This window comes from Balaenoptera borealis (assembly GCF_965194805.1).
Source record: "Balaenoptera borealis genome assembly, chromosome: 12".
Classification (NCBI taxonomy): domain Eukaryota; kingdom Metazoa; phylum Chordata; class Mammalia; order Artiodactyla; family Balaenopteridae; genus Balaenoptera; species Balaenoptera borealis.
In genome coordinates, this window is record NC_138869.1 from 50,444,233 (window position 1) to 50,587,518 (window position 143,286).

The 143,286-nt window shown below is 46.1% G+C and overlaps 3 protein-coding genes across 25 annotated transcripts in view; all 3 read left to right on the top strand.

The window, feature by feature from the left end:
• Window positions 1-2,276: 2,276 nt before the first annotated feature.
• On the top strand, window positions 2,277-43,782 carry ZNF662 (zinc finger protein 662). 20 transcript variants are annotated; one of them, XR_014232915.1, is made up of 7 exons: window positions 8,599-9,924; window positions 10,577-13,010; window positions 20,375-20,468; window positions 22,403-26,981; window positions 27,514-27,618; window positions 37,396-37,478; window positions 40,160-43,782. XR_014232915.1 is itself a non-coding variant. In XM_082348770.1 (5 exons), exon 5 carries the CDS (start codon window positions 14,449-14,451, stop codon window positions 15,055-15,057), a length of 609 nt encoding a protein of 202 aa, XP_082204896.1. In that variant the 5' UTR covers window positions 2,437-8,321; window positions 9,798-9,924; window positions 10,577-13,010; window positions 13,231-13,288; window positions 14,032-14,448; the 3' UTR covers window positions 15,058-20,832. The 20 variants fall into 20 exon arrangements, 14 of the variants coding, with proteins under 14 accessions (XP_082204904.1, XP_082204906.1, XP_082204903.1 ...); XR_014232916.1 differs by having other exon boundaries at window positions 10,577-10,690; window positions 12,909-13,010; window positions 20,375-26,981; XR_014232913.1 differs by having other exon boundaries at window positions 10,577-13,288; window positions 20,375-26,981.
• Window positions 43,783-43,867: 85 nt separating this feature from the next.
• GASK1A (golgi associated kinase 1A) lies at window positions 43,868-111,695 on the top strand. Of its 4 annotated transcripts, none has more exons than XM_082348603.1 (5): window positions 43,868-47,586; window positions 91,819-93,087; window positions 108,521-108,643; window positions 110,447-110,550; window positions 111,169-111,695. In XM_082348603.1, the coding sequence occupies exons 2-5, from the start codon at window positions 91,864-91,866 to the stop codon at window positions 111,377-111,379; spliced, it is 1,662 nt and encodes a 553-aa protein (XP_082204729.1). In that variant the 5' UTR covers window positions 43,868-47,586; window positions 91,819-91,863; the 3' UTR covers window positions 111,380-111,695. The 4 variants fall into 4 exon arrangements, with proteins under 4 accessions (XP_082204729.1, XP_082204728.1, XP_082204730.1 ...); XM_082348602.1 differs by lacking the exon at window positions 43,868-47,586 and adding an exon at window positions 59,103-59,459; XM_082348604.1 differs by lacking the exon at window positions 43,868-47,586 and adding an exon at window positions 81,624-89,812.
• A 21,316-nt stretch (window positions 111,696-133,011) lies between these two features.
• The window catches only part of POMGNT2 (protein O-linked mannose N-acetylglucosaminyltransferase 2 (beta 1,4-)), a 19,559-nt gene continuing 9,284 nt past the window's right edge, over window positions 133,012-143,286 (top strand). The window contains exon 1 of the mRNA XM_082348600.1: window positions 133,012-133,292. The gene's annotated coding sequence lies outside the window, so the exon portion shown is untranslated. The remainder of the gene's footprint in view (window positions 133,293-143,286) is intronic.

Below are 143,286 nucleotides of genomic sequence, written 5' to 3' on the forward strand. Positions count from 1 at the left end.
ACAGGCTCAGACTTCAGTCTCCAAGCCTCTCACCAATTGGCTTGCATACTTCTCTAGCAAGAAATACAGACTGGGAATCTTGGAATTATGAAATGTCAGAGATGATAGGGACTTCAAACAAACTGCTTTATTTTACAATGAGGATCTAGGTTCAGAGTGTAGTGGAGACTTTTTCTGACACCTGCTCTAGCTTGGGTGAGGTGAGTTGACAGTTTACCGGGGACCTTCTGTGAGATGTTAGGCCAGGTCCCTGCCAGCAGGCCCAAGAAGGAGAAAGCTGTGCCGTTGACTCTCAGGGTTTAGTAAAGCAACCTAGCTCATTGTTGCAATAGGTGATGAGGTTCAGACTCGATTCAACCAGTTCTGATAACCCCCAAGTTACTCTTTAACTTCCTAAATGACCTGCAAACAGGGACTTTGTCTCCTCAGACGACCATAAGATTCCTACACCCCCTCTTGAGGGAGCTCCCTTTGCCTTGTGCAGCTCCTCCCAGCAGGGAGCTGAAAGCATCCACACTCTGCCTCCACGAAGTCCTCTCTGATTGCTCATGGCAACCACAGCAAGTACTCCGCTCCACCAACTCTCCTTAGCCTTAGAATACGGTCAGAAAGGGAATTCCCGGGACTTCCCTGCTGGCGCAGTGGTTAAGAATCCGCCTGCCAACGCAGGGGACACGGCTTCTATCCCTGGTCTGGGAAGATTCCCACATGCTGCGGAGCAAATAAGCCCGTGCACCACAACTACTGAGCCTGCACTCTAGAGCCCGCGAGCCACAACTGCTGAAGCCCGCGCGCCTAGAGCCTGTGCTCTGCAACAAGAGAAGCCACCTCAATGAGAAGCCCGCGCACCGCAACGAAGAGTAGCTCCAACTAGAGAAAGCCCGCGTGCAGCAACGAAGACCCAACAGAGCCAAAAATAAAAATAAATAAATAGATAAGTTTTTAAAAACATAAAAAAAGAAAGGGAATTCTTTGGTGATACAGTTGTTAGGACTTGGTGCTTTCACTGTGGTGTCCCGGGTTCAATCCCTGGTCAGGGAACTAAGATTCTGCAAGATGTGCGGCCAAAAAAAAAAAAAAAAAAAAAAAAAAAAAATATATATATATATATATATATATGATCAGAAACTGCGGGTCAACTCCAAAAAGCTGAACTTTGTCCCTCAGTTTTTAATGGATGGCAGCACCATCTTACATTCATTCTCACCTTCATTTATTCATTCATTCACTCACACCCACTCATCCATTCATTCCCCCCTTTCTTGGAACAGCACCTTCTATCTATTCAACAGATATTTAATGTGCACTCAATTGCCAGAAATTTTGCTACAACCCTAAATGAGATAGACCCTGTCCCTGCCCTCTTGGAGTTTATGGCCTTGACTGAAGAAGCATATAATTACAATTGTGTTAAGTGCTGCAAAGAAGGGCAGAATAGGAGGCTTCCCTGGTGGCGCAGTGGTTAAGAATCCGCCTGCCAATGCAGGGGACACAGGTTCGAGCCCTGGTCCGGGAAGATCCCACATGCCGCGGAGCAACAAAGCCCGTGCGCCACAGCTACTGAGGCTGCGCTCCAGAGCCCGCGAGCCACAACTCCTGAAGCCCGGGCGCCTAGAGCCCGTGCTTCTTAACAAGAGAAGCCACCGCAATGAGAAGCCTGTGCACCTCAATGAAGAGTAGCCCCCGCTCGCGGCAACTAGAGAAAGCCTGCGCACAGCAACAAAGACCCAACGCAGCCAAAAATAAATAAATAAATTAAAAAAAAAAAAAAAAAAAAAAGGGCAGAGCGGGAAGGAGGGTGGGGAGTCAGGGAGGCCACACTGGTCAGGTGGTAATTAAGTGGAGACCCGGAGGACAAGGCCAGGTCAATGTGTGCTGTGTGTAAGGGTGTAGGGGACGTGCTTCTAAAGCATGTGGCAGGGTCGTCCCAAGGGAGCCTATGTGGCCGGAGTGCTCAGAGGAGGGGGAAGAGTCTCCGGCTTTGACCCATCACGCTGCACTGAGCCCTTCCCACGCCAGCAGGTCCAGCCACCCGTTCGTCTGGGTCCGGGCCACTGAAGGGTGGCCAGATGGACCAGCAGGTGGAGGCTGGCCTGCCCCTGGGAAATCGGCCCACGCGGCTGCCTTCCCAGTCCTCCGGAGTGGCCGGGGCCCAGCGGTGCAGAATGAGCACCGCAAGCCTGCAGCTAGTCTCAGCCTTCCCCGCTCCAGCCGCACCTCCGGGTGAGGGTGGGGGCGGAGTCACCATGGTGGGCGGGGCAGTCGAGGAGGATCAACGATAAACATAGGCGACCTCCGGGCCTGCTAGAGCGGCCTTGGGGCCTGAGGGCCGGAAAGGCGGTGACGTACTTCCGGCCCCCGCCCCCTCCATAAAGGCGTCTTTAGGTAGGCGCCGCAGGCAGTTCTTGGTCCGGAGGCGCCCTCTGTCCGTAAGTTGGCGGAACTTTGCGCAGAGGGCTGTGTGTCTCTCATTTCGTCTGCGGAGCAATCAGTAAGGGAGTGGGGCTGCGGGGGGGGGGGGACGACTTGTCGGAGAGGGCTGACTCCTTCCCGCCCACTGTGATCGGGAGAAGGAAGGCTTTATTATTACTTGCAGCAAGTAAGGAGAACACCAGAGCTCTTTCCCAAAGCAGTGTCACCCTGAACAGCAAAGTTGGGGAAGGTTTAAGCTAATGATACATGCATATTTCATGCATATTCATGAGGGGGGCTTGAGGGGAGCAGAATTTAGCACAGAATCGGGGCAAAGGTTGACAGAGTCCAAGCTTTAGTTGATTGAACTCAGGAGGGTTGACATCTTAATTCCATCCTCCACCTGGGTGGGGGGGGGCCTTAGTTCCTGCAGAACTCAAAGATATGTTATTATGTATATCCCTTGAGGAACCAGGACCCTGCCCCAAGGCTGCACTATGGTTTCTTTTTTTTTTTTTTTAATTAAAAAAAAAATTTATTATTTATTTATTATTTTTATTTTTGGCTGTGTTGGGTCTTCGTTTCTGTGCGAGGGCTTTCTCCAGTTGCGGCAAGTGGGGGCCACTCTTCATCGCGGTGCGCGGGCCTCTCACTATCGCGGCCTCTCTTGTTGCAGAGCAGAGGCTCCAGACGCTCAGGATCAGTAGTTGTGGCTCACGGGCCCAGTTGCTCCGCGGCATGTGGGATCTTCCCAGACCAGGGCTCGAACCCGTGTCCCCTGCATTGGCAGGCAGATTCTCAACCACTGCGCCACCAGGGAAGCCCTGCACTACGGTTTCTTGACTGCTCCTCCCGTGTTTCTGCATTCCTTCCTTTAAGATCATTAATTACTGAGACCTGTTCAAGGGCAAGCGTTGTAGCCAGGCTTAGATCACAAAATGGGTTAGGCCAAAATGGGTTCTCAAGAAGGTCATTCTTTGTTCTCTTTCTCAGGGGACCCCCTAATCTATCTGTTTAGGCCGCTGCTGTTTCCAACGCGCGCGCGCTGAGAGAAGCCACCACTTAAGGCCACAAGCCTGGGAATTCTCCTCTTATACGAGCCCGCCCTTTCTGTTATCCTTCAACATTTTTTGAGCTCCTCTGTTGCTCACCTCATTTGCACATTACATGGTGGGCCGGAGGGTGGGTTGAGTTCTTTTTTTTTTTTTTGGCCGCGCTGCGCGGTATGTGGGATGTGGGGTCTTAGTTCCCCCACCAGGGATGTGTGGAGTCTTAACCACTGGACCACCAGGGAAGTCCCTGGGTTGAGTGGGTTGACCCACAGGGCTCAAGTCGGTTTCTGGTGCCGTCAGATCTCATGTCTTTTCATTCTATAAATGGCCCAGAACTTTAAGCAACTGTGCACCGGCCAAAGAATTCCGTTTACCTGCTGTGGTTCCTCTGGGCATGCTCTAGACCGGATACACTGGCTATCCCTTGAGTCTTGTTTGCCCTTTGTTCCAATTCTGGGTGATATTGACTCCTCCTCCAGTGCTAGCCACTTCCTGCCCACTGCCTCACCCCTAGGAGTCAATAGCAGTACCTTTGAAATGGAGATGCAGGGAAAAAAATTATTTCACTCTACCTTTAGATCAGAAAGTAGTCTCATTTAACTTAAGAGTTGGGCTTATTTATGGTTCCTCTTCCTCCCTAGCTTTCAAGTTTTCTTTTTTCCAGGAAGAGAAGGAAACCCATCCATAGCACCTGGGTTCTTGACAGCCTGGCCCCAGGTTAATTACCTTACTCCTAGTCTGCATCTCATGTACCAGGTGACAGTGAAGCCAGTGTAGGACTTAAAGGGCAAACCTGGATTCTTGTCTCAACTCTGTCACCAACTCACGACATGATATGGGACATTTCATTTCACCTTTCTGGGCCCTGCTGTTCTGCTATATCAAACAGGAGGCTGAACTTGAGGTACTTGCCGACAATGAGATGCCATTATGAAGGTACTGGGCTGTTCATTCACTAAGAGGCTAAGAGATATGAAGGCATATAGGGGAAGAGAGTGAAGGGGTAGGATGGGGATTGGAATAATTGACATTGGGTGCCTATTCTGTTCATGGCCCTGTGCTGGTCATCCCCATTGCCACCGCGACCACTTATTTTTTACCATTAAAGAATTTTACCATTCTTATTTTGAGAATTTACCATGAGCCAAGAATTACACCAAATGCTTTACATGTTTTATGCCATCTAGTTCTCATAACCCATATCAGGGATCTCCAGGACCACCTTCACATTCAGAGATTCCCTAGAAGAACTCACAGGACTCAGCATATAGTTTTACTCATGACTAAGATTTATTACAGTGGCGTACTAAGGATACATAGCCGAATCATAAGGGAAAAAGACACACATGGAGTCTGCAAGAATCCATGTACAAGCTTCCTAATGCTTTCTTGAAAGAAGCATTTGCAAGAGAAATTAGAAAATACCTTGACATGAACGAAAATGGAAACCAAAACTTATGGCATATAGTGAAATCAGTACTCAGGTGGGAAATTATAGTTGTAACTGGATTTAGGCAATTATAGAAAATGATTATAATGATCATGAATTATGAGGTGATAACTCCTAAGGTGATTTTGGCATGACTCACATGTCAGAGGGTGGGAGATGGTCTAGGGTGTTACACGTTTTATAAGTAGGAACTTCTGAGCTAACTAGGGATGAGCTGAAGCGTATAGTGTGGGAAGACATGGGGAGGATTGGGGAAAAGGTGAAGTAATTGTTGCAGAGACTGGTTGTAATGATCATGTGGTTGTGGAAGGAGAGGAACAACCCTGGTTGGGAAGAAGAAAACACCTTAGACTCTGAAGTCAGGGGCAGAGGGAGGGATCGTTAATCTATCTTAGGTTTTGTCTATGAGATACCTGGCCGATTTAACCCAGGCTTTTGCCACTACCCTCAGTTTGACTACTGGCCAGCAGATGATCTTAGTTTAAAAACTCAGAATCCTCCCAACAGCCATTGACTCCAGAAAGGAACAGCCTCATCAAGAAACAATAGAACAGGATTAACTTTATGGACATTGACGTGATTCCCTTTAGCCTCATACTGTTATGTTGGACTCCCTTGTACATTTTTCACAGATCAGTGATTTTTCTAAATTCTCTAGCATGAATGGTAATGGACAATTGTATTGCCCTGGATTTTTTGCTAGCCAGTTTAGCTGGGGTATGTGCCATTGCTAGTTTTTCTTGTCTCACCTGGATTAATGACACATTTAGTTGGCTTGGCTCTGGGTGTGGAGCCTGACATGGTCTTTCCTCCAGTGAGCCTGGTTATACTACCGTGAGTCGTAATCATGGTCACTCTTGTCCAGTGCTACCTAAGACAAATGGATTATATTTGGCCCAATCCTTTATCTGTACAATTAATTAGAGTATCTGATGACCTATGTGGTGACTTATGCTCCCGAGAATTCTTTCTGTGTTATAAGTTAGGAGGTAAAGTTGTAGGGGAATGGCTCTACCATGGTGCCCCTGGCAATTTCACGCATATCTATATAGGCCTTGCAGGCAAAGGCTTGAACTATAGCTGATTTGAGTCTTGGCAGATCATCTTGTGATCATTCCAGAACATGAGAGGATGAGAGGAACTTTACAAGATTTTGAGGCCATCTCCCACTTCTGTCCCTATCCCCGTGGGAGGCTGCCATGAGAGAATTTGTCATTGCCTCCCAGATTCTGATGAGGTATGAGGCTTTCTGCCCCACTCCCCTCAGGTTATAACTGCAGACTATAACACTGTTTAGCTGCAGTCTACAATTGTCTCCTCAGCAAGGCGTATCCCACAACCCACGTGGCAGTCATCCAGCCCCCTTTCGTTTCCGTGTCATTGTTTTTGGTGTGTGGGACAAAGACTTGGGGAACTGGGATATTTGGCTACTCTTCCTTTTGCTGTTTATGTAAGTAATACATTATATGAATCTAAAAATGGCATATTGTATCTTTACTGGTCAAATCAGTTAGGAGTTGGCCTTGGCCTTGGCCTTGCCTGCTGCTGTGTGTTTGACAGAAGAACAATAGAGTAAAAATATATGGTTAATTATGATAGACTATTCCTCTCCTCTTTAGTTTTCTAAAAAATTTTGAACCAAATGCTGATCATAGTCATAAGAGACCTTTCTTCAGGTGGACGATGACTTAGTCATCAGTTATCTGAGGTCTCCTTGTTCTGAGCTAAAACTCCCATAATTGTTTTGTCACCAGTTCAGTTTTCTCCATCTGGTCCCAAAGAAAATCATGGGAACATTTTTTTGTATGCTCAACCTTCCTAGTGATCTTCCCCAAGTTAAGAGTCTCTGCTTCCTTCTCAGCACTCACAGACTATCAGCTAGTGTCCCTTTATGAGTTATTCCAGTATCCTCTTAGAAACCAACCAACCAACCAACAAGCCTGGGAGTTCATCTGAGGTCTCCTTTGCTCTGTGACTTTTCATAGGTATGGTATCTGTAAGCTCTCAGTACCTGGGTAGCTATAATGCATCTGAACCTGTAGACTTGAATTCCTGTGAAGCAGACATCATCTTCCTACCTTGTTCACCCAAGAGACTGAATATACAAATGGACAATGGCCAAACCATATAGAAAAATAGAACTGTGACCCACAATCTGCAGCAGCCCGTCCAGGAAACCAACCCACTATCTGCAATAACCAGTCCAAGAGTTCAAACTACTATCTGTAGCAATCAGTCCAGGAAGCCAAAATAACCCCTGTAGTAACCAGCCTCAAACAGCCAGAATTTGAATAATGCTTCCCAACCAATCACATAAGATGCTTTGCTTCTAGTAAGCCCTCATGCCTACAATCTTTACTCAGAGCATACCTGAAGCCTTCCTTTTTTCCTACTACAAAGCTTTCCCACTTCTCTGCCAAATGCAAGTATGGTGGCTGACTTCCTTGCTATAATAAGCTCTGAATAAATAGCCGTTGCTTGTTCTCAGTTGGGAGGTCTTCCTTTATTTCCACAACTTTCTTTAAAAGCATAGCTTCCTGACATGCTGTGTGATGTTAGGTAAGTCGTTTCCTCTCTTTGGGCCTTACTTTCTTCAACTGAAAAACTGGTTCAACATTTAATCATGCTTTTATTCAACAAACATTCTATGCCACTTAAAGAAATTGGGCCCTACGAGGTGCTAGACATTGGGCGGATGTTAGAGGCACAAAGATGAACATATCAAGGACATAGTCTGCTCTCTGGGAATGTAGAACTTAGTAAAAGGAGGCAGATATGTGAACAGGCATAGTCAAGTGAAGGATGTGCTACCTTATACCAGCATCCATCCTACAAAGGTGCAACGAGGTGGAGAAGAGTGGTCAGTGGGAAGAAAAGGGCCAGGAAAGGATTCCCAGAGGAAGCCTTCTCCCCAGCCTCCCCCCACCCCCCCTACCGTTCTCCTTGATTTCTGCAGCGCCCGGAGCCCTCAGTGTCTCTGGGAGAGCTGGACCACTCTCCCCTCCCTACTTTGCATGGCGAGAAGGGAGTACCATGGAGACACGGAGCCCTCCACCGTCCTAGAGAAGCCGGAATGGCAAGAGTGCTGCAGCCCCCGCCTCTCGCATGCAGAGACCTGGCCCACGCAGAAAGTGGGGAGCTGGGCACGGGGCTGGCTGGGGCTTGGAGCCTGGCTCTTGTTCGGGCGGCTCCCGGGCCGGGGGCCGCTATGTCAGGCCCGCCCAGGTCTGGAGCGTCCCTCCCTGACCCCGGGCAGTCCCCGGTTGGGCCCGGTGAGCGCTGAGCCGGCGCCACGAAGCTGGCTCGGCTCTGACCCGGGCTCTAGGCCCAGATGAGGGGCGGAGAGGAGGCAGTGCGGCTACCGATAAATCGGGGTACAGCCCAGAGTGGAGGGCCCGGAGGAACAGGTAGGGGCAGAGTGGATTCGACATCCCCCAGGCTTGCGGCGGCAGGGGAAGCACACGTGCAGATGCACAGGCGTGAGCCAGTTCTGGGGCAGAGGTGTCCCAGCACAGAGCGCTGTGCGCGGCGACGAATGACCAGAATTTCCACGACTGGCTTTACAGGGATGGTTTTGTTTGAGGTGGGTCTTGAGAAGAACATGAGCTTGCAGGAGTAGGAGGAAGGATCTGGATCTTCAGGCCGGGGGTGGAGGGGGGGGTGGGGACGGGGGGCGGTGTAGGTCCAAGGATGCAGATCTGGGTAAGGAAAGGGTTTGGGTTCATAACGGAACCATGACAGTATAGGACATGAGGGTGGTCTTGCAGGAGATGATCCTTGGGAAGTAAGCTGGGTCCCTGAATGGTGACTGGAATTGTCTGCAGTTCAGAGGAGTTGGACTTTTTTAGGCAGGCAGAAGTGAGCCAGCCAAAGTCTTTGAGCCTTGGAATGCTGGGTAAGTTGCTGTGGGAACATTGCCGGGCAAGGACTGATGGGAATGGACCAGAATTGGCCCCTCCATAGTATGGAGATTGAGATCCTGAATGAGGCAGTGGCCGGGAATTATAATAAGTCTTGATGGCTCCACGTTAGCACTGTTTGTGTTTCTCAAGGAAGAGAGTGAGAGAGAAAGGCAAGAAAAGAAAAGGTGCAGGAGCTAGGGCTCCCAGAAATACAGAAAAAGGAACATTGGGACTGGAATGTGGGGAAGAAAGAGTAGGGTAGATGCGTTAGGGAGTAGTCAGAGTTGGGCTCTGCCCTGTTGAATACAGCTTCTCGAGCAGCCTGAGTGTTCTGAGGGGCCCTTAGCTGCCTCTTTGGCTGGTGGCAGTGACTGGGAGGGAGAGAAGAGCAAGGGTCCTAGACAGGGGCGGCAGGGGTGGCAGGAGTGAGGATAGAAGACAGTGTGCCATAGTAGGTAAGAGCCAGAGAGTCCAACAGGCCTGAGTTCTGTCTCAGCTCTTTAACTCGGGGGATGTTAATCTCTGAGTCTCAGTTTCCCTTCTGTAAAATGGGTCTAATGTCCTTCTTACAGTCTGTGAGGCATGCCCAGAATAATATATATAAAGTGCTTGGCACAGGCTCAATAAATGTCAGTTGGTCTTGTTATCAAGGGTTGGTGACCTCTGAAGGAGGATACACTGTGGAGAAAGGATGGCACTTAGAGCACATATGGGAGTGAAAAGGGAAAACTTGCAGAGACTCATGAAAAAGATGAGAGGATGTTTGCTGAAGTAAAAATGAAGAGACATGAGAAGATTGGTAGCTGATCCCTTATATCTTTGTAAGTAGGGGGCAAAAATCTGTTGAGAGTTCCCTTAGACATTCAGAATCCAGAAACTCAGTGGGCATCCCCTCCAGTACCTCTTAGTGCCTGGGTCTACCCAGACTCCAGGCCTGGGTCCTGGGATTGTCCTAGGGCATTTAAACACATGTTGTTTCAGGAGTCAGTGACCTTCGAGGATGTAGCCATCTACTCCTCTGAGAACGAATGGACCGGCCTGGCCCCTGCTCAGAGGGCCCTGTACAGGGATGTGATGCTGGAGGATTATGGGGCTGTGGCTTCCCTGGGTAAGGGTCTTTCCCTTTGGACTCTGCCTCTACCCTTTGGAATTTCTTGGCTCCTTCTTCCTCAAAGGCTCAGGAGTCTTTGATAACCTCAGTTGAGTGGCAACTTCAGGCTCTTGGATTCTTAATGACCCAACCTTAGTGGTTGCTGGGAAGTAGGAAGTCCTGATACCAATTCGGGCCTCACATAGGACTTCCTTACCCCCGGCTGAGAGCTTCTGTTCTCCTGACTCATGTGCTGTGGATACAGTGGGAGGAGAGAAGATTCCTGGTGCCCCTCTGAGCCCTCAGTTCCTACCACCTCAGTTTGGGAGACCCAGCCCAATACCAGCCATCCTCATGCAGACGTCTGAACTTGAGAGCTCTCAGAGAGGGAAAGCACAAGAAAGCTCAGTTCCTCAAAGAGTGAAGTCATCTTTGCTCACTCACGCTGTTATTGAGCACCCCTTCCTCTCTGTTTCCTGACCTTAGTGAGCCTCCAGGCCCCTCTCCCCTGGGTCTCCTGTCCCTTTTCCCGGCCTTCTTTTTCTTGTTCTCCCTAGTAATTTCCCTTCTTTCCCCTCCCGCCCCTGAAGACACAGGCCTGGGAGGAGCCCTGGGATTGCTCTGTGTCACCCTATTCACCTGCCTGTCCCATTTCCTTCCTGTCAAACAGCATTTCCATTTCCCAAGCTGGCTCTGATTTTCCAGCTGGAATGAGGGGAAGCACCATGGAGCTTGGCTCCTCAGGGAGCTCTGGATGGAGAGGGCCCGAAGGGCATCTCCTCAGGTGAGTGAGGATACATGTGCCAGTCATCTGACCAGTTCCCTTATCTTAATCTTTAAATTGTCATGGGTGTGTGTTCTCTTAACCTAGTGCTGCAGACACCAGTGGGATTCCTTGTTTTCCTCTGTGTTCCCATGGTTTTCCATCTTCTTGAGTCCTTGCTTTATTCATCCGGGCTCCTCTGTGTGCCATCTTTATACACCTGTTTTGCCTCTTCCCCATCTCCACTGTTCTTTTCAGGGCCGTTATGTATCTTTACTCCCTGACTTCTCTGTTTCCTTTCTGATCTGAGGTGGCCTTTCTACTTTCCTGGCCTGCTTATAATCTTCCAGCAGAAGATTCGGACTGCCGTTTGGGGTATCATGGCCATTTTTATCATTAGAAATCAAGAAGTCTAAATAACCCTGAGCCAAATACTTCCTGTTCCTCAGCGATTTCTGGTGGGAAAGCCCTGGCATTTGTTTAGGCCCAACACAGGGCTTCCCTGCTCCTAATTTCCTACTGAGAACTGTGTCCTCTTATTGCCCCCTGGCCGCATTTCATCTTCTTCCCACAGAGCCTCTTCTGTGGGCACAGGTGACTTGAGCTGTGCCCTCAACTTCCCCATTCACACAGTTCCTTGCTGTGTCTGGAAGTCTTTCCATGTTAGGATACCGTTGATTGCAAGTAACAACCCAATTCAAACTGGCTTAAATAAAAAAGAGGAATTTCTTGTTTTGTGTAATTGGGAAGTCCATAGGTAGAATGGGCTGCAGGTACATTTTGATCAGAATTTCAGTCTCTGCTCTTCTCTGTCTCCTCGTATGTTGGTTTTGTCTATAGTCTGGCTCTCGTGGTTGTAAGGTGATTGGTAGTTGTAACCAGGACTGTGCTTCTTCACACCAATGGGGAGGAACAGAGCAGGCCTTCCTTAGACTTTAACCATTGTGAATCACCATCCCAAGTATTGCTCTGCTGCACCATCTTAAGTCTTATGCCGGCTCTAAATCGGTCTCTACAGCCAGGGAAAAGCTGTGCACTGATGGACTTGGCCTGGATTGCTGGTCCCTGAACGGATCTCTCATGTAGTGAGTGGGATGGGAGAACCTGTTTGGCTTAGCTCAGTGAGGGCCTGTACCAGGAGCTGGACTTGGGATCACTCCCACCCAAAGGGCCTGGCTACTCCCTAGTGGGGGAGGGGTAGAATGGATGTAGGGAGGCACCTACAGTGTCCTCTACGTTCTCTCAGGACCTCAGTACGTACTCTCCCTGCCACTCAAGGGCATTCTCATCTCTGCTTTAGGCAGAAAGCTAACGGCTAAGTTATTCCTTGAGCAAAACCCTAACTCCCTGACTTGCGGCAGCCCTCCTTGGAGCTCATGTCCCTACTCAGAGTCTTGAAGAAGAGAATACTCACGAGGCACACAGTCCTTTGCCTCAGCAGCATGAAAGGTCATCATTTTTTTTTTTAAAGTCCTCTCCATATATTTATTTATTTATTTAATTTATTTTTTTTATACAGCAGTTTCTTTTAGTTATCCATTTTATACCTGTTAGTGTATATATGTCAATACCAATCTCCCAATTCATCACACTGAAAGGTCATCATTTGGAAATTGCAGAATTGATCTGTTTCTTAGGAGGATTTAGCTGGGAGTTACAAAGAGACCAATCTTAGCTAAGTCTGAAGAATTTATTAGAGTGGACCTTTGTAAATAGTGGTGTTTATTGTTAGAGTAAGAAGTGACTTCTGGGAATGGCTGAATGAGGCTTTGAGGCCATTTCTTATGGATGCCATAGAGAGACCCATTGTTGATCCTTTGTGAAAAGAGAAGGCAGTAGATAAATAGGTAGGAAGGAAGGAAAGTAAGAGGTGGTGCTTTCCCAACATAGCCTCAGGAACAGCTCCTTGCAATTCTGTCCTATCCTGATACTTTTCTATATGAATTGGCTTTCAACTCCTAGGGGCAGGTGCAGAAGAGACCTTAGTCTTTCCTGTTTCTTCTTGACATTTTAAAATGAGTGATAAGTTTTTGTATATTGGTGAACTGATGGAATCACAACCTCCCTGAACCTCTATTTCCTATCCTTTATATTCTTATTACTCTCAAGTTTCAGGTCATCTGTTTTACCAGTCTTTCCCCAACCTTCATTCTCCCCTACCACTTACATCTCAGCTCCTTTCCTAATGGGCCCCACTTCTCCAGCTGAGTCAGCCTTATTTATATCTTGATCCTGGCAGGATATCCATTTCTAAAGCCTGCTGGGATCTCCCATCTTGAGCAGGTGGAAGAGCCATTGAAACCAAAACTGCAAGGAGAGGGTCCAAGCCTAATTTGTACCGGTAAGTGAGAGGGAAATGAGCACTTTTCTCCCAGTCACACATTTTTCTCCTGTCTTTCCTTTGTAAAACGTTAAAATTCCATTCCATTTATGTTCTAAATAAAAGACCGTCTAAAAATCCCCAAATCAACTAATTAATCAGAGGAAATGTAAACTCTAAACTTTCAGCTTTTATTTGGACAAGTGAAGATAATTAAATTTGGATGGATCTTTCATCTTAGGCTCAAACTGAACAGAGGCTTACCTATCTGGCTGCAGTGGTCAATCAATACGTTAAAGGTAAATGCTGTATTTTTCTCATTGTGTTCATTGCTAGGGATCAAAAATCAAGTAATATATGGCTCCTATCCCGGAAAGGCTCACAGTCTGATGAGACATTATACAAAAATGTATAATTATAACAAAATGTGATGCTGTAACAGAGATTTGAATAAGACACTATGGAACAAAGAGACACTTTGCCCAACACTGCCTAAAGTAATTCAGGGAAGCACTTTTCATGGTGGACCTGGTGTTTGAATTGAATGAGAAGACTTTATTCCCATTCAGTGTTGAGAAGTATGAGAGAGTCTTCTTTGTGCTTCCCACCGTGTGTGATAAGCTCAGGGTCCCCAGGTATACCACAGATATTCTTTATTTCTGAACAGGTCCTCTGCTCTGAATCCTGGCTAGTTCTTCTCATGTTATAAACTGAACTACCTCGAAGGAATTTTGACTTAACTCCCTTAGAATTCAATTCAACTATTTCCCAAGAGCATCCCCCGCCCCCAACTCCCCACCTGCCTGCCCCATGCTTGCTCTGGTGCTGGAAATCAGAGCTCTCAGCCCTCGGGGACTGTCTGCCTTTTTATTTTGGTTGCTTTCTGTGTGTTAGCTCTGTTTCACCGTTTTCAGCTAGGTCAGGGCCACTTAGACACAGGGGTGGCACTTGGAGAAAAATGGACATATTAATACCACTTGGTGACCTTAGTCACTCTGTCATGGGTAATGATGACATTTGCAGCTCTGGTTTCTTCTTTCAGAGTCTGTGTCCAAGAGTGAGAAAGAAGGTTTTATTTTGAAGGAGGATACTTTTGAGGAGGCACAGGACCACATGGTGCTATCAGGTGGACCCCAGTGCTGTGGTTCCCAGGAATTCTGGTTTGGAAAAACCTGTGAAGAGGAGAAAAGCAGGTTAAGGAGATGGCCTGCCTACCCCAGTAGGGAAAGTGTGGAGAACACTACATGTGACATTACAGAAGTGATTGTCAAGGATGAGATGATCTCAGTAGAAGAGCATTTGAAGGATGCTGATGTTTATACCCACCTTGTACCTCAGAAAGGTCTACGTGAGCAGGTATTCTATATATGTGAAGAATGTGGCAAGTGTTTTGATCAAAATGAAGACTTTGATCAACATCAGAGAATTCATATGGGAAGAAGGTCTGTGGATGTAAGGAATGCGGGAAGACTTTCAGTTTCAGTCACACTGCATTGTACATCAGACGATTCACACTGGGGTGAAACCCTACGTATGTCAAGAATGTGCTAAAGCCTTCGTTTGGAAATCAAACCTGACTGGGCACCAGAGAATTCACACCGGAGAGAAACCCTTTGAATGTAAGGAATGTGGGAAGGGCTTTAGTCAGAACACAAGCCGTACACAACATCAGCAAATCCACACCAGGGAGAAACCATATACATGTAAGGAATGTGGGAAAAGTTTTACTCAGAACCCAGTCCTTCTTCGACATCAGAGAATCCACACTGGGGAGAAAGCTTATGAATGTAAGGACTGTGGGAAAGACTTCATGTGGAACTTGGATCTTGCTCAGCACCAATGGGTCCACACTGGAGAGAAGCCTCATGAATGTATTGACTGTGGGAAAAGCTTCATTTGCAAGGCATGCCTTACTCGTCATCAGAGAATCCATACTGGGGAAAGACCCTATAAATGTAATGAGTGTGGGAAGGCCTTCAGTCAGAATTCTGTTTTGATTATGCACCAGAGGCGCCATGCTAAAGAGAAACCCTATAACTGTCAGACTTCTCACTTTCTTGAACATTAGAGAATGCATAATGGTGATACTTGTTTATAATTCTTATGCTACAGGAACCCCAGCCACAAGATGAGATGACTGCCCACAGTTTGCTGTAACTGTAATAGCCAGTATTGTCTTGCCCCTTCTCCTGAGTAGATACCCTGTACTCCAGCAAGACTGGTCTCTCTGTTCAGCCATATTCATACTAGACAACATTTAGTTGAGCACCTACTCTATGTCAGGTACTGTGCTAACCATTTTACATACACTCCTTAACTTTTCTTAATCCTGTAAGGTAGGTACTCTTATCCTCATTTTACAAATGAGAAATCTGACGTTGAAAGAGGTTATAAACTCATTCAAGTTCACTCAGCTAGTAAAGTTTAGAGTTAAGATTGGAACCAGGCCTATCTGACTCCCGAATCTATTGTTCTTTATCTGTGCACATTTCTGCTTCTGCCTGTTTTTATTTGCTCAAATTTCCCTGGGCTAAAAGTCTCCTTTCCTCATCTAAGACCCAGCTCCTTCAGGTGAACAGACCTCTCTTCGTTTTCTAATTGTAGGCAGTACCACCCAAGTTGGTATTTAATTATGTGCTGTCTTATATTTTTTCTAATAGTCTCATGCTGTTAGTCTGGCTAAATGACTCTTTGAGGATCAACACCACATTTCTTTATGTTTTTCAAATTTTGAAACGTATTTATTTTTGACTAGCTATAACATACTCATGATAAAAAAAAATTGAAATAGTTCAAAAAGGTGTTCAGTGAAAAGTAAATTTCCTTGTCACTCCTGTCTCCCAGTCCTCCTCAGAGACAATACATTGTTTCTGTATCTTTCTGGGTACACGCCCGCACAACTATTTATTAATACTACTTTCCGTAAGTCTACCCCACTTAAAACCGTATTTGATATAGTGATATTGCTGTTACTTTGCCAACTCCAGGACCTTCTCTTCCTCAGAAGTTGTGGGCCTCCTTTAGGTCACCAAGGTAACTTAAGGAAAGCAGTGGAGATAGTCTGGGTTGCAGAGTCTTGAGAGACCTGGTTGCCCTTGTGTTATAAGAGAGTACTCTGGGACTGGGAAAATGTAAACCAAGTGGGAATTTTTTTTCATAAAAATCTGTAGAGCTACAATCCCTCTCATTGCACCACTATCCTAAATTCTCTCCTAGTCTGTCCCCTTCTCATCACCATAATACTTACATCCCGAAGTAAGCTGTGGGGCTATCACCAAAGGAGGGAGAAGTGGTCACTTCATGCTCTATTGGGTATCCTCAATCAGTTAGCTGTGGAAATATAATCCAGTATCTTGGCGTCAGGGTCACAAATGCCCTGCATAGGTCCAGGATCAAACATAAATGGCATGCATAGATTCTACGCAGCAAGTAAGGGGAAGGTGAAGAATTCCAAAATTAACTATACTTGAAATCAAGTCTGTAAAGTAAAGTATTTTTAAAAAGGGGATACAGGCTGTTAAAATATTAACTGAAGAAATGCAGGATATTAATGAATGGTATGAACCATCTTAAAGAGTCAGAGAACCAAAGGCCCTATTCAGAGAAGAAGAACGCTGGCCAAAACAGATGAAACATCCATTCCAGACTCCCCACCTTTAGAGCCATTTTCCAGACTGCAGTTTGCCCCATTGCTATTTAGGCATCCCACTTTATAAGCTCCCAGCCAGTGAATATAATTGTTGATAAAGGAGCAAGGAGGAGGAGCCAGAGGCCTGCTTGGACCAAACTTCTGCTTCCTGAAAAGTACAAACATACTGATAACTGGAGTTTCTGACTGCTGAAGCCAAAGGCCATGTAGTAAGTAGAACTTGGTCTGGTGTAGTCCAGCTAGAGTACCTCTAATAAGCAGTAAAAATTTTATTTTGTACTACACAGACGAGTATGAGTTCACAGACCCATTTCCATTACGAAATGGAAATGAGTGACGTGAACACGTGTTTTGAGGAAGTTGTTTATTATGCAAATATTACCGAGCACCTGCTTGTATGCAAAGCACTGTGCCAGGTGCTGTAAAGGAATGATAAGTCAGACCTGCTCCCTGCCTTCCTGGAACATTAATCTAGTGAAGATTAAAGGGACCAACCAAAAAAAAAATCAAGTGGACAAGATTATTACAGATTGCTAAGTGCCCTGAAGGGAATGAACAAGGTACAGAAAGTGGGGCCCTCTTTCTATAGATGCTCACAGAAGGCCTATCCTAAGAGGTAACATTAAAGGTACGACTCAGAGGATGAGAAAGAGCCTCTTGTATCAAGAACAGGAAGAACAGCAGGCAGAGGGAACAGCTGTGCAGACTCCCTGATGTTTGAAGAGTTTGGCACGTTCAAGAAAACAGAAGGTTTTCGCAAAACGAACAGGGCATGTGTGGCACCAGTTGGGATTATACAGATCGATGGGCCAGATCATTCAATTCCACCCTAAGTGAAAAGAAGTCATTGAAGGGTATTCAGTGGAGGAATGACATGTTTGATTCTTATTGTAAGGTGATGATGAGCACTCTGGCTGCTAATAGAAAATGGGTTGTAAGGGGACGAACGTGAGAGTAGAGGTCATGTTGGAGACTGCTAGCCGTTCAAGTTGGAGATGATGGTGGCCTGGAGAGGGTGGTGGTAATGGAAATGAAGAGAAGGTGGATTTAAGATATATTTTGGAAATAAAATCAGTGAGCTGCTGCCAATGGCTTAGATGCAAGGGTAATGGACAGGGAGGAATCAGGGATCGCTTTCTGGCTTCTGACTTGAGCAGCTGAGTTAGACAGTGGTGCCATTTACTGGACTGAATAAGACTGGAATGGGAATAGGTTCGGAGATGGAAAAGTCTAGAACTCTATTTTGGATTAACATTTGCGATAAGTGTGAGATGTACAATTAGAAATTTCAAGTAGGTGGTTTTATATATGGGCTGGACCTCTGGGTTAGTGATACCTGGAGCTGTACCTTTGAGAGCGGTCAAACGAACAGAAAGTATTTAAAGCCATGGGAAGAAATGAATGTAATCTCCTAGAGCTGCACTATCCAATACAGTAGCCACTAGCCACGTGTGGGTATTAAAATTAAATTTAAAATGTATGTCCTTAGCCACACTGGCCAGATTTCAAGCACACAGTAATTATATGTGGTAGCTGGCTACCTTATTGGATGGTGTAGGCGTAGAACATTTTCATTATTGCAGAAAGGTCTATTGGACAGTAGTGCCCCCAGAGACAGTACAGCAAAATCTGAGGGCCCAGGATGAAGTCTTATGGAATACCAACTGTATTTAGGGAATTGGACAGGGGGAAGCACCAAGAAGAAATGCTAAGAAAGAGCATCAGTGAGGGATTGGCAACACTATACTACCAGTGGCAACATTATGCAGGCAGCAGTTGAAATAGAGTTGACTTTCCAATTGGGACTCTAAGGAGGTGCTCATTAAAATCCTAAATATTCAGAAGCTCCCAGAGTGCAGGTGATATATATGTTAGTATTTTAAAATGGGAGAGAGAGAGAGAATGAATAAGAATAAGAACCCACGGAAATGGAACTATGAAAGAGAAGAAACAGTTTGGACTTACAGAAGAGGATCATGGAAGTTGATCAACCCTAGGAACTCTCTTTCAAAGATGGAAATGTTTGTAGGCAGAGTGGTGGAATGGCAAGACAAATTTTAGAAGTATCACAATGAGAGAATTAGCAAAACATGGCAAAAGATAGGTGTTCTAGGAGGATTAAGAAATAGCACGTGGAAATGGATGTCCAGTAAGACAAAGTCTCTAGCAGATACGAAAAAATCCTGAGCATTCCACATGATCTGACTTAAAACATTGGTGGCGTGGCAAACCCAAAATTCACATAGGTAGGGTAGGGGAGCCTGGAAGTTACCTCAAAGAGATTGGAAATTATCCACTGGAGAATCTGGAACTGAGAGTATATTTTCATCAAATTTGGAAGGTATGTTATGGTATGACAAACATTAGTCCGGTGGGATTCACGAAGTTAAGGTTAGGGCATGAAAGGTACCTATTTAGGCACTTAACCTTCAAGCAACTGAGATGAAATACAAATGAGGAGCTTGTGTGACCACTAAGAGAAAATGTGATATTAAGGTGCTATACCAGAAGACAGTGCTTTCAAATATAAGCCAGGATCAGTATAATTAATTTGCAAATGACAGAAAACCCAAATCTAACTAGTTTAATAAAAGATGTTTATAGGCTCACATAACTGAAAAGTTCAGAGGTAGGACAATGTTCCAATAGCTATTGAGAGGGACAGAGTTCAGACCTAGAGAAGATTCTCTGATGTTGAAAGACAATTCCTCTGGCCAGTGATTGAGATGTAAATTACTGTATAGAGTGGAAAATTGCTTCCTTACTTTAGCAGAAAGAGAAAACAAAAAGAGCTGGCTTTAACCATTTTTTTTCTCCGAAAGAAGGACTATATTTGTCTGGTGGAAGTGATATAGATGTTGGAGTTAAGCAACTGAATTGTTCAGCCTCTACCCCCATTTCCAGCATACGTAGTCCAGGCTAAAGTGTGCTTAGCATGAATGCAGCTGGATACCCGATGTCTTCTGATTTCCACTGTATTGTACCCCCTGAAGCCGATAAAAATTTATTCATTGTCAAGTATATAACAGAAACTTTATTCTGTTGATAATATCAAACGAAATGAGAAAGAACTGGTGTGAAAGAAGAAGCCAAACAGTACATTTGTCTGGCAGACAATCAGCTGGTGTCTTGGGTTGTGTCTTATACTACAGATTTCTCTTCCCACAAGAGCACCCGGTAGAAAACTCGACATAGGCTTTTCACTCTGACCCCTTCTCTTTGAGAAAATATTAACTCTGAGTGCAAGGGATCTAACCACCAGGCCCCAAATTTATTTTATTATTTTCCTGGGAGGCTCAAAGGGTATTCAGGCAAATGGGGCTAAGCTCCCTTACTATTTCTGCCTTGGGGGTGGCAGATCAGATTCCCTGATGTTCCTTTGAAAAATGCAAGCCTGAGTGAAAAGGGAACAAGAAAAAGAGGGGAGTGATATATGCTGGAAACTGGTGGCAAATAAGATTCAAAACAAAAAGAACCCCCAGGGTATATAAAGCGAAAGTATTCTGAAAAGGTGACAGATATACCTGAGGGAAGCCGCACATGGTGATGTTAATATGGAAACTGACAGTCAACTCAGCACAAACATAAGAGGTGGGCATGGTCCATCCAGAGAGCCTTGATGCCGGCTCCACCTGCAGGTGGGGCTGGAGGCTGTTGCTCTGCAGAGTGGGAGTTCTGAAACACTAGTTCTGGTTCATGACAGCTACTCTCTATTTCTCTTCTGTCTGTCCACCAGCTCCTCAGCCCGTAGCAACTGACCTCTGCTCCCACCAAACTCCTTGAACTGAGGTTACTACCAGCGCCTGGCTTCCTGGGCTTCGTTATCTACCGTATGTATCCCTGTTGATAGTTTACACCCCTTGAAAATGTCCTCTTGGCTCTTGGGTCACCACTTTCTCCTGATGTTCCTGACCTGTTAGTTCCTGCCTCCTTTGAGTTTCCTCCATTTCTGTCCACCCTCTACAGATGAGTAGTCACCTAGGGATCCAATCTTGTCCCTCTTCTAACTCTATACAGTGTCACCAGGTGGCAGGATTATTTACCCATTTGGATTAAACTATATCTGGGGGACTTCCCTGGCGGTCCAGTGGTTAGAACTCCTCGCTGTCACTGCCGAGGGCCTGGGTTCAATCCCTGGTCAGGGAACTAAGATCCCACAAGCTGCATGGTGTGGCCAAAAAAAATAAATAAAAATAAACGACATCTGGGAGCCACATGTGCAAAAATGAACTTATTATCCTTACCCACGGGTATACACTAACCCCTGTTTTCTCCACCACCTGCCCAATTGTCCAGGCCAGGAACCTCATGGAAATCTTCAGCTCCTGTCTGTCCTGCACCCTCATAAATAGACTACGTTTTAATGATTCCATTTCACAGATGCAGCAGCTTGGCCATTTCCTTTCCACATCCTCTGCTCTATTCTCCATAGTTACCACGTCAGAGTTTTGTGATAGCTGTTGTCTTTTCAATCCTCCCTCATTCTTAGATCAAGAAGATTTCCTTAAAATGAAAATCAAATCATATCACCCTCTTTCTGAAATTCCTTTAATGATTCTCCCTTGTCTATAAAACAAAACCCAAGTTCCTTAGATGAGTATTCAAAACTATGTCAGTGATTGGTTATAATCTATGATTTTACGCTCTCTCCTCAATCTCCCACTTAGTTCTCAACCACACCCATACTTCTCTGCTTCTCATTCTCAACCACATCTTGCTCTTTCAAGGAATGTGTGAATATATCAGTATAGGTCAGTGGTTCTCAACTGGCAGTGAATTTGCTCCTTTCTCCCAGAAGACATTTGGCAATGTTCAGATACATTTTTTTGTTGTTGTCACAATTGGGGATAGGGCTGCTACTGACATCTAGTGGGCATCTAGAGGCCAGGGATGCAACTAAATATACTACAATGCACAGGGAAGTCTCCCACGACAAAGAATTATCTGGCCCCAAATGCCATTAGTGCTACTGTTAAGAAAATCTCGTACAGGGCAACCACATGTGGAAGTCTGTTGATCATATCTACTGTATCAGACAAATAGGTACAAAGAGAAATAGAACATCCATGTCCAAGGAGTACCTATTTACTCTATTGGCAAGAAATCACTACTTGTGTTAATATTGGATAGAAGCTCTGTGAAATGAGCTTTACCTGTGAGAATTTGTGTTGTGTTTTCTTTTGTGTCCTTCAGTTCATACTTTTAACTACTCTTTGTCCTTATTAGAGTCTTTCTACCAACAAAGACGTTGTGTCTAGCATCATCTGACAACTTTTCCCATGACCCACACGCCTTGCTTCCCTCACCTTCCTGGAAGTCTTTTTTCTTTTTCTTTTTAATTTTTATTTATTTATTTATTTGGCTGTGCCAGGTCTTAGTTGTGGCACGCGGGATCTTTAGTTGCGGCATGTGGGATCTTTTAGTTGCAGCATGTGGGATCTAGTTCCCTGACCAGGGATCGAACCTGGGCCCCCTGCATTGGGAGTGCGGAGTCTTAGCCACTGGACCACCAGGGAAGTCCCCCTGAAGTCCTTAGAGTCAGAATGCCATGAACTTGGGGAAACTGCAGGCCTGAAATTGGGTTGTGAGATTTTTGTCTTGCTGTTCATGCATGATGTGTGAGCAGAGGGAGGAGAACTGGGTGTGACAATCGCAATCATTTTGTCTCAGAACAAACCAGTTAAAGTGTAAAGGTCCACCAGCACATATAGTTTTATGCAGTTGGGAATCTGTGGTCTAACCAGTGGCAGCTGTTGTGTTGCAGGCATTGTCTTTAATGAGTGTACCTCGCAGAATCAATCCACAGCAGGATCCCTGTTTTCCAGTGGTGAACTAAGGAGCTGACACAGAGTGGGATTTGGAAGTAGGTCACTATTATAATACTGTAATATTTGGGACATGCCTTATAACTTGGGATGTGATTTTAACATGACTACCATTCTTTTTTTTCCAACGTACCTTCTCCCCACCCTTGTCAGAGCGATAAAATTAATGAAGAATCTTAAAATCCATTGATATATCTTAGGAAAAAAATAGTAGTAGGGAGTCATCAAAATTTATTGTTAAACCATCTGTAAGTCTTGTTTCAGTTTTGTTCCTTTGACTCATTGACTTTATTGCTGAAAAGGACATCTGAAGTTGTCTAGTCCAACTATCTTATTTCAATACAGGAAGAAGACAGAGGTTGAGAGTTAAGGACTTTTTCAAGGTCTTCCAGTGTTTGCCTGCATTTTTTTTTTTTGAGGAGTGATAGCATCTTTATTATTGCTGTTAATGGAACAAAAGGTACCTAATCACACCAGCTTCTCTTTTGAAAGAAAACTACAAATATCCTAATAACATCACATATCAAAGGGTAGTTACTTTTGCTGCCTTCTGTTAAAAGCAATTACATGCTAGGAAACCACACATTGCTCACACATTGCCAGGAGCATGGAGGGAACTGAATAGACTGAATAGCATCAGTCTATTCTTATCACATGAAGCCAGACACAGTCAACTCTCAGTAAGCCATTCTCATGGAGGGAACACTGATAATTCACAATAGTTATATCTGCCATTTGAATGCATCACATAGTTTGTTTAGGCTCCTATAAAATTAATTTAAATTAAAAATATGATCCTTAAGCCAGTGTCGACACATGACAAAGAGCATGAGGTAATGGTGCTGGGGAGGCAGGGAAACATCAGACTAGTATTAGTACTGGGCCACTGGATAAACTAAAGGCACACCACACATATGTGGAGAACTTAGCCAAGAGTGGCTAGGAACTTCAATATATTGTCACTCTTTCTAGATTGGTTTTATATGGGGAGCTATGTTTTTCAACACACTGTATGTACATTTTGTTTGTTTGTTTAGTGGGCAAATTGATTCATTCAGTTCTGTCACTTTATGAGTATAATTTTACTGGGTCGTATTAATAGAAATACATTAATACTCTACATAAGCTAGGTAACACTGAGTACACAAGAATAAAGTACTTAAAAGGGCAAGATCACATCAATAGCCTATCCTTGTCCTGTGGGACAGATAAGGGGATCTTGAATTGAGGTTTTTGATAATAGAGCTTTAATCGGCACAGTCATACTACAGAGAGATGCAGTGGTGTTGAAAAGCACAGGCTGTGGATTCAGTGTCGCTCTAATGATGCCTGCATATTTAATAAATGTCTTCCTATCTCTGGTGTGTAGTCTCTAGGGAATTCTGTTTACAGTTTGGGGGCTCCACATTTCTTCTTGGCTTATTAATCCTCTGTCCATTATCTCCCCCAGCTTCCTCTCTTGGATGCTTTCCTGTGATCCTGTGATTATGAATCTGGATTCATGGAACCTACAGTTTTCTCAGGCTCCTTCCTGGAATGATCTCTGCGTTGTCTCAGCATTCTGAGATGTGCCTGTTATCTTCCTCTCGTGAGCAGAGAATCATGCTGCCAGTACAAACACTGTTAAATGTTAAAACAGAACCTGGGGTAGAGGTTCTTTATGGGAGTTGTGATCAGTCCATCTTGCTGATGTATCATTCTCTGCCTTAAGCTACTGAGAATCATACTTTTCTCCATAAGAAGAATTGAAGAAGCTAGATGATGACAGGTTGTGTCCCTTAAAACCAAGCCTCAGATGAGCTTTGTTCCCTTTGACCTCTGTCCACTTGAGTTTTGAGGTAAGCCAGTGCAGGCACTTCATGGAAACTGTGTCCGAGGTGAAGCTGCATCCATCTATATTCACCAAAAGGAGCCTCTGAGAGGTTTCAGATAAGACAAGATAGGTACAGAGAAGAGGTACACCTGGCCTGAGAGGACAGGATGAAGCCTGGAACCTGAGTGGTGGCAGCAAGAATTACCCTTAGGACATGGGTGTACATGACGACAGGCATAAACTAGTCATATGGAAACTCATTCCCTTATTCTCTTATTAACCAACATTTGAATATATTGGTGTAACGCCAAAAATGTGGGATATTCTAACCAACATTTAGAAATATTGTAATTGATGATTTGGCATCCATTGATCATAGGGTCAAACTAACAGCCAAAGTTGATTATATTTCCCCTTTGGGTGTGCAAAAATCATACTACAAACCTTCCAACCACAGACCCCAACATCTGTGTTTTGCTTCCTGCCCAGCAGGAGAACGTCCCCACCTAACAACTTCCCACTGCTCTAGTAATAAAGGCTTTTGCCTATGCTTTCTGCCCCCTCCTCTGCCTCCTGACTGACCCCATGGTGCTTCCCCATGGGCCCCCTGCGTGGTGTGGCATGCCCCCTCTTTTCAGGAACTGTAAGTACTTCTTTCAAAGGCAGTTGTCTCCTTGTCTGTGACCTTACCATACATGATTTCTAAAAATCCTGGGTGTATGTTAAACACGGATGAGCCCCACAATGTATAAATTTTTATGGCAAGTAATGGTAAATGCTATGAAGGATAATAAAGCAGGGAAGGGGTATAGAAAGGGATAGATAGAGTGATCAGGGACAGACTCTGATGAGGGGAGATTTGAACAAGAGACCAGAGTAAATTAGGGAGCAAGATGTGCTATTTAGGGGCAGCATTTCAGGCAGAGGGAATAGCAACTGCTAGGGCTGAGGAGGAGGGAACATGCTTGGACCGTGTACATAGGGAGATGGTGAGGCTTCGGTGCTTAGGAGCGGGATGGGTTCAGCATATGGCAGGTGGACTGAATTGTGTTCCCCCCCCCCACTTTATATGTTAAAGATCTAACCTCCAGTACCTCAGCATGTGACTGTATTTGGAGACAGGATCTTCAAAGACATAATTAAGTTAAAATGAGGTTGTTAGGGTGGTCGCTAATCCAGTCAGACTGGTGTCCATATGAGAAGAGGAGATTAGGACACAGACACCAGGGGTGCACATGCGTAGGGGGATGACCGTGTGAAGAGGCAGCAAGAGGTTGGCCATCTGCAAGCCAAGGAGAGAGGCCTCAGAGGAAACCAACCAGCTGGCACCTTGATCTTGGACTTCCAGCCTCCTATACCATAAGAAAATTAATTTCTGTTAAGCCATCCAGTCTGTGAAATTTTGTCATGGCCTAGGGCTAAATCATGATGGCAAAATGTTACCTTGCAGTTATGGTTAGTTAGTCAGTGTGGGTGGAAGTTTGATCTTTGTTCTCCTGGCCCAGTGTTGTTTTCTCTAATCTTTTATATTGCTTATGTTTTCAGGTGATTTGCAAGCTTCGTGATAGCATTCCTCACATACCCCTAAGTTGGAATATCTAAGTTATTTAATTTAATTTTTTGTTTGACATTTAATTGATGAAGAGGAGTCTCACCAGCCCGCCCAACACAATATCCTCTTCACTTTTCATTCTTCTTTGGTCTTCTGAGGCCATTCCCATGATCAGATTTCCATTTTCAACAATGTTACTCTCTTGGACCAACCATAATTATCTTGTCTCCTTTTGCATCTTTGGCCGTGAGACCAGATGTAGCCCCTTTCCCTTTTGGGTCCCAGGGCTTTTCCTTGTCTTTCTTCATTCCCTATGCTCTGTGAAACCAATTTGTAAACATACAAAAGCTGTGTATTTACAGCATACAGTCGTATCTTTGATGATCTAGTTCCCTAACATTTGCATTTATTATTTTTTCTCAGGTTGTGAAATCAGGGCTGAATTTGCACTTTAGGCCTCAAAACAAGACATTTCTGAGAAAGTGAATCCCGTGGCTTGGCCTCAGAGGAACATTAAGAGACCTTCCCCAGGGACCTGGTTTTCAAGTTACCTGTGAATCAGAGAGCAAGATAGAGAGGCCTTCAGGAAGTCTCATAAGGGATGGAATGAAGAAAAATAAGAGAGATTCAGCAAAGGAGGGAGTAAATAATGAGAAAATTCCTATAAAAAATAGATGTCATGCACATAAGAAATCAGAAAAAAATGTTGGGGTCAGTTCACATATCTGCAATTTCCAGGTGTGTAAAGAGTGTGGCAAAGCCTTTAACGTCAACTCAGCGCCAGCAAGTCAGCACTGGAGAGAAACCTTTTAGATGCAAGAACTACAGCAAGGCCTTCAAGCAAAAAGTCAGCTTAAATCAATATCAATGGATCCAAAAGAAAAAAAGAAAAGGAAAGAAAAAAGAAAGAAAACCCCAGTATCAATGGATCCACCCTTGGATGAAGCGCTACAAATGCAGAGTGTGGGAAAGGCTTCAACAAGAGTTCAGGATTGAAGCAGCACTGAAGGCTTCATGTTAGAGAAAAACCCTGTGAATGTGAGAAATGTGGGAAAGTCTTCATTCAGAACTCAAATTTTATTCGTCATTGGAGAATTCATCCTGGAGAGAAACTTTTAAACGTAATCTTGTTCTGTGTGTCCCCCTAGTGCAGGTTAGCAGGCCCTCCCCTTCTTGGCCCGATTATCCCAATCCAGCTGTACCTCCTGCCCTCCCCAGACTCTGCTCCAGCCTGTCCTCTCCACTCGCTGCAACACACACTGTTTCAGTTTCTTCCTCTGAGCTTGCGCTTTTTCTGCTCCCCCAGATGCCTTTTCCCCATCTCTTCCCCTTTCTTTGATCCTATCTAGCCTTAAGACTTTTTGAAGCTTACCACTTTGACTCTGCCTTTCTCACTACAGCCTCTTTTGTCTGTTTTCTTAAAGACAGCCTTATTATTATTATTTTTAAAAAATTTTTGGCCATGCCATGCGGCATGTGGGATCTTAGTTCCCCGACCAGGGATCGAACCCACGCCCCCTGCATTGGAAGGGCAGAGTCTTAACCACTGGACTGCTGGGGAATTCCCAAGACAGCCTTATTCTATTTACAATGAATTTATATGCTGGTTGTTTTGTTATTGTTGTTTCGTATTTTTATTTTTTGTTTTCCCTCCAGTTGACTCAATGTTATTTCCAACTCTGCAGTGGTGAGCTTCTCCATAGCAGGATTGGTCAGGAAGATGGACTGTCTCCAAAGGAGATGAATATAAGGAATGACCTTGAGAGTGTCTGTCTTTCCTTAGATTTTAGGTAAGTTGTTTGCCCTGAGACTTCAGCTCTCTGATGTGTTCAAAGAAATATTTCAGATTATCTGGCTATTTTTTTTTTTTTTGGTTGCGCCATGCAGCATGTGGGATTTTAGGTCCCTGACCAGGGACTGAACCCACGCCTCATGCAGTCTTAATCTCTGGACTGCCAGGGAGGTCCCAGTCTGGCTATTTTTTGTTGTAAGGGTGGGGCCATATTCTGCAGATTTTTTTAAAATTTTATTTATTTATTTATTTATTTATTTATTTATTTATTTATTTATTTATTTACTTTTGGCTGTGTTGGGTCTTCATTGCTGCGTGTGGACTTTCTCTAGTTGCGGTGAGTGGGGGCTACTCTTCGTTGCGGTGCACTGGCTTCTCATTGCAGTGGCTTCTCTTGTTGTGGAGCACAGGCTCTAGGCACACAGGCTTCAGTAGTTGTGGCACGCAGGCTCAGTAGTTGTGGCACATGGGCCCTAGACCACAGGCTCAGTAGTTGTGGCGCACAGGCTTAGTTGCTCCGCGGCATGTGGGACCTTCCCGGACCAGGGCTCAAACCCGTGTCCTCTGCATTGGCAGGCGGATTCTTAACCACTGCGCCACCCAGGAAGTCCCTTCTTCAGTTTTTCAACATCTTGAGAAGAGGTGGATTTTTGGATTTTTAAAATTTTCAAAGTGGACCACACTTAAAAAAAACAAAACAAAACACTGAACAACAGTTTGTAGATATTCATTAGCAACCAATGCAATGTGATGATTTTTGAGAGAGATGAGAGACATAACATGAATCTCACATTCCCCAGACCTTCTCCTTGGGAATATTTGCTGAGCTGTGGCCCAGAGAGTTACAGCCTTTCTCAGTGTGTGGAGGAGATAGAGATCAGACCTGCTATATGTTTTTCTTTTTTTAACGTATTGTATAAATATGGAGAAATGTGTTGAAAAAGCACCAAGTAGTTGACAAGGGGGAGGAGTGTGTGACATTACCGGTGGCTGAATCCAGAGCCATTTCCAGGTCTATCCTGTATGGTTGTGATAATCGTGCAAAGAGGAACTGGTCTAAGGGACAGATGGGAGTTGAAATCCTGCCCTTGTTCCATTTGCCATGTCACGCACCTATGGGATTGTATCTCTTTAGGGGCTACTCTTTCCTAATAGGTACTGATGTGCCTTATGGGCCATTCTGGCCTTTCCCAGCATTTTTCTCTGTTGCTGTCTTTCACTCTAGAGTATAGGAAAGCTAGATATTCACATTTCCAGTCTATCTTGCATTCTATCGTGCAATGGACATGATAATGACTGTTACTCGTCACCTAGTCTCCATTCTCTCCTGCTTCCATAAAAATTGCTAATTTTCCAGTTTTTTCAGCAGGTATATTTGGCCATGTGACCAACCTCTGGCCATTGTGAAATGGTATGTGCAACTCTCTGGCCATGCACTTAAATGCATGCCCAGCACCACCATTAGACCAAGGAAAACAGGGTCCCACCCCAGGGCATGTGCCCAGGGTGTGCAGGGGGTCCTGCACTTTTAGTTCCTTCCTCTACATTTTTTTTTATTGGTTTACTTTTATCCTTTTATTTATTTATTTATTTTGGCTGCACTGGGTCTTAGTTGCGGCATGTGGACTTCTTAGTTGCGGCATGTGAACTCCTAGTTGCGGCATGTGAACTCTTAGTTGCAGCATGCAAACTCTTAGTTGTGGCATGCATGTGGGATCTAGTTCCCTGACCAGGGATCGAACCTGGTCCCCTCCATTGGGAGCGTGGAGTCTTACCCACTGGACCACCAGGGAAGTCTCCCCTTCCTCTACATTTTAAAAGTCATCTACTGTTGCCTGGGTGTGGCTAGGTCAAATAGGACTGTCACATGGGGTGCTCCGAGAGTAGATTGTGATCTCCATGGGCCCTGGGCTCTGTCTCTCCCATTTGGGGTGCTCTCTGAGCATTTACTCAGTGTGTGGGCTGACCAGGTGTCCTAAGGAGCTCCAGAATGCACACCTATAGGGTTGTGCCAGGGCCCTATGGCTGGACCTCAGTTCTAGGAGGGAGGCCAGCCTGGGTTTTTCCCACAGGATCACATGACACTGGGCCATCAGAATGATGCTGACTGATTTGGGGTGACTCATTCATCTTAGGCACAGGTTTGAATTCAAGGCTCTGGGCTACTGTGGGTCTGCTGTCAACCCTTGGGGTGGGCTGCATGTGTGGGCCCCTGTGTCAGCTCTTGCTCTTCTGCATTCCTACTGCAATGCTGCTTATGGGCTACAACACCCAATGACAACAGAGGTGGCAGCAAATATCCTTTATCTTGTGCATTCCCCACTCTTGGCCATGAGGGTGGTCACTCTTCCCCGCACAACATGTCAGGCAGTTCTCTGGGGGTGGCCACACCTCTGTCCTCTGAGGGCTTTCAACAGGCTTTCTGATAGATGTCCTCTCTTACCCCCCACTGATGCAGTGATGCCATGCTGTCCTGGGTCAGTCTTAAGCTGTGCTGGAAGGGGACATTCATTTCTTGGGTGAATTGAACGGCTCTTCTTACTCTTTGCATGGGCCCATTGCTTATCCTCCCCGTTGTTGGTGGTGGTATGGAAGGGAGAAGGATAACTGACATTGAAAGACATCACATTCCAGGAACGCAATGATTATAGCGGTTGCTATGGTCTCAATGTTTGTGTCCCCTTCAAAATTCATACGTTGAAATCCTAATCCTGATGTGATGGTATTAGGAGGCAGGGCTTTTGGGAGGTGCTCTCATGAACGGGATTAGTGTTCTTGCAAAAGAGATCGCACAGAGCTCCTTAGCTCCCTTCCATGTGAGGGCACCGCAAGAAGGCCCTGTCTATGAACCAGGAAGAGGGCCCTCACCAGAATTCAACCATGCTGGTGCCTTGATCTTGAACCTCCCAGCATCCAGAACTGTAAGAAATAAACTTCTGTTCTTTATAAGCTACCCAGGCTATAGTGTTTTGTCTAGCAGCCTGAATGGACTAAGACAGCAGTTTAAGAGCAGTTGTGGTTGTAAAATATGTGATTTCAATGATTAGACTATAACATTCCAAATGGTAAATTTAACATGACCAGAAAACTTATTACAGTTAATATTTTACTGAATATCCTGCGTAAGACTTGTATTTGCAGTTATTGTAATAACCTTTGAGGATGTCATTGGAAACCAATGTTCATGGGTGGCATGATGATTCAATGCCATTAGTAATGATCTAACCAGCATTCAATAAATGGTATTAAAGAACTGAAGAGGCAAGAATATCTATATTGTTTCAATTCTGTGGTGAGTTCAAGGATTTGAGGGATGATCAAGAAAAGACAAGACCTGAAACATATAATATTGTACATCAACTATACCTCAATACAAAAAAGTTTTTTTAAAGAAAAAGATAAGACCACTAGATGGCACTATTGTACAACAAACTACATTGTGCGGCCTCTGTACAGCTCGCAGGAGAGGGGAAGTCCGTTACTGAAGGGCCAACCCAGCAGGGGAAGAAGGCCAGGGATTCCCGGGGAGGGGGTGGGGTGGAGAGGCGAATTGGAAAGGAGGCTTACTCGTCTAGGCAGTGTTGCTCAACAGCAAGGTGGGAGTCTCTGCCCTTCAGAGAGCGTTGAAGGGCAGCAGCGGTTTGGGGTCTATTTTTTAAAAAATTTTATTTATTTATTTGTTTATTTATTTATTTAATTTATTTATTTTTTGGCTGTGTTGGGTCTTCGTTTCTGTGCGAGGGCTTTCTCCAGTTGCGGCGAGCAGGGGCCACTCTTCATCGCGGTGCGCGGGCCTCTCACCGTCGCGGTCTCTCTTGTTGCGGAGCACAGGCTCCAGACGCGTAGGCTCAGTAGTTGTGGCTCACGGGCCCAGGTGCTCCGCGGCATGTGGGATCCTCCCAGACCAGGCCTCGAACCCGTGTCTCCTGCATTGGCAGGCAGATTCTCAACCACTGTGCCACCAGGGAAGCCCCAGTTTGGGGTCTTTTACGGCCACAGAGTTTGTCTTATCCATGGCTAGCAGACATTAGGTGCAGTTTCACGAGTTGTGCAAAGCAGGCAGGCTCTAAATGGCTAAAAATATGCTAATATGGGTTATGTTTAAAGCAATTGGATGAGTAAGAATTTGTAAAACGTGTAAAAAAATATTGTACCCCTAAATCTTGTAAATATTGTACCCTTAAAGCTTGATATAAATTTCCTATGTTTTTAGGTTATTACACAATTACAACTGAACATTCAAATTCGATAATATTTAAATTGCATTAATTTAATATGAGGAACAGTGATGTTTTGCTAAAACTAGATTGCTGTTCTAAGATGAATATACTATAGGTTTTTTTGTTTGTTTGGCCTCACTGCACAGCTAGTGGGCTCTTAGTTCCCCGACCAGGGATCGGACCCAGGCCCTCAGCAGTGAAAGCTCAGAGTGCTAACCACTGGACCACCAGGGAATTCCCTGGCATAGGTTGTTTTGATTTTGCCTTGGCAAACCTACCTAACCAAGTGTCTTTGGTTGATGGGAATTGGGAATGGCCTACTCCAACTGTCAGCATGATTTCCAGGCTCCATATCTTCTACATGGAAAATATGTCAAAGAGCAGAAGCAGTGACTTACATCTGAGAACATCCCAGTGGGAGGGAAAAAGAAATCATGTTTATTCCTCAGGAATACTGAAGTGCCCTGGAGTAAGCTGACACTTTTCTGTTAACAATGTTATCAGTAAGGCTTTAAACTCCATGTTCTTTTGAGCAGGGAAATCCTAACCCCTGCTCTCCCATATTTAAAGGTCTTTTGGAGGTGACCACAGACACTCCTATAAAGCTCTCAGGTTATGCAGACGATGGAGGACTTGAGGTTATCTTGAAAAGATGTGACCTGGGTTCCACACAGGGCCTCATGGATCCCGGGGAAGTGTCGGCCTCAGTAGGGTATGGCTGAGGGCTGGATGCTCCTCTGGACACAGCCTTCTTGGCAGTAGGAGACGAAAAGACTTGTAAACTGTGAGCCCCATGTGGGGCATCACAGTGGCCGGGGTAGGAGCTAGACACATGGGGCCATTTGGCAGTGGTGGACAAATGAAGTGGTGGACAAGTCTAAGAAAGGTTGCAGGACTGTGTGTAGGCTTCTAGCTGGGGCCTGGATTCACTTCTCACCCTCCCTCACTTATTCATGGTGGCTCTCCCTATGCAGGACAGAAAAGCACCGCCTTTTTGACTTTCTAAGGGTCTTCTGGATATATATTAAGATCGCTACTCTGTTCCTCGACTTTCATTCATTCAGCAAACGTTTCGGTGCCTCCTCTGTCTTGAGGTCCCCACCCCGTCCAGGTCAGGCCCTCAGCCCAGTTCAGCTCTCTCTCCAGGTCCCTGATTTCTCCTCTAGGCCCTGAAGGGAGGGACTCACCAGTAGGTGGAAAATCTGCCAGGCAGGGGCCGGGCCTGTCCCGGCAGGGAAGAGGCTCCTGCCTCCAAGAGGAAGGATGACCTCGCAGGCTCCGCTGCTCATTGGCTCAGCTGGGCCCCGCCCCTTCACCCGATATCCAATGGAATGAAGGCCCTGCTTCCTTCTCCGGCCTGAAGGTTAGGACAAGCCAAGCCCTCTGCCTTAACTCAGAACGCAGAGTCCTGTGGACTCCCTAGTGGTCCAGTGGTTAGGACTCTGCACTTTGACTGCCGAGCGCCAGGGTTTGATCCCTGGTCAGGGAACTGAAATCCCGCAAGCCGTGCGGCGCGGCCAAAAAAATAAAAAAGAACGCAGAGCCTGAGAGGAAGACACCTACCTCGCCTTTTTTTCCTCAGGCTCGTCTGGTGGGAACTAGGAGGAACCACTGAGATGTGGGATCCTCTAAGATCACTAGAGAGAATTTCAGGTAAATTATAGGCTGACAGGTCACTGTGATGACGTACTTCCGGCTCAGCCATTGCTTTTAGCGCGTGAGGGTTTGGTTTGTGAGGACCCGCTAGTGGTTCCCCAAAGCTCTGTTCGCTGGAGAGGGGCAGAGGCCACTCAGAGCCCACGGTGAGCGGGTCTGGCTTGGTCAGAGCAGGACGGGAAGGACCCTGGGGGAGACCGGCGGGGCTACTGCTGCACCGGGGTCCTCAACCCAACGCCCATGCTCGACTCGTTCGCATCGAGAAGGGGCGCTGGCGGGCCGGGGACGCCGGCCGCAGGCTCCTGACGCCTAGTTTCTCGTCCCCAGGACAGCCTGTGGCCTATTCACACTTGGATACTGACACAAATTCAAGTGTTGACACCGAGGTCCTCAAATTTTTTAAACTGTCTGAGCTCCAGGACGCGTTGTCAGCAGAGAACACTGCCCTCGGTCGCTCCAGCCCCCGCTTGTCCAGGCTGCGGAGACCCCAGCCCTACCCCTAGGCCTGTGCACAGCTACTTAACGCTCTTTCCCTTTTCAGGTGGTCTCAGGAAATCAGTCTGTGATCACTTTATTCGCCTTACTCGCCTGGCCAGGTGTAAACCCAATCTGGAAGCGATTCGTAGAGTACCCAAAGTTTTGAGAAGACTGAAATGGTTTTCTCCCCACACCCCCATGGAGGCTACTTCCTTCACAGAATTGGAGAACGTGGAGCCCTGGATTTGGATTGGCTCATATGAATGTTTAATCTAAAAATCTTGGGACTTCACTGGCGATCCAGTGGTTAAGACTTGGGGCTTCCACTGCAGGGGGGACAGGGTTCCATGCCTGGTTGGGGCACTAAGATGCCTCATGCCGCACAGTGCAACATAAATAAATAAATAAAAATAAAAATCTCTTGAAGGGTTATATCCATCAAGCACCTAATATGTGTCTAATGTTTAGCATATAATATCCTATGCACAGTATTGGGGCTATGGAAACATTATTATTTTTTTATTATTTTTAAATTTTATTTAATTTTATTTTTGGCTGCGTTGGGTCTTCGTTGTTGCATGCGGGCTTTCTCTAGTTGCAGCGAGCGGGGGCTACTCTTTGTTGCGGTGCGCGGGCTTCTCATTACGATAGCTTCTCTTGTTGTGGAGCACGGGCTCTAGGCGTGTGGGCTTCAGTAGTTGCAGCATGCGGGCTCAGTAGTTGTGGCTTGCGGGCTCTAGAGCGCAGGCTCAGTAGTTGTGGCGCACAGGCTTAGTTGCTCCGCGGCATGTGGGATCTTCCCGGACCAGGGCTCGAACCCGTATCCCCTGCATTGGCAGGCGAATTCTTAACCACTGTGCCAACAGGGAAGCCCGACATTTCTTGATTTAGTTCTTTTTACATCCTTTATTTCACTCCTCATTACATTCTCTTAACGTAATTGTCATAACGTAATTGTTAAGGTTCACAATCAATCAGATAAAACATATGGTCCCTGCCATTAGTGAAGTATGTTGTGATTTGTTTCCCACCTGGGCTTGTTGTTTATGCTTCAATTCCATAGCTATGGTTTTCCCCATAGGAAAGTAGGAGTGTTTTGTACTTTGTAAGGGTGGCCTCTGCTGCTGTTCTACTTCCAGATGATTTGCTTTTCATAGTGTCAACTGTACAGATCACACCTTTTTGCTTAAGGCCATTTGTGTAATATGTCAATAATATTAAGTATCCACTGTAAGGGATGTTTATTACAAAGATATGATGTCAGTATCATGATTTAAGAGAATTAGAGTACACAACTACAAGGGGTACCCATTTACTCAGTATGAATCACTGCTTTTGTTACCTTTGGACAAAAACCATCCATGAGTTTAGCAGCATTACTTGTGTAGGTTTGCATTGTGTTGTTTTATTTGTTTTTGTTTTTGACAGCACCACAGGGCTTGCGGGATCTTAGTTCCCAGACCAAGGATCGAACCCAGGCCCCAAGCATTGGCAGCTTAGAGTTCTAACCACTGGACCACCAGGGAATTACCACATTGTGTTTTCTTTTAAAGTTCTTTTGTTTACACTTATAGCTACTCTTCCCTGTCCATTCCTCGCCCCCCCCCAACCCCTCCCCCCGCCCCTGGAATCCCTGCAACTATCAAGATGTGGTTTTTAGCCTCCCCTGACAGCTCTTTCCCTGACAGCCTCAGCTTCCTCTACCTTCCTGGATAGATTTCTGGGTTCAGTAAGTAGGGTCAGTGGAGGAAAGGGCCGTGTGCTGACTATATAAAGTCTTTTGTCTGATGGACCCTGAGACTTAATAGCAAACTGCAGATAAGGAGTTGAAATGGAAGTTGTTTTTAAAATCTACGAGTGCATGCACTTTTATGCTTATTAACGATTTCCAATCTATCTAATGGCAGCTATTTGTATTTCAGGTGTTGCCTTTAATGTGTAAACCTTGCTGATTCATTCTGTAGAATGGCAGAAGGCTTATTTCCTAATGATGAACTAGTTAACTGACCTAGAAAGGGAGTTAGAACTATTAGTTTACAAATAAAATTGCTTGGCTTCCCTGATGCAACAATATTTAGAACTTGGAGTATTTGAGACATGTCATGAAGTTGATGGATCATGTAATATGGTAGTGTTTTTCTTCTCACCACCTATCCCAAACACTCTTATAAAATTGAATGATCATCTTATAATCAATCTGTACTTAGAGGAAAAAAATAGTAGTAGAGAGACATCAAGATGTTCCTAATACGGGATTTCCCTGGCAGTCCAGTGGTTAAGACTTCCCTGGTGGTCCAGTGGTTAAGACTTCGCCTTCCAGCGCAGGGAGTGAAGGTTTGGTCCCTGGTCAGGGAGCTAAGATCCCATATGCCTGTGGCCAAAAAACCAAAACATAAAACAAAAGCAATATTGTAATAAATTCAATAAAGACTTTAAAAATGGTCCCACATCAGGGCTTCCCTGGTGGCGCAGTGTTTAAGAATCTGCCTGCCAATGCAGGGGACACAGGTTCGAGCTCTGGTTCAGGAAGATTCCCCATGCTGTGGGGCCACTAAACCCTGTGCACCACAACTACTGAGCCGGCACTCTAGAGCCTGCAAGCCACAACTACTGAAGCCCGCGTGCCTAGAGCCCGTGCTCTGCAACAAGAGAAGCCATTGCAATGAGAAGCCTGTGCACCACAACTAAGATTAGCCACTGCTAGCCACAACTAGAGAAAAGCCCACACACAGCAACGAAGACCCAACACAGCCAAAAGAAAAAAAGAGGTCCCACATCAAATCTTAAAAAAAAAAAAAGATGTTCCTAATAAACTATTTTCAAATTCCATTTTGACTTTTACTACTGTCTGTACTGTGTGGATTCTTGGGGGTTTTTTTTTGTTGTTTTTTTTTTTGGCTGCACCGTGCACAGGCAGGATCTTCGTTCCCAGACCAGGGATCGAACTCACACCCTCATGCAGTGGAAGCGTAGAGTCTTAACCACTGGACCACCAGGGAAGTCCTGACTCTAGGGATCTTAACTGGAACTCCAGCTTTCTTTTCAGCCCATAACGTTCTCTCCACTGTACCACTGTTTGCCCTAGTTTCCTTTTCTATCCTCTTTCCTAAGATGTCTTCTTTGGAGTACTGAAAATTAGTTTTGTCAGTCCACCTTCGCATCTGTTCGCTGAACCAGTCAGCTGAATATGTACCTGGGAAATTGTATGCTAATTATATTCTCCACACGATTTCTGTTTCTGTGCTCCCTCTTTTGCCTGCTGTCTCACCTCTGTGGCTTGAGAATTGCCTCCGATACAAGGCAATAACTAATGAATAGTATTGATAGTTCATGTAGCCCCCAAAAAGAATGGGTCAGATGCTATATGCAAGAATTAGGGTCAGTAGAATGATTGTCACTAATCCTTCTTTCTTTACTTTCAGTTGCTGAGAGTGTTACCTTTCCCTGAGACAGGAATAAAAGAGGTCAGATGACGACAACAGCGTCCTTAACAACCAGGCCCCAGGTGAGCTGGGTTTCCTCTGCCCCTGCATGTATGCATGTGCATATGTACAGATATATTTATATATGCACATATTAAAGTATACAAGTGTATATAAATATAAGTTTATATATGTTACATATGCATATATAAAATATATGTAACATACTTTTATATATATATAAATATGTAAATTTGTTTTCTCATTGAGGTATAACTTATAATTCATATAACTCACTGTATAGCTCACTTTTTAGAAATATACACACCTGTAAGACCATCATTCATATTGAGACATAGAACATTATCAGTACCTCAGCAGACTCCCTCATGCGCCATCCCAAGCAGTCCACCCCAAAGCTGACCTTTATGGGACTCCCCTGGCGGTCCAGTGGTTAGGACTGCACGCCCTCACTGCCAAGGGCCTGGGTTCAATCACTGGTCAGGGAACTAAGATCCCACAAGCCGCGTGGCCAAAACAAAACAAAACAAAACAAAAAAAGATGACCATTATTCTGACTGCTATGACAATATATTAGTTTTATTTGTTCTTAAACTTCATGTAAATGGAATCATTCAAAATTTACTCTTTTGTGTCTGCCTTCTTTTGCTCAGTTTTATGTCTGTGAACTTCACCCGTGTTGTTGCACATAGCAGTAGTTTGTACTTTTTCATTGCTGAATAGTTTTCCATTATATGATTATACCACATTTTATTTATTCATTCTACCGTGGATGGACATTTTGATTGTTTCCAGTTTTCGACTACTATGAATAAGAAGGCAGCGAACATTCTTGCTTATGCCTTTTGATGAACACAGGCACTCATTTCTCTGGGGTGTATCTTTAAGAGTCAAATTGCTAGGTCATAGGCTATACATTTGGTTAGTTTTTAGTAGATGCTGCCCAACAATCTTCTGAAATGGTTGTTCCAATTTATACTTTTACCAGCAGTACAAGAGAGTTCCAGTTGCTCCACATCCTTGCAAATACTTCTCATTCATTCTTGATATCATATTGGGGTTTTTTAATTGCCTTTTCTCCATTAAGGAGTGATACAGAGCACCATTTCATACGTTTATTGCATACGTGGATGTCCACTTATGTGAAGTCACTGTTGAGATACATTCCCATTGTTTCTTACATTGTGTGTCATTTTCTTCCTCCAAGTTGTAGTAATTATGGATATAAGTCCTATGTCAGATGTATGTATTATGAAGTTCCTTTTCCCAGTCTGTGGCTTGCTATTTCACTCTCTTATTAATTTATTTTTTTGGCCGTGCCCCGAGGCTTGCAGGATCTTAGTTCCCCAATCAGGGATGGAACCCGGGCCCCCTGCAGTGGAAGCGCAGAGTCCTAACCACTGGAAAGCAAGGGAATTCCCACCTTTTCACTCTCTTAATGTTGTCCTTTGATAAACAGACTTTTCTCTAGCCCATCTCAAGTAAGCAGTACTTTCCTGTGCTTCTCTAACCTCACTACCTCTACATGGGGGTGGGGAGTCATGGACAAATGTGAGAGCATTGTGCCTGGGGTAGTGAGAAAGGAGACAAGAATGAGGAAGAACTTGGATGAAAGCACAATTGAGAAATGACAGGAATATGAGCAGCCCAAATAATCACCCAAATATATTATACAGAGTGGGAAGGGGCTCGGAGCTAAGGTAGCAGCCATATCCCGTTATATGTTAGTTTTTCTTTTATATATATACATTCATGCTCAGGCCCAAGTCTAGCTTCTATATTATAGTCTATTTGGAGGTCGCATGTATTTGGAAGCTCATAGTGAAGATGTATTTTGTTCTAACTGGGAAAGTATATGAAACTCTGGCTGGCTGTCTGCCTTTAATTTTTGTCCTCTTCCTCTACACCTTGCAACTTTTACACAAAAACCGCTCAGGCACATGAGGGACCCAGTACTAAATATACGTCCTTGTAGATGCTGTTCTCAGCCTCTCATTGACAGTTTTGACCATCACCAGAGTCCTGAGGCCTGGGATAGGAGGAACTTGTCGTTTCAGGAATCAGTGGCTTTTGAGGATGTGGCTGTGTACTTCACTGACAAGGAATGGGCCAGCTTGATACCTGCTCAGAGGGCCTTGTGCAGGAGCGTGATGCTGGAGAACTCTATGTAAGGCCTCTCTGCTGCTGTTCTTTCTGGGCCCTAAGAAGTTAAAGGTTCTCTTATAACTATTAACTGACCCCAGATGGTGATGTTAAGGGTTTCCAGGTACACAGAGCCCTGGAGTCTATTTGGCTTCCAAGAAGGCTTTCCTTCTTTTTCCATCGTAAAAGCTGTCCTCCCTCTGTACCTGCCTTAGAGGCGATTCTCTGGGTACACCAGGGCTCGAGCAGTCTCTTGGTACCCTCACCCTAGTATTGAACCTCCAGATTATCTTGAGAGAACTCAGCCCCTTTGTCTCCATGTGGGAGTTGCTCCTAGGAGCCATACATCTGTTTTCCACAGTTAGAGAATTTTCCATTCTTTAACAAGGAAGGTAAAACATTTGTTTTCCTTTAAATAGAAATTCGCCTCCCAGAGTGTCTCAGGCTTCCTTGGAAACACTGTCCAAGATCTCCTCCCAGAACCCTTCCTGTACCTCTGTAGGGTACCGCTTGCTCGGTTCCCCCGGGGTTCCTCTCCTCGCTGAGACTGACCCGCGTGACTCTGCTCTTCATTGTATTGTTTCTTCTTCCCTTCAAGCAGCATCGTCCACTTCCAAACTAGCTCTGGTCTCTCATCTTGAGCGAGGGAAAGAGTCACGTTTCACCCAGCCCCAGGGACCCCTAAACAGGAGGAACAGGAGAGCAGATTCTACAGGTGAGTTAAACAAGGAATGCCCTTTGTTTTTATTTGATTAAAATGAAAACGTGTGTTCTCTGTGCCCAGCATCATGGAGTGTTTGGGATCCTTAATCACACTGTTTCTGATTGGTCTGTTTTTCATCTATTTAAATGGAGTACACAACACCGTGCTTCAGTGTCTTACATACTAGGATGCTTTTATCCCTGGGGATATGTGGAAAGATTTTTCGAAGTACTTTACTGGTTATTTGTGATAACCATTTACCAGTTTCTCCCAGTTTTACAAAAATGATAAACTCAGTGCAGTATTAGCTTGTCAACTAATCAACAAAACAAATAGAAAAAATTATTTTTGCTTTTCATGATTATTAATAAGTTAAACATTTTTGAAAATTTGATTCTTATTTTATTTTGGAATACAGTTAATTTACAATGCTGTGTTACTTCCAGGGGTACAACTAAGTGATTTAGTTATATGTATCCATATACTGATTCTTTTTCAGATTCTTTTCCATATAGGTTATTACAGAATATTGAGTAGAGTTCCCTGTGATATACAGTGGGTCCTTGTTGATGATCTATTTTATATGTATATTAATGGGTATATGTTAATCCAAACCTCCTAATATATCCCACCTGCCCACCTTTCCGCTTTGGTAACCATAAGTTTCTTTTTTAAATCTGTGAGTCTGTTTTGGGCTTGTCAAGTAGTTCATTTGTATCAATTACTAGATTCCCCCTTACCCTTCACCTACCCAGGCAGATGCCAACCCCTGGAAAACCGCTCTGCTGAGCGTGCTGTCGTCCGTACGTGGGGCAACTCTAAGGAAGGAGGCTGGAGGTGGGGACCTTACTGCTAGGGGACTTGGAGACCAGGTGACTTGTCAAAGCTCTTTGAGGCCAGCGGGTCCACCATCCTTTGGGTGCTCTAGGCTTAGTTAAGCTGTAGGAGGGCCCGCCTGGATCTGGTGACGGTGGTCCCATGCAGAGGGGACCAGGCACTACAGGACCAGCGGGAGCTCGTTTGCTGGCACATCCTCCCCAGCTCTCTCAGCCCCAGGACCCTCCATCCTTGGGACCCAAGCCTGCGCAGGCTCCAGGGATGTGACATTAGCTCAGGTTACCAGGCCTGAGGGGAATATAGTAGGCATTTCTTTCCTTCTTCTTCTTCTTCTTTTGTTTTGTTTGTTTCTAATTTAACTTTTAGGTTATATTGGAGTAGAGCTGATTTACAATGTTGTGTTTATTTTAGGTGTAGAGCAACTTAATTCAGTTATACATATCAATACATCAAAAGAATTCTTTTTCGAATTCTTTCCCCATTTAGGTTATTACAGAGTGCTGAGTAGACTTTCCTGCGCTATAGAGTGGGTCCTTGTTGATGATATATTTTCTATATATATGAGTGTGTGTATGTTAATGCCAACCTCCTAATTTATCCCTCCTGCTCACCTTTCCCCTTTGGTAACCATAAATTTCTTTTTGAAGTCTGTGAGTCTGTTTCTGGCTTGTGAAGTAGTTCATTTGTATCAATTTTTAGATTCTATGTGTAAGTGATATCCTATGATATTTGTCATTCTCTGTCTGACTGAGTTCACTTAGAATGATCACTTCTAGGTCCATCCATGTTGCTGCAGATGGCATTATTTCATTCTTTTTTTTTTTTTTTTTTAATGTCTGATGGATACTCCATTGTGTATATCAACCACATCTGCTTTATCCATTCATATGTTGATGGACATTTTGGTTGCTTTCATGTCTTGGCCATTTTCAGTAGGTCAATGAATGTTGGCGTGCATGTGTCTTTTTGAAATAGGATTTTCTGCGGATATACTCCCAGGAGTGGGATTGCCGGATCATTTGGTAGCTCTAGTTTTAGTTTTTTAAGGAACCTCCATACTGTTCTTCACAGTGGCTCTTAACCAATTTCCATTCTTACCAACAGCGGAGGAGGGTTCCCTTTTCTCCACACCCTCTCCAACATTTATTGTTTGTAGACTTTTTGATGATGGCCATTCTGACTGGTGCGATGTGATAGCTCATTGTCATTTTCATTTGCATTTCTCTGATAATTAGCCACGTTGAGCATCTTTTCATGTGTTTTTATTTTTTTTTTCCTTAAACAGTGTGAGTAAAAGTTACCTCTTGAAATGGGCTTCTGGAAAGTCTTCCCGTTTTTGAATTCTTCTTCGATGACCTACCCCAGGACATTACTTGAGGGCAGGTGTCACTTAACGCCCCTCAGGCCTTGTGAACATGAAGTGCCCAGCAGCACCGGGTTTATAGCTGTTGTTACAGGAAGCGGCCACAAGGCGGCAGGATTTCTTCATGCTCCAGTGCGGTGACTCAGGCAACCAGAGCCTTAGGGAAAGTTGTGTTCCTGGCTTGTCAATGAGAGGGGAGTGTGCCAGCACAAAGACTCAAGGGCTTGTGCCTCATTCCTTCTTCCCCTTACCCTGGCAGATGCCAACCCCTGCATAACCACTCTGCTGAGGGTGCTGTCGTCAATACATGGGGCGGCTCTAAGGAAGGAGGCTGGAGGTGGGGACCTTACCATGGAGGACCTGGTGACCAGGTCCCTTGTCAACGCTCTTTGAGCCCAGAGGGTCCACCATCTTTTGGGTGCAGTAGGCTTGGCTTAGGTGTAGGAGGACCTGCCTGGATCTGGTGATCGTGGTCCCATCTAGAGGGGACGGGGCACTCTGAGTCCGGGCGGGGCTCATTTGTTGGCATGTCCTCCCCCCGGCTCCCTCAGCCCCAGCATACTCCAGCCAGGGGACCCAGGCCTGCTCAGGCTCCAGGGATGTGACACCAGCCCAGGTCACTAGGCCTGAGGGCAATAGAGTAGGCATTTCTTTCCTTATTTTTTTTTTTTGTTTTGTTTTTCATTTAACTTTTACTTTAAATTGGAGTAGAGTTGATTTACAATGCTGTTTTTGTTTTAGGTGTACAGCAACTTGATTCAGTTATAGATATCCATATGTCCATTGTTTTTTGAATTCTTTCCCCATTTAGGTTATTACAGAGTGCTGAGTAGAGTTCCCTGTTCTGTATAGTAGGCCCCTGTTGATGATCTATTATATATATATATATATGTGTGTGTGTGTGTGTGTGTGTATGTTAATGCCAACCTCCTAATTTATCCCCCCTACTCACCTTTCCCCTTTGGTAACCATAAGTGTCTTTTTGAAGTCTGCGAGTCTGTTTCTGTTTTGTCAAGTTGTCATTTGTATCAATTTTTACATTCCACCTATAAGTGTTATCCTATGATATTTGTCTTTATCTGACTGTGTTCACTTAGTTTGATCACCTCTGCGTCCATCCATTTTGTTGCAGATGGCATTATTTCATTTTTTTTAATGGCTGCATCATATTTCATATATATGTATACCACATCTTCTTTATTGATCACCTAACATGAGCCAAGTATTATGGTGTGGAGTTTATATTCTTTATCTCAATGGTATAATAGCTCTGTGCAGTAAGCGGTTATTATTGTCACAATTTTTTTCCCCATAAATTTATTTATTTATTTATTTATTTATTTTGCCTGTCTTGGGTCTTCGTTCCTGCACGTGGGCTTTCTCTAGTTGCGGCGAGTGGGGGCTACTCCTCGTTGTGGTGCGCGGGCTTCTCATTGCACTGGCTTCTCTTGCTGTGGAGCACGGGCTTTAGGTGCGCAGGCTTCAGTAGTTGTGGCTCGAGGGCTCAGTAGTTGTAGCTCACGGGCTCTAGAGTGCAGGCTCAGTAGTCATGGCACACAGGCTTAGTTGCTCTGGAGCATGTGGGATCTTGCCGTGTCCCCTGCATTGGCAGGCGGATTCTTAACCACTGCGCCACCAGGGAAGTCCTATTGTCAGAATTTTACGAATGAATACATGGGGGTTTACTGAGAGGTTTGAATTCAAATTCAGTGAGTATGTCTCCACGTGTGACCATGGTTGCACCACTTTCGTTTTTCATCTACCCCTATTGCTGCTTTGTGCCCCATTCTAGGTTCTTGAGGTAGGTATCCCAGGCTTCTCTTTCTTCACTACTCCTGGCCCTGCCGCTGAAAGACCTCCCGGGACCTGGCTCCCGCACACGGAGCCTGTGGAAGGGCCAGTTGCAGCCTCTGTCTTCCCTTGCATACTCAGAACTGAAGATCTTACTCAGAGGCCTTACTGGTGAGGAGTCAGGCACTTACAGAAAATAATAGGAACAAAAGACAGAAGAGTTGGGGAAAGCAACTGTAGAGTTTATCACAGCCTGGCGATGGGGAAGAAAGCTAGAGAACCATGTTGGTTGGCAATCAATGTTACATAAATGAATGTGTATGTGAAGATCTGATTGTTTATGTAGCAGAGCCAACTGTTGAGATAGGCATGTATGACAAGAAGCTGATAGCTGCTTGGATTTGCTAAAAATTGAATTAATTTTAAGCAATACAGTGTTTAGTGAGGAGGAGTGGCTATGCCTCAGTATATTTCCAATGCCAAGAATATGCTGGTACCTAATTAGGCACCTGAGTCTTGTGCCACCCTGTGATGTGATAGAATCTGCGCTGCATGCCATCCATGCCAGGAGAACCAACCACCCGTCCAGCAACTGGAATGGAGGAGAAGCCCTCAAATGGACACTATAAGGTGGAGGGTTATTGAGATAATACCTGAAACAATGTCCTGAGAGCACCATGTTGCTGGGTTTGACTTTAATAAAGTTTTTGCTCCAGGCGTATTGATATCTCAGAAAAGCCTGTGTAATTATAACAAAATTAGAAGTTTATTTTTTTTTTATTGAGTGTTGTAGTACAATGGGAACCGACAGCAAAATTTGTTAACATTGCTAGAAAGTGGGTTATGTCCTTCTAAATTTCACTGCGTCTACCAACTTGTAGCCAATAGGGATATGGTACGACCAATTTAAATTTTATATTTTAAAATACCACTCAAAAATGTTTAACTTAATATGATGATTTGAGCACAGACATCCAACTCTCTAATTCCCCATCCTTGTGACTGATCTTGTCCTGAAAAGAATACAAAAGAGAAGAGAACAAATTGCAATATACTACCTTTTGCCTCAATTCTTAAGGACTTTTCTTCTTTCTTAAGGACTTGTGTAGATGGATCTGAATTGATCCTGAGGGATGACTCAAAGCCTTTTCTGAGAAAGTTTCTGTTTCTTAGGCAGCAGGTAGAGGAGATTTGAGCAAGGTTTTATTAATGTCCCTGAGTTTGGAGGAGCTAGGAGGGCATACTGAGTGACTGTTGAGGGACCAGATGAGAATGTCAGTATTTGTTGCGATAGCTCAGTAGTAATAGAAGGTCTATTAAACAAAGCCAAAGATGGACGGGTCTTCTCTCTGACTATCCTTTTCTGAAGAATAGGACAAAGAAGGAAAGTACACCCAACATGGCCAGATCACAGGGCTTCTCGGTCAAAGAGAAAACTGATAAAGCCAGTACCTGGCGGATTGGCATCATCAAATGTGAGAGACACTCTGTAGGTTCCCCTCAATTCCTGAATTCTGGTCGATCTTTGAATGGAAACGTTGACTTGCATCAAACAGTCCTGGAGCTTACTGTCTGTGGGGAGGACCGCTCACGTGGGCAATGAGCTCATATTGCCATTCACCAGAGAGTCACTTAGTCTCTCTGGGGGAGGGTTATTCTTCACACTCTGTTGAAGTCAGCCTCGGCCATGAGACTTGCTTTGGCCAATGCAAAGTGACCCTGACCCAGCCTCATGCACAGCGTCCCGTTCCCTTGGAGTAGAATGCCCCCCCTTCCCGAGTTGCCTAATTAGAGAGCTCCTACTCATCCCAAACAGTCAGCTGGCTCAGAAGCCTTAGCCCACCTATCAGGCAGGTGTCAAGGGCAGCCTGCTCCTTCCTTTATGGTAGCTCTAGTCATATTATTCACTTCCACACCTTCTCTCTCCCACCTGGAGATCCTTGTGGGCAGAGGATAACGTTCTAGTCATCTTTGTCACCCTGGCCCCTTATATAGTTCATGGCACATAGGAGATACTTAAGAAATCTTGGATCAAGAAGTGAGTGAGTGAAATGAGTTCTGCAATCAGTAGTTACAGCACATATTGGACAGTTCAAGCACTTTAACATTCATTTATTCGGCAGACATTTATTAAGCTCATTCTTTGTGCCAAGCATCGTGATAGGTGCCAAGATTACCTTTGTGAATAAGTTAGTCATGGCATCTGTCCTCATATTTCTTAGGAAACCTACAAGAAGATAGACAGCCATATACAGTGGAAGGCAGGAGTCTGGCAAGAAATACAGTTTCATGAATCCCACCCACATTGAAAGATCAGAGGGCAGAATATAGGAGTGGCGTGGGGGACTTCCCTGGTGGCACAGTGGTTAAGAATCCGCCTGCCAATGCAGGGAACACGGGTTCAATCCCCGGTCCGGGAAGATCCCACATGCCGCGGAGCAACTAAGCCCGTGCGCCACAACTACTGAGCCTGTGCTCTAGAGCCCGCGAGTCACAACTACTGAGCCCACGTGCCACAACTACTGAAGCCTGCGTGCCTAGAGCCTGTGCTGCACAACAAGAGAAGCCACTGCAATGAGAAGCCTATGCACCGCAACGAAGAGTAGCCCCCGCTCGCCACAACTAGAGAAAGCCTGTGCGCAGCAACGAAGACCCAATGCAGCCAAAAATAAATAAATAAATTTATTTTTAAAAAAAAGGAGTGGGGTGGGGCTTGCTCAGGTTAAGGTCTGTACAATGCCTATGGCAAGAGGTTGTTGAATTAATGCCTATTATGAAGCTAGGAGGCCCTAGAGGCACAGTGGGCTCAGAGCCACAGATCTTCTTGGTGAGGAACAGATTGTGGGACCAACTGTACTCATTTTCCTGAATGTGTCTTAGTTCTGTCTCCACCCTTGTGAAGCCAGGACATGATACAGCAGTTAGGAGAAACCCCAGGCTGCATTAAAGCACAGAACAGCTTCCATATGGAATGTTGGCCACGCAGGGGTGCTATGTACTTCTTCAAATCCTCATTATTGAAAACATTTTTCTTATACTCCTGATTCTGGGACTAGCCTAGGTGGTCTCTGTCAAACCCCACCTGCCAGCCTTGAAGTTCAGTGCATTTCCTCATTTTTATACCTTCTGAGGGGATTGCTGTCTGTGACTGGGGAGAGCAATTCAGGATACCGATTACTATGCGTTCTCGGAATTCATCCTCAGGTCTTAAATGGTGTGATCAGCTAGACAGTGTCTCCTGACCTTGAGAAGAAGCAATTGGCATTAGGAAGCACGTTGAGCTGATGCTGCCCTTCATTTATTCTCTAGACTGCTGCTTGGTTCCAGGAACAAGGTAAGAGAATCATCATAGCTTTTCTGAGGGCTCTATGAGCAAGGCCTTGATGAGGCTGGAAGAGAAGACAGCTGTCATTCGATGAGCACCCATTAGGTATTACGTTCCTTACGTTCGTTGTCTATTTAAAACTTTCTAATAAACTTCACGAGATAGGCATTATATCCCCATTTTATAGATGAGGAAACTGAGGCTGGATGGGTACATTATTTGTCCAAGGTTATACAGCCCAAAGTGGTGAAATTCAGTTTTAAAACCAGGTCTGACTATCTCCACAGCTCCAAATTCCCTTTCTTCATGTGATTTGCAAGATGGAGCCCCTGCCCTTGCAGCATTTGTAACTTGCTTAGGGGGACAAGATTCCTGAAAGTATGTTTAATAAAAAAAGGTGACAGCAACTTAAACTTGATGAAAGAGAGCTACTTTTATTGACATGGGAATGGTCACAATATATTGCTAAGTAAGAAAAAGCAAGCTTGAGAATAGCAAGGTAGGCTCCACTGGAGGCAAACAGTGAGGTGTCTCATGCCTCCTACCCAGATCAAGATAGCCCAGACAGCTTCCTCATGTCTCCTACAAGTCAACCTCCTCCCAAGGGTCAACCACTCTAATGATTTCTCTTACTATAGGTTAGTGTAGGTGACAAACAAAATAATTTAGTATCCGCTCTTTTATGTTTAGATGCTTTTACCACATTTTGTCTGTGAGGTTTATCCATGTTGTTACATGTAGCAGAGGCTTTTTAAAATTGCTGAGTGCTATTCCACTGACTGAATATACCACTGATTGATGGATATTTGGGTGGCTTCAGATTTGGGGCTTTTGTAAATACTATGAACATTCTTTTATGTGCCTTTTGACTGACCTATTCATGTATATCTCTTGAATATCTATAGGTAGATAGATACATTTATATAATTTTATATTAATTAATTATTATATGAGTGGAATTGTTGCATCATACAGGTTAGGCATATGCTTGGCTTTGACAGATACTGCCAGAAGTTTTACAAAATAGTTGTAATGATGTATCCTGCTTCCAGCAGTGTATGAGAGTCTTAGATACTCTTCAGCCTCCTCCTTCATAGTCTTTTCTAGTTCCCCGAACACGGATTGAACCCACGCCCTCTGCATTGGAAGCACGGAGTCTTAAATCACTGGACCACCAGGGAAGCCCCTGGGTAGTCTTTTTAATATTAGCCATTCTGGTGTTAGTATAGATGTAACATATTGTGGTTTTAATTATATTTCCCAAATGACTAATGATGTTGAGTACCTTTTTCATATCCTTATTGGCCATTTGGATATTCTTTTTGTGTAGGTAGTAGCGTTGGGGTGAGGGTTCTAAGTGTGCCTGCAGGGGCTGGCATGGTTTGAACTTTCACTGGCACCAGGAGAGGGAGCCCGCGGGGTTTCTTACAGGCCTGTCCAGGTGTGGGGCGATAGGAGAAGAGGGAGGAAAGAGGCTTGAAAGCTCTTAGTGATCAAATATCAATAATGAAGTTATACTCTTTATTACAATGTTGCTCAGATCTGTGGTGATAAGATAATAAATCTGAAATAGCCAATACTTACCTTGTTGCCTACACTTGGAACACAAGATAAATAAGTATGAAAATGAGATACTGATTATCTTAACTCTTTGGTCTGGACCAGGGAATTAGCCTGTAAATGTGATATGTCCTGCTTGGCTGAGCTGGGACTGTTTTACAAGTGAGAACTAGTGGTAGAATTTCAGAAAAAAAAATACAGTCGTGACATAAGCATGGATCCTTGACTCCCCAAATAGTAATAAGCTTAAGGAATATGTCTTAGGTAAATTATTTCTTCTCAATTCTCACAGAGACTATGGAATAGAGAGAGAAGGCATCATTTTATATTTGCTTTTATAAGGACTATAAATGTTAATTAGCTTGCCCATAGTTACTGCTTTCTGAAGCAGTAATTTCAGACAAGGATTTGGAAATACAATGTCAAAGTGTATTTAAACATTTTAATAATGATTTAATTATTTTAACATTAAAGTACATGCTGACCATAAGGTGGTTTACAGCCTCATCCCTGGTCATGTGCCTTGAGTCTAAATTTTCTCTGACCTGCCATTAGAGACAAAGTTTAAGAATTACTGCATAAGGGATGCAACTCTTAATAAAACAAGGTCCTAATGTTCCAGAAACAAAAGGAGCCACCTGGAGGGCTCAAAGGACAGTGGGACTGTTAGGCCCTAACTCACCCCTCTATAATTTGTTGTCTTTCCCTTAGAGTTACTGAATTTTCTCCTCTTTGCCAGTGTGTCTGACCCTTAGTTTACTCAGATATGGTTCCTCTCTAGCCAAGGCAAGGACAAAAATCCATTTTCCACTTTTCCCCAATTCCATGAGTGGTGGAGCCTAGATTTTGAGGCTTACTTTTTCCAACTATAAAATGGAGACTATAACAGCTACTTGTGGAGCTATTATAAATATTTTTTTAAAAATTAAATGCGCATGAATAAACCTTGCACTATATACCCGATCATTGTGGATGCTCAGTAAGTATAGCTATACTCATTGAATCCATCCATTCTGGAAGTTGATATAACTGATATAGACTCCGAGCTTCCTTTAGGCAAGGGTGACTAACCCCCTGGTTTGCTCAGTACTGTCCCAGTTTTAGCACTGAAAGTTTAGCATCCCAGGAAACCCCTCCTCAGGACACAAAAAGTCCCAGTTTTTGGTGATGGATGTAGAAGTCTGGGGGAGAATATAGAACCCCACGAGGCTACCTGAAAAATAGGGGCTGAAAGCAATACTATTTTTAGTGTCAGATGGATATGGCATAGATTATCTGCCTTCTGTAGTTGCTGTTGCTTATTTTTTTCCCTTACCATTGATGCAGGCAACCATGATTTATGGTTCACAAAAATGGAGCATTCATTGTAACATCACTCCAAATGATGTGACTTAAATGTCCACCTTAAGTGTGTTGTAATCATGAGCACTAACAGCCTATTTTTCATTTTTGCTTGTGGATTAACTATTGGACTTTGTATTGAGATAGTGCTAGTTTAATTTTTGACATTGTGAATATCATGACCATGTTTTCTAAGAGTTCAGATAATGAAAACAAGAATGATTATCCTACCAATGCCAGTATGACCCAGACATCACTGAAAAAGAAGGCTAAATGACTTATTTTTTTATTGAAATATAGTTGATTTACGATGTTGTGCCAGTCTCTGCTGTACAGCAAAGTGACTCAGTTATACACATACATACATTCTTTTTTTTATATTCTTTCCCATTATGGTTTATCCCAGGAGATTGGATATAGTTCCCTATGCTATACAGTAGGACCTTGTTGTTTATCCATTCTAAATGTAATAGTTTGCATCTACCTACCCCTAACTCCCAGTCCATCCCTCTCCCTCTCCTCTTCCCCCTTGGCAACCACAAGTCTGTTCTCTATGTCTGTGAGTCTATTTCTATTTTGTAGATAGGTTCATTTATGGCATATTTTAGATTCCACGTATAAGTGATATCATATGGTATTTGTCTTTCTCTTTCTTAGAATGATAATATCTAGTTGTATCCATGTTGCTGCAAATGGCATTATTTCTTTCTTTTTTATGGCTGAGTAGTATTCCATCATATATATGTACCACATCTTCTTTATCCATTCATCTGTTGATGGACATTTAGGTTGTTTCCATGTCTTGGCTATTGTGAATAGTGCTGTGTGAACATAGGGATGCATGTATCTTTTCGAATTATAGTTTTGTCCGGGTATATGCCCAGGAGTGGGATTGCTGGATCATATGGTAATTCCATTTTGAGTTTTCCGAGGAACCTCCATACTGTTTTCCATAGTGGTTGCACCAACTTACGTTCCCACCAACAGTGTAGGAGGGTTCCCTTTTCTCCACACCCTCTCCAGCATTTGTTATTTGTAGACTTTTTAATAATGGCCATTCTGACCAGTGTGAGGTGATACACATTGTAGTTTTGATTTGCGGTTCTCTAATAATTAGTGACTTGGAGCATCTTTTCACGTGCCCACTGGCCATCTGTATGTCTTCTTTGGAGAAATGTCTATTAATGTCTTCTGCCCCTTCTGCCCATTTTTCGGTTGGGTTTGTTTGTTTGTTTGTTTGTTTTGAGTTGTATGAGCTGTTTGTATATTTTGGAGATTAAGCTCTTGTCAGTTGCATCATTTGCAAATATTTTCTCCTATTCCATATGTTGTCTTTTCATTTTTTTAATGGTTTCCTTTGTTGTGCAAAAGCTTGTAAGTTTGATTAGGTCCCATTTGTTTATGTTTGTTTTTATTTCTATTGCTTTGGGAGACTGACCCAAGAAAACATTGGTACGATTTATGTGAGAGAATGTTTTTGCCTATGCTCTCTTCTAGGAGTTTTATGGTGTCGTGTCTTATGTTTAAATCTTTAAGCCTATCTGAGTTTATTTTTGTGCATGGTGTGAGGGTGTGTTCTAATGTCATTGATTTACATGCAGCTGTCCAACTTTCCCAGCACCACTTGCTGAAGAGACTATCTTTTTCCCTTTTATATTCTTGCCTCCTGTATCAAAGATTAATTGACCGTAGGTGTGTGGGTTTATTTCTGGGCTCTCTATTCTATTCCATTGCTAAATGACTTATTTTAATGACAGATTGAAGGACGTGTACATCTGGATTAGGGCGGTGAATAACCAAACAGAGCATATTGTACACTGTGGAGAAAAGTTCTGGACACTGGAAGTCCAAGATCAGGGTGCCAGCAGGGTTGGTGACTGGTGAGGCCTCTCTCCATGGGTTGCAGATGGCTGCTCAAATGACCTCTTCTTTGTGAGCATGTGGAGAGAAAGAGAAACCAAGCTCTCTGGAGTCTTTTCTTATAAAGACACTAATCCTAATGGATCAGGGCCCCACCTATGACCTCATTTAACCTTAATTACTTCCTTAGAGGCTCCATCTCCAAATACAGCCACACTGGGGGGTTAGGGCTTCAACATATGAATTTTGGGGTTGTGGGCACATTCAGTTTATAACAATGTCCTTCTTTAATTTGGAAATATAGTAATGAGAGTGGAGAAAAGTATTATAGCAAAACAATTTATATGCTCTTTCTTCAAAGCTGTTTGATGATCTTTGAAGAGGCCACAAAGTCTGAAAAAGGATGAACTGAGTACATCTGAGTTATTTGATGTTATGGATAGGTTGCAACAAAAACTCATACAAGCAAAAAATGACTTGATTTTTGGAAGTAAGACTGCTTTAGAACTCCAAAAGAGTGTCACCAGAAAAGGGCAGCCCGTTTAAACAGGACTTTCTCAATTAATTTAAAGAAAAATTTTTTTAATTGAAGTATACTTGATTTGCAATGTTTCAGGTATATGGCAAAGTGGTTCATATATATATATATATATATATATATATATATATATATATATATATATATATATATTCTTTTTCAGATTCTTTTCCATTATAGGTTATTACAAGATATTAAACATAGTTCCCTGTGCTATACAGTAGGTCCTTGATGGTTATCTATTTTATATATAGTAGTGTGTATCCGTTAATCCCAATTTATTTATTAAAACTGTAACTGATTTAGAATTTAATTTTACAACTTCAGATTACTTCTGTGCTTTAAACTATTTTCCCCGAGAAAGAGAGGTTTAACTTATGATGACATCCAACATGCTTCAGAGTGTTTAAAAATGATGGACATTTCAGACATAGATAGCCCATCTGATGAATTTACAGATGCAAAGTACCTGACTGACAAACAGCTGCTCTACCAAAACAAACCTGTAGATACAAAGTAGATGGACATTTTTGGAGAGCTGGAAACTAATTCCTATAAGTTTATAAACCTGCTATTGCAGGTTCATAGATAAACCTAGTAAATAAAATCCTAAGTTTCCCATGGTCGAATGCCTTTTTTGAGAGGATATTTAGCTTGATGTCATCACATTGGACTGATGCTAGGAATCAATGAAACATACACTTGATAAGAGCAGAGCTACAGGTCAAAGTTTATCTTTGACAGGAGAGTAAAAATATCCTACTATATTATGGGATAGAAGGAAGCATATTGTTATTTTTAAATTAAATCTAGGTAATATCTGTTTAAGTAGTCCTATTGCATTTCTGTTCTCTTTTTAAGCAATCTTACACTTATATAGCTTAAGAATATACAATGATATAGTTTATATAAATATCCAATAAAGAGTTTAAATAAATTGCTATATGAGAGGAAAGAAACCAAAATTTTGTTATATTTTTCTCACGCATATTTTTCATTGCTACTAATTACTGTTGCTAAGTAGTCCTATTTTTGTTTTGTTTAAATAATAGAATTTATGAAACAAAAATAAATAATATAGAATAATAGATAATTTAATATGACATCTGTTTCTATATTTTTATGTTGAAGTAATAACACATATATGTATAGTAATTTATTATATATTATGTTATTATGGGACTTTTTGGTATGATAGGGCTCTTTTTTTGACCTGGGACCCTTTTGTCCTAGATTGACTCTCTAAGCGCTTGGCCCTCCTACCTGTATGCCTCAACTTTTACTATAATAATGTCATGGAACAAACTTCTCTAAGACTCCGTGATTTCCAACCGCAGCGTTTATCCTCATGCCTCTGGGGCGGCTGGGTGTGACTCCAAGCAGTGAGTTGGGCTCAGGTCTGTCCCACGTGTCTCATTCTAGGGCTCAGACTAGAGGGTAGTGGCTACCCAGGGCTTGTTCTTTACATGGTGAACCCCCAGAATGAAAGCCAAGTGATGCTGCACAAGCAGATATAATGCCTCTACTTGCTCACATTCTAACGGTTATGGTGAGTCCATGGCCAAGCCAAATGACAGTGGCACAGACACATGCTCTGCTCACAGCAGGGCGAAGGGGAGTGAATATTTGCTGAGCGATAATCAAAGCAATGCCAGCCCCCTGGGAAGAGCTTCCTGTGGGCCCCACTCAATGACTTCCATTTACTTCCCATCGACTGTCCCTTTTTGCAAGTGGGGTTGTGAAATACGTAATTCTTCTGGCTGAGTACACTGCTGCCCTATAAAATACAGGGGTTCAGTGAGTGAAGATAAAAAGAGAAAATGTAAACTGGATGTTAGCATTCTCTGCCACAAAGGAAATTTCTTTCTTATTCATTCATTCCTTCATTCACGGATTCAACAAATGTGTTTGAAAGTTTGTCATGGCACAGGCTTTGTTCTGGATGATGTAATTTATATGAACCCATTATATGGTTGTAGGAATCCAGGGAGGTGCACTGGGCAGGGATGATGGTTCTTATTTGTCAGGCGAGGAACGTGAAGCCATTGGAGCAGAGTTGCTTTACTGAGTACCCATGCTTGGTGAGCAGCAGATTCATTATCGAACCCCGGTCTTCTCTCTTATTTCTTCATTCAAAAGCATTTACTGAGCAGTTACTTGGTGCTAGGCAAGTGGACACAGAAGGCCCAGAATGGTCCCTTCCTCTAGGGAGTCCAAGGTCCATGAGAGAGACTAACAAGGTAATAACTTCAGGGAACACGCTGTACTGGGTCTTCAGAATAGAGAGGATTTGGGGGTGAGGGTGAATGGCGGTGGAGGTGTGTCAGGTTAGAAATGAGTGTATCAAGAAAAGGCTTTGAGGGGCTTCCCTGGTGGCACAGTGGTTAAGAATCCACCTGCCAATGCAGGGGACACGGGTTCGAGCCCTGGTCCGGGAAGATCCCACATGCCGCGGAGCAACTAAGCCAGTGCGCCACAACTACTGAGCCTGCACTCTAGAGCCTGTGAGCCACAACTGCTGAGCCCACGTGCCACAACTACTGAAGCCTGCGCGCCTAGAGCCTGTGCTCTGCGACAAGAGAAGCCACCGCAATGAGAAGCCCGCGCATCGCAATGAAGAGCAGTCCCTGCTCGCCACAACCAGAGAAAGCGTACGCGCAGCATCGACAACTCAATGCAGCCAAAATAAATCAATTAAAAAAAAAAAAAAAGAAAGGAAAGGCTTTGAGATGGAGGGAATAGCACTTAAGAAGGTTTAGAAATGTGTAAGAGGCCTGAGAGGTCATCAGAAGTCAAACGCTGAAGGACCTTGAAAGCTATGCTGAGGAATTTGCATTTAATCCCAAGAGTTATGGGGAGCAGGCCAGTGGCAGGTCCACATTTACGTTTTTGTAGTGATGTGCAGGATGGATTGGAAGGAGCAAAAGCAGAGCCTGGGAGTCCCTCCAAGAGTACTGCGAGTGAGACAAGAGTTTGGGTCAAAGAAGTGACAGTGAGAATGGATAGGAGAGAGATTCCAGAATCATTTAGAATGGTCATTTAGACATGGGAGCCAAGAAAGAGGAGTTGCTTAGCTCAGCAGTTCTCAGCCTAGCTGTGCTTTAGAATTAATTATCATGCTTAAAAAATGGACAGAGGGCTTCCCTGGTGGCGCAGTGGTTGAGAATCTGCCTGCTAATGCAGGGGACACGGGTTCGAGCCCTGGTCTGGGAAGATCCCACATGCCGCGGAGCAACTAGGCCCGTGAGCCACAATTACTGAGCCTGCGCGTCTGGAGCCTGTGCTCCGCAACAAGAGAGGCCGCGATAATGAGAGGCCTGCGCACCGTGATGAAGAGTGGCCCCCACTTGCCTCAACTAGAGAAAGCCCTCGCACAGAAACGAAGACCCAACACAGCCATAAATAAATAAATAAATTAATTAATTTAAAAAATATGGACAGATTCTCAAGCCTTAGAAATTTTGATTTAGTAAGTCTGAGTTGGAATGAGACATGGAACCATATCAAGGAGTGGGCCAGTTGTGGGAATTCCCTGGTGGTCCAGTGGTTAGGACTCCTCGCTTCCACTGCAGGGGGCACGGGTTCCATACCTGGTCGGGGAACTGAGATCCCGCAAGCGCAAGGCGCAGCAAAAAAAAAAAAAAAAAAAATAGTAGCCAGTTGGGCAGCTGCCTGGGGTACCAATTTATAAGGAGCTCTAAAAGTCATTAGAGCAAATTGTAAGCCTGACTCCTTGGGAATGGTTAAGGTGAAGATAGATTCACTCTGCGATGAAGTAGGAAGCTCTCTCTGGTGGAAATAGTAAAATATTCCTCACTAGCGCCAACCTGTCTCAGCTGAATGTTTCTCACTTGCAAGCTCCACTGTGTAACCAGAGGCCCTACCAGTATCCTGGGAGCAGCCAACTCTCAAGCAGCCCAAGTTCTGAAAGTAAATACTGCCTGAAGTGCTGTTTCCTAGAAAGGAGGGATTTATTGGTTATCTAAATTTAATATAACTTCATAGGATTTCAGAGCTGGAAGGAATCAGTTTCAATTAGGAGTTAGTAAAGAAAGGGAAGGCAGGAGTCTAGGCAGGATCTTGTGAAAGGCAGGTGGATGATTGCAGATCCCACGTGCGTCCTCAGCTGGATAGTTTATCTGCTTCCTCAGCTGTGGTCATTCCTGGACACTGACTGCTCACATTCATTCTGGGTTATAAAAGTGGCAGTTGTTCATTTACGAATGGAGTTCCTACATTCACCATTTGGGTAGTTAATCCTTCTCTGAGCAGAGTATCAGGTGAACAAAATGGTGCTGAGCTTGGGAGTCGGGCTTCAGAATGTAGTTTTCACTCCCTGTTCCGTAAGCGACACTTCACTTGTCGGGACCAGGTCCTGGAACAGCTTTTCCCAAGGGTGTCCCATGAGTCCTGAGAGAGGCCTCCTCTGAAAAGGAGTTCTACATCCAGTAAACCTGGGAAAAACTGGGCACTCTCCTGTCTCAGAAAACCTCAACATATATTAGCATCAAAGTCTCTGGCAAATCCTACTGCCAAAAACAAAAACAAAAAACAAAAAAAACTGTGCTCAGTGTTCTCAAACTTGACCAACAAAATCCCTGCCTTTAAAATTCCTTTTCTATATAACAGATACATTCTGTAGAAGACCACAAAGCTCTTTGAAAACATTAAAGAAATGTCTCTGTCCTACTCTCAAGTACAGTGTTTTTCAAACTATACTCAGTAGTGGATGTTAGGGAAATAGAGTAATTAGAGACCACCATTAAAAATAAGTAAGATGGAATAGAATAGAACATATTGGAGTGCACTACGTGTAACAATGATTTATAAAACTTTGTTTTAGTTACGTTTGTACGTGTATGTTTGTGTAAAAGGTCATGACAAAGAATGTTCATCTTATGTGGGTTGCAGTCAGAAAAGGAGACTCGAAAGACCACATCGTCTCCCCAAACATCTGGACAAAACACAAAAAAGTTTGTTCTGTCTGTCCCTCTCCCCCTTCCTCCACATTCCTCAGCCAGCACTCAGATTCTCAGTTCTCACCGTCCTCCCTGTGCACAAGTAAGCTCTAGTTTTCAGCACCGCATCCTGCCTCCTGTTCCTGGCTTATCGACTTCTTCCACTTTCTCACGTGCTCTAGCAAATAGACTTTGGTTTGCTAAACTACTAACTGACTATCTGGCCTCAGGAAAGTCACTACAACTGCCTAATCCTCAGTTTCCTTATTTGAAAAATGGTGGTAACAAAATTTCTCTCTTAGGATTGCTTGTGATGATGAAATGAAATAACCTCTGGAAAGCATCTGGAACAAGATAAGAACTGAAAAAAATACTTTCCTTTCCATCTGTCGTAGCCCCAACACACACACACACAATTTAAGGAGACCCTCTTAAGCACTGTCATCAGTGACAACCTCAAAGCATTCTGTAGCAGGGAACTTCTGGGAAGATACCAGTTTTTGTCCGTCTAATAATGGTTCTTACTAGTTTCAATCTTGGAGGGTAATATTTTAGCCTGGTTCCCAGATTCTCTGAGTCCTACTGCTGACTCTATCCCCACCTCCACCTTCTTGCCTGCAGGCTGTTAAGAATCCTGAGATACAACGTTGGGCTGCTTAGGGACACTGGTCTCAAAGAGGTCCAGGCACTGGTAGAAGGTCGCTGAGCTGTTTACAGAGGGGCCAGCCCCCAGTTCCAGGGCTATGGACTCCAAGCCCAGTCTTCTCTCCAACAAGGGGCATGAAGACCCAGGGGACACAGGGCCCTGTGTTCGCATCCTTAGCGGAGAGGTTGGTATCAGTGGCTTACTGCAGCAACTTAAACACTGATTAGTTCTCAAAGAGAAAAACTGTTCATCGTTATGACCTTAAGTGGTCAACGGATTCTCCTTCCGTGTTTCCTTCCAAATCGCCCTTGGGGACTGGGCCCAAGCAAGGCTATGAGGTGCCAGTAAAGGTGTCTTTCTGAGGCTTTGCAGGGGAAAGCGATAGTTTGGGAGACCCTCCGCAGGAACCCCCGGGTTGCCACGGGCTCACAGTGCACCGCACCCCTTGGAGGCGAGATCGAGGCGATGTCCCCAGGCCTTGCGCAGCGCCCCTCGCCCCCCAGCCTCGGCTCATCACCCAGCGGACCGGCGGGCGGGGCCCATTCCTTCCTGGCACCTGGGCCCCTGCTTCAGGCGGCTGCGGCTGCTCGAGTCCGGGGCAGGGCTTTTATTGTGAAAGGAGCTCCCCCCTCCCGCGCTTTCGGGGAAGTGGGGAGGCTGGGCCGGGACGCGAGGCCAGGACTTTGCAAACGTCCCTAGCTGATCGAGGAGGCTCGAGGCTGCGGGAAGGCTACCGCAGAACGACAGATCCCGCGTGTGCATTCTCCTAGACCTCCTCTACGAAGCCTAACCTCAGAGCATCCCGCCGCGCATCGCCCGCCCCGGAGTTGGCCGCTAGAAAGCTGTGGCCCCTCGGTCCGGATCCCGCGTCCCGAGAAGCCGGGAGAGCCACGGTGCCGGGGGCGGGCCGGGCGGCGGGATGAGCTGGCGAGCAGGCTGAGTGCGCCGAGGAGCCGGTCCAGCCACCGAGGGGGACATGGTAGGAATCACGGGAGGGGACGCGCGTGTGGGGTGGGCACCCAGACAGGTGACCGTGGGCAGCGCACCCGCTCCGGGCGCGCGGAGCCTGCGCAGCCTCCTGGGGCCAGAATCGTTCCCCGAAAGTTGCAGGAGGGCGGGGACTTAGGACGCGGCAATCGGCTTTTCTGCTTGCCTCTTGCGGGGAGGACCGTAATAAGGCGGCTTTCCTTGTGGACCTGCACACCCTGGCTGCGCTGTAACCCTATGGCAGCGCTGCACAAACTCCATCCAATCCACAGCGCAGGGAGAGGAGAGGATTCCATGGGACACCCAAGGCAGCCTCTGATGGGTGAGACGCCTTTGGAGTCACTTTATTCCTCAGAAAAATGCACGTGAATTCTGTATTAGCTTATATCTAAGCCACGTTTTAATATTAAGAAGTAATGCCTTGGGACTTCCCTGGTTGCACAGTGGTTAGGAATCTGCCTGCCAGTGCAGGGGATGGGGGTTCGATCCCCGATCCGGGAAGATCCACATGCCGCAGAGCGACTAAGCCCCTGCGCCATAACTACTGAGCCTGGGCCCTAGAGCCCGCGAGTCACAACTACTGAAGCCAGCACGCCTAGAGCCTGTGCTCTGCAACAAGAAAAGCCACCACAATGAGAAGCCCGTGCACCGCAACCAAGACCCAACACATACAAAAAAAAAAAAAAAAGAAGTAATGCCTTACACTTATTACCATAGAATTAATTTGGCCCTGGTAATGTTCAAATGCCTGTCTCCCAGTGCCCCATTTCCCACCACCTCCTGGGACCACAGGGCAGGTGTGGGAGCACTGGACGGCCTGGGGCATCATTCATGAAGCCAGGGACCTTGTGAACAGTGGCCCTTCCATCGATAAAGCTCACAAACACCAACAAGCAGGAAAAACAGACCCTTTGAGAATGTGGTCCGGGCAGCTTAAAGCACAGGTGCAGCCTCAGGAAAGGGGCTTCCCTCAGCATTGGATGCTGATCAGCTCTGCTTCCAGGTAGAAGCTACATGGAGCTGCCAGCCCCCCACCGCTCCTGCAGTTCACCGTCCTTCCCCGGGGGCAGGGGCTGGTGTCAGCTACTAGGATGAGTTTGACTCTGAAGGAACCCAGAGGGGCTCTCCTGTCTGCTTCTGTGGACAGCCCTCCCCCTCCCCACCGCAAGCTCATAGAAGGCAGATTGGAGCTCAGGGGAGATTCTCCTCAAGGAGCTTAGCTGTGGGCCTGGAGTTGAGAAGGTGCCCAGAGATTCCCTGTAGGATGGACAGTCTCTGGGAGAATAGTTCCCTGTGTGCCAGGGTGTCCTGGCAGTGTCAGAACCAAAGGCAGAGGCCTGGTCACCAGGAGCGGGGGCCTATGAGGCTGGATGTGTGTGTGTATTTCACTTTACCCCTGCATAGCACCTTCTCCCCAATCCTCAGAGTTTTGTTTTGTTTTGTTTTTTCCCCTCAAGGCTGCTAAAGAGGAATTAATAATGGAATCTTAAGGTTGGAAAAGGGGAGTGATCAGAGGTACAGGATGTGAAAAGTGTGGAGATTCTTTACCACAGAATTCCCTGTTCGGTGGCCAGAGTGTTTCCAGAAGAGAGTACGGGCTAAGGCCACCCACTCAGGGCCGTTACTGCTGACTACAGGAGTATTCTGTCCATGGCAGAGCCTCTCAGGCCTCCTGCGGTGGAGGCCGGTGCAGGAGGGAGAAGATACCTGCCTTCGGCTCGGGCAGCCTCTGGGCGCCACGATGATGTGATTGCTCCACTGCCAGGGTGGGCTTCCTGTTTCCCTGAGCCAGCAGCCTCCTGGCTTCTCATCCTCAGTTCTGGGGTGTGTTAGGAACAGGACTTGAGTCAGGATTTCACTGTGTCTGGGTCCACTTGCCAGAGAGAGGGGCCTGATGGGCAAGCTCTGGCAGCAAAATGGCCTTGGAGATCTGAAGGTTTCCTTTGCTTCTCCCTCTGAATGAAGGGTGTTGTGGTCCAGAGGCCTGGGGGCCCGGCATTGGCAGGAACCAGTATAGGAGGAGACAGGGGACCAGGAGCCCTTTGGGGGCCGCAGTTTCTTCCTCTGTATAATGAGAGATTAAACTAGATGTCCTTTGAGGTGCCATTTAGCTCCAAAAATGGGTGATGCCTGAATAATTCTGCGGTTGGACCCCAGCCCTGGTGTTGACCTCTTCTTCTCATGGGTAGCTAAGAGGGTGTGAGGGCGAAGTGGTTCTCAGCACTGACTCTCACTACTCCCTAGACCAAATCCAAGGTGGGACCCAGCCCAAGAAGTTTTAAAAAACGAAGTCTCTCTAGATGATCGCAGTGTGTAGCCAGGACTGAGAACCACAGGGCTAGAGGGCTGACGGAACAGGACCTGCGCTTACCCAGATATCCCTGCATCTGTGGAACTGCTACTCTTTGAGAGAGTCCTAAAATAGAAGGCTTTGGTGAACTTCAACTGGGAAATGATATATGTTATATGCCCCTCTTGGAGGATCTTTCCACAGAGAAGCTTCTTTTAATTCATTAAAACTGAGATGTGAACTTCCCCAGCTTGTTTGAATATTCAGTAATTCCTTAACACCATCATATTACTGATCCAAGGTACATAAAATGGGAAAGCCTGAGTTAGAAATATAAAAAGTCTGGAATCCTTAAATGTCTTTTTTGCAAAAGTGAACATTGAGCTGCGGGACCTGTGAGGGCATTTTTGATCATCATGAAGGGGCTGTGAGTCTCTGCCAGGGCTTGGTGTGTGTATTGCTAAAGCTAAGAGTGGGACACTTGTCCCTTTCCTTACAATAATGGTGGGAGACTTGATGTATGCTGAAGACTTTGAACTTGGATGAAAAATATTGATAGAAGAAGTTAAGACTGTTACTGCCAACTTAAAAAAAGTTTTCTTTCTGGTCCTTGGGGGATAAAAAATATATATGATAAAAAATATATGAAATATAATATATTTTATATAACAGCCATACTGCCAACTTCTACAGGTAACCATGGTTATCATTTTGGTGTATCTTCTACTCTCTTTGAGTATTATTTTTCATCTTGATCTTTTATTAGCACTTTTATGAATTCATCAGTTTTTCATTAGAGTTCTGAAAATGCTTATTCATTCAGTTCAGCAGTACAGTCAGTTACCAGAAACCTGTACTTGTCAGAGTCTTTTCCATGAATTCCTTGAAGATGAAACCCTTTTATAGGAACATATTTGCAAAAGCATCAGAGTACACCCAGAACTGACTGTAAATGACAAAAGACTTAAAAATGACCACGGTTAAAGATTTGATGAAAGTTCATAATAATGCAGTTGACAAGAAAATTAGTTATTTCTGAGATATACATTTTAAAGTAATAACTAGGATTATGACTTATAACATTATACCAGAACATATAAGATTTTTAGAAATTTCATATAATGTCTGAAACATTTAAGGCTGCTTTTTTTTTTTTTTTTTTTTAAATTTATTTATTTATGGCTGTGTTGGGTCTTCATCTCTGTGCGAGGGCTTTCTCCAGTTGTGGCAAGCGGGGGCCACTCTTCATCGCGGTGCGCGGGGCTCTCACCATCGCGGCCTCTCTTGTTGCGGAGCACAGGCTCCAGACGCGCAGGCTCAGCAATTGTGGCTCACGGGCCCAGCCACTCCGCGGCACGCGGGATCCTCCCAGACCAGGGCCCGAACCCACGTCCCCTGCATCGGCAGGCAGACTCTCAACCACTGCGCCACCAGGGAAGCCCTGAAACATTTATATTAACATATTTCAATACAAATAACCCAATGAAAGTTTAGTATTAGTTGTTTTGTTTGTTTCTTTTTCATACTGCAGGTTCTTATTAGTCATCAGTTTTATACACATCAGTGTATACATGTCAATCCCAATCGCCCAATTCAGCACACCACCATCCCCACCCCACCACAGTTTCCCCCCCTTCTTTGAGTATTATTTTAAAGAGTTGTATACCGAACTTGCAGTTTTGCAGTCTGATTTGTTTTACTTCACTTTTTGTCAAAGCAAGTTTCCATGTGTACATCTCTAAAAAGATCTTCATCGCTGTACTTTCAATGCTCAATACCATGATTTTGATAATCATCTCCCTGCTTGTGGACTTCAGGTCATTTCCACTTTGGGGCTGTTTTCAGTGGCATGGGGCCAGCTTCTGATCATCCATGGAAATGGAGGTCAGAGTGCCTGGTGAAGTGGGAATCAGGCAAGCTCACAGGCACAAATTCCTTCAGCCTCTTCATCAAAAATTTAACTGCAGCCATGCTTGAGGGCCCAGGGTGTGGGTGTAGGAGGAGTTTCCTCTTGTCTGTCTTCACTCTACTATGAGCATGTCATCAGGCAGGCCGTGGAGAGAAAGGGGTTCCAGGAGAGCCCACACATGGGTCAGTTCTCCTCGGAAGAACCAAGACCTCAAGTCCCTGGAGGTTAAGACTCAGAGGGGAATCTCTAAGTGAAGGGGCTAAGGCCAGAGAAGCGGTTTGACCTTCTCAAGGTCACTCAGAGCCAGGCTAGAGCCCAGGTCTCCTAGTTCTTCACTCCCCCACCCCAACCCTGCAGGTCCCATCAGACACTGTGGCTTCTTCATATACTTGAGGCCTTTGGTGCAGCTTGGAGTGGTGGAGAAAAGGCATAGGGTTTGAAATCAGAACGAGGTTTGTGCCAGACTAGCTACCGTGCAGCTTTGAGTAAGCACTCTAGTGCTCTGAAGCCGAGGCCCCTCATCTGTATAATGGGCTTATACTAAGGGGTTGCTATGAGGAGCAAAAGGAATGTTGGAGGTGAAACCACTTGGTACCCCAAAGGTGGTATAAGAATGGGGGTTTCACAAAGAACCCACAAAAATAAGTTTTCTTTTTGTCAGGACCTAAAACAAACAGTAAGAAAGTCATCGATGTATTTCATTCAGTACCCGACTAGGGGGTGCTTCTGGCACTCTAAGTGTGGACCAAGTGTAGACAGATTCTAACCTAGAGTAGTTTTCTTGCTCCTTTAGATCTCTCTTCTCACCAGGCAGGAAATACCCAGCCCGTAGGAGATGTTTGCCATCTGTGTGCCCTGGGCCTCCTTGCTGAATTCTGGCTGGGTGAGAAGGTAGCCCCACTCAGCCGCAGCCCCTGAGTTCTAATGATGCGGTACCCAGCGAAATCACCCTGCCGAAGGTCTGGGTGAAGCCCTCAGGTTCTCGGGCTCAGCCGAAGAAGAGAAGAGGTTAACCCAGTTTTGGAGTCAGAACTGGGAATCAGGACTTCCAGCCCTTGGAGCCTGCAGGGAATTTGATACCCTCTCTTGTGGGCACCTCCCTCACGGAGCAGCTCCTGCTACACACACGAGCCAGGCTCTGTAGGGTTGGCTGCGGGGGGGGGGGGGGAGCAGAGGGGTTTAAATAATCTGCTGGTCCCAACCAGACCAAGCAGGAGCTGGTCCAAAAACGGGATTGGAAGGGGTAGGACGGGGGTGGGGGAACTGATAGGCCTCACAAAGAAGTGAGCAAAGGCCTTAGCAGTTTCAGGGGCCAGGGAGAGAAATGTGCTTCAGATGGGCCTCAAAGATGCTGACAGTCCCCTCAGAAGAGGTCCGGGAGGCTAGCCCTCCCTCCCTGCCAGGGTGCTGACGTAGAAGCAGGGTGCTTCCGGTTTCCTCGAGGCCTGGGTGCCTGAGCCACCTGGGCTTTCTTTGCTTGGATTGTTTTTTTGATGTGACTGCTAAAGTGTTTCCATCTGGGGCGTTCGGGGTGCAATCCCTGTATTGTCTGAATGTGTCTACATAGGCCTGCGTCTGATGGGCCACCTGGCCTGAGAGTGAGGATGGAGCAAGGGTTTGTGGGTGACCCCCAGGCTGCCCTTCTCTGTGTGTCCCCCCAGCACCATGTGCACATATTCTTGGAAGTGGCCTTGGGGCTCCAGAACTGCTTACTGAGAGGGAGCCAGAAGGTTCTTTAAGGTAGCAGCCGGTGAACTCAGGGGTGAAGGGGGGTAAGAGTGAAAGGTGGGGAGAGGGCTTCCGCTGGTCTCCAGGCCTTGACTAGTTCTGAACGAACATGGGTCTCCTTTGGCTAGGGCCTGAGTCTTATTCCCCGTGGCTTTGGAATTCTTTTTTTTTTTAATTAATTAATTTAATTTATTTATTTTTGGCTGCATTGGGTCTTCGTTGCTGCACACGGACTTTCTCTAGTTGCGGCGAGCGGGGTCTACTCTTCGTTGCGGTGCACAGGCTTCTCATTGCGGTGGCTTCTCTTGTTGTGGAGCACGGGCTCTAGGCACACGGGCTTCAGTAGTTGTGGCACGTGGGCTCAGTAGTTGTGGCGCACGGGCTTAGTTGCTCCGCGGCATGTGGGATCTTCCCGGACCAGGGCTCGAACCCGTGTCTCCTGAATTGGCAGGTGGATTCTTAACCACTGCGCCACCAGGGAAGCCCGGCTTTGGAATTCTTGAGGGAGGTTTTTGGACTGATGGAGCTGTTGTGTCCTGATTGTGGTGGTGGTTCTATGCACATGTTCAGACTCATAGAACTGTATACAAAAATTTTAGTTTTACTGAAAAAATAATAGAAGAAATAGTTAAAAAATAAGAAGAAGAAGAGGGAAAAGCTGTCTAGCAGAAGGAACGATGTGAGCAAAGCCCTAAAGGCAAAGGTGAGCTATCAAAGTTGCCTGGGAGGGAGTTGGGGGAAACCTTCTGGAAATGGGGGAGGCAGAGCCTGGAAATGGGGCACGAGTGGTGTAGCCAGCAGGGGATTTGTGTTATTATCCTGAGGACAGAGCGGGCAATGGAAGGACTTTGGAGCTTGGAGAGGTGGGACTGTGTTTGCATTTTAGAGAGCAGTTTCCAAGGGAGGGGAGACTCCGGGCTGTGGGGTGGAGGGGGAGCGTCTGGGGGACGATTATGATCCCAGTGGACCAGAGGGAGGAATGGCCCTGTGGCTGGCCAGAGGGAGCAGGGGCGGGAGATATTTGGGCAGGAGAACCTCCGACCCTTGGCAACCTGAGGGCAAGTCAAGAGCAACTTCTGTTTCTTGCTCAGGCATCTGGGTACAGAGGTTTCTGTGCCTTTCTCCTCTCTCCTCATCTTTATTTTATTTATCTTTTTATTTTATTTTATTTTATTTATTTATTTATTTTTTATTTATTTATGGCTGTGTTGGGTCTTCGTTTCTGTGCAAGGGCTTTCTCTAGTTGCGGCAAGTGGGGGCCACTCTTCATTGCGGTGTGCGGGCCTCTCATTCTCGCGGCCTCCCTTGTTGCGGAGCACAGGCTCCAGACGCGCAGGCTCAGTAGTTGTGGCTCACGGGCCTAGTTGCTCCGTGGCATGTGGGATCTTCCCAGACCAGGGCTCGAACCCGTGTCCCCTGCATTGGCAGGCAGATTCTCAACCACTGTGCCACCAGGGAAGCCCTATTTTATTTATCTTATGGGGCCCTTTAACTAGTCACATTTAGAAGTAACCATGCTATAGAAGGTACTTATTTAGAAATGATACTAACCATTTCAGCTCTATAAGATGGATCACTATGGTATATTCTTAAGAGCCACGGTGAAGTGTTTGACATTTCTCCCTTCATCCTCTGGATTGGTTTTGCCACTGTAATCATAAATATAGGCTAGAGATAGTTGCAATAATAAGTGAGGACGGTGTTATTTATGCCCCTCCAGCTGCCTTGCCTGCAGCCGCTGAGGCCCTCTGCCAGCCGGCGCAGCCACAGAGGTCCCCTTCCTCCTGGTCCCCAGGCCCTGCTGGAGGGTGGGCAGGGCTGCGGCTGCTCCAGCTCTCCTGGCCCAGCTTCCCTGCCTGCCATGGGCTTGGCCTTGGGTTTCTGCTAAGTGCCCGCAGGAAGGGGCTGTGTCACATGCTGTTTACTTGCGGCCAGTTTTTGTTTGGCTTTCAAGGGTATTTGCTTGCAATGAGCAAACAGCTTCTTCCAGAACCATCTGGAGAATTCAAATCCTTCCATCTTGGCCTGGGCAGCATGGTCATGGTTCCACGTTTAGAAGCCAAGTCGGGTAGGGGTTTTTACAGAAATGCCCTCAGCCAAAGAACTGGTCAAAGACAGCAGAAGGGGTTAGGGCTAGAAGAGAGAAAGGGAGAGAAAAAAGAGAAGAGTAACAGCTGGAGGTGTATGGATGTGAGACGGGTAGGCTGAGGCTCAGAGACAAAAAGGACGGCCCCGGGGAGGCCCTTTCACCCCTCGGCACGCGTGTGGAGCCCACAGGTGCCCCTCGAGGTCTGAGCACGCCAGGCGGGGAACACAGGATCGGGGCTGCACCGGGCACAGTGCTCTGGGCCGGGTTTCAGCAGCGTGCTGCCCTCTGGCCGAGCAGTGATGCCTTCCGCTGGCCTGGCTGCCTAGGGCCGACTGCCACTGCCTCTGGGCGCTTCCTGTGTCCCCGTGTCTGCCCTGTGCTCCTGCCAGGGAGCTTTATCAGCAGAACAGACTTGGTTGTCCAGCGGCTGGCCTTGCCTCTGTCCAGACTGGTTTCGCACCAATGCTGTGAGTTGCCTTCCAGTGCACTAGGCACCGGAGAATTCTCAAGACATTCTGTCTCTTATATCTCAGTCTCCACGTTTCCTGAAAGGAGTTTATCCATGAAAGTCCAATCCTCCATTCCAAGTTTCCTTCATATACACACACACAGGCAACTTATACCTCCCTCAGTAATTTCTACAGCCTAAGTACGTAGTGCAGCAGTGTTGCGTATGGTCATGTTCTCATCTGGACTGTAAACTAAAGGCAGAGGCCATGCCTTTCTTCTTCATTCTGGCCACGATTTAAAACTTTGCTTTAGTACTTTTAAATGCTTGGGGTCTTATTTGAGGTGGGAAGGGAAGACCCACATGCAGTTAAACCTCTAACCTTAGAAGGTCATAATTTCAAAAAGTACAGGGTCCGTAACCCCCTTCATCCTTTTCGCCAAAGGAAATGAAGGAACTCCAGCCCCAAGGATAATGTGATAACTGGTTTCCAGCCAGGTGGGTGGAAGAGGCGGGGGGAGTAACGGACTCACGCTGTGCCCAGGCTGGGATGAGGGCTTTGGGTCGTGCTGCCTGGGCCCGGTGGAGGTGGAGGCTGCAGCCAGTTTGAGGGCTGGAGGCTGGGATGGCCGGTGAATGGGCCATTTGGATGCCCATCCCTGTGCTGGGAGGAGAGTGGGGGCAGGGCACACAGGCCTCTTTCTCCAGGACAAAGTGGCTCTGTTGTCTGTTCACATAGAAGCTCAGTGTGTACCTGTTGGGGGACCTGGTTCCCGGCTGGGGAACTGGCCACCGGCAGCGGTGGCCTCCTGGACAGTACTCCCTCCCGGCCTCCCTTCACACCCAGCCACTGTCTGCAGGCCCCAGTCCGAGTCAGCTCCTACAGTTCTGTCTCACCCTCCTTCCCCCTGCTCTCCCCACTTCTCCTGATGCCCTAGAGATCCTGTTGCAACTACAAAGATGCTATTGTATTCCTTCCTTTCAGAACATTCTCTCTTGAAACTCTAGTTAAAATCCCCTCATTTCCCTTTGGGAAGGGCGTAGGGAGGGCTGGGCAATGCCACCCTGTTCAGCCGCTTCTCTGGGTGTCAGGAAAGGCTCCTGGTCCTTGTTCACATTCACCCGTCTCCTGGGGAGCGGCCCAGGGTGACTGGCCTTAAACTCTAATTGTCACAATACCTTACTTGGTATGGTTTTAAAGCATGAAGGATTCAGAGGTGAGTTGTAATCAGAACTGAATTCCAACCCTGCTTATCACCTGGGGCAAGTCAGTGAACCTTTAACCTCTCGGCCTCTGTTTCCCCTAAGATAACACTGCCTCCTTGTGGGGTTGTGTGTTCGACCCGTAATGAGCATAAAGCACCTCATACGATCGTCATCAGCACATAGTAAGTGCTCAGTTAATGGGAGCTGCGGTTACCTTGTCCCTAGACAACAGATAGAAGGTGCAGCAAGGAGATGCAGCAAGGCCTGGGCCACCAGGACTGTTAGTAGGATCCTTCAGTGCATCAGGGGAGCAGGAGTTGGGGGGGTATCCTTGGACCCTAGCTCCCATGCAGAAGGGGTTCTGGAGTGGGGGAATTGGGGGAATATGTGCTATAAAGGGCCTGCCTTTATATAAGCCATATGGATCTATCCCTATAATGGTGAACGAGAGAGAGGCAGAATCAAATGGTACCAGGTCAAGGGTACCAGTTCAAGGATTCTTGACCGGGATCCATGCCTAGAATTCAGAGGAGCCCTAAACTTGGATGAAGAAAAGTCCCATCTTTATTTTCTCTAATCTCTAATGGAAATTCAGCATTTCTTCAATAATGAATGTAGGCACTGACCACAGTAGTGTTAGCAAGACCTGTGACTTTGTCACCAAGAGGAATCACAGAGATTTTACAACATGAGAGTAGAAGCAGATCCTTTGAAATATAGTCTTTACTCCTCACTACTTTGAAAGTGCATTGGTTATTAGATGTGCTGACAGATCTCATTATTTAATGTGTTAATAAAGAAGCACATGTATTATTATATCACAAATTTGTTTTTTGGAATATTTTGATGACTGTGTTTCAGTATAATTGATTGCCTTTGTAAGCCTATGCCTTTTATTTATACATTAAAAAAAAAAAAAAAAAAGCATCCTGAGAAAGAGCCATGTCTTCACCAGGTGGCTGAAGTAGTCTTTGGTACTAAAAAGATTCAGAAGCCCTGCTTCTGTGTAGATGTTTTTCTGTGTGATCTGATCTTGCAATATGCCAAGAGTCCCCTTCGTCTAAAAATGTCTTTCCTCACCTTCTACTCCGGGATCATTAAAAAATAATCTTCAACAAACTTCTAGTGAGTGCTGGCCTCTGTGCTGGCTGAGGGAAGATCATTCCCCCTTAGAACTAATAACAGCAAATATTTGTGTTGGGCTTTGTAGCTTTCTTATCCATTATCTCATTGAATCTTTAATCCTTCAAGTGTTAAGGCTGGTATCATTAGATCCATTTTAGAGAGCAATAAGTAAAGTAACTTAGAGATCAGAGATGCTATAATTTCTGAGGCATGCAGTGCGTAAGTATGAAGGACTTTAAGGTGGGCCCTACAACCAGAAATCTGAGTCTCTTTCCACTTGATCAACCTGAAAATTCTCACACTTAGATGCAGCTGTTTTCTTTTGGTAGCATCTATGGACATTTTCTGTTGAAAGTAAATATTCTTGGAAATTAGTTTCTTGTGTAGAGCGTTGCCCTGAGGGTCTGGGTCCCGGGAGTGTCTTGTTTAGACGTAGGGGAGGGAAGGGCAGGGGCTGGAGTAGGAGCCCTGGGAGTGGGCGAGATCTGGATTCGTGGAGAGGACAGAGGACAGCCTTGAGGGGCGTGAGGGCAGGAGACGCAGGCAGTGGGGTGTGTTGGAGTTTGACTCTCCTTGTGTGTTTTGCTTGGGGAGCCTCTTACACTTACGCCAGACATCAAAGCAGCATCGCCATGACGGGGCTGAGAGAGTCGTGATCTCTGCAAGCCTCTGAGGAGACTGCCTGGACTGGGCCGAGAGGGCATGCAATGGGCAAGCAGAGCATTTTCTTTGTATCGTGAAAACAGAGACCTGCTCCCCTTCTCTGGCTCTGAGAGGGTCCCTGTGACACCAAGGGGTACTTCCTGTCATCTCTTGTCACTGGCTATGGCTTTCTCCCTGGTTAGATAGCGAACCGCTGGAAGGCAGCAGCTCTCCCCAGAGCTCCCAATGTGGCACAGACGTAGAACTCAACAGGTATCTTCACTGGATGGTAGCCTCCACATCTTATATTTAAATCTCTCCAGAGTCCAGCCCAGTACGACTTTCTGAGATGATGGAAATGTTCTCCTCTGCGCTGTCCACCACGGTGGCCACTACTCCCAGGTGACTGTTGAGTACTTGAAATGTGGTTAGAACAACCAGGAATGGAAATTTTTAATTTTAATTAATTTAATGTAAATAGTCACACGTGGCTCATGGCTCTCATATTGGACAGTGCAGCTCTGGACCAAGAAGTATAAACTGAAGTGCTTTTGGAGCCTAGGCTGCTGGCATAAGTGAAAGAAGTGGGCTGGGTATAATGAAGCAAAAACCAATCTATGTTTTGTTTTCTCAAGTTGTCTTGAGCTGTGGTCAGAGAAGTGTTTATCTCCTATGAAAAACAATAAAGCAAGTGAGATTCCAAAGGCAACTGTCCTTCCTTCTCTTGGGAGACAGACAATAGGGAGTGGTGGAGCCTGTGGTGAATGGCAGAGAGCATATCATTGAGAGAGGGAGCCATACTCGACTCCGGCCATATGAGAATGTGGGCCCAAGTGGTGGCTAGAACTTCCCCCTTTTCAGAGGAAGCCGGAAATCTGGATTTTTGTGGGAAATATCCTGGTTTTTAAACATTGGCTAGAATTTATTCAAAACATTTCAAGCCAAACAAAACACATCTTCAGGCCAGATTTGGCCCAAGGATCCCAGTTTACAAACTCTCCTCTAGGCCTTATTCTGGAGAAGTCCATAGGACCTGCTATGACTGGGATGGATTTAAGGCAAAGAGTGAGGTGGATTTTCCCCTTAGTGTCCCTAATTGGCTCAGCCCCGTGTTGTCACAGGTTTGGTTGGAATTGGGGGGAAGTGTGTATGTAGGACACAGACCTGCTGCCCCCCCACCAACTCTTCTCTGGGGCCGTGTCCTTGCCTCTGAGCAGCCAGAGAGTAGAAATCTCTGGAAGGCTGGAACAGAATGGCCCAGAGAGAAACTTTAGTTTTTCAGCCTCAATCCCCACTCCCAGGCCTGAGAGCAAAATGTATGGCTGTTAATACCAAGGCAGCCAGAGAAAATTTCCAACAAATGGCAGGGTCTCGAATATTCCATCAGGCCTGTGGTGTTCCCACACTAGTGCTCTTGTGAGCTGGAACAAAATGGTAATTCAGTTATGGGTATGGAGAGGGCTCTTGGGGCAGCCAGTGGGGCTGGAAAAGCCCCAACATATAATCAGCGTAGAGATTGGAGCAGAGCAACCAGTCGGCAGGGAGGGGGAGAGAAAGGACACGTCGTTGAGCCCCCTCCCACCTTGGGAGTCGGGGGTTCGCACGCCCACCTGATGGGCATGTGTTCTGAGCGCAGGTCCCAGGAACCCTGCCATGGAGGTAACCCCATGGGTCCTGCTAGAAAATTATGATCAGTTATGAGTAAACATAACTATATTTCAGGTTCTGTTTTGAATGTTTTACCTACAACAGCTCATATAACTTTCACAGTATTTGGTGGAGTGATCTTATTTTTATGAGTGACAAGTCACATTTTTTTCCCCACCAGAAGGTCACCATCATAAGGGGAGTGACTTTTGTCTGTTTTGTTCATGATGTTTCACTTCTGCCTGGAGCAGTGCTTGGCTCAGGAATATCTGCTCAATGAGCTAGTGAATGGTCCACCCTATGAGGGGGGTGCCATTCTTATCGCTACGGTACAGGTGAGGAAATGGAGGCCCAAGTTCACACAGCCAGGAGGCAGTGGAGCTGGAATCAATATCCAGGCAGCGTGGCTCTGAACCTGTGTGTCATTAAGGGGCTGGTGGTGGTAGGTGAGCGTGGGGAGCTGCTGCATCCCTCTGGGCCCAGAGATGAAGCTTGCCAAACAGCTTGGGGACTGGGGGAAAGGTCGTGGTGAGCAGATTTGCCCTGGGGGTTGGTCCTGAGGTCAGGGACTGAGTGGGGCCCCCAGGGACATTTGGATGTGGGTGTTCAGTCCCTTGCTCAGCCTATACCCGTGGACTGTGGGCCGTCCTCACTAAGCCTGAGGGCAGGGGGCTCCCTGGAGAGTGTGCACAAACCCCAAGAGGCGGTTTGTCTTTCTGATGACAAGTAGGTCACTCTGTCCTGGAGCGGAGACCTGGCAGCTGTGCCCCTGCGGTGGGAAGACATCTTAAAGACTGTATGGCCCATCCCTGCAGCAGCCAGGGTAGGGACTGTATTAGTTTCCCCTCGCTGCTGTCATAAATTACCATAGACTTCGTGGGCTAAAACAACACAAATTTGTTCTCTTACAGTTCTGGTCAGAAGTCCGAAATCAGTTTCATTGGGCTGAGGTTAAGGTGTTAGCAGGGCTGCTTCCTTCTAGAGGCTCTAGGGTAGAATCCTTTTCCTTGTCTTTTCCAGCTTCTAGTAGCCACCTGTATTCCTTGGCTTGTGGCCCCATCTTCTGTCTTCAAATGGCACCACTCCAATCTCTGCTTCCATCATCATACTGCCTTTTCCTCTTCTGTAGTCAAGTCTTCTTTCGCCTCCCTCTTATAAAGACACTTGTCATTACATTTAGGGCTCACCCAAGTAATCCAGGATAATTTCCCCATCTCAAGATCCTTAATTTAATCACATTGGCAAAGTCCCTCTTTGCACATAAATTAACTTTCACAGGTCCCAGGCATTAGGTCCTGGATGTCTTTGGGAGCCCTTATTCAGATTACCATAGAAGTCATCCAGCTTTTGCTTTGAGGATCATGAGTTACTCCCCGCTCATCAGCTGGCCCTGTGAGGTCAGGCTCGGGCTGTGCTCTCCTAGGGGTCCTGTGGGACCAATGTGACTTCAAATTCCCAAATCAGTAGTAATTAGATATTTAACAAATAACTTCCAGAGTTAGGTTGACAGCTCTTCAATCAAGTTCTTTTTTGAGTCTGTGGAAACACAGGGAGCTGCAGAATCTCAGAAATAGAAGGAACTTAGAGAGCGTATAAACCAGGGGTCTCAAACTGGTGGCCCCTGGGCCAAATTAACCAGATTCTCCAGGCTTGGTTCTTGTTGCTAAGGAGAGATGAAGGAATCTGGGAAATTGTCTTTCAAGACAACAGCCTCATCTACAAGTCTGTGTATTTCCACATAATTCTATTTTGCATGTCAGAAGTTAGAAGGTCTAACTCCTTGTACCGTTTTGTAACATTCTTCTATATCATGCCCAGAGAGATGGATAAGATGCAGCTCAGGGTCTCAGGAATGCAAGCAGGAATTAATACTTTGTAAACACTGTCCTTCTTACACTTGTTTCAGAGTGCTGCTCCCAAGAGATGAACTGTATAATCATCTAACAAGTGGCTGAGGTTATGGACAATTTCATTTTAGATGTATTTGGGGATAGAATGGGGGCATAGAGGACACTGAAGACTAATTTCTCCTCCTTGCTAGTTTTGCCTTTTAAAGTCTTGCCCTGGACACATCTCCCTGACCAAATTTTACATTTTCTTGCAGACGGGGAAAAATCTCATTCTTTCTTTCTTTCTTTCTTTCTTTCTTTTTAACATCTTTATTGGAGTATAATTGCTTTACAATGGTGTGTTAGTTTCTGCTTTATAACAAAATGAATCAGCTAGACATATACATATATCCCCATATCTCTTCCCTCTTGTGTCTCCCTCCCACCCTCCCTATCCCACCCCTCTAGGTGGTCACAAAGCACAGAGCTGATCTCCCTGTGCTATGCGGTTGCTTCCCACTAGCTATCTATTTTATGTTTGGTAGTGTATATATGTCCATGCCACTCTCATTCTTTTGTCGTGCACTGGTGAGGTACCCAGCGGATGCCTGTCCCAGGAGGGAGATGGAGTTCAGCCACATTTTCCTGCCTAGGAGAGCTCTCTCCTTGGTTCCTCTTCCCTGTTTCCACCTCTGCCCCTCCCCTGGTGTGTCCACTGGACACACATCCCAGATGTTCCAGTGTTGGGAACACCCAGCACCAGATCTTCTCCTTGGCAGAACTCTGTCTAACCAGGGCTCTGGCACGTTTGCTTATTTATTCATGAATACAGAGCTGCAGATGGGGGAAACATCGATTGACTTTATCCCTTTCAAAGAGGAGAGCTGGGATTCAAGGTGGGGCGGGGGCGACAGCTCCTGACTTCCAGGAACACCTGATTTTGCCAGGAGCTTCAGTGAGAAATTAGGGAAACAACGTAGGTAAAGGTGAAGGTGGGGCCCTCGGGTTGTCATCAGAGGGCTGGCATTGGGGGGTGTCTGGGGCAACATTACTTTAAAAAATTTACATGACCAGTGAGAGGGCAGTCAAGCTTGCTTTGGAGAAAGAATTTCTGCGGAGGCTTCCTGCCAACTGGATCCTAGGCTCACTTCTTCCTCTTATCCTGCAGGCTGCTGCCCCTCTCCTCAGGCACCCTTTTTCCCACCTGAGGCTGTGTTTCCTCAAGGCCCCCAGCTGCCCTTGAGGCAGCTCCCTGACCTTTTTCAAGGTCGCACACACACCCCTCTCTTTTTTGGATTCTTCTTATTACCAGAAACTGCACAACACAGAAACTCTGCTGATTAGAAATCTGGTGTTAATTATTGCTAGTCTTCTTCCAAATGTGAATGGAGCTAAGTGGGTCTGCATTCAGACATTCCTCCCCCAGAATCTCTTGGTAGACGGTCCAAATGTTTCTCAAGACACATGGTCTCAGAGGCTGAGTGTGCTACTGGAATTTCCCAACTCTGTGGTTTTATTTGTTTGAGACAAAAGACTCAGCCTCTTTTCTAAGGTTGGAGGAAAAATAGATGTGTATACATTTCTTTCTTTCTTAAGGGATTTTCAAGGGTAGTTTTGATCTAGACTTCATTTTTGCCTAATTTGCTCTATTAGAATCTAACTCTCCCGTCAGTTGGAACCCCATCGCACTGCAATTTTTATGCTTGCCTTTGTGTTTGTGTTGACAGCTGCATTGGTCCAAGTGATCTGGTGCTGAGGAGTAAACCATTTGGAAACACTGTATGTCTGAAACTGCTCTTATTTTACCCTCACAGTGGGATTGATAGTTTGGCTGAGTATAAAATTCTAAGGCAGAATATAAAATTCTAAGCCAGAAATCATTTTCTGTCAGATTTTGAAGGACTTGCTCAATTGTGCTGTAGCCTTCCATGTCGCAGTAATGAGGCCAAAGCCTTTCTTATTCTTGATTACTTTGTATAAAACCTGTTTCCGTTTTTTTCTTTCTCTCTGGAAACTTGTAGGGTATTTCCCCCAGTGTTCTGAAATTTCACAATGATGGTGTCTTGGTTTGTCTTCACCTGGGTTCCCAGTAGCTGAGCCTGAGGAAGAAGGTTTGTGTGCTATTGTTTTTTTGTTGTTGTTTTTTAAAAATTTATTTATTTATTTATTTATTTTTGGCTGTGTTGGGTCTTCGTTTCTGTGCGAGGGTTTTCTCTAGTTGCGGCGAGCAGGGCCACTCTTCATCGCAGTGCACGGGCCTCTCACTGTCGCGCCCTCTCCCGTTGCGGAGCACAGGCTCCAGACGCGCAGGCTCAGTAGTTGTGGCTCACGGGCCCAGTTGCTCCGCGGCATGTGGGATCTTCCCAGACCAGGGCTCGAACCTGTGTCCCCTGCATTGGCAGGCAGATTCTCAACCACTGCACCACCAGGGAAGCCCTGTGCTATTGTTTTGTTGGAGAGTGAGTGCAAGCTCAAGGAACTCACAGAGATGCAGGGAGAGATGTTAAGAGGATCCATTTTTAAGCTGGCTGCTGCTAAGTGTAATTGACTGCAGGATCTTACAGCCCTACCAAGACGCTGCACAAATTGAATTCAGGACCACTTGAATTTATCCACTGGGTTCACTCTCCCAGTGATCAAAGGTTTGCTCCACTCGACCTGAATTTCGCTGTGCTTCCAGGTTGTGTACTCGTGGGTACCACCCACCTGCTAGTCATGGGGGCCAGGGGAAGGGCAGGTGAGAGGCATAGCAACTGTGGTTAGGCTTTCAGGATGTGCCTATTGGTGGCTTAAAGAGCCTCAAGTAGCCACTGCTGTGGAAGCTTTGGCTTTTAATGGCTGCAGCAACAAACTGACTCCATGACTATGGGGACAAGCCAGGCCATCGCTAGGGCTGATCCATCAAAATGCAAATGTGTGAATGTGTGTGTATGGTGGCGGGATGCAAATAATTGTGTTCACTACAACTTGAGTCTTCTTTTCAGCCATTTTCTTGGCTACTTGGGGGGGCCCCTGCAATATTTCAATGTTCAGTGTGTAAATGCTTTCTTAAAACTTCTCTTTTCAGTATAGTTCCCTGCCCTCAGTTGTGCCAGATGCTCCCCAGTATATAGATTCCCTGGCTTTCTCTCTCCAAGTCCTTAGCCAGGTGCAGGGCTGCATTATCTGGCCAAGCAGCATGGAACAAGGGATCTGGGGGGCTAGCTTCTTCTTAAGTAGACTTTCAAGCAACCCTCTTGTTTTTGACTCACCTTCACCCCCACCTCTGGAGGTACTTGGTGGCACCAGTTCTGGACATGTTGGGGTGGCTTCTGCAGGATAGATCATGGTGTGTCTTACCCTTCCGCCTTCCTGTTTAGAATTCAGCCTTCGTGGTCTGCTAGGTCCATTGCCATTCACTCACCTATTTTCTAGCGTACTGAATTTAGCTTCCATTGCCTCCTGCCCAGTTCTCTTTATCCTTGTGGGTTTGTCCCTTAAAAATAAGACCCCTTTACTGTCATTTTTATGAGGTTTCAGGAGGGCAGCGAGGAATGGCATGTATTTCATCCACCATCTTTAGATGAACAACAGCCTTGCTTTTTCTAAATTGAATTGTTTGGCTCCAATCGAGCCCTCACCTAGGTAACCTAATATCAGACAGAAAGCCTAGCTTAATTCACCTCTAGAAGCCTTGGCTTTTGAAAGCAAAGGCTTTTTATTCTCTCTTGGGGCAGGATGAGGCCAGCTTTCCAGGTTTGCTTGCTTGCTTGCAGAAGGGTGGCAGGGAGGGAAACCACTCTTGTTCTTTGAGGCTTCTGTAAGAGCAGGGACAGAATTCTAGTTAATACACTGATGGAGTCAGCCAGACCCAGGTTTGAATCCCACCTCTGCCACTTAGCTATGAGGCTGTGAGGACGAGACGCGAGCTCCCTGTGCCTCAGTTTCCTCAATGCCTGATGTGAACAGTGATGCCTTCCCTAGAGGGAGGTTGCAGACAGTAAATGAGCTGTTGCGAGCCAAGTACCTGGCATGGAGCCTGGCACAGGAGGTGCTCCACAATGCTGGCTACAGCCGACGTCATGGAGTTTCCTGGAGGGAGGACCTCCGTGCCTCCAAGACGGTTCATGGCTGCCCAGTTCCTCCCTAGTCCTCTTGAGCCCCAGGCCTCCTGCTGGAAGGAGCTCTATGCCCCATGGTTGTCGGGAAATGCCCCATGAGCCCTCCCACACAAGGGTCCTTTTATTTCCCCTTCAGCCCACAGACTGCCCATCTGATAAACTTGCTCAGATTCCAAAGGTAGCTTTGTTTTAACCCTCCCAAGGGCTAATCTTCAAGGCATTTCATGGCTGAGCCCTGCTCTCCTGCTGGCAAGCTTCTCTCCAAGAGTATTTAACCCTCTCTGGGGCTCCACAGCCAATGTCCAGAAGTTTGGGGCACTGGGCTTGCCAAGCTGGAGTCAGAGGCTGCTCTTTTGGTCACTTGAGCAAATGGTGGCTCTGAGGATGTATCTTAACATCAGTTCCTGAGACTTCCCAATGCGCCTTCCTCTCAACCATGACTTACCCGTCCTCAGAGTGCTGTGACTTAACCGTTAACCAGCTGTTCACAGTTGGAGAGAGTGAGGCACAGGATAGTAACCTAAAGAAGGTACTGGAGTCGCAAAGTTCTGCAGGGATTTAATAATCCTGGGATTAAATAATAGTGCGGAGTAAGCACGATAAAAATACATGCAGTGCCCTGTTCTTAACAGTTTATTAAAAGTCATTGAATCCTCCCCACAATTCTTTGAGGTCGGTACCATTATCATACCCATTTTTCAGGTGAGGAAACTGATGTTATATGACATGCTCAGTAGTGGTGGAGCTGGGGTTTGGACCTAGAGAGTCTAGCTCCTGTGTGTCCTCCAGGGTGTCCTTTAGGATTCTGCCTTTCTAAAGTGGATGTTTGGAAAGTATTTATTGAAGGATAATGAAGCCCATCATCTCCCGTGTCTCGGCTGGTATCAGGTTCCCAGCTCGTGTAATGAAGAGACAGACGTAGGAATTTCTCAGGTCTTCTAAAGCCTTTTGCTGGCACTGGCTCCCCCATGTCAGCTGGGAGCATCAGAAATGCTTCTGAGAGAAAAACAAATACTGTATGCTAACACATATATATGGAATCTAAAAACAAAAATCATTCTGATGAACCTAGGGACAGGACAGGAATAAAGATGCACACGTAGAGAATGGACTTGAGGACATGGGGAGGGGGAAGGGTAAGCTGAGACGAAGTGAGAGAGTGGCATGGACATATATACACTACCAAATGTAAAATAGCTAGTGGGAAGCAGCTGCATAGCACAGGGAGATCAGCTTGGTGCTTTGTGACCACCTAGAGGGGTGAGATAGGGAGGGTGGGAGGGAGACGCAAGAGGGAGGGGATATGGAGATATATGTATATGTATAGCTGATTCACTTTGTTATACAGTAGCAACTAACACAACATTGTAAAGCAATTATACTCCCATAAAGATGTTAAAAAAATAAAATAAAATGCTTCTGGATGAGCACCCAAGGGCCTTAGCTAATCCTTCCCTCGTGAGTTCCCAAGGCCTGGCTCCTGTGTGCAGGAAAGCACTTGGTCTCTGGAGGCTGAAGACCTGAGTTGGAATCCCAGCTCTTCTATTTAGTTGGTGTGCCACCTTGTGCAAATGGCTAGGTCTCTCTGAGCCTGAATTTCTTCATCTGTAAAATGGGCATAGTGAGAATTCCTTCTTCCCTTCCAGGGTTGTTGTGAGAATGTCTGGAAACAACATCCTTCTAGCCATATAGTGAAAAACACTAAACAAATGTGAGATGTTATCTGACTGTGGTGGAGTCCTTGGGGATTGGCACCCAGCTCTGCTCCCCGGCTTTCCATACTCTGCCATCTGCACCCCTTCAACCTTAGGAAGATAGATGCCCTGGATGTAGGCAAGGCCAGTTTTGTGGGGGGCTTTGGGGTGGCCAAAACTGGTTTGGGGCAAATGATTGTATCATTCACATTTTTACAATGAGACAGTGAGTTGCTTAAGGGGAGAGCCAAGCCTTCCTCATGCTCGTGTCCCTGTTTCCTGACCCAGTGCCTGCCCTATTGGGGTACGCAGAATAAAATGGTAAGATTGTGATGTAGCAGAATTTGGGGAGCAACACTTTTCCGTGCCTCAGCCCTACACTGTCCCTTTGGAGGAAGTTGCCTGCCTCCTGCCCTAGGTACCTTGAATCCCCACACTTGTGCCCTGAGGGTCTCAGAAGTGCCTGACATCACATGGCTCTCCCAGTGTCCTCCACTTCATGGTGCTCTAGTCACGTGTTGGTTTCCAGGCAGTTGTAGATAACAGCTCAGTTGCCACTGACAGAAATCACTACAGTGAATGATGGAGACTGAAAAGGCAAACCCATGCTCAGGTGTTACCCAGCCAGAGCCTCCCTCCTGACAGGCGGTGTCCTCCAGTAGAGCTCTAATGCTTGCAAGGGCCACTTCCTAGGCTTTCTTTTTTTTCTTTTCTATAAATTTATTTATTTATTTATTTATTTATTTTTGGCTGCGTTGGGTCTTCATTGCTGCGCGCAGGCTTTCTCTAGTTGCAGCAAGTGGGGGCTACTCTTCGTTGCAGTGCAGGAGCTTCTCATTGCGGTGGCTTCTCGTGCAGAGCACGGGCTCTAGGTGCATGGGCTTCAGTAGTTGTGGCATGTGGGCTCAATAGTTGTGGCTTGTGGGCTCTAGAGCACAGGCTCAGTAGTTGTGGCACATGGGCTTAGCTGCTCCGCGGCATGTGGGATCTTCCCGGACCAGGGCTCGAACCCGTGTCCCCTGCATTGGCAGGCGGATTCTTAACCACTGCGCCACCAGGGAAGTCCCCTAGGCTTTCTTAAATCCCCAAATCTGAAAACACCTTACAGCCCTTTATGTCCTAAATAAAATGCAGCCAAGTGTGTGGAAAGAGTTGAAATTTCAATTTCTATTAAAGTTCTTGAAAAATAATTTTTATTTTGGCTGAAGCCTTTGCTGAAACAAATTCTTGAATTGCTTTTCGTATTTTCATGAGGGTGTGGCGAATTCATTTGGACAATAGATGTCTGCTATCTCGAAATGTAACATTCTTCTCTTTATTCTTTTTAGAGCTTGTATTTTCTGGGGCTCTCCCCCCTGTTTCTTTTCTTCCCCCGGAATGAGAACCATCACTTTCTGAAATTTCATTTGGTCTTCATTTCTATCTCCAGCACTAGCTATTGCCATTGTTCAACCAGGAAGTTTCCATCACATCACAAGGTTACTATGTGCCTGAAGTTATGCTGTGGAAGCTAAGCGGCAGAACCTGGGCAGAGAGCCATGGACTCGTTTGCTTGGGGCGAATGAGATTCAGATCTGAGCCTTAGGAGAGCTTCAATTTATCCCCCATCATGAACCTTTAGCCCCCATCTCTGCCATAAATCCCCCAAGGCTGAATACCTGTAGTGCCTTCATGTGTTCAAGATACTTTACTTCAGATGTGCCAAGGAGAGCATTTACTTGGGCAGATTAAGGAAAGGTGAAGAGGTAATGAAAAGAGATTTTCATTTTTTTTAAAAAATTGAGGTATAGTGGTTTACACTGTTGTGTTAGTTTCAGGTGTACGGCAAAGTGATTCAGTTATATATATATGTATATATATGTATCTATATATATATTCTTTTTCAGATTCTTTTCTGTTATAGGTTATTACAAGATATTGAATATAGTTTCTCATTGTTTATCTATTTTAAATGTAGTAGTGTTATCTGTTAATCCCAAACTCCTAATTTATTCCTCCTCCCACCCCTTCCCCCTTTGGTAGCCATAAGTTTGTTTTCTATGTCTATGAGTCTATTTCTGTTTTGTAAATAAGTTCATTTGCATCATTTTTTTAGATTCCACGTATAAGTGATATCATATGATATTTGTCTTTCTCTGTCTGACTTACTTCACTTAGTATGATCATCTGTAGGTCCATCCGTGTTGCTGCGAATGGCATTATTTCATTCTTTTCTATGGCTGAGTAATATTCCACTGTATATAAGTACCACATCTTCTTTATCCATTCCTCTGTCAATGGACATTTAGGTTGCTTCCATGTCTTGGCTATTGTAAATAGTGCTGCAATGAACATTGGGAGTGCATGTATCTTTCCGAGTTACAGTTTTCTCTGGATATATGCCCAGGAGTGGGATTGCAGGATCATATGGTAGCTTTGCTTTTAGTCTTTTAAGGAACCTCCATATTATTCTACATAGTGGCTGTACCAATTTACATTCCCACCAACAGTGTAAGAGGGTTCCCTTTTCACCACACCCTCTCTAGCATCATTTGTAGACTTTTTGATGATGGCCATTCTGATAGGTGTGAGTTTTGATCTGCATTTCTCTAATACTAATTAGTGATGTTGAGCATCTTTTCATGTGCTTTTTAGCCATCTGTATGTCTTCTTTGGAGAAATGTCTGTTTAGATCTTCTGCCCATTTTTTGATTGGATTGTTTGTTTGTTTGTTTGATATTGAGCTGTAAGAGATGTTTGTGTATTTTGGAGATTAATCCCTTGTCAGCTGCATCATATGTGAATATTTTCTCCCATTCTGTAGGTGTCTTTTCATTTTATTTATGGTTTCCTTTGCTGTGCAAAAGCTTTTAAGTTTAATTACATCCCATTTGTTTATTTTTGTTTTTATTTCCATTACTCCAGGAGATGGAGCCAAAAAGATATTGCTACCATTTGTGTCAAAGAGTGTCCTGGCTGTGTTTTCCTCTAGGAGTTTTATAGTATCCAGTCTTACGTTTAGGTCTTTAATCCATTTTGAGTTTATGTTTGTGTGTGGTGTTAGAGAATGTTCTAATTTCATTGTTTGACATGTAACTGTCCAGTTTTCCCAGCACCACTTATTGAAGAGACTGTCTTTTCTCCATTGTATATTCTTGCCTCCTTTGTCATAGATTAATTGACCATAGGTGCGTGGGTTTATCTCTAGGCTTTCTATCCTGTTCCATTGATCTATATTTCTGTTTTTGTGCCAGTACCATACTGTTTTGATTACTGTAGCTTTGTAGTATAGCCTGAAGTCAAGAAGCCTATAAATCTTAATTTCTATAGTTGTAAATTTATCATATTTACAGTACATACTTTGTGGGGTTTTGAGTGTGCTTGGGGCATGGTATATGCTTGGTAAGTGGCTGTTGATAATAAGATCTGCTATAGTCACTTCTCAAGTCAGATATGTTCAATTTCCTGGCTACAGTCTTGAGAGTGCTTGAGCTGAAAGGAACTTGGGCACCATCTTCTTTTGGACGGAGCAGGAGACATAGAACCTGCGTGGTTTTGAGTCAAGCCCTAGATTTAATTTGAGGATAACAGATTATTAGAAACCCGCTTCTGATGTTACCTCTCAAGTACACCCAGAGTTGAGTGGGTCAAATGGTGGCATTTTCTCACTGATATTCTTCTATTTAATAAAGTACAGCATGGAACACAATAAGTTATTTTCATTTTGAAAGAAGAATAAATGTAGCCTGAAAACATTTTATTTTCCCTCAACTTGTCCCAGTGCAAAAAGGCTGTCACCTACCGTTGATCTCACTCAAGCTTCACTTTACAGATGAACTGACCAATCCCAAAGAGCTAAACCTTTGAGAGCAGGGCCCACCCCTGAGACCCAGTGCAGTCCTCTGGAATCAGGGCTGGAGCAGGGGCTGTGGGTAGCAGCCCCTTTCCAGAGTGACCCAGCTATTAGGTCACTGGCTCTGGAACCAGATGGCCTGGGTTCATGTCATGACACTGTCCTCTGTGAAGTTGGGGTCACCTCATTTCTCTATGCCTTGTTTTCCTTACCTGTAAAATGGGTTAGTAATCCTCATATCTACCTCGCAAGACTGGCATACAGATTAAATGAATTAATAGAAGTAAAGTTCTTCAAATAGTCTCGGGCTCATAGTGAACACTGAATAAATGTTAATTATCATTCCTTTGGGTTTCCCCTGCCTAGAGATTGGCCGGACCAGAAATTACAGGGGCAAAAGTTCCTTTCTTGTCTTGAAGTTGCTGATGTGGAAGGAAAATCGCAGCTCTCCAATGGAGCTGAGCAAGGGGCCTGGCTGGGTGGTGGCTTAGGAGACAGGCAGCCTGGTGTTCTGTCCACAGTAGCACGAACAATTCCGGCCTCCCAGGACCCAGAGATCTGACTGGGAGAGGGGCGCCTTGTGCCTGGAGGGTCCAACTGGCTGTGCCTGTCGCCTTTGCCCCCAGAGTCTTGCGCCAGCCCAGCTCCCCCTGCCTAGGGCCTGATTCTGGGTTCAGCCAAGGGAAGCAGACTTTGAGCAGGTCCAGCCTGCAGTGTTACTCACAGGACCAACATGTGGTTTTAATCCAGCCCTCTGAAAATATGCTTATGTATTCCCTCTCACCCGAGCCATGGTTTTGTTACGAAAATTATTTAACTGGTCTTTAAAAAATGGAACAGAAATTCCAAATTGCAAAATCTCTGCCAGTCTCACCCAGAGTCTGAGTAGTGATGAATCAGTGATCAGCCAGTGGGGGCTGCTAAGTAGAGGACAGAGGTCGGGGGATGGAACAGAGGGGCTGTCACACCTTAGTGATGACTCCAGAACTAGAGCCAAACTTGATTTTTATTACACACACACACGCGCGCACACACACACACACACACACACCCCATGTGACTTCCCTCTGCCCCTTCTCCCACCCAGGAAACTCCCACCAAGAAACACTGTACAAGTGCTTTGTGATTCTGTCTGTTGTGATGGGGAGAGGAACATGCGATCTCTGTATTCTCCCCACCTTCCCTGCCCTGCATGTTATCCCACCTGCCAAGGCAGTTCAGTGGAGGACCAGGTTTTCGCTGTCTTTTTTTGACATCCGGGAGTTGAGAAAATATGGCTTTGCCTCTGTCCCTGCCAGCTCGTTCCTGTGCAGCAGCCGGTGAAAGTCATATCTGATGAGCCTGGGATGTCAGGGTTTACAGCAGGGCGTTCTGGGAGGTGGTCTGGGGAAGGGAGAGCTGGTGCCCCAAAGTGAGGCCAAGTCCTGACTAATTCTCCCAAAGAAGAAGAGCATTCCTTTTCCTGCGGCCCTTTAGAAATGAGAAAAAGTCTCCTGCTGGTGATTACAGTACTAACTGTAATCGAGTCCTTTTCTCTAAATGTTCTAGTTTCTCAAACTGTGTCTGTGCAGAGGCCACCAGTGTATGTTGGAATTTTTCCAAAAAGTTCTTCTCAAAAGACCGCTCTGGTTTTCATTTGACAGAAGGCGTCCTCCATGCCATCTGCCCATCTCACGGGGGAAACTGGTTCACAGGATGTGTCCGTGACCAGGTTGCACCATCATCGTCGTCAGAGCCTGTCGTGCATCTGTAGTGACACCACCATGCCCTTATTAGTCAAGGGAAGGGCACTACATTGCTAAACTGCCTTACTGTTTTCTGACAAAGGGCACACATTGAGCCCAAAAGAAATCACCAAAGGATCTGTATTAGTTAGGGTTTGCTGTGATCATGCTGCATAGCAAACAGCCCCACAATCACAATGGTTTACAACAGCATACACCCTGATCTTGGTTCCAGGGCTGTGGGTATGCTGGGCCCAGTAGGGGGTGGCTGGGTTAGGTCCAGGCTGGGGACTGAGTTCAGGTCTGCTCCACGTGCCTTGCCTGGGACATGCTCCTGTCATGGTGGAGGACAAGTTTGCAAGGTGGCAAACACCACACAAGCACATTTAAAGCCTCCAGTAGGACGTGGCCTATGTTTTGTCCACTTACATTCCATTGGCAAAAGCAAGTCACACGACCGAGGTCAAAGACAGTGGGTGAGGAAGTGTATTCCATCTTCAGTCAAGCCATGGCAGGGTGAGGAGGAAAGAATAGTGAACAAATGATTCCATCAGTGGGCACTTCCCTGGCGGTCCAGTGGTTAAGACTTCTCCTTCCAATGCAAGGGGTGCGGGTTCGAACCCTGGTCAGGGAGCTAAGATCCCACATGCCTCATGACCAAAACACCAAAACAAAAACCAGAAGCAGTATTGTAACAAATTCAATTGAGACTTTAAAGAAATGGTCCACATCTTTCCAAAAGTGACACTGTCTTTCACTTCATGTTTAAGAGCTGCCTGCACCCTGTATGAGGGAGGCGATGATGGGGAGTTTGGTGGCGGCTTCTGTGTCCAGCCCAGCACAGCCCGCAGCTTCTCAGTGATCCGGGCTCTTTACTAATCTCCTGGGTCCCCTTCCTACAGTTGTTAGGGAAACCAAAATCTCAGTCGTTTCCTTTTAGGCCTTGTGCATACATCCTTCTTGGTTCCCACCCTTTCTCTCCTCAACTTCCCATATACTTTTTTTAAAAATTTTAATTTATTTATTTTTGGCTGCACTGGGTCTTCGTTGCTGCGCGCGGGCTTTCTCTAGTTGCAGCGAGCGGGGGCTACTCTTCGTTGCAGTGCACGGGCTTCTCATTGCGGTGGCTTCTCTTGTTGCGGAGCGTGGGCTCTAAGTGCGCAGGCTTCAGTAGTTGTGGCACGCAGGCTCAGTAGTTGTGGCTCGAGGGCTCTAGAGTGCAGGCTCAGTAGTTGTGGCGCATGGGCTTAATTGCTCCACAGCATGTGGGATCTTCCTGGACCAGGGCTCGAACCCGTGTCCCCTGCATTGGCAGGCAGATTCTTAACCACTGTGCCACCAGGGAAGCCCTCCCATATACTTTTAAGCCAAGTGATTCCTTCCTGTTCCATCCTGGATTATCTTTGGATGGAGCCTCTGCAGGGCAAGACCCTTCTCACTGCCCAGGTGGCCTCCTCCTAATTTATGCTTGTGGTTTTATGATGAAAGAGTTTCTCTTTCTGTCTCTGCCTTGAGCTGTACTCCCAAATGTCCCCATTGCAATATGCCAAAACCCAGGAAGGGGTGGTGGTGGAAATTTTTCCGATCCCAGAAAAATAGAGGGAGTTCGGAAAGTGGGGACAGAAACCCTGATCCCACCATGTAAATGTACCAAACTATGTAGTGGGTCCTTTCTATATTTTGACTCACTTTTTTCTCATGCCAGTCTTTGGAGGGAGGACTTATCTCATTCTCCCCCATTTTATAACTGAGGAAATGGGGCAGAGTGGTTGTGTATCTCACCCATTGTAACTCAACCCAGAAGGGCACAAGCTAATCTAAAACTCAAATGTGTCTTCCCCAAAGTTTTTCTGGCTACTCTCTTTTTTCACCCCGATTCCTCTGCAGCTGTGAGCGGATGTGCCTGCTGGTCCAGTGGGCATCTTCTCTGAGAAGTTAAGGGGGGGAGTCTTGGTGAAAGGGTGGGAGGTGAGATTTGAGGAGGGAGGAGAAACAGAGCAACTGTAGAACCAGACACCATTCTCCTTTCCCTACTGCCGCCAGCGTCGCAAGAGACAGTGCGTGTGTTTTGGATGGGAGAATTGGGGGCGGGTTCCACTGGCCAGTGTGTAGCAGTGGGGTCAGTTGGGTTCCACCAGCAAACTTTCTAGTACATTGTGCATCATTCTTTACTACTTTCTCTAAAGTTCTCTTTATTATTCAGCTGAATATTTCTCTCCAGAGGATGTTTTTACAGTTCAATCAAAGCAGCTTTTCTTTTCCCAAAAGCTTTGCTTGTGTGGCCCTACAGGGACATCTGCTCATGGCCGTTTTGAACCTTTCTCTCTGCACAACTGCACAATTGCCAACTTTCCCCAGGTTGTCTGAAGCCAAGTGAGGCCTAGAGAAGGATCAAAACAGTCTGTCTTCTTGAAACGTTTTTAAAAGATGATTTATTTTTCCCTAGTGGTATCCGGAACTTTGAGAATCCAGATTATGAATCCAACTTGAAAACATAGTTTTCTTTTTATTGTAGAAGGAAAAAACAAAACCAAACAGACTTCTTTGTCCATGGCCATTTCTACTTTTAGTTTTAATTAAAAATACTGGTATTCTTGCCAGCTGTTTGACTCTGGGCAAATTAGCACTCTGGACCTTTCAGTTTTCTCATCTGTAAAATAGGAAATGGAATAATTCCCATTTCCCTACATTGTTGTGAGGATTAAAGGAGATAATAACTCATATACAATTGAAAAGTTAACATCAATAATGGGATCTGCAGTTGGTTGAATCTGGGGATGTGGAACCCATGATTATGGAGGACCAACTGTGTTATCTGGGTTTTTCACAGTGCTTATCTATGCATGTATTACACATATGTGTGTGTGTTAAATAGTAATAAAGATCATATTAAAATATATCTAATAAAGGCAAAAAGTTAGACTCTCACTTCAAAAGGATCATCAGCTAAAGGCATCTTAGGGGGAGACAAAGATCATCTGTTTTATAGAAAAGAGGCTCAGTCCCACTGGGCATATCCTGTGGCATTATATAGAATGCCTCTCAGAATTGTCCCTTTGAAGGATGGAGGCTGGGCATTTATTTACCCACTGACTTTTGTCACCTATGTGTTGAGGGTTGTCCCCAAAGGTGTTAATTTCCTCTGTGCCTCCCTGAGAGTGGGCAAGAAAGCAGGGAATGGTTCCGGGGCTTGAGGTGGGGGGATTGTCCACTGTGAGGGCAGCTGGAATCAGTCGGGGGCCCAGGGGAACATAACACAGGGCACAAAAAGCATACTCTATAGAGAGGGGGCCCCTGGAACCCCAAACAGAAATTGGAGGAGACCTTCTGAGGATTTATCTGAAGGAAAAGAAATCTTGAAGAGATATCTGCACTCCCATGTTCATTGCAGCATTATGCACAATAGCCCAGACATGGAAATAACCTACATGTCCTTCGATGGATGAATGGATACAGAAAATGCATACATGTATACAATGCAATATTACTGAGCCATAAAAAAGAAGGAAATCCTGCCATTTGCAACAACGTGGATAAACCTGGAGGACATTATGCTAACTGAAATAATCCAGACAGAGAAAGACAAATACTGTATAGTATCACTTGTATGTAGAATCTAAAAAAAAAAAAAAGACTTTCAGCTATAAAATGAATAAGATCTGAGGATCTAATGTACAGCATGGTGACTAGCTAGTATTGTATACTTGAAATTTGCAAAGAGAGTATATCTTAAACATTCTCACTACACACAAAAAAAGTTCTGTGTGAGGTGATGGGTGAGTTAACTAACTTGATTGTGGTAATCATTTCACAATCTATACATAAATCATCATGTTTAATAATTTAAATATACACAATTTTATTTGTCAATTATACCTCAGTAAAACTGGGGAAAAAATGAAAAAAAAAAGGGAAGAAAAAGAAAGGATTCTTAGGGCTCCGAGGCAGGGTAAAAAGCCAGTCTCATCTTAGATTTCTCCACAGCACCATTTGATGTTAGAAAACTGTGGAGCAGAACCTACAAGCTATTCCAAGAAAGAAACTGTGAGCAGTATTGTATATCTCGCCAAACTTTCTTTCAGGTATGAATGCTATAGAAAAATAGTTTTGAACATGCAAGAACCCAGAGACTATTACACCCATGAGTACTTCTTGAGAAAATTATGGAGTTTTAACTTCAGTCAACCAAGAAATAATGGAAAACTAGGGCAAAAGGGGACAGGCGTATGCAAAGAATATATTTAACTGAAGAACTAAGACCGAAAAAATGTGAGTATTGGAGTAATAGAGTAGAAGGGACATGTTTTATATCCTAACAATATAGAAATGACACAAATAGAAAACTTTGGAAGGTGAATGAGGGAAAAGTGGGAGAAAGAATAAACATGCTGTTTGTGAATAATAGCTGGGGACCAAAGAATATCATTTAAAGCTGACAAAATATAGTAGAAACGTAAGCATTTTTAATTGTACAAAGGCAAACATTAAAAAAGATAATACTAGTGATTAAAATTGGATAGCAAAAGAATGGTAGGGAATGGGGGAAAAGGAAATAATTTTATGATTATTCTTACTAGGGTTTAAGAGCTGCTGTTTAAAGAACTAGACATTTAAGGGCATATAATCATAAAGGTAATCATTAGGATCCAAATCAAAATTTCCTAAATGTTATAAGAAATATACACCACAAAACAAAGTAAACATAACTGAAAACCTAGTGAAAAGACTTCAAAAATTATAAATACAAAAAATATACCATAAAATATTATGACAGAACAAAGACTAAACGTGTATGGAATCTCAGGTAATGGAAATGGGCTAAATCCACCCAGTGAAAGAAGAACAGAGAGCTGGGCCAGGTCAGGTCTGGAACCAGAAGCTTCAGGAAGCTGGGCAGGTGCTCGCTCCTGTTTGGGTTTCTGGTTTGCAGCTGTTTCTTCTCTCTCCCTGCAGACTGGCTCTCAATAGCATATGGCCGCTGCTGTCATCGTTAGCTGGGCAGCCGTGTGCCCCTGATCTCAAGTTCACGAGCAGAGCAAGCCAACCTTGCTGACTTGTCACAAGCCTTTGTTCCCGGGGCAAGGTTGGGGCTGAGGAGCTATTTGGCCCAGTGTAGATCAGGGTCCAGGATGGCCCCATCAGCTTTGGTCAGGGGTCAGGGTGCCTGGACTGATGTAGCTGCTGGGGTGTTGTAGGGGATGGAGATGGTGCCTCAGGCTCACAGTTAGGGGGGCTCCAAAATACAGTGGCTTAAACAGCTTTTGCCAGTTCTGCTCCCATGGGGTCATGCAAGCTCCTTCCTTCTGGTGGCTCCACGGTGCCCAAGCATCAGAATCACCCGGAGAACTTGTTAAAACACAGGTTGCTGCGCCCGTTTCTGATCTAGCGGTTCCGGGGTAGGACCTGCGAATTTGCATTTCCGACAAGTTTCCGGGTGATGCTTATGCTGCTGGTGCAGAGATCGCATGCTGAAAACTCACTGCCCCAGGGTGTGTCCTTGCCAAGACGTGTGGAGCTGGCACTGCCACACCTGTGTGCCCAGAGAGGGGAAAGCCGGGGCAGCCAACCGCCTTTTGGCTGCTTTGGGCCATAGGCAAGGACTTAGTCCCAGGGCCACACTTGGCTGCTAGGGAGGTCGGACAAGGTCATCTGTAGCTGGGCGGCCGTGTGCCCCGGAAAAGGGAAGAGCGTGCTTGTGGGAGACGACTGCAGGTCCGCAGAGTGGGATCACGCGGAGATGGAAACGACAGGGGCCGCACTTAGTGCTGGGGGAAGATGGGGAAAGGCTCTTAGTGTGCTTGGTGACTAGAGTCATAATGGCAGTTTATTCAGAGAGGAGAAGCCTAATGTGCCTGCAGGCATCGGCCAGCGCTGTCCCGGAGACAGAGCAGGCTGAGCTTTGAAGCAGGAGCACAGTTGGCGGCTCCCATGCCTCTCTTGAGGACAGCTAGGTGCTACTCCACCTGGCTCTGCTCTTTTCCCGCTTCGTTCACCCAAGATGTTCCTTCATCCACCGTCCTGTTGTTTTGTGGGTTAGGGCTGATGTTTTCGCAGGTCTTAAGCTTTCTTTTTCTACCCCGTCCCCCAGGCATCTTGGCTCTGGAGAAAGCTGCGTGGCAAGAGGCGGCTGGTGATGGCATTCTGTCTCTTAATGGCTCTGTCTGTGGTGGCTGTCACCCGCTTCCCTCTGCAGCACCCAGCCACCAGCCCAGACCCTGGTCCCATGGAGCCCCAGCGGGTAACTGGTGCCCCTGCCCCCCAGAGCAGGCAGGCTCTGAGCTCCGGCTGGAGGCAGCGGGCAAGAAACTTGAGGTTCCGGAGAGGCTGGGCCTTGCCTGGGAGCTCCATCCTGGTGTGTGCTGAGGAGCAAGGCCACGGAGGGAGCGTGGACAGCAGGCGTCCAGGGAGGGTCAAGAGGGGCATTACTTTGGCACCTCCAGGAGATTTGAGACTCAGTACCCAGCATCTGGTGCTCCTGAGGGAAGATGAGGTCAGGGGTCCAGGAGCCAAAGACCTGGACCTCCCCTGGCACAGTGGTCCCCTCTGGGAGGCACAGAGTGAGACGGGCACCCCATATGGCCCCCTTGCAGGACACAACATGGCAGCATTACAGACTTGGAGAGCTACTGCTGGACCGACCCTCCGGCCTCATCCAGCAGAAGGCGGGGATCTGCCAGGAGTGAGGAACAGAGCCTTGACTGGTGGACGACAAGCAGGGGGTCCCGCCCCGGCCACGGGGGCTCATCAGTGGCCTGGCTCTGTTGGGGAGCTGCACGGATCTGTGTGGTGTGACGCTGAGACCCCCAGGCTGTCGAGTGGCTTGAGGACCAGCGAGCAGGTGCCCCCGTGGCTCACAGAGCAGGATGTGCAGACCCTCCAGCTGCTGGCGCAGGGGCAGGTGGTGGGCAAAGCCAGGGTCCCTGGCCACGGGCAGGTGCTGCAGGTTGGCTTCTCCGCCAAGGGTGCCCTTCAGGACCTGTCTCCGGGGCTCAGCCACCTCTGCTCCCAGGGGCTCTGTGGCCTGATCAAGAGGCCTGGGGACCTGTCTGAGGTCCTGGCCTTCCACGTGGACCGTGTGCTGGGGCTGCGCCGGAGCCTACCTGCCGTGGCCAGGCGCTTCCACAGCCCCCTGCTGCCCTACCGCTACACGGACGGTGGCGCAAGGCCCGTCATCTGGTGGGCACCCGACGTGCAGCACCTGGGTGATCCAGATGATGACCAGAACTCGCTGGCCTTGGGCTGGCTGCAGTACCAGGCCCTGCTGGCAAGTGACTGCAGCCAGCCGGACCAGGCCCCATGCCTGGGCATCCACCATGCCGAGTGGGCACGCCTGGCACTCTTCGACTTCCTGCTGCAGGTAAGTGGGTCCAGGTGGGGCGGGGGTGGGGAGCAGTGGAGGTAGGGGATTTGAGGTGAATTGAGATGCCGGAATTGTCCACCTGAGGATAGACGGTGACTTTCCCCCTAGTCCTTGCCTTTTGATCACCAAGCACCCGTTTTTGTTGTTTTTCTGCCTCTGAGTTCATTCATCCAGTGGTGTGCTGGAACGAGCTCATGTCGGCTCACAAGAATTTCAGGAATTTTATGACCTGGCTGTGAAACACAGGCGTTGTTAAAATTTACATTATATAAGCTCACAATATAATAAGTTATATTAGAAACAAAGGTAATAAATACTCCGAACTCATTACTTCATAATTATTTTACATTGTACTATTATCTGAGCTCTTGAGGTTTTTTGCATCTACCTAGTAAATACTACATAATGCTGAGTTACTGCATATCTCTTGCTAGCTCCACATTCATCCATGTTGGTAGCTTGAAATTGGCCAGCGTAGGAGTATTTACACCAAGGGAATTGGCAAATGCTACAAATCAGGACTCCTCCCTATTCCCTGAGAGCTGGTTGTTAAACATTTATCAGCACGCTACTGTTTGTAATGTTTTATCCTTGAATTAAGAAGGATTCAAGATGGTTGCATAATTCGAAAAAGAAAGTCGAGGTGGAGGAGAGACAGAATGGGAGAGGGGAGAGATAAAGGGATGATACTGGTCCAGCTTGGGCCCTGAAGAATGAGAAGGAAGCCACAGGGCCAGCTGAGGTGCCTGCTGGGCCAGGAGTTAACCCTGGAGTTTTCGGCGGTCCTGGAGAAGGGGTTGGCGGTCAGGGCCCAGCGGTTAACAGGGGGACTGCAGGCATTAGCTATTTACTAAGTGACCTGTGAACAGCCAGTGTGGCTGTTCCGGGACCTGTGAGCTGGATGTCAGCCGTGGAGACACGAGTGGGGAAATGTGGCTAGAAGGAAAGACAAAAAACGATTAGAGTGCAAAGCAGGTGGATATGTGTGCTAAATGCACACCAAGCCAGCCCCCATTTCTGTAGGGACCCCTGTTGAGGAAAGAGATCAATACTAGCCCTAAATTTACCTACTGGGGTGAGTGGACGCATCACCGAACAAGTTCAGTGCCACAACCAGGTAGCCAGGGACTGATGCACCCTCTTTGGTCCATATAAGGTTGGTTCGAAATGTGTTTTAGAAAATTCTCAGACCACATTTAATACTTTGGAGATTTCTCATGAAAATCCCCCTTCCTTTGAAACATTGGATGGTTTAGTAACATGGGGCCTTCATTGCCATGTGGCAGGAATCCTCCTGAGCTGAGTAGCTGCTGCCCCCTTTAACGGCTGCCAGACTCTCCTTTTGGCCGAAGACCACACCTCTTAACTGTCTAACACCCACCCCCAAACGCTTGGATGTTACCTGTCTGCCTGTGGATGTTTGTCTCCAGTCACCGGACTAGCTGGGCTCCCACGATACTCGCAGCTGCTCTAGTCCTTGTCTCGTGGCTGCCCTTGTGGAGGGAGGAGTGTGGGCCCTGGTGCTTGGCATGGGCTTTGGCATCAGGCAGACCTGGGTTTGAACCCCCTGCCCACAGGCCACTTGCCACTGTGTGATACTGAGAAGATTAGTTTGCCTCTCTGAGCTTCACTTCTCTCACCTCTAAATGGGACTGGGTGTCCCAGCCGTATGCCCTTGGGCACCTGGTAGCCCTGAATTGCCAGCACCTGCATCTTCGGGCTTGCTCTGCCCAGGGTGTGACAGGCTGAGGACTGGGAATTAATGCCCTCCAGACAGTGTGACCTGCCATCTAGCCTGGGATGGAGGGGTTTCCCAGACCACAGACTTACAGTCCTAGGCAAACTGGGAGAGCTGGTCATGCTCCCTCCAGGAGCTGCCCTCCTGTGACTGATGGGAGCTGGTGTGTAAAAGCCCCGGCTCCCTGACTGGCGTAGCTCTGTGGTGCGTATTCCATATGTCTCTCAGTCCCCTACCAGGACCGAGCCCTAGTTAACCCACAATGGTCATTGCTGGCCCTCCCTGTCTCCCTTCCCTACTCCTTGCTTGTGTTTTTGAATTAGCTCACAGATAAACTGGTTTTGCTTTGAATTCTTGTCTCAGGGTCTGTCTCTGGGGGCGCCCGGCTTCCATCAGATGATAACACTGACCTTGTGTGGTTTCTGCATGCAAGATCATTCACGTAATGCACTTCATACAGCGCCTGGTGGGTGGCCCAAGCTCAATAATAAACAGGCACTGTCTCCAACACTTTACAGGAATTAACTCATCCAATCCTCATGGTAACCTTACTAGAGAGATACTACATTTCTCCCTATTTTAAAGTTGAACAGTTGAGGCCTAGAGAGGTTAAGTTACTTGCCCAAGGCCATGGCTAGTGGAGCTGACACACAGCCTGGACGGTCTGACTCCAGAGCTTACCCACTTACTCACAGAGTCCTCTTCATCTAACCATGAATGAGGGCAGGAAAAGGGGGTGCTTGCAGGGATGCCCCGGGGCTTTGAGCTCGGAGGCCCCTCCTTGCAAAGCCCCAGTCCAGCTGATGTGCACGCAGCAGCTTTCTGCCCACACAGAGCCCCTCTGTCCGTCTTTGGAGGCTGTGGTGTGGAGCCTTCCCCAGCTGCCAAGCCCTGCCATGGGGGTGGAAGGTTCAACAGCCAAAGCACACGCAGGTTGGGTGTGTGGTCAGACGCAACTTGGCTGGCCTCGTGCCACCTCTTCCTGGGTTTGCTGAACACCAGGCAAGTCAAACACCCCTGTCTGGAGGATGCCACCTTCCTAGAAACCACGGGCAAGTTGGAGAGAGGTGGGGCTGTGGGTTTCCCAGCCCAGGAACCTGAGGTCCCTTCTGACCAGAAGCCAGGTACAAATACCACACGCAGCCCACTCTGCAGTTTGCTTGCTCGTCTGTTTTGTCTCATCCAATCTAAACCCTTGTTATTCTGTGTTTATGTATCACAACATAACATTTGCCCAGACACAAAATACACAAACACTGTACTCAGACACATTCCTTGTACCCCACAAACCATACCCGGTACTTTGCAAATCCCCCATAACACTCTGCATTAGTGATTGCTGAAATAATGCCATGTAACAAACCTCTCCAAAACTCAATGGCTTGAGACACCAGCTCTTGATTTCTTGCTCCAGGGTCTGTGGGTCAGCTGGGCTCAGCTGAGCTTGGCCCCAAGCTGTGGGTTCAGGTCTGCTTGTCGTTTCTCATTCTGGAGCCCAGGCTGAAGAGGCAGCACCACCTGGGGCAATCCTTCTAATGGGGAGTGGAAGAAGCCCAAGGGCTCAACCAAACTGCAGAAGCACACTTAAGGCCTCTGCTGATGTCACTTCTGCTAATATTCCCTTGGCTAAAGTTAAGTCAATGGCCAAGCCCAATGTCAGGGAAGGGAAGTACACTCTGTTCAGAGTAGAAGGGGGACAGGAGCAAATACTTTGTTAGACAATAGTCAAATCAGTCACACACACCCCCAAAACACACACTGTACATGAACACACACTGTACATGAACTTACACATGAACATAGCCACATACATGCTATAGCCACATATGTGCACACCATTCACATCAACCCACATACTCTCCATGTGGTGCCCAGACACTGCTGTGGGCAACTGGGGCTCCATCCCGCTGAGACCTTTGGGGGAGTATGTAGAAAACGCCTCAAATCGTCCCACCCAAGGGCCAAAGAAGCTGGGCTGTTCACCCACTAACTCCCAGCCATCACTGGTTGAGACTGCTCCTGAGGGCATTGACTTCCTGGAACCTCTAGACTGGTCCATGCTCCTGCAGCCAGAAAGGGGCAAAGGCAGAGAGCTGCAGGCACTTGCGGTAGAAAGCCATCAGTATGCACAGGAGTGGTGAGTGCCAAGGAGCGGGGGTGGGTACCGATAGCATCTGCTGCTCCCAGTGAATGATAAGTCAAAACCAAGTTTCAGCAGGCCGGTGTGACCAGGATGGTGTTCTTGATTGATAAACTGGTTTCTCTAAGAAAGATAAAGGACTGATAGTGAGTGGGTGCCTTCCCACCCCACCCTGGGCTGTGTCTTCGGGAGAAGTAAGACCAAGAGAGACGGTCAGTGAGAAACTGGTTGTGCTCGCTGGACACAATGGGCGGGAGAGTGTGCATGTGTGTTGCTGGGGGGAAGGGGCTCAAAGAGCTCTACTCGCCTTCCTGCCAGGGCTACTTGCTGCCAGAGTTGCATGCACTCTGGTGAGAGACACAAAGTCCTCCTCCTCTTGGGACGGTGAAGGTGGCACAGCCAACCGCGTTTGGGAGGAGCTATGACCATCACATCCTCCGTAAGCCAAATCCAACCCAAGGGCTGTCGTGCCTGGACCCAAGAGGGCCTTCTACCCAGAGGCCAGAGGGAGAGAAGGAAGTGCTGGGGGGTTGGGCACATTTGCATTTTTCCCTTTTAGACAGGCTTCTTTTCTCACGCCCTGCTTCCTCTTAGAGGGCACGTGCTTGGCTCGACTGGGTGAGAAGCTGTGGAGAACTCGGACAGCCTGTGAGAGAGTCATGTTCGCTCACGGAAGTCATTCTGCAGCTTCTGCTTATGAAGGGCCTTCATGTTCTGGAAAGTCCAGACACCAGAAAGCCTCGGCTCCCACCAACCTGGTCCAGGCCGCCATCTTTTCTTACCTGGACTTGTCTCCCTGCCTCCGCTTATGTCCCCCTCCAATCCTGTCTCCTTACAGAAGCCGGAGTGATGTCTTGATTTCATTTCCCCCAGGCAGACCCTGAGACCAGGATTCCACTGTGGTGGTTCATCTGCAAGGGGACCCCAGGAAACACCTGTAGGGAAGAGGAAAGTGAGATGGAGGGAAGGCAGCCAACAAAGGGCATGTCAACAAGCAGGTCACCACTGTGGGCGACTGGGGTTTAGTTCCACAGGAAAAGTCTGAGAAATGGTATAAAATACACGTTCAGAGTTAGCCCACGAAGAGGTGAGGGATGCGAGGTATTTATAGCCAAATCTCCCCTTGGTCTTTGGTTGAGGGCTGTTCCTGGAGGTGTTAATTCCCTGGCATTTGGAGAAAGCCCCTGGGCAAAGCTTACAGCAGCTGGAAGTTGGAGGGAGACCTCTGAAGTTCACAGACAACTGGTCAGGTAGAGAACATACCTCTTTTACGATTGTAAATCAGATTGTGTTACTTCCTCGTTACAATATGGCAAAGCATCTCAACGCCCTCGGTATCAGGTTCTGCAAGGACCCACGTGATCCAGCCCTGTCTGCTGTCTCTAGCCCCGCCTCTTGGCACGTGGCCTCGGTCGGTTTCTTCAGGTGCAAGGGCCTCTAGCTCCGACGTGCCTCTGACTCCTCCTCCCCGGGCCTCAGCTCTCCTGACTCTACTTCCCCGTTGTTATCCTCTTTCTCCTTCGTGTTATCCTATCTATTTCCTTTCTGACTCCCAGCACAGTATGTAAGTTTTATTTTATTTATTTGTTCATTTCTGTCTCCGTGTTTTGTTCACTACCACATCCCCAGCACCTAGCACAGGGCCAAGCTCTTGGTTTGGTCCTAGATAAGCACTTGTTGAATGAGTGAATGAGTGGATGAATGGATGAACAAATCAATGAATGAATCCAGGGTCTCTGTATGACTTCCTATCTAGGTGCTGCTGTGTTCTTCTTCCTCAAATACCACTCCTTCCTCTAGACTGAAAAGAATCCCAAGGGCTTCTCTATTTCTTTTCGGGTCTGGTAGAGAATCTTAGAGGCAGAAAACAATGTGAGAGTCATTTGTCCAGCCCTTGCCTCTGGCACATAATTAACTTGTTCATCCAGAACAGATGACAGCATAAAATGCTGCCTGACGTCCTCCACATCAGGTCCTGTGCCGGCACTTAGCATGTGTTGATGCACAACAGCCCTAGGGGGTGCACAGTATTTTTAGCTCCTTTCCACAGGTGAGGAAACAGGTTTAGAAGGGCTAAGGAGCTTGCCCACAGTCACGAGGCCTTAAGTGTTGGAGCTGGGATCGAATCTAGTGCAGTTTGGCCATAGAGGGCATACCCTTGCCCTCTTTGCTGACTTAACTGACTCTGGAAAAGTCATTTCTTCTAGGTCTCTTCTGGGTAAGGCTGGCCCATTTCCTTCCTGGGGAGCCGGGTTCAGTCATTTGTGATCCTGTGTGTGTTCCTTATTTTGAGTTCAAGTCTATGGTTCATGGCATCTCCTCTGGCTTGGGCTCCCTGGAACATCAGGTGTTGTGGCAATTAGAGAGGAGCCCAGATCCGTGACCACTGCCGACCTCTCAGGCTTCCAGCCGGTGACATGAAGTATAATAGTAGCTACCGTTTATGGAGTGCCCACACATGAGCTCCTTCAAGTCCTACAACAGACCCAAGAGATGGGTGCTGCACTCCTCCCCCCTGCACAGATGGTGCAGCCAACGATGGAGGGGTGAAACAGCCCGCCCGGACAAGGGTGTTTAAAGGGCGACATCAAGCATCTTTACATATATTTAAAAGCAGGACCTCGACTAGGGTGAGGTGTGATGGGCAGAATTCTAAGATGGTCTCCAAGATAACCACCCCCCTTAGCGTTAACTCCTGTCCTTGAGTAGCAATGAGACCTGTGAATAGATGGAATATCTTTTCAGTGATTAGGTTATCAATCAGTTAACTTTGGGTGTTTTTTTAAAATTGAAGTATAATTGACCTACAACACTATGTTAGTTCCAGGTGCACAGCATAGTGATTTGATATTTCTGTACATTACAAAATGATCACCAAGATAAGTCTAGTTTCCATCTGTCACCATACAAAGTTATTACAATATTGTTGAGGTTACTAATCAGTTAACTTTGAGTTCATCAAAAGGGAGATTCTCCTGGGTGGGCCTGAGCCAATCAGGAGAGTCTTTCAAAGATGAAGCATCAGAGAGATTTTCCTGAGGGCCTCGAGGAAGAAAGTAAACAGCCTCGCTATGAACTGCCTATGGGGAGGGGCGGCCTCTGGAAGGACCCTGAGATCTCGGGGAACATAGTCTTACAACCACGAGGAATGGTTTCTGCCAACAACCAGACTGAGCCCGGGAGGGGAGCCTGAGTTACAAAAGAGATGTAGCCCCGCCTTGAGTTCAGCCTGAGACCCTGGGCAGAGAAACCGGCAGAAACGGGAGGGACTTCCGACCCACAGAAACTGAGTTAATGAGTCATTTTTTAAATAATTAATTAATTAATTAATTTATGGCTGTGTTGGGTCTTCGTTTCTGTGCGAGGGCTTTCTCTAGTTGTGGCAAGCGGGGGCCACTCTTCATCGCGGTGCGCGGGCCTCTCACTATCGCGGCCTCTCTTGTTGCGGAGCACAGGCTCCAGACGCGCAGGCTCAGTAATTTGTGGCTCACGGGCCCAGTTGCTCCGCGGCATGTGGGATCTTCCCAGACCAGGGCTCGAACCCGTGTCCCCTGCATTGGCAGGCAGATTCTCAACCACTGCGCCACCAGGGAAGCCCAATGAGTCATTTTTAAGTGACTAAGCTCGTGGTCATTTGTTATGCAGCAATAGAAAGTGAGTTCATGCGGCAAGGGAGGGGCCCCAGGCGCAAACATTTAAGAGTGCCCGTCTCAGGAGCTGAGCCCGCTGTGCATGACCCTGACATCGAGAAGCACTTTCTTCTGCCTCACCCTCGTCCTGCCTCTTTTTAGATTTTTTTTTTAATCGTTCATACCCTTTGCCCCATTTTCTGTTGGATTGTTGGTCTCTTTCTTAATGACTTTAAGAGCTTTATATAGATTAAGGAAATTAGTCTTTTGTTTTCATTGCATTGTAATATTTCTCTCAGGTTCCATTGTCAATTAAACTTTGTTTCTAGTCTTTCGGCCGTGCAGAAATTTAAAAATTTTTTTAGTGTTGTTTACATTATCAGGTTTTTCTTTTATGATTTCTAGGTTAGTGTATTATGTTTTAAAGGGCCATCCTCATTTCAGGGTTATTTAAAAAATTCTCCCATGTGTTTACATATATTTTTGATCCATCTGGAAGTTATTCTGGAATAAGAGATCAGGTGCAAAACAATGACTTTTTTTTTTCAGATGGCAACCCAAATGTCCCAGCACCATTTGTTGAAAAATCATTCTTTCCCCCAATTTGAAATGCTGTCTTTATCATATAGCCGATTTCCATATGTACTAAAGTCTATTTCTGGACTCTTCTGTTCCAGTAAAGGGTCTGTCTATTTATGTGTCAGAATCACACTGTTTTAATGATCATGCTTTATATTTTAAGTTAATAACTGGGAGTGCTCGGTCTTTCTCATTGCTCTTTTTTAAGATTTTTCTGATATTCTTGCATACTATTCTTCTGTGAAATTAAGAGCCAGCTTGTTACTTCCTTTGCCTTCCCAAGTCCTTTTGGGACTTTACTGGAATCAAATTAAATTTGCATGGACTAATGAGAGAATTTACATCCTAAAATACGGGGTCATTCTAGCCAAGAACAGGCTATGTCTTTCCATTTATTCCTGTTCCGCAGAAGCATCTTGACGTTTTCTTGAGCTCTATCTTCACTTCCATGTTGGGGTGATACTGTTATTTCATCTTCTTGTGACCACTGAAAATGGCCTCTTTCCTTCCATTATATTGTTACTGACCTGGGTTCTTGGACTCTTTAATCAATAGAAAAATTTTTTTAACATCTTTATTGGAGTATAATTGCTTTACAATGGTGTGTTAGTTTCTCCTTTATAATAAAGTGAATCAGCTATACATATACAACGAAAAGACAACCTTCAGAATGGGAGAAAATATTTGCAAACGAAGCAACCGACAAAGGATTAATCTCCAAAATATACAAGCAGCTCATGCAGCTCAATATCAAAAAAACAAACAACCCAATCCAAAAATGGACAGAAGACCTAAATTAATAGAAATTGATAAGAAGTCAGATGAGAAATTCAGGCAAGGCTTTATTGGAGCTCGTGCTGTGGCACACGGGAGCGAAAACAAGAAACAGGTGCCCTTGCTCACTTCCCAAGGCGAGGGCGAGCTGTTCCCTTAAATGGGGTGAGGCTGGGGGCGGATGGGTGGGTTGGACAGGAGGCGTAGCTTAGGTGGTCTGCACACCCCCTTGGTGGTGCTGTGTGCAGGGATCATGTGCACGGGAGCCCTGCTTTTGCTCCCGGCACCTCAGAAGTGGCAGTTAGTTTGTGACCTTTTTGTATCTTATTGTTCATAATTTGCCCCACTGAGCCTGTGTGCAGTTATTTTTAGTCCCTTATAGTTTCTTTGTATTGCAAGCACTCTGGTAAAGGGTCCCAGGTCCCAGCCTATCTCAATATGTTCTGGCCCGTAGCTCTTGGCCTGTGTGAAGGCTATTATTTTTGTGTCACAGTTGGTTACTGGCCTCTTGCCCACCTCGTACTGCTTCTAACAGTGGCTTGGTTTATCCCCTGGCTTTTCCAAGTATACGATCATTTCTTCTGTAATGAATGCACTTTGTCTTCTCATTGCCTCTTGTTTCTTTCTTCTTACCTCACTACAATTGTGGTGCCTCTGGATTAATGGTAGTTAATAGTTAATGGGATGATGGACTTGACTTGTTTCTATTTGGGACAATTTCTAGTGTTTTGCCATTAAACATCATGCTGGCTTTTGACTGAAGAACTATTTGCTATTCTTGCTTTATTAAGAGTTTTTCTTGTCAGGAATAGATGTAAAAATTATATCAAATGGCTTTTGAGTGTCCATGGAGGAGCTCACAATACTCCCCCCTCTAGTGTATTGATATGGGGACTTTTTGTGAAAGGTGTTCCCATGGTGACTCATCCCAGTTTTCTTGATTGGAACCTATTTTGCTGTGGTGGATTCATCTTTTCACGGCTGCTGAGTTTTGTGTTGATGTTTAAAATGTAGGGTGATCTACAGCCGTCTTTTTAGATAAGGTCTAGCTCTTCTCAGACCATCTCCTCAAAGCCCACCAGCCAGTCTATTCACCCACATCCAGAGCTGGTGCTGAGACCTCTGGCCTCAGGCTTGGGGCAGATGAGGCATCCAGATGTTCCTCCCCAGGGCCTCCGGGAAGGTTGCCCTCTGTCAGGACACAAGGGGAGCACTGCAGAGGGGGTCATCAGAGGAGAGTAAGAGTCAGTGCCAAGTAACCCATTCCTCCCCAACTCCTGACCTCCCCAAAGCCTCATGAATTCTTTAACAGGCAGCCAGTCAGTGCGGGACCAGCCTGCTGCCCTCCTTGGACAGAGGTGCTGCCACTCTGGGGCAATCTGGCAGTGAGCTGGCCCGGCCAAGAGCCACCCTTTCCATCCAGAAGAACCTGGGCCTGTGACTGTCCCCAGGTGGGGGGAGGGTCCTGCATAGGGGGCAAGGCCACCAGGGACAGCAGGCAGTTCTTCTGGAATCCACCAGACTCCGATCAGGCACTGGCTGAGGAACGTGTCTTGGCCCAGGAGCCTGGTGGATGGGTTAGAGGACTCGGACCACCCCTCGTGCCCTGTGCTGGGTTCCTCCCAGACCTCCCCTCCCCACAGCTGGGCCTGGTGTCCCTCTCGGCAGACTGCAGTGTCTTGTCCCACCAGCTGTCCTGTTTGGGGGCCCCAGAGCCAGGTCTCCCCCTGAAGCCTTCTGTTGTTGGTATCCTGGGCAGGGATGTAGGGTTCACCTGACGGGCAGGCTTTCAGTGATCAGTCCTCATGTGAAGCACCCCCCGACCCCAGCCCCAGATCCTTCCTGCTGTCAGCCAGCCATGCGCTTCATTCATTCATCCTTTCACTCAAAAAACCTCAACTGAGTCTCGTTGTGCAAAACAAGTGCTGGGGATCAGGTTGAACCACATCTTCTTCTTTGCATTGGGGAGCTTGTACTCTCTGGTGCCAAAAAACATGTACCTGCCACCCAGTCTGACTCAGTGGTCAGAGCCAGACTGCCTGGGTCTGAGTCTAGGCGCCACCGCTTTCTTTCTTTTTTTTTGGCTGCGTGGGCATGTGGGGTCTTAGTGTGGTGTGTGGGATCTTAGTTCCCTGACCAGGGATCGAACCCGCGCCCTCTGCGTTGGAAGCATGGAGTCTTAACCACTGGATTGCCAGGGAAGTCCCTAGGTGCCACCACTTTCGCTCTGTGAGACCCTAGGCACGTTACTAGCCTCTGTGACTCAGTTCCCTCATCTTTGAAATGGGGATAATAACCGTATCTGCCTCCTGGCTGCTGGGAGGGGTTAAATGAGTGGTGATGGGTAAAGCACTCAGAGCGGTACCCAGCACAGAGTAAGGGCTTCACGACTGTTTAACTAGAATTAAACAAAAACTTCACGATCGTCCAACTCTGCTAGGTTCATCAGAAAACCAAAACTGCAAAGGATTATCATTTTTTCTTGGTAACTCCTCATTTTTTCAAAAAGGGGAAAAACAATCAAATCCTGAAGCGATTTGGGAATGAAGCTTAAGCTTGGTCCTGTTTGACTACTGCAGTTTAAACTGAATTTCTCTTCAGTGGAAAAAAGTTCCCAGACAGCGTGGCAAATTAATCACACTGGCAACTGCGCCTGGCCAGCCCCTTCCTGTTCAGCATTCAAATGGGTGTAGATTTGGGGACGCCAGCGCCGCCTATATCGTATGGGCTGTTATTCCTTGTAGCTTCCAGCATTTCAACTTGCAACGCTGCAGCGAGTTGAAATCTGCACAGGGTCAGGGAGCGTTTGGCAGGAGGAAGGGGGTTTGGCTGTCTGTGCATCAGGCATCACGTGAAATCCAGAGCAGTTACTGTATTTCAGTCTTGCTAGAACTGTCCTGGCATTTATTCTCCCAGCCAAAGAGGACTTGGTAGGTAGTGTCCATCTCACAGATTTGTCTGCACTCCAGAAACCAGGCCTGCACGTAGGAGAGAGTGGCTAGATTGTCATGACGCTGCTTTATTTCAGACTCTGGTTCTCAGGCCTATAGCTGGGGTGGGGCCGGGGCTTCTGGAGGGAGGAACCCCTGAGATTCCTCCAGGCCTTTGGGCCTGTCCCTTCCAGGGCCCTCCAGGACAACCACCCTTGCTTTGTTTACATCATCACCTTGTGTGGTCCTCAGTGAGGTCCTGAGGGAGTATCACTGCCCCACTTTGTGGATGAGAAAACTGAGGCGTAGCGGGGTTAACTAACTTCCTTAGGTCATGGAGTTAGGACACAGTGGAGCCATGATTCACCCCCAGATCTACTGGGCTCCAAACCAGGGTGACAGACATGGCCCAGATTGTAGGCCAAATTCCCCTCTCTGCGTTTCTGTATGGCCCATGAGCTAAGAATGGTTCTAGCATTTTTAAGTGGTTGAAAAGATCAAAAGAAGAATATTTTGTGACATATAAAAATTATATGAAATTAAAATGTCAGTGTATGTAAATAAAGGTTTTTTGGAACATAGCTATGACCATTTGTTTGCATATTGTCTAGAATACGTACAACATGCACTACAGAGGCAGAGGTGGGTAGTCGTGACAGAGACCGTATGGCCTCCAAAGCCTAAAGAATTTACTGTCTGGCCCTTTATAGAAAAAGCTTGCCGACCTCTGTTCTAAACCTCTGTGTGGGCAGCCTCAGAAGGCTCCTGCTGAGGAAGGAGTGTGTGTGAATGCACGGAGGAGGACCACCCTCACCCGCTAAGTTCTAGGACCATATGGAGAAATATGGGGGTGTGATACTAGCTTCAGGTGGATTTAAAAATAGTTGGAGGGCTGGGAGGTCTCTGGGCCATGCCGCAGGGCTCCGTCCTCAGCCCTGTTCCGGTCAGCGCTTCTATTACGAGCCTGAGTGAGGATATTGGGGCTGTGGTGGACCCAGCTGATCGCTCCCGTTCCTTCTGCACAGAGCCCTGGTGTGATTCACCTTCCCCCCATGCCTGGGCTCGGAGGTCTGTGCACCCCTGGCTGCCACTGGACCAGGGTTGATCCTGTGTCCAAATATGGTCCAGTCAGGCTGAAAGGAAGGACTTCTATTCCATGATTGTTGGGGGATAGCTTCCTTTTCTCTCCTCGCCTCCCCGCCCCTCCCTCCCTCCCTTCCTGTGTCTCTATCTCCTTCTCTCTAGACATGAAGAAGGAAAAACATACCCACAACAGCCACCTGCAGGCTTCCTGAGACAACAAAGGGATGTCCTTAACATTGTGCGGGTATAGTGAGAAGCAGAAAGAAACCCGAGTCCTCACCGTGACAGTAGGAGCTGCTAAATCCCCCAGCCTGCCCTATCACGAGACTTCCTACGGTAGATGATCTTAATTTCCCCTACGGTTAAAGCCCTTTTGAGCCAGGCTTTTCTATTACTTGTAATTGTTGTTATCCAAAGTCTGGGAGACCAAAGCAGTGACTGTGTGCGCCGGGGGCTCATTCATGGGCTCGCTGCCTGGACAGGACTCTGGCCGTTTGCCCCCGGCCAAGCTGGGTCTGTCCTCCAGCTTTGGGACAGTAGTTGGGACTGTTTAACACTGTCTCATTTCTGGACTCTGGTTTTGTGAGGTTGATTGGTGAGTGGAACTATACTTATTTTCTGGCTTGTGTAGAAGGAAATCAATTTTGTATTTCTTCAGAACATATGAGAGTTTCCTACAAAGGGAGATGGAAGTGGAGGGAGACCTTTTCCGGCCAGCGCTGAGCTGGGGCTGAGTGGGCTGCGAGGTGGCTGGCCCGGCTTTGATGAGTGCCGCATCCTGGGGGTTATAGGTTGTGTCGTCCCCCCAACCCTGCCCCCGTCCCCTCTGCCATTTGTGGAGGGGGTTGGCTGCATGTGGCAGAGGGAGGCACGATGGTGGTGCTGGCTAAAGCTGGATCAGGTCTGCGGCTTGGGTTGGCAGAACAGCGGCCACAGAAGATGGGTGTGGACCATCCAGACAGCCCCAATGCCTGCTGCTGCCTCAGTTGTTGTCGTGGAGGAGCATGATGGGCTCTGAGACTTCTGGTTCCTCCTCTTCCTCCTTCACAGTTTTGAAAGCTCTTCTCCAGCCTTGACTAGTGTAATGATGGGGACCCCACTTGACCTCTAACTGGCTCACCCTTCCTGACCTTCAGGGAAGCAGGGCAGGATAACAGAGGGCACTGGGCTCAAGCCAGGCAGACCTCGGTTCAAATCCCAGCTGTACTGCTTTCACATGTATGACCTTGGGCAAGTCTGGGGTCAGTGTCCCCCTGTGTAAATGGGGACAATAATGTTTCTATTGCAAGACTGCTGTGAGGAGTGGGTGAGATAGAGATGCGGCAGTGGTGCTGGTCATCTGAGTGATGTCTTCTGACCCCACCAATTCTCCAACTCCAACTGGGTGTACAATTTGATTCTGACACTATCCACCTGGACTCAATGTCAGATGCCACAAGTGAAGGGCTCATTCCCACAAGACTGCTGATTCAGACGCCAGTCACAAATCCTGGGCCACCCGGATTTCTGACCAACTGGCTATAAATTGGGGGTTCTCATGACCCCCTCCTCATGTTTAATAATTTGCTAGAATGGCTCATAGAACTCAGGAAAACACTTTACTTATGTGTACTGGTTTATTACAAAGGATGTAAGTGAACCGTCAGTTGAAGAGGTACATGGGGTGAGGTCTGAAAGGGTCCCAAGTATACAACCCTGTATGTCCGCATGGAGTCGGGGTGCATCACCTTCCTGGCATGTGGGTGTGTTCTCCAACCTGGAAGCTCCCCAAATCTCACTGTTCAAGAGTTTTTATAACCCAGTTTCCAGCTCTCCTACTCTTCCCAGAGGTTGGAGGGTAGGGTTGAAAGTTCTACTCTCTACATGTCTATCTGGCAATCAGCCTGAAGTTATCTAAGGGCTCCCCTGAGTCACCTTATTAAACTCTGATATGGTCAGAGGGTTTATTATGAATAGCAAAAGACACTCATATCACTGAGCAAATTGCAGGGGTTTTAGGAGCTCTGTGCCAGGAGCCAGGGACAGAGACCATATTTCTTATTAAATCACGTCATGATCATCTCTGAGGGAGCGTCATCGCTCCTATTTTAGGCATCCAGTGTAAGAGGAGCCAGGAGCAGGAATGCTCTCCTTCCTGACTTTGATTCAGGCCTCCTGCAGGGCGAAAGCACTGTCCTAGAGGCAGGAGCTGCCTGGATGGTCATTAAAAGATTTTTATCTCTGTAAAGGGAGGAATCCCTGATGTAGCATTTGCTGGTTAGAGAAAAAGTGGTCATGTGTGGGTCTCCCCAGGTAGACCAGACAGTCAGCCCCAGGCTGGAGCTCAGGGCCTGTGGCAGAAGACTAAGCAGTGAATGTTGGGTGGAAATCCACGCAGTGTGAGCAGGCAATCCTGGTGCAGGGCAGGCTGGCTGAGGAGCAAGCAGAAGTCCCATCACAGCCGGAGGCCAGCAGCAGAGCTGACCAGCGCCAAGATCCCTGAGGACGGCCCCCAGCCTGTGGCCCCGGGGCTCCGGCGGCCCACGTGCTGGGCCCTCAGAGGACGGTGTCCCCACAGGTCCACGACCGCCTGGATCGCTACTGCTGCGGCTTCGACCCCGAGCCCTCGGACCCCTGTGTGGAAGAGAGGCTCCGAGAGAAATGCCGGAACCCGGGGGAGCTGCGGCTGGTCCACATCTTGGTATGTCCCCAGGTCGCCCCAGACTCAGGTCTCCCTGTCTCCATCAGCAGATGCTGTTGGCAAGTGTCAGAGATCACGTGACCTTGGGGTGTCCCAATCCTGTTCTTTTCAGCAACAGAACCCTTTAAATGTTTTCAGGAAGCCTTAATATATAGAACTGACACAGGTGGAGCTTTGGGGATGTGGTTTAGGTACGTATGGGGTGTGGGCTGGAGCTGTTGTCACTAACTCCTCTGAGCCCTGAAGACTCCGGGGACGCCCTGAGGCTCCAGGAAGCAGAGTGTGATAACTGTGTGTCTAGTAGGACGTCCTCAATGTGCCAGTAAATATGGAAATTGGGGCCTGGAGCGGGGAAAAGGGGGCTTCCCAAGCTGCATGTCTGGTTGGTGGCAGTGACAGGGCGCTCTCCTGGCCCCTGATGGCCCACAGGCTGGGGCCGTTGGAGGAACACTGTGCTGCCTCCTGTGGAAACTACAGCCCAGGGTGGGAAGCCATGTGCCGAGGCCATCGGTGAGAGGCTGGTGGGGCAGAACAGCCGCTTCTCCTGCACGAGGAGCAAAGTGCCACCCCGGGGAAGGGCTGCTCTGTCTTCCCCCAGTGAGGCTGGTGTCCTCACCGCCTCACCTTGGCCAGCTGCTTTGGAGGGTAGCCGTCAGATGCTGCCCTGGGCTGAGCGTCAGGCAGCCCCACCAGCCCGCAGGCCAGGGCCGCCTCGTGGTGCTGCTGGGCGTTGGGAACTCTCCCTCCCCTGCCCCAGAGCCACCTCTCTCCTTCCCCAGTAAAAGGCAAATATGCCTGGGAGAGGAAGGGCTTTTATAGCCATCCTTTACCCCTGGTGGGCAGCTGTCTCACAGATCCTTCCCGATAGCAGTTTTTGGAGGGAGGAGTCATCGGGTTTCGAGAAATAGATGATCCCTGGTGTGCGCAGGGGGGTGAGAGGTAGAAGAAGCAGAGAGAGGGGAAGCTGAGGTCCTGAAGACAAAAGTTCATAATTGAAGCCCAGGTCGCTGAAGAGAATTATGGGAAACTACCAGGGAATCTTGGCGAACGTGTAGGAGTGGAGTGTGTGCATGGGGGTGGGAGTAGCGGGCCGGAAGAGATGGCCTCCTGTTCCCACCATACCAGAGCTTTAAGGCGCTAAAGAATTCCCTGCTGCTGATTTTAGTTTTGAAGAGTTTTCGGAGGCCCTAAAGCTGTGGGGACAGTGGATGGGCAGTGCTCCCTGAGGATGGAGGGTGCCTGTGTCCTCGGTGATGCTCAGGGGAACGCCCGGGACGGGCACAGGGGGCACGTGGGCGGGCACGCGTGTGTGAGGGGGCACGTGTGCGATACAGCCTCAGCCCCTGGGTGGGCTACCTCTGCCCCTTCCCATTCCCACCCGTGCTCCTCACCCCTTCGGCCACCAGAACAGGAATCAGTCCCTCTGCCTTGCAATTTTGCAGAAGGTGCTGTGGCTTGTGCCTACGGGTCCAGGTTTGAACCAGCCAGCTACTTATTAGCTGTGTGAGCTTATGCAAATTACTTCTTTGTGCCTCTGTTTCTGTAAAATGAAGCTGATATCAGTGGCCACCTCCCAAGGTTGCTGGGAGGGTTCGCTGAGAGGGTGCCTGGATTCCCTAAGCACGGCAGCGGCATGGGGTGAGCTCACTGCTCAGTGCGAGGGGACCATCTGGGCGAGTAGCAGGGTGGGCGGTGGGACTGACAGCTCAGGGCCCCCCAAGCTGCTGAGCCCCAACAGAGTCCAGGGGGCACCGGCTAGGCTGTTCCCTGACTCTCCTCTCTCTGTCCGTGTTCTTGCCTGAGGTCCGGAGCAGTGATCTCTCTCATCTGGTCTACATCGATAACGCCGGCAACCTTCAGCACCCGGAGCACAAGCTGAATTTCCGGCTGCTGGAGGGCATCGACGGGTGAGGGTCAGAGCGGTTGGGTGGAGGTTCAGGGGCTGAGGCTTGATGGCCCTGCTGTAGACCTTGAACTGTGGCTCCAGAGAAGTCCACAGTCCATCAGGCAAAAGCTGCTGGATGAGCCTCAGAAGGGGCTGAGGAGTCCTGGGAAAGCTGAGGGGATACAGCCAGCAGGCCCTTCAAGTCCATGATGGGCTGCCCCCTCCCCAGTATCCAGAGGGCCTCCTGGCCCTGCACAACATGGGCTGCCCTGCTGGGGAGTGGGCAGGCTGGCCCTTCCCTGGCAGGGAGCTAGCCTGGGAGCCACCTTCCCTGCTCACACCTGCAGCGGCTGGGCCTTCCTAGGGCTCCTCCTCACTTCACCCGGGCCAGCAGAGTGGATTCACCCACTCAGGGGGGTGGGACCCATCGAAAGCTCTATCCCCTGCCTGCTGTCACAGCAGAGCGGGTGAAAGGGTTCCTGGATAACTGGTTAGCAGGTGGCCCCGGAGACTTTGCGGGCTGGCTTTGTGGGTCCCGAGCTGTGCAAGTTCTGGCCGACTGGCCTGGCCTTTCACGGAAACTCTCTGAGATGGCTTTTGCTCTTCCTTTCTGTTATGGGACTGGGGGACCTTCCTCCAGGTTTCCTGAGTCTGTCGTGAAGGTTCTCGCATCAGGGTGTCTACAGAATATGCTGCTCAAGTCACTGCAGACAGACCCGGTGTTCTGGGAAAGCCAAGGCGGGCAACAAGGCCTACAGCGGGTCCTCCAGACCCTGGAGCGGCGAGGACAGGTCCTGCTGAGCTACATCCGGACGCACAACCTGACACTCTTCAGGGACGAGGGCCCGTAAGCCCCCCACGGTCTGGGCGGGACTCTCACCTCTGTGCAGGGGGAAGAAGGGGGGGGCATCTCACGACATGACCTGAGTGGATAAGTGCCCATCCTCACGGCCACATTTTCTTGGGTTCACCTGTCTTGAAGACAAAAGGGAAAAGCCAGAAATCAGGAGGGCACCATGGATTCCACAGGACGTGTCATCTGCTTGGGATGGTGGAGGAGGTGGTGGGTGTTGGGTTTTCAGTCTCTTCACATTCTTTTCTGCCTGCTCAGCTCTGGCTGCTTACTCCCTTGCACCAATAAATACACAAGAATGTTCTATGAACTGCTCCAGGTGCTGTAAAGTCATGCATTCCACATGCACATGCGGAGCTGGGCAACTCTGTGTGTGTGTGTGTGTGTGTGTGTGTGTGTGTGTGTATGTGTAGAGGTGTGTAGGTAGTTGTGCATGTGTGGTATGTGTGTATGCCCGCATGCACACATGAGATGAGCCTGATAAAGGATCTTCACAGAGTTGTACTTGTGGCCCAGAACTGCTCTGGCTGAAAGTGAACTCAGGTCCAAGAAATGAAGCACTAAGCATTTTGTCTTTATAGGCTTTAGATGTTCAATCCTTATTCACTTATGTTTTTGGTTCAAGAATTATGAAAGTAATACATGCTCACTAAAAACAGATTCATAAATAATAGACGCATATAAGATAAAAAGTGAGAGTTCCAGAAACCCCCTAGAGATGTGATACGCATTTTATTCACACTCACACTGCATGCAAATGAAAATATAATAAAGTAGGGTATCTTTGTTTGTCAACTCACTATTTGTACTTTACTATATTTACTATGTTCTGTATCCGCCATCTGGGTTGACCCAATTCTTATTCATGACAGCATGGAACTCCCAGGCAGGGATGTGTCATATTTCATTTAGCTGTTCTCATTATGATGAACATTTAGATGGCTCAGACTTTTCACCAATTCTGGACAATGCTGCCATGAACATCTTTGCATGGTGTGCAAGTATTTCTGCTAGCTGGGTTTCTATGGGTGGGTTTCTGCATCAAAGTATATGGGCATTCTTTATTTTCAGAGAAACTGCCAAATTCCCTCCAAAATGGTGGTGTCAATTTACGCTCCTACACAGAGGGTAGGGGACTAATTGTTTTCCCTACACTTCATCAACACTTGCTATTCTCAAACTTTTTGTTTTTAATTCATCTGATAGGGAAACCTATTTTTAATTTTCATTTTTTATTGAAGTATAGTGGATTTACAATATTGTGTTAATTTCAGGTATACAGCAAAGTGATTCAGTTATATATCTATAGTTTCAGATTATTTTCCATTATAGGTTATACAAGATATTGAATGTTGTTCCCTGTGTTATACAGTAAATCCTTGTTGCTTATGAGTTTTATGTATAATAGTTTGTATCTGTTAATCCCAAACTCCTAATTTATCCCTCCCCATCCCTGTTCGCCTTTGGTAACCGTAAGTTTGTTTACTATGTCTGCAAGTCTGTTTCTGTTTTGTATATAGATTCATTTGTATTATTTCTTAGATTCCACATATAAGTGATATATAATATTTGTCTTTCTTTCTCTGGCTTACTTCACTAAGTATAATATTCTCTAGGTCCATCCATGTTGCTGCAAAGGGCAATATTTCATTCTTTTTTAAAAAATATTTATTTATTTATTTATTTATTTAGGCTGCGCCAGGTCTTAGTTGTGGCATGTGGACTTCTTAGTTGCAGCATGCAAACTCTTAGTTGTGCCATGAATGTGGTGTCTAGTTCCTCAACCAGGGATTGAACCCAGGACCCCTGCATTGGGAGCATGGAGTCTTACCCACTGGACCACCAGGGAAGTCCCAATATTTCATTCTTTTTTATGGCTGAGTAATATTCCATTGAACATGTATACCACATCTTCTTAAACCAAATTGCCTGTTGATGCGCACTTGAGTTGTTTCCATGTCTTGGCTATTGTAAATCATGCTGCTGTGAACATAAGGGTGCATGTATTTTTTTAAGTATAGTTTTGTCTGGACATATGCCCAGGAGTAGGATTGCTGGATCATATGGCAACTCTATTTTTAGTTTTTTGAGGAACCTCCGTACCGTTCTCCATAGTGGCTGCACCAATTTACATTCCCACCAACAGTGTAGGAGGGTTCCCTTTTCTCCACACCCTCTCCAGCATTTGTTATTGTAGACTTTTTAAGGCTGACCATTCTGACCAGTGTGAGGTGGTATCTCATTGTAGTTTTTATTTGCATTTCTCTAATAATTAGTGATGTTGAGCATCTTTTCATGTGCCTGTTGGCCATCTGTATGTCTTCTTTGGAGAAGTGTCTTTTTAGGTCTTCTGCCCATTTTTTGATTGGGTTGTTTTTGTTGTTGTTGTTGTTGAGTTGTATGAGCTATTTGTGTATTTTGGAAATTAAGCCCTTGTTGGTCGCATCATTTGCAAATATTTTCTCCCAGTCTACAGGTTGTCTTTTCATTTTGTTTATGATTTCCTTTGCTGTACAAAAGCTTGTAAGTTTGATTAGCTTCCATTTGTTTAGTTTTGCTTTTATTTCTATTGGCTTGGGAGACTGACCTAAGAAAATATTGGTACGATTTATGTTAGAGAATATTTTGCCTATGTTCTCTTCTAGGAGTTTTATGGTGTCATGTCTTATATTTAAGCCATTTTGAGTTTATTTTTGTGTATGGTGTGAGGGTGTGTTCTAACTTCGTTGATTTACATGCAGCTGTCCAACTTTCCCAACACTACTTGCTGAAGAGACTGTTTTTTTCTTTTTCTCTTTTTTCCATTGTATATTCTTGCCTACCTCTGGATCTATTTATATTGTCTGATTTTTTTTCCTTCCACCGTCTCTTGATATCCTGGGAATTTTGGTTGAGTGTCAGACACTGTGTATAAAATTGCAGAAGCTCTAAATGAGCCTTTAGCTTATGGCAGGCAGGTAGAATTAGGATAGATTGTTTTAATCCAATCACAGCATGGATTGGCTATCAGTCTTTATAAGATTTGGTTTACTTTTTTTTTTTAATAACTTTTAAAATAATTAATTAATTTATTTATTTATTTTTGTCTGTGTTGGGTCTTCATTGCTGCACGCGGGCTTTCTCTCGTTGTTGTGAGCAGGGGCTACTCTTTTTTTTTTTTTTAAATAGCTACATTATTTATTTATTTATTTATTTTTAGCTGTGTTGGGTCTTCGTTTCGTGCGAGGGCTTTCTCTAGTTGCGGCAAGCGGGGGCCACTCTTCATCGTGGTGCAGGGACCACTCTTCATCGCGGTGCGCGGGCCTCTCACTATCGCGGCCCCTCCCGCTGCAGGGCACAGGCTCCAGACGCGCAGGCTCAGCAGTTGTGGCTCACGGGCCCAGTTGCTCCGCGGCATGTGGGATCTTCCCAGACCAGGGCTCGAACCCGTGTACCCTGCATTAGCAGGCAGACTCCCAACCACTGCGCCACCAGGGAAGCCCGCAGGGGCTACTCTTCATTGAGGTGGCTTCTCTTGTTGCGGAGCACGGGCTCTAGGCACACGGACTTCAGTAGTTGTGTCATGCGGGCTCAGTAGCTGTGGCTCGTGAGCTCTAGAGCGCAGGCTCAGTAGTTGTGGCGCACAGGCTTAGCTGCTCCGCAGCATGTGGGATCTTCCCAGACCAGGGATCGAACACGTGTCCCCTGCATTGGCAGGCAGATTCTTAACCACTGCCCACCAGGGAAGCCCTGGTTTACTTTTAGTTCACTTTTATTCCAAGGGTGCAGGCCTTTAGGAGTTCCATTGGAAAGCGTGAGGTGCTTACCAGAGTCTCTCTCTCTCTCTCTCTCTTTTTTTTTTTTTTTTGGCCACGCAGCTTGCGGGATCTTAGTTCCCCAACCAGGGATTGAACCTGCGCCCCCTGCAGTGGAAGCGTGGAGTTCTAACTACTGGACCGCCAGGGAAGTCCCAGGAGTCTTTCTTGTCAGGACTTCAAAACCGATTTTTATCTTCCATACTTCTGAGGCCACAAAACATCTGTTGGCTGCCACTTTCTGCTTTGTTTCTCTCAGCCTGCACTGTTTGTGAACTGGTGAATGCCTTGAGATAATAAACACATCATTTTTCTGTACCACTGAGAGGATCTTAGCCTCTCAAGCCGTAGCTGTCTTAATAGCTTGGAACTCTAATTTTTGCCTCCTCAGACCCTCCTCAGATTCTATGTCACTTAAAAGCATTTCTTTGTTGCTTAGTCTCTTTGGCTGTACCATCCAAGAACCCACATATGCTTTGAGGGGAAAACAGCATAGAATGTGGCTCACCTTAATTACTTTTCCATATATCTCTAATCTCAGCTCCTCAAGCTGTGACTGTCTTGGTAACTCTCCAGTCCCCAAACAGATTTGTTTTAGTCCAGCCTTTTTAGCTGTTTTCAATGAGAGTTTTTTTTTTCCCCTGCAACAAATTAATCTGGCGTTATCCTCCTTTTTTTTGTTACTCTAAATATTGCTTCAGTGAACATCCTTACACATAAACATTTGTCTATATATCTCCTATTTTCTTAGGGTAGACTTGCCATAATGAAAATTTCTGAGTCAAAGGGTACACATTTTTAAGGCTTTTGATACATATTGTCAAGTTGCTTTCCAAAATGATTGTATCTATTTACATTGCCACTGTCTGTGTGTGAAGGTGCCTAACCCGAACTGTTAATTATTACTCTCTTATATAACATGCCAAGCTTCATAATAAGCAAGGATAGCTTCAAATGCCTGGAACCAATTTATTTTTACCCTTAAAATCAGAGTCGATAATCCAACATTTGTTGAAGATGGGAGCAGATGTAGTTATTGAAAACATATAATGAGATAGGCATGTTATATATGTTACAAGAAAATATTTTGTTTTGTAGAGGCAGTAGGTTGGATTGCTGCCCCATTTCTTGACCTATCGCTACCTATGTTCTTTGCCATGTGCCTTTTCACTTCAAAGCAGTGTGGTGTACATTTCTATCCCTTGATTCTGAGTTCAGCAATGTGACTTTCTTCGGCCAAAAGAATTGTTAGCAGACACGGTACAAGCAGAGGTGTGAAAAAGCACTTATATACAGTTGGGCCTGTGCTCTTGCTGTTTTGCCACATTCTTGAGAAGGTACACGCCTGCCCAAGTCCGTTGGATCCAGGAGGAGGGCGAGACATATGGAAGAGAACTGCCCCAGCTAAGCTGCGGCAGTCAACTCACAGACGCATAAGCAAACCGACGGAGATCAACCAGGGCAGTCCCCTGCCTGACATACACACATGGGAGTTGTAATAAAAAATGACTGTTACTGTAAGCCTCTGAATTTTGGAGTGGCTTGTGGTGCAGCAATAGCCAACTGATAAGAAGGTATCACTGCATGCATTTTACGAAGGAAAAAACTGGGGCTTAGATAGGTTCAACAGGTTTCTAGCTTATATTATCATATTAAGATGTCTCAGTAACCTATGAAATACATCCTATTAATATTATTACCATTTATGGAGAGCAAGCAATTTGCCCGAGGTCACACAGTTAGTAAGTGGTGAGTCGGATGTTGAAGCCAGGCCTCTCTCATTCTAAATTCCATGCATCATCCACCTCATCGTGCTGCTTCTACTAAAGTGGGTATAAAAGGGTGGTGTGACATAGGTAGAGGCGTAAGTTAAAAATCTTGCACCCACAGAGCTTACAACCCAAACGAGAAGACAAAGTGTACAGACACAAAACATTAAATTAAAGTATACGGTAATTTTATATCAGTGCCCAAGACTTTCAAGGCCGTGTCTCAAGACCACTTCCTCTCACCTTCCAACATAGTGATCTACAACTGCCTGCTTGACATCTCTTAGATGTCTCAATCGTTCCTCAGACTCAATATGCCCAGAACTGACCTCATCGTCTTTCCCTACATAGTCCTCCTCAATCTCAATGATTGTCCACACATCAAAGCAATTGCTCAAGCCATTAATACAGATGACAACCTTGGTACCTCCCTCTCCTTTCTTCCCTGTATGCAATCCATCACAACTATCGCCAGTTACCTGCTAAATATCTGTTAAATCTGTTTACTTTTCTTCATCTCCACCATCTCCATCAACTTGGTCTAAGCCACATCAACGCTTATTTTTTAAATAGGCTTTTTGAGATATAATTGAAGTAGAATGAATGGCACATATATAAAGTGTACAAGTCGATGAGTTACGGCATATGTATCCACTCATGAAACTATCACCACAATCAAAACAATCAACACATTCACTCTCCCAAAAGTTTCCTCGTGTCCCTTTGTAATCATTTCTTCCTGCCCTTCCAGCCCTTCCTGCCTAGGGAACCACTGATCTGCTTTCTGTCCCTATAGATTTGCATTTTCTAGAATTTTATCTGAGTGGAATCATACAGTATGTCTGACTTCTTTCACTCAGCATATTTATGTTGTTATTGATATCACTAGTCCATTCCTTTTTGTTGTTGAGTAGTATTTCATTGCATAGATAGACCACAGGTTATCTATTTATTTCTTGACGGATATTTGGGTTGTTCTACTTTAGCTATATGAGTAGAGTTGCTGTGAACATTTGTGTACACGTCTTTGTATGGATGTTTGCTTTCTTTTATCTTAATAAATACCTAGGAGTAGAATGGTTGCATTATGTGGTAGGTGTATGTGTAACTTTTTTAAGCATTTACCAAACTGTTTTCCAAAGTGGTTGTACCATTTTATTCCCTTTAAGTAGTGTATGATAGTTCCAATAGCTCCACATACTCACCAGCTTTTAGTATAATTTAATTTTTAATTTTAGTCATTCTAATATGTGAGTAATAGTATCTCATTATGTTCTTTTTTTTAAAATTAATTAATTAATTAATTAATTTATGGCTGTGTTGGGTCTTCGTTTCTGTGCGAGGGCTTTCTCTAGTTGCGGCAAGCGGGGGCCACTCTTCATCGCGGTGCGCGGGCCTCTCACTATCGCAGCCTCTCTTGTTGCAGAGCACAGGCTCCAGACGCGCAGGCTCAGCAGTTGTGGCTCACGGGCCCAGTTGCTCCGCGGCATGTGGGATCTTCCCAGACCAGGGCCCGAACCCGTGTCCCCTGCATTGGCAGGCAGATTCTCAACCACTGCGCCACCAGGGAAGCCCAGTATTGGTAATCTTTTAATTTTTCTTTTTATTCTGCTCAGTCTTGCTAAAGGCTTACAAATTTTATTGATATTCTCAAAGAATCAGCTTTTGGTTTTATTGATTTTTCTCTATTGTTTTTCTGTTTTCTATTCCTATTTCTACTGCTGTTCTGATCTTTCATTTCCTTTTCATCTGCTTAGTCTTGGTTTAATTTGTTTTTTTTTAAGTTTCTCAAGGTAGAAACTGAAGTCATCAATTTGAAAACTTTTGTTTTTTAAAAACCTAGGCCTTTAGTGCTATAAATTTCTCTTTAAGTACTGTTAGTGACATCTCACAAGTTTAGTATGTTGGGTTTTTGTTTTCATTCATTCATATTTTCTAATTTCCTTTTTGATCCATGAGTTATTTATAAATGTGTTATTTAGTTTTCAAAAATTGGGGGATTTTCCAGGTATGTTTTCATCATTGATTTCAGATTTCATTCCACTTTGGTGAGAGAACCTACTTTTAACTTGAATCATTTTAAGTTTATTAAGACTTATTTTATGCACCAAAATATTGTCTGTCTTGGTAAATGGTCCATGTTCATTTGAAAAAAATGAATATTCTACTATTTGGGGTATTCTTTAAATATCAGTTAGGTCAAGTTGGTTGTCTTCTATATTTTTACTTACATATTCAAGTCTTCTCCATTTTCAGTGATTTTCTCTCTGCTTGTCTTATTAATTATTCAGAGGGAGGTTTGAAATCTCCCAGCCCCGTGTGAGCTCTGGGAACTATTCCCTCTAATCCTTTTAGGTGATTCTTTCTTTGGCCTCTGGGAGTTTCCTCATACACATACACTGATCGATACTCAACCAAAAGTTTGAGGGGGACCCTATCCAGAGCTCTAGAACTCTCTCTTTTATTTTATTTTATTATTTTTCAAATTGAAGTATAGTTGATTTACAATGATTCAGGCATACAGCATAGTGACATATATATATATATTTTTTCTTTTTTAGATTTTTCCATTATAGGTTATTACAAGATATTGAATATAGTTCCCTGTGCTATACAGTAGGTCCTTGTTGTTTATCTATTTTATATATAGTAGAGTGTATCTGTCAATCCCAAATTCCCAGTTTATCCCTTCCCCCCACTTCCCCTTTGGTAACCATAAGTTTGTTTTGTATGTCTGTGAGTCTATTTCTGTTTTATAAATAAGTTCATTTGTATCATTTTTTTAAGATTCCACATATAAGTATTAGCATATAATATAATATTTGTCTTTCTTTGTCTGACTTCATGTAGTATGATCATCTCTAGGTCCATCTGTGTTATTGCAAATGGCATCATTTCATTCTTTTTTATGGCTAGAACTCTCTCTTTCTGTTTGAGTTCTCTCCTTTCCAGTACTCCGCCCTTTGAACTCTGGCTGCTCTGGCTCCCCAAGACTTCCAGCTCTTTTTCTCAATTCAGGACTCTGCCTGGTTTCCTTTTCTTTTGGCCTAGAAACTCTCCATGCAGTAAGCTGAGGAAATTATAAACTCTACCTCATTTGTTTATTCTCTCTCAGGGATCACTGTGCATCATTAAGCATGCTCGATGTCTTAAAAACCATGGTTTCATATGCTTTGTTCAATTTTATAACTATCTCAGGCTAGAGGATAAATCCGGTCCCTGTTACTCTATTTGGGCTGGAGCAGAAATCCTGCCATCAACTCTTGACTTCATGACTTCTTCCACTCTTTCCTACTCTGACCCATTCTCTGCCCAGCAACTATCTTTTCTTTTTTAAAAATCTATTAAATTTAAAAATCTAATTACATCACTTCCTAGCTTAACAATCTTCAATGGCTTCCACTGCTCTAGAACAGAGACCAAAACCTCGAGCACAGCTTATACAGCACTGCACAGTACGTTTCATACTTACCTTTTTAGCCTTATTGAGCCCCAAATCGTCCTCTTGCTCTTTGACCTCTGGCCTCACTACTGTGGCCCCTGGTGCCTCAGGGTCTTTGCACATGCTATTTCTTTTTTTTTTTTTTAAGATTTTTAGAAATTTCATGTAATGTCTGAAACATTTATATTAATATATTTCCATACAAATAAGCACATGCTATTTCTTCTGGCTGAAATGCTCTTCCCATCTCTCTCTCACCTCTAGTTAGATAACTCTCACATCCTCCTCAAAGAAGCCCTCCATGATTTCTCAAACCAGAGTATGTTTTCCTGCCATCCTTTCCCTGAGCTCACAGTTCTTTTATTCTACCTCACTTTTTCACTGGTTTTATTATATACTTGCATGCTTATTTAATCAACATTGGACTTCTCTGCTAGATTTTAAGCTCCAGGAGATTGCAGATAGTGTCTGTGTTGTTCTTCATTGCAGCTACAGGATCTGGCACAGGGCTTCACACAGAGTGATGAGTTAGTGAATAAAGGAAGGAAAGTACAGCAGATGCTGTCATTGCCTACCCATATCCCCTCAACCTTCTCCACTCCCTTGTATAATAATGGTTTCTTAAGGAACACACCTGGGATTCTCCATCTGAGGGCTTTCTCCATGAGTGCAGGGCAGGAGGTTCTGAGACTCCTAGAAACAGCTCCTGCAAAATGGATAGGAGGTGAAGGATAAAAGCCTCCATTCCTACCCCACTCAGGCAAGATGACAATGAGGCGGGGTCTGTGCAGTCTCCAGGGCTCCCCAGTGGGAATGAGACACTGATTCCCACAGTGGCGGTATTAATTCCCCCTATATTAGCTTCCTTCCCTTCCTGTATCACTTCTCCAGCCCTTGGCTGGAGCTTCCTGGTACCGCCTCTTAAATAAACTACTTTCTCTCAAATTCTTGTTTTGGGGGAACCCAACTTAAGAGAATGATACAACAAATGAAAGTCATAGAGGAGTGAGAGATTCCTGTAGGTGGGGGTGATCCAGATGGTATATGCAGCATCTGGTGTGTTCACTGGGCTTTGGAAGTCTGGCATTGGAGAAGGAACAAGGAGCGAGCTCTATGTGCAAACCCCAAGGGCAGGTGTGGAAAATGAGCAGCCTGTATCGGATTTCCTTCCCTGCCCCAGGAATGGAATGACTTTTCTGTTCCAACAAGCTATCTTTGTTTTGTTTTAAGAATTCTCCTCTCTCATCTTCAGGAATAATCTTCCTCTTCTGAACTGATGAATCTTCATATGCCAGTGAGATCATTTGCTGTTTAGGCCACACTGCTGACGTCAGCCTCATTACTATTTCTGCTTTTACAAAATGTCTGTTTCACAAGCCAGGATCAAGTTCTTGACAGAGGAACAAAATATGGGACAGAGCAAGTTCAAGAGCCTGGTCTTCATCCCCCCAAACTCAGGCCAAGGGCTGGCGATTTCTCCTGTGACGGCAATCTAATGAGAGCAGGACAAACAGAGGGGTTCTTTTTCCTCCAGAATGATTTAGAATGTCTTTCAGATGATTGCCCCCTTCTAGCTTGGCTATGAATCAGGTAGATTCAATCAGACTAGAAGAGTTTTTCCAAAATTAAAGGAAACAAAGCCAGCAAGCCTTCAACCTTGTCTTCAAATGCCTTCTCTGAGGTTATGTAGTCTGAAAATACACATTGAAGATCCCCCCCAAACACTGATAAATACCCCCAAATGATATATTGCACAAGTGTTTGCTGAATGAAGGAAATTGTTGAAGGGTGGTGTTCCCCATGTAGAATTAGAGACCCAGAGCTCCTCTTAACTTCAGTGGGAGACCCCCAGCAGTGAACAATGCTGTTCCACATAGCATCTGCGTGAAAGTCAACTTGCCTATAGCTGGGCCTCCACAAACCAACTACCGCCCTAATCAGCAGACATTCTCTTGCTAGGATTTGTGTGTGGTGCACAGTGGATCGTTTAGGTAGTTTGAAAAAAAAAAATAGAGTCTCCTTGGGCAACTAAGCAACTGAGCTCATCTGGGGCCTCGTTCAAGGCAGAGACGTTATCCATCTTGCTGTCTCTCTGAGGTTTCACCTGGATATAGTGCATTCTCTAGTCATGCTGCCTCTGGACAATCAACCAAAAAATGGTGAAGGCTGATGGAGATACACAGCAGAAACTAAGTCAGGGACTACCGACAACTCTGGAGTCTTGTGAAGGGCTGGCTCATTCAGAGGTTTCAATAGGTAGAGTCGACGGTAAGTGAAGTTGGTCATTCTTGCGGAATGAAAAGACACTCGGGGAGAAGTGAGATGGACCACAGGAAGAAAAAAATTAAAGATGAACACTTTCATTAATGGGTCCTCCCCCCAGCTCTCTTTGCCTGTTCTCCTTAAGCACCTTGGGTTGGAACTCCCACCCCCCAACCTTGAAGGGCCAGCTGGAAAGGTACCTCCTTACTGGTTAATAGTTAACATGTACTGAACACTTACCATATGACAGACATTGGCCAATAGCTTCACAGCCTTATTCTATCTGATTTTCATGCTGCCATGTAAAAAGGTAAAGAAAAATGTCTTAAAATCTGGCAAGAGAATTCCTCTTATGAGAGGGACTGTCTTTTGAAAAGCAACTACATGAGGTGCTTGGTGAGGGTAGCAGATACAGAAGTCTTCACTCATCAGGATCTCACTCTGCCCTCACTCCAACCCCCTTCCACCAGGCTGTCCACACTGGAGATGGAGAAATACAAACTCCATCTCCCAGACTCTGCAACAAGGGATCCCTGGGACCAAGGCTCCACCAAGCAGATGCACCCTATAAAATGTGGAAGAAGGAAGAGAAGGCCATGAGGTGGTACCCCTGCCGGGGGAAATGGTGGCAGAGGACTGTGGTTTCTCTATAGCTGGAAGAGTCAGTGGTAGCTTCCATCCCATGGCAGAGCAGCATGAGTCCAGAGGTGGGGAGGCAGCTGCTCCCTCGGCAGTTCGGTTCTCAGACATTGCGGGAATTGTTCCTAGAAAACCAGTCTAGAGTCTGTTCCTCATCCATCCCAGTGAATCTCTGAGTCACCTAATATTCCTTAATAAATCCCATTCTGCGTCCTCTTAACGGCTGCAGAGAAACATTTATGCTCCCCTCCCTACTTTACTACTTTGGCTGAGACGGAACCCCCAGCCACATTCCTGCTCCCTGTCTCTACCCACCTTCTCCTCGGGAAGAGAAGTTGCTAATCGGATGGGTCAGAGCCTGACATTCACTGAGACATTGCACTTAGTGAAAATGCATGTCCATGAATCCTTTCCTGCTGTAAGAAACAACTGTGGTATGTAAGCACATGCACATATATGAGAACACATCTCCAGTATAAATTCCTAGCAGGGGGATTTCTGAGTCAAGAGGTAAGTGTATTTAAATTTTTAAATTTTGATAGCTATTTCTGAATTGTCGTCCAAAAAGTCTGCACCTCATGGCAGCCTACCCAATATCCATTCTCCTGTAGTCCCTTAATAATAAAAAAGCTACATTTTGGGGCCTCCCTTGTAGATGGGGTGGCCAGTGAGATGGAAGCAGAAGTTTTGAGTGAGACTTCCAGGAAAGTCCTTTTTGCTTCCAGTCCTTTTTCCTCTTCCAAATGGTCTCTGTTGTGATGGCAGGAGTTGCAGCAGCCTTCTTGTAACATTGAGGATGGACACCGTGCACTAAGGAGGGGGGAGCAGGGAGGCCAAATGAGTCTGGGTCCTTGAAAGCCCTGTTAGAGCTTTCAAACAGCTCTGTGCTATTTCTCAGACCTGAGCAAACAAAGTCTTAATTGTTCTAAGCTACTGCAGGCAGCCCTCTGCTGCTAACAGCCCAAAGCAGTCCCTGACTTATTCACACTGATTTATATTCTCATCTGTAGTGTGTGGCAGCACCTTTTCCCTCATACCCTCACCATCTACTAGGTATTACAGCATACCCTATTTTTTTAGCATTTAATTAATTTTTTATTGAGGTATAACTGGCATACAACATTGTATTAGTTTCATGTGTACAACATAATGATTCAGTATTTATATATACTGTGAAATGACCACCACAATAAGTCTAGTTAATATGCCTATACATAGTTACAGAATCTTTTTCTTATGATGAGAACTTTTAAGATCTGTCTTAGCAACTTTCAAATATGCAATACAGTATTATTAACTAATCACCATGCTGTACATTACAGCCTCATGACTTATTTATTTTATAACTGAAAGTTTGTACCTTTTGATTCTATACACCCCTTTCGCCCACCTCCCACGCCCTAGCCTCTGGCAACCACCAATCTGTTCTCTGTATCTATGAACTTGTTTTTTTGGTGGGGGGGGGCGACCTAGATTCCACATATAAGTGAGGTCATACAGTATTTGTCTTTCTCTGTCTCACTTATTTCACTTAGCCAATGTTCCCCGTTTTTAACCTCTAAGTTTCCAGCAAAATTATCCTCCAAGAAATTCAGGACATCGGGTGGGAGAAAGTGAAGTAAACCACTGAGCTGGAGATTTCAGAAGCAGCCATGTTCAGGGGGTAACTGCAGCTATTTGCATAAATGAGCCAACAGAGGAAGACAAGCAAGTGACCCAGGACCGTCCTGTAGCAGGTGGGGCGGCCAGTTTGCCAGATTCTCAGGTATTCCCCACGTATGTGTACCAAAGGCACTGTTTTTTCTTTGTAACTGTGAGCATTTGCCACTAAAGGATGTGTCTTCTCTCTTACATTCAGAGTAAAATCTCTTTCTGGAAGCCTGCATGAGCAGGACAATTAAAATAGCAGTCACTGACAGGAGCAAAAGGAAAAAGGCAGTGTTGGGGGAGAGGAGATGAAAGAATGGGATGATTTTGAATTATGCACATTTTACATCTTCCTCCAAAACTTAAAGTTTATTAAAGGCAATCGTTTGAGCTTCAGTTTCAGGAAATTAATGTGTCTTTTATAATTATCCCTCTTCCTAGGTAGCATTTAATTATCTATACAAGTCAGTGTGTAGTGGGGGAGACTCCCCAAAGCTGTGATTATACCTCCTGCTTATCTGCGGGGAGCGCCCCCTGTGGGAGGAGAAGTGGAATGTCCCCATGGCAAACAGGCTTGGCGAGCCCAAATACTAGCAAAATGTCTTAACATGCCATCAGTGAGCTGGGCAAATATAACCTAAAAACATACACTAGGGGAGGTTTATGAAAATTATATTTCCTCAAAAGTAATTACTAAAATTTTAAAAACATTTTTTTTAATGAATGGTTAATTTTTTTTTTTACATATAAGTTTATTTATTTATTTATTTTTGGCTGCATTGGGTCTTCATTGCTGTGCATGGGCTTTTTCTCTAGTTGCGGAGAGCAGGGACCACTCTTCATTGTGGTGCACGGGCCTCTCATTGCGGTGGCCTCTCTTGTTGTGGAGCACGGGCTCTAGGTGCGCAGGCTTCAGTAGTTGTGGCTCGAGGGCTCTAAAGCGCAGGCTCAGTAGTTGTGGCGCATGGGCTTAGTTGCTCTGTGGCATGTGGGATCTTCCCAGACCAGGGCTCGAACATGTGTCCCCTGCATTGGCAGGTGGATTCTTAACCACTGCGCCACCAGGGAAGTCCTAAAAGCATATTTTTACAGGCATTGAAAACCTCATTCCGCTTCCATAGCCAGATAAACCAGCCCGGCATTAACGGCTGGGTAGAAGGGCTCTTGTTCTCTGCCTCTTCTCTTAATCCAGCTCTCCGGGGCCTTGCCCTGGCCTTGTTTTCTGATCTGGGCACAGATTCCATTGAGATTATTTGGCTTCCTGTTTAGCCATTTGCTTTGAGCATGCAGATTCCTTTTAAAGATCCTAATACGGTAGATGCGTGGGTTTCAAACTGAGTACAGTAGAGCTATAACAGGTTGCTAGAGTTTCTCCCTTAATTTAACAAATATGTATTCTTTTTAGTCATATTTTTGGGGAACACCCTGAATCAGGACAGTAGAGGCAAGGTTGGAAGAGGATGAGGGGGAGGATAAACATGGCAGGAATTTACACAACTTGGTGGTGAGGAGAGAGAAGGTGAAAGTGACTTGGAGGTTTCAGGGCCCGGGAGAGTGTGGAGAGGCTGGGATGGAGTCACACCAAGCTGGGTTCCATCTCCCTCCATTTGCTAGCTACTTGCCCCTGGGCAAAATGTTTACTGAGTCTTAGCCTTTCTCATCTATAAACTGGGGACAAATATAATCTACTAGGAAACCATAAACAAGATGAAAAGACAACCCTCAGAATGGGAGAAAATATTTGCAAACGAAGCAACTGACAAAGGATTAATCTCCAAAATATACAAGCAGCTCAATATCAAAAAAACAAACAACCCAATCCAAAAATGAGCAGAAGACCTAAACAGACATTTCTCCAAAGAAGGCATACAGATGGCCAACAAACACATGAAAAGATGCTCAATCACTAATCATTAGAGAAATGCAAATCTAAACCACAGTGACGTATCACCTCACAGCAGTCAGAATGGCCATCATCAAAAAATCTAGAAACAATAAATGCTGGAGAGGGTGTGGAGAAAAGGGAACCCTCCTGCACTGTTAGTGGGAATGTAAATTGATACAGCCACTATGGAGAACAGTATGGAGGTTCCTTAAAAAACTAAAAATAGAACTACCATATGACCCAGCAATCCCACTACTGGGCATATACCCTGAGAAAACCATAATTCAAAAAGAGTCATGTACCACAGTGTTCATTGCAGCACTATTTACAATAGCCAGGACGTGGAAGCAACCTAAGTGTCCATCAACAGATGAATGGATAAAGAAGATGTGGCACATATATACAATGGAATATTACTCAGCCATAAAAAGGAACGAAATTGAGTTATTTGTAATGAGGTGGATGGACCTAGAGTCTGTCATACAGAGTGAAGTAAGTCAGAAAGAGAACAACAAATGCTAACTCATATATATGGAATCTAAAAAAACGGTACTGGGATTTCCCTGGTGTCACAGTGGTTGGGAATCCACCTGCCAATGCAGGGGACACGGGTTCCATCCCCGGTCTGGGAAGATCCCACATGCCGCAGAGCAACTAAGCCCATGTGCCACAACTACTGAGCCTGTGCTCTAGAGCCTGTGAGCCACAACTGCTGAGCCTGCATGCCACAACTACTGAAACCCGTGCACCTAGAGCCCGTGCTCAGCAACAAGAGAAGCCACCACAGTGAGAAGCCTGTGCACCGCAACAAAGAGTAGCCCCACTTGCTGCAAGTAGAGAAAGCCTGTGCATAGCAACGAAGACCTAATGCAGCCCCCCTACCAAAATAAATAAATAAATAAATAAATAAATTTATTTTTAAAAAATCGGTACTGATGAACATAGTGGTAGGGCAGGAATAAGGACGCAGATGTAGAGAATGGACTTGAGGACACGGGGGGAGGGGAAGCTGGGACGAAGTGAGAGAGTAGCATGGACATATATACGCTACCAAATGTAAAATAGATAGCTAGTGGGAAGCAGCTGCATAGCACAGGGAGATCAGCTTGGTGCTTTGTGACCACCTAGAGAGGTGGGATGGGGAGGGTGGGAGGGAGATGCAAGAGGGAGGGGATATGGGGATATATGTATACATATAGGTGACTCACTTTGTTGTACAGCAGAACCTAACACAACATTGTAAAGCAATTATAATCCAATAAAGATGTAAAAAATATATATAATCTACCGCATGAGGTTGTTGTGAGGATTAAATGAGATCATTTCCATCTAAAGCCAAGCACATAATAGGTACTGAACAGATGGTATCTCTGATTATCATTATGGTAGCCAGCCTCCAAGAGGGTCTTCAAAGATCCTTGTCGCTTGGTATTCGTACCCTTGCATGGTCCCTTTCCACATGCATCAGTGTCAACCTATGTGACCAATAGAATACACAGACGGGACATGGTATGAGGCCTCTGAGGCTAGGTCACAAAAGATATTCTTCTGCCTTGGTCTCTTCTCAGCTTCTGCCTTGGTCTCTTAAATCACTTGCTCTGGGGATGCAAACTGCCTGGCCACAGGGACACTCAAGAAGCCGTATAGACAGGTCCACATGGAGAAGAACAAACTTTCCAGCCACGTGAACCAGCCCCCTTGGAAGCAGATCCTCCCGTCTCTGTCAGCTTTCAGTTGACTGCAGTCTCAGCCAACATCTGATTGCAACTTTATGAGAGACCCTGAACCAGAACCAACGAGCCAAGTCATTTCCAGATTCTGGCCCCAAAGAAACTGTGATATATAATAAATGATTATTGTTGCTTTAAGCCAGTACGTTTTGGGATTTGTTATGCAGTGTTAGACAAGTGTAATACAAGGATATTATTTATCTAATGTTACATAACCATATTCCAAAACATAGCGGCTTGAGAATCACAAAAATCATGTATTACTTATTGTAATTTCCGTGGGTCAAAAATTTAAACACGACAGCAGGAACAGCTTATCTCTGTTCTGTGATGTCTGGGGTATCAGCTGAGGTAGCTTGAAGGCTGGAGGGTGGAATCACCTTAGGGCTCATTCACTCACATGTCTGACAATTGCTACTGCTTGTCAGCTGAAGGCCTACTTGGGGCCGTTGCCTGGTACACCCATTGTTATGGAATGAATTGTGTCCCCCCCCCAAATTCATATGTTGTAGTCCTAGCCCCCAGTACCTCAGAATGTGACTGTATTTAGAGATAGGGACTTTAAGAGGTAATTAAGCTCAAACGAGGCCATTTAGAGTGGGCTCTAATCCAATCTGATGGACTTGTGTCCTAGTAAGGAGAGGAGGAGACACCAAGGATGCTTGTGCACAGAGTAAAGGCCATGGGAGAACACAGAGAGAGGGTGGCCATCGGCAAGCCAAGGAGAGAGGCCTCAGGAGAGAAACCAAACCTGCCATCACCTTGGTCTTGGACTTTCAGCCTCCAGGAATGTGAGAAAATTAATTTCTTTTGTTTAAGCCGCCCAGTCTGTGGCAGCCCTAGCAAACAAATGTGCCCATGCATGTCCTTTCCATGTGGCCTGAGCTTCCTCATGACATGGCAGCTATGTTCCAAAGGCTACCAGAGAGACAGAGACAGAGACAGAGGTGTAGATGCTATGTCTTTTTTAAGACCTAGTTTCAGAAATCACGTATTATCGCTTCTGACATATTTTATTTATTAGCAGTGAGTCATTATGCCACTAAGTGAATCACTAAGTTATTCAAGGGAAAAATAATTCAACTTCATCTTTTGAAGGAAGGAGAGTAAAATCATTTGCAGATCTATTTAAAATCATTACCATCATCGTCATGTTCATCACATAGACTTTAAGATGCTGTCAGGTAAGCCAGGTAGAAATACGCCCCAAGCAACTTGATCAGAAGTGTGGATCTGGAACTCAGGACTAGAGATGTGGATTTGGGAGTCATCCACATATAGAAATAGAAAGGGAATGTGACCCCAGAGGAAGGGAGAGGACTCAGTCATGAGGAATGCCAAACCCAGCTTGGTGCTGCATAAATACTTGATTTATTGAAAGTATTGATTAAGACTTCAAAAAGACAGCTACTCAGCCCACCTTGGGCATTTACTACAAAGGAAAGTACTTGTTTTTTCCCAGTCTATTAAAGCTCCCTACCAGCAAGTAAAGCACTACCTAATGTTCCACAACCAGAATAGTTTTTAAAACATGATTGGCTCATAAAATGAAACATCATCCTTGTCTGCAAACTGGGTCCTAGGGGACCCACAGGCTGTGGCCTTTGGGATCTTAACCAGAAGACTCTGCTTTGTCCAGAACTCAATCCCTTCCCACCTTTGGTAATGGGATGGTTTCTTCGGCTGCTTGGTGCCTCTTTCCATCGGCTGACCATTACTGGCCTTCTTGTAGAGCAGGGTTCCCCAAGCCCTGGGCCTCGGACCAGGACGGGTCCTTGGCCTGTCAAGACCCGGGCCGCACAGCAGGAGGTGAGCAAAGCATCACTCGCAATACCGCGTGAACCATCCCCACCTCCGCCCCCCGCCCCCCGCCCTGTCCGTGGAAAAATTGTCTTCCGCGAAACCGGTCCCTGGTGCCAAAAAGGTTGGGGACAGCTGTTGTAGAGAACCGTGAACTCAACCTAGGAGCTTTTTTTAAAACTAAATACGACTTAAATTTAAACCTTAAAATTAAAATACATGTTCATTGCGGGGGTGGGGGAGAAATATATATATATAGGTAATGAACAAGATGAAAATAAAAATCATCTATAATCTCACTACACAGGGTATGTGCTGACATCCTTCTGGACTCTTTTGCACAAATATACTCTTTTTAAAGAGGAGTCACTTTGAATGTTTTGGTGCTTTTTAAAAATTAAATATGATATAATATGAAACATTTTCCAAGTGTTAAGTGAATATTATTTTGCAACATTCTTTTAATGATTTCTCAGATGGTCCATGATGTTATTTAATCAATCCTGTATGGCTAAGGACCTAAGTAATGTCCATGGTTTTTGTTTGTTTGTTTGTTTGTTTGTTTCTTTTAAAAAACTTTTAATTTTGAAATAATTATAGATTCATAAGAAGTTGCAAAGATAGTAGAGAGAGGTTCCATGGAACCTTTCATCCAGTTTCCCCCAATGGTTACATTTTACATAATTATAGTACAGTACCCAAAACAGGTGTTTGACATTGGTATAAAGTTGTGTATGGTTCTGTGTCATTTTATCACGTGTAGATTTGTGTAACCACCACCACAATCAAGCACCTCAAAGATCTCCCTCCTGCTACCCTTATATAGTCACACTCACCACTTCCCCCTCTACCCCATCCCTAACTCCTGACAACCACTAATCTGTTCTCCATCTCTACAGTTTTATCATTTCAAGAATGTCATATAAATGGAATCATATATGTAGCCTTTTGCGATTGACATCTTTTCACTCAACATAATGCCTTTGATATCCATCCAAGTTGTTGCCTGTATCAATTGTCCATTCCTTTGTAGTACTGAATAGTATTCTATGGTATGGATCCACTACGGTTTGTTTAACCATTCATCTGTTGAGGGACATTTTGTTTGTTTCCAGTTTTGGGGTATTACAAATAAAGCAGCTGTGAACAATTGGTACAAGTTTTTGTGTGAGTTTTCATTTCTCCAGGATAAATGCCCAGGAGTGTGATTGATGAGTCATATGGTAAGTGCATGTTTATTTTTTTTAAGAAACTACCAAACTATTTCCACCAGCAATGTATGAGAGATAGAGTTCTCTGCATACTCACCAGCATTTGATATTGACATTATTTTTTAATTTAGCTGTTCTCATCATGGTATTAATTTGCATTTCCCTAAGGGCTAGTGATGTTGAACATCTTTTCATTTTTCATGTATTTATTTGCCATATATATATATATTCAGTAAAATGTCTATTCATGTCTTTTGCTAATTTTTATATTTATGGTCCAGGATAGAGTTTATTTTAATATATATACTGTGAGTGTTTGAAAAAATGTGTATTCTTTTGTTGTTTAATGGAGTGTTATGTAATGTCAGTTAGATCCTGTTAGTTTTTGGTGTTGTTGAGGTTTTCTGTATCCTTGCTGACTATTTGCTTAGTTGTTCTATCAGTTGTTGAGAGAAGGATGTTGAAGTCTCCAACTGTACTTACAGGTTTGTCTATTTCTACTTTTAGTTACATCAGTATTTGATTCATTTATTTTGAGGCTCTATTGTCAGGTACATTCACATTTAGGATTATTATGTCTTGTTGGTGAATTGACCCTTTTGTCATTACATAATATCCCTTCTTATCCCTGATGATTTTCCTTGCTCTTGATTCTACTTTGAAATTAATATAGCCACTCCAGCCTTATAACTTATTATCATTATAAACAACACTGTTCAGCCTTTGCACTCATCCACATTTATTAGTATTTCTTGGTTAGAGGTCTGTATGTTTTTAAAGGCTTTTGACTGTATTGTCAAATTGCCCTGCATAAATTTACGAACTTTTACTGCCTCACCACTTGGGCATTATCATTTAAAATAATTATAAATGAAATACAGGGTTTTCCCAATTCGAGAGACAGAAGTGTTATCTCATAGATCAGTGGAGGTGCAGGTAATCATAGTTGGTGCACATCTAAATGAATAAAATTTTCATCTATACTAGCAAAAAGTCAAGAGGTCTAAAATTCATAAATGAAGAAGTAGGGATATATATATATATATATATATATATATATATATATATATATATATATATATATCGACAGTCAGCAGTAAATGCCAGATGCAGCAGCCCTAAGACTTGGGAATGTTGCCCTTAAGGAGCAGGTGGGTCCTGGTGGGATAGAGTGGGGCTGGGGGATTGGAGCAGAGGAATGGTGCTTTTGTATGTAAGTCCCCCGTAGTATTATATATTTTTTAAAAGCATGTGAACGTATTAATTACTTTGATTTGATAAATGACATCTGCTTGTTGGTTTAACTTGCATTTAAGTTTATCATCAGGCCTCCCATAATTGTATAAACTTTACACCAAGCAAAACCGCCTCTCGAGGAGCAAACTACAACTCCCAGGATTCCGCGGGTTGAAGGAGCGGGCTGTCACCGGACGCAAACTGCAATTCCCAGATTTCCGCGAGCCAAGGAGGTGGGTCTGGCCTCGGGCTCAGGAGGCTGAACCCGAGAGCCTGCGCACGTGCACAAGTGACGCGCGGGCTCGCCAGCTGGGCAGGCGCACGGAGTCCACCTGCGAGCCCCGCGGCGGCTGACCAGACGGCGCGGCGGAGCCTGCAACCCCTGCCTGGACCTCCACGGCTCAGAGCGGGCGGCGGGGGCGGGTTCGGCCAAAGCAGCTCCTCGGAGGGCCGGCCTGGAAGCTTCAGCCTCGCGGAGCCCGGCTGCGGAGTGAAGGTGAGATGCGCGCCCTCGCGGCGGGCTAGGGTTCCGCCACCCGGCTGGGTTTGGAATTGAGGAAGCGGCCCCCTGACCTCCCCCGGGAGGGAACGACAGGAGCGCTGGGGTGGAGAGGAGCCGAGGGGAATTTGCAGATCGGAGGAGTGACGTGTGATGGGGCTGAAGGAGGTGCGGGAGGTAGGCGAGGGTGAGGGGAGGTGGACCCTCGGGGTCCAGGTGCCGCGGGCCCTGGCGTGTCGGCTGAAGCCCTTAGCTCGGGCCTGGCACTGGCAGCGGGTGCCTACGCCCTTTTGCTGGGGAGATGGTGCACTTGAGGCGCGGGTGGAGGGGAGCCAGGCAAAGTGCACGGAGGGGGCCTGGGCCTCCTGAGCTCCCTTTGAAGGCAGTACCTGGGCAGCCCACAACTGATCCCTGGGCTCCTTGGGGCTCCATAGGGTGCCTACTGTGTGTCTAGTGATGAGAGCCTGCCACGGCCTGCTTGACAGTGCTCGGGTAGCCTCTGAAGGAGGGACCCGATGGACTCCCGGCCTTACTATGTGTGTAGGAACCTGTCTCCCGGTCACTGATGGGAATCCTCTGCTAAGGTCTAGGGTCCTCAGGCCAGAGTCCTGCACCTGGTGGTGGGCGGATAGGGTTGGCTTACTTTATGCCAACCAAGCCTCAGAACCTACTTTTGGGGGAAGGGAGAAGGGAATGGAATTGGTTATGGGGTGAACTTGATAGGACTTGGTGGCTAAGAGCACAGACAGAACAGGGTTCATTCACCAAATGTTTACTGTTACATGTGCTGGGCATTCAAATCCTGGCCCTCATTTACTAACTGTGTGCCCTTGAGCAAGTCACTTATCCTTTCTGAGCCTCTGTTTCTTTTATGGGGATAAAAGTACCTTCATCACAGGGTTGCTGTGAGGATTAAATGAAATCATGCTGCACAAATCCGAAGCCCAGTGTCTGGTGTACAGTGAATGTACAGCAAATGTTAGCACTTGTGGTTGCTAACAACAGAAGATGTTAGAGGTGAGATTGGAACCCAGGTCCGTCTCACTGGAACTAGCTGCTCCCTCTGACTCTCGTGGATCTTGGAGATCTTCAGCTCATCCTTTCACATTACAAATGAGAAATCTGAGTCCCACTGGGTGGCAGAGCCAGGAAAGAGCACAGGTCCCCTCTTCCCTGGGGATGGACAGCACATCAGTTCCTGAGTCTTGGGCCCCCGGGCGGGGTGGGGTTGGTGGCGAGGAGCAGCAGAGTGGAGATCCTCATCAAAGGGGAGGATGGGGTGCTGGTGATGGTGAGTGTGGCGCCCCCCACACTGTGGCATGTGAGCATTCTGGTGGCCTTGATGTGGCAGGTGTCAGAGTGTCTTTCAGACTGACCTTCTGGTTGGCAAGTTCTTGCCTCTGAGCCTTGCTTTAGAAAATATTTAGCAATAAACACAGGTTTCTAGTGAATATTGAGCTAACCGGAAAATTAAATTACCGAATGCTTCAGTCCCCAAGGGTCCTCGTTACTCTCAGTTGGTTGTCAGTGGATACTCTCTCCCAGGACCTGCTTATCACCTGATAGGTTTTTTAATTGTGTAAGATCATGAACACGAAAGGCAGAGACCACAAATGTCATCATAGGCTTTGAAGTCAAACTTGGGTTCGAAGCCCAGCCTCACCACTTAATAGCTGTGCATCATTGGACAATTCACTTAACAATTCTGAGCATACTTCCTCAAATGTGGAATGAAATTGGTAACACCTGTTTTAGATTTGTAAGAGGGAACAAATGAAATAATTCATGTCAAGCACTTAGTATTGTTCCTGGCCTAGAGTAAGGGCCAGTGAATGGGAGTTATAGCATTATTACGATTAATAATAATTCTATAAAAATAATTGTCAGGCACTGTGCTTTGCCTGGGTTGTCTCTTTGAATTCACAGAACCACCCCGTGAAGTAGGTATAATTGTGTCTTTTTTCAGACCAGGAAATGGAGGCTTGCAGGGGTTAGGAATTGGCCCAGGCAGACACAGGACAAATACTACATGATATCGCTTAAAGGATAAATTTAAAATAGACTCATAGAAGCAGAGTGTGGAATGGTGGTTGCCACAGATTGGGGTGGGGAGGGGGGAATGGGAAGGTATTAGTCAAAGGGTGTAAAGTTTCAGACAGACAAGATGACCAAGTCCTAGAGATCTACTGTACAGCATAGAGCCTACGTTAACAATACTGTATTATATACTTCAAATTTTTCTGTGAGGGTAGAGCTTATGTTAAGTGTTCTTATCACAAAAAAATAATAAATAAGAGGGCAGAGGAAACTTTCTGAGATGATGGATAGGTTATGGCATAGATTATGGTGATGGTTTCATGGGTATATACTTATCTCCACACTTATCATGTCATATACATTAATCATGTACAACTTTTTATGTGTCAAAAAAATAAAAAGAGAGAAGAATTGGTCTACAGTTATGCAGCTGCTAAGTGTCAGGACCAGAGCTCATATCCTGGAATCTCAGCTCCAGAACTGGTGCCATTTAATTCCCTTCCTCTGCTGCCCGGGGTCTTCACAGTTCTCAAAGTCCACCTGTGACCTGGGGCAGCCTCCAGTGTTACAGCAGGGGGTCTTGGACCGCTTGGAGAAGAGGCAGGATCCTGCAGCCTGGCTGAGTGTGCTTCCTCTCCATGTCTAAGGTTAGCCGAGGCTGGAGGGTGAAGCCTTAGGAAGAGGCAGCCAAAACGAGCCCTGTGGCCCCCAGAGGCTCTCGTCACTGGACCACAGGGCTGGGGAAGGGCGTAAGCTGGGTGAGACCCGGAAGCCTGGTTTTGAGAAGAAATGATCTTGTCTAGGGGCTGGGAAGAGTCCTGGAGCCACGTACTTCTTCTGGGCCCGATGTCTGCTTTGGGGAGGGGGTTTGCCTGCGAGCTGCGGGTGTGAGGAGAGCCTGCACCCTCCTCTTTTCATCTCGGCTGCCTGTGAGAGTTCCCACTGCCTCTCAAGACCTTTTATAAAATAAAGAGTTGGAGCAAATAATTTCTAAGGGCTCTTTTAGCTATAAAAAGCCGTGGTGGTAATTCTAAATTGGTGGATTAACCCTGTCGGCACAGCACCGGGGCAGGTGGGATAATTGTCACCCCACTGTGCTCTCCAGACCTTCCTTGGGGTGAGAGAATGGCTGCAGCTCCCTGAGCCACCTGCCAGCGCTGGGCATCTCTCTGCCTGGCCAGGTGGGGAGTAGTTACACAAGAGAAGCCTTGGTTGCTAAGGTACAGTTGAGGGCCTGTGGGTCTGCATTACCAGAGCATCCACACCTGCTCTGCCCTTGAGTGATAAAAGCTCATTGCTCTGAGGTCTACCCTGCTTCTCCATCACCAACTGTACCTCTGAGTCTGAAGCACTGTGGACCCTGGAGTCAGACACAGGTTTGAATTCTGGTGCTCCTGCTTGAGCTGCAAGACCTAGAGGAAAGTACTTAACCCCACGAAGCTTTAGTTTTTCATATTAAAAGAAAATGGAGATAATACGAGTACCTGCATTGGAGGGCTTTTGTGAGGCTTAAGTGAAAAGGGTCAGAGAAAGGGCTTAGAACAGTGCGTGGCACATAGTAGGTGCTCAGTAAAGTAAGATGTTGGTAGCATTAACGTCCACCCCCTGCCCAGAGGCCAGCATCCTCTTTTCCTGACCTGTTCAGAAGAGCTATCGATCCTTCCATGTTGTCTGGCTTCCCTGGGTACATACTCAGGGCCCAGGGTCTATCAGGGAATCACACGTTTCACTCTGCCAGTGGTGATGACCATCGGTACAGTCTTAATGCTAAGAGTTGTCTCCTTTCTCCACTTTTAAAAGCTTAACAGAGGGCCCCTTCCTGGCTGGGCAGTGGGTACTCAGCCCTGGGCCAGGCTTCAGGGAGGGGTTGGGGACCTGGTCTGCTGTACTGTCACTATTACTGTTCTCCCCATTACAGACCCTTGGGTCCGGTTGTTTTAGACGCACCCAGTGACAAGACACATCTCAGGGTCCTTCAGTAGTGGGGGGTTTGTGACAGGAATCATGGCACATCCTGGGGGGCTTCAGGAGTTACCACCGTTATGCTGGGTCCCAGAGCTTCCAAGAGGGATGTACAGTGGCCACTGTAAGGGGCCAGAGAAGCAGTCCAGCCTTACTCTGTTCAGGAGTTCATTTCTCAGGAGACCTACCTCCTGCCTGCGGGCCTGCGGGTGTGGACATCTGATACAAGCGCCACCGCTGGATCTGACCTCTTCAGGGTCTCCCACCAGTGGCTGCTGTAGACCCAGGCTCCGCTCGCATCCATTTAGCTGTGGCCTAGAGACCTGGGCTGTTTTTTTGCCACTTCAGCATTATAAGTGATGCAGCTTGTGTGGGAAGGTGTCGGTTGGGGAACCTTTTCTCAAAAGGGGCTTAGAGTATGGCAGCCTTCTTAGTGTGCCCCAGAACATAGGCTTATGCATTGTCTTAGCAGAGGCTGGGAACAGGGTTTACTAGCCTTTATTGAAGGGGAGGGTTGTCCTTGGTTGTTTACCCTGGGTTGGACAGAAATGCCCTGCTGGGTATTTAGAAGCAGGGAATTGCAGAATTGTGGAGTGTTAGAAAAACCTCAGAGGAGTTCTTCTTAAAATTGAGTGCACACTAGAATCACCTGGAAGCTTTTTTAAAAAACACAGGTTCCTGAATCACCCTCCAGAGATTCTGGTTCAGCAGGTCTGGAGGGGGCCCCAGATTCTGCATTTCTCGTATCCCAGGTGTTGCTGATACTGCTTTGGGGGACCCCATGTCCAGCCCCCGCCAGCCTCACAGGTTGACCTCGGTTTACTGGACCACTGCCCAGCAGGGGAGAGGCTCACTGCCTTACAAAGTAGCCGATCCCTCAATGTTAGAACAGCTCTAACCCTTAGAGAAGCCTCTTCTTGCCTCCCACGCTGGAGTCCCCTCCCTGTGACTCCCCCTCAGGCCTTACTTTAGTGCCCTGGAGCGGCCCATACCACCGTGCTAGGTGCAGAGTGGCAGCCAGCTGCTGGGAATTACAGGTACCTGAAGTCCGCCCTTCAGCCTGGGGCCTGGGTTGCACATGTCACCGTCATGCACATGTGTCCACTCTGTTAGAGAGGGGTACAGCCCCCCCCTCTGGAGCAGCCTCACTCTTGCTGCACAGCCCCTCAGGTGTTTGAAGAATGCCCAGGTTCCAGGGGCTTCTCTTCCGCAAGGAAGGGGCCCTACTCCTTTGAGCATCCTACACAGGATGGGGTTTCTGGATCCTTCCTGATCCTGGCTGCCCCACTGGACGTATCCCAGAAGGACTCACGTGGAATAGTCTCATATTAACAATTAAGCACGTAGACTCTGATTCCTGACAGAGGTCATATCCTCAGTCTAATCATGAGGAAACACCAGACAAGCCCAAATTGAGGGACATACTAGAAAATATCTGACTCTGTTAAAAATTGTCAAGGTCATAAAAGGGAAGGAAAGGCTCAGAAGCTGCCCAAAATGGGGGAGACGAGAGACATGCTACCTGGCCGCCAGGCTTCATCCTGGTTTGGATTCTGCACCACAGAATAGAGACCACGGATTCATAACAGTATCATATCAATGTTAATTTCCCGATTTTGTGTGATATGAGAGAATGTTCTCATTCTTAGGAAATAGATGCTGAAGTGTTAGGGGTTAAAGGGGCAAGACATCTTCAGCTTATTTTTTTAATTTTTTATTTTTTTGGCTGCGTTGTGTCTTTGTTGCTGCGCGCGGGCTTTTCTCTAGTTGTGGCGAGCAGGGGCTACTCTTTGTTGCCGTGTGCGGGCTTCTCATCGCGGTGGCTCCTCTTTTTTTTTTTTTTAATAAATTTATTTATTTTATTTTATTTTTTTGGCTGCGTTGGGTCTGTGTTGCTGCATGTGGGCTTTTCTCTGGTTGTGGCGAGCAGGGGCTACTCTTCGTTGTGGTGTGCAGGCTTTTCATTGCGGTGGCTCCTCTTGCTGGGAGCACGGGCTCTAGGCGCGTGGGCTTCCGTAGCTGTGGCTCGCGGGCTCTAGAGCACAGGCTCAGTAGTTGTGGCACACGGGCTTAGTTGCTCCGCGGCATGTGGGATCTTCTTGGACCAGGGCTCGAACCCGTGTCTCCTGCATTGGCAGGCGGATTCTCAACCACTGCGCCGCCAGGGAAGTCCCTCCAGCTTATTTTTTTTTTTTTAATATTTATTTATTTATTTATGGCTGCGTTGGGTCTTCGTTTCTGTGCGAGGGCTTTCTCCAGTTGCGGCAAGCGGGGGCCACTCTTCATCGCGGTGCGCGGGCCTCTCACTGTCGTGGCCTCTCTTGTTGCGGAGCACAGGCTCCAGACGCGCAGGCTCAGCAATTGTGGCCCATGGGCCCAGTTGCTCCGCGGCACGTGGGATCCTCCCAGACCAGGGCTCGAACCTGTGTCCCCTACATTGGCAGGCAGATTCTCAACCACTGCGCCACCAGGGAAGTCCCTCCAGCTTATTTTTAAACAGTTCAGAAAAAGAGAAAGAGAGAATGGTAAAACGAATGTGTCAAATTAGCAGTTGTTGGATCTGGGTAAGGATGTAGGAGAGCTGTTTGTATTATACCTACAACTTTTTGTAAGTCTGGGATTATTTCCAGATAAAAGGAAAACAGATAACAGAGATGACAGACCCTGTAGCCACCCTGACTGCGTTAGAGTCTCAGTGCTGCTTCCTGGGTGACCTTGGGCAGGTTTCTAACCTCTTTGCCCTTTGGTTCTACCATCTATAACATGACGATCATCATGTGAATTGGAGAACCTGGCACCTAGTGATTGGCCAGTGGATATCGGCTCTCATACGATGATGAAGGAGGTGGTGGAGTTGGTGGTGGTGGTGGTGATGGTGGTGATGAAAGGGAGGAGTTGAGGGTGACACCTTGGTGATGAGGCCAAAGGAAAACCCAAGCCGAGGCCTGTCACCTCCCTCCATTCACTAATGCTGGGCTCCAGGCTCCCTGGGTTTTTGGCAGGGACTGCTGTGACCTGAACACCGCACGGCTTCCCCCAGCAGAGGGCTTCGCCAGTGGTCACCTGAGCCCAAGGGGCTCCACTGGTGAAACACAGGTCTCCTGGCAGCTTCACGCCCTGCTTTCTCCTGGCACTGGCCACACTTGCTCTGCAGCCTGAGTGCCCCACTGTCTTATAAAGACAGTGCCCTTTCAGCTGTGCATGACTTCGGGCCTGGCCATCACTGCCCTGGGATGGGAGAGGAGCCTCTGCCTTGGTGGCCCCATGACTTTCTTGGTGGGCAGATGTGAGAACTGGGCACAGTGATGTCTGCTGTGGCTGGAGGTTTGTAGCAGTCATTGTCAGCAGGGATGTGTGGACACCTAACAGGGATACTCATCTTAGCCCCCAGACCACCAAAACACCTCCAAAACCTTGCTCAGAACTCCCTCACCCTTCAGGTAGCTTCCGTGGGTGGCCTCACGGAAGCTACTAGTAATTCAGGCTGCATTTGGGATAAAAGCGGTTTTTTTCAATAAATGACAATGGTGCCTCACAGCACCATTTCCTGTCAGGTACACTTCTTCCTTCTTCTTTGTGAATGTTTTACGCCTCTTGTAGTGAGTGGCCTTCTGACCCTCTTGATGAATTCAGTCTTCTCACACTGGACCTGAGGGCCCAAATGGATCTGTGTACACTTTGGGGACTGTGCAGTTCCTGTAAGAATTGTTTTTATTTGAATTTGCAGTTTCAGTAGAAAACCTGATGCAGGCGTGTTCTGTGTCACCTGGGTGAGCATGACAGCCGAGACTCACACGATTCTGTTCTCTGTTGCGTCCCTGTTTGTGACCACATTGGTGTGTAGTAGTGCTTTTCTGTTTTGCCAGAAAGGGCCAACACAGGCAGCTCTAACTTGCAAGTGACCCATGGGTGCCAAGCAAAAGCCAGGTGGTGGCGCAGCAGGCTGTGCGAGCGGGGGTTTCCGCGTCGGAGGTAGGCTGGGCTCACCTCCGTCTGTTCAGCTGTCCCGCCTGTGCTGAGCGCTGTGGAGCCCTGGCTGTCCTCAGCAAAGCCTGCCACCGCGTATCCTACCAGAGTCACACAGACTGGAACTCTCTTGCTCCTCTGCCCCCCCTCCCCCCCGCAAGGAGTTCCATCCTCTTTAATTGATAAGGAAGTAGAGTCACTATCTTTAGCTTGACCCAGGATTAATGTCTGCAGCTTTGCCTTGCTTTGCCCGTTATACTAAAGCAAGGAGTTACTATCCATGTTAAATTAAGTTTTTAGTCTAAGCATGTGAACTCTTAACTGAATGTTAAATATGCCTGGTCAATTAAATGTTAGGTTTTACAAGGAGTACTCAGAGGCTGCCAACATTTTGCCAAAGGGTAAATGCTTTTGGCAGAAAACCTGATGTCTTGTCAGTGTTTCTTCAGGTTTGTCAATAGCACTGGATGGAGATCTAACTTTGGAGCCCATAGAAGCGTGATGTTAGGAGTACCAGTTCTACACACTGCTTCTGGTAACAATAAATAGGAGGGGGAGGGAGCGGGGGGAGAGATCATTCTGAGGGTGTTTGAGTTATTGGAACTTGTTTGCTTTCCCTAACTCACAACGTGTGAGACACATCAGTGCAGGACAGAAAGCTTCCATAATTCAGCACTAGTAATTCAGGCTGCATTTGGGATAAAAGCAGTTTTTTTCAATAAATGACAAAATAAGAATTCTACGATTTTCAGTCGGGAGTATGAACAACCCTTAAAAATAAGATTGTTATACTATTCATATAAAGCCTTCTGCAGGCGCTGTTGCCACCCCACATCTTGCCGTGGGCGCTGCTGGTCTTCTGAGCCTGGGTCTGGCAGGTGCTGGCAGTCCCAGCTCCCCCCACCCCCACAGCCCTGCTCCTGGGGGAGTGGCCGGTGAACAGCGGCTGGTCCTGGCAGTTGAGAACCCAGTGCAGCTGGCCAGGCCAGCAGGAGAGGGCTTCACTTTAGACCAGAGCTTACATCCTTGGTCCCATTGTACCAGCAACAATAAGGCCAGCAGCCCCAGCCCTTGGGCCTACCTGTCGTCTTCACTCAAGTTGAATAGTTGCCAGAAATTACAGATTAGGACATTTCACATTTTAAATGGATTTCTGGCTTCTCTGGAAAAACCAGAAGGGTAGTGTTACAGCCTGAATTGTGTCCTTGCAAATTCATGGTGGAAGTCCTAAACCCCAATGTGACTATATTTAGAGAAAGGACCTTTCAGGAGGTAATTAAAGTTAAATGAGGTCATAAGGGTGGGGCCCTAATCCAATAGGACTGGTGTCCTAATAACAAGAAGAAGAGAGACTAGAGATCTCTTTCCCTCCAGTGCACACAGAGAGGTCAGGTGAGCACACAGTGAGAAGGTGGCCGTCTGCAAGCCATCGAGAGAGGCCTCAGGAGAAACCAAACCTGTCGACACCTTGATCTGGGACTTCTAGCCTCCACTATTGTGAGAAAATAAATTTCTCTTGCTTAAGTCACCCAGTCTGTAGTACTTGGTTATGGCAGCCGGAGCAGACTAATACTAGTAGGTACCACCAGGCCACTTTCCTGCCAGGCCCTCGTCAGCTTGAACTTTAACCTGGGCGTTTGGTCTCCGGGTCACACTGCTCGCTCCTGGCTTCACTTTCCCCATTGGCTCTTGGCCTTAGTAAGCATGTGAGTCTGTACCCCCCGCTCTAGGCCTAGAATTCCTGGGGCTTGTACTCCTTATGAGATGCCAGGGCCCTTGTGAATGGCTTTTCTGTGCCTGTGTCTGGAGCCGGGCAGGGCCGCCCAGGAGTGGAGCCTGTACCCAGTGCGGGATGAACAGCCTCGGGCGGGAGCCTCCACAGTGGTGGCTCCTCCTGCCCGGCTCTTAGTGTGTCTGCAGGTGTGGCGGCAGCATCAGCACCTTCCTCCGGTGCTTCCTGGAGTACATGGGATCCCGGAAAGGAGGATTTGCCGTCTGTGGGAATCTGGTAGTACGTATCTGGTCT

Excerpts from the sequence above, each read along its gene's own strand:
- ZNF662 (XM_082348778.1), top strand. The coding sequence starts at position 14,449 with ATGCGGGAAGACTTTCAGTTTCAGTCACACTGCATTGTACATCAGACG.
- GASK1A (XM_082348602.1), top strand. Across the intron at positions 108,644-110,446 it reads TGCGGCTGGTCCACATCTTG|GTCCGGAGCAGTGATCTCTC; the intron begins GTATGTCCCCAG and ends TTCTTGCCTGAG. Across the intron at positions 110,551-111,168 it reads CTGCTGGAGGGCATCGACGG|GTTTCCTGAGTCTGTCGTGA; the intron begins GTGAGGGTCAGA and ends ACCTTCCTCCAG.